Source organism: Callithrix jacchus, chromosome 2 (assembly GCF_049354715.1).
Source record: "Callithrix jacchus isolate 240 chromosome 2, calJac240_pri, whole genome shotgun sequence".
NCBI lineage: Eukaryota > Metazoa > Chordata > Mammalia > Primates > Cebidae > Callithrix > Callithrix jacchus.
This window is the reverse complement of record NC_133503.1, coordinates 76,417,952-76,562,130: the sequence shown is the minus strand read 5'-3', so window position 1 is coordinate 76,562,130 and position 144,179 is coordinate 76,417,952. Positions and strand designations below refer to the sequence as shown.

The following is a 144,179-nucleotide window of genomic DNA, read 5'->3' as shown; positions in this document are numbered from 1 at the left end:
ACAGCTGGATTGGTTGCAGCTCAGCGTTTGCCTTATTTGAACAGTTTGAACACTTAGCAGTCTATGAATGGTTGACGTATGGCCGCTGGGATTGGCTGACTCAGTTTTTGTTACAGGTGCATACTTCTAAGTTAGCTTTCCAATCTTTTTTTTTTTTTTTTTGAGAGAGAGTCTCGCTCTGTCACCTAGGCTGGAGTGCAGTGGAGTGACCTTGGCTCACTAGAACTTCTGCCTCCCAGGTTCAGGTGATTCACTTACCTCAGCCTCCTAAATAGCTGGGACTATAGGTGCCTGCACCACCATGCCTGGCTAATTTTTTGTATTTTTAGTAGAGATGGGATTTCACCATGTTGGCCAGGCTGGTCTCGAACTCCAGTTTATCCACAAGGACTCAAATATGGAAGTATGGAGTCCTTATTAGCCCATATTTAGTTTAACTCCTCAAATGTAACAATGGCTCCTTTCCCCCTCCCTCCACACAAGTTGCACTTCCTTCTCTCCCTTCATCGCTTAATTCCACCTCAATCCTTCAGAGCTCAGCTCAAAAAAACCCTACACAGAGAAGCTGTCTCTGGCTGCCTGATTCCAATAGGGGGTCCCATTGAGTGCTCACTGAAGCCTTGACTTCTGCTTCATGGCCTTGGCCCAGTTTTTCCTCCAATTCTTATTTATGGGAATATCCAATAAGAACACATCTCTCATGCCCAAAGGTCTTTACCAGTCAAGAAGGCAAAGAGTGGCCCTTTCATTTCCGCAGTTCTCCCAGGGTCTGGGGCATAATGGGTGCTCTATAGGGATTTGCCAAGTCGTGAGCAAGCAAGGGTTAACAACATTGTTTGGGTCAAGTCATCAGTTCTACCCTGAAGCCCAGAATGTGTGCAGCATCCACCACTAGGAAGGGATGGGGCTGCTTTCTGTCTGCCCACCTGTCAGCTTCAAACTCAAGGGTGCCTCAGCTCCCACCACACCTTTTACTCACAGGAAACTCAGGTGTATGTTCAAGCCAGATTTTAACAACAGCCAAAGCCAGAAAATATTTCCTTAAAATAAAATGCTCTCCTACTTCCCCAAGGGAAACTTTTCTGACATTTGCCACCTTTGGGAATAATCACCATTCCCTGTATTTGTCCCATAAGGCAGGTGAGTGACTGGAGTAGCCTTGCCTTCCACTAAAGCCTGTGTCACTTCCATGGAGGCCAGATGAAGGGGCAGCAGTGGGGGAAAGGGGTGGCAATCAAGCAGTTTTCACATCTCCGGCTCTGACATGATTGCCTCTCTCTCTTCTCCTGGTGGGTGGGGAGGTGTGTTATGAGCCTGTGACTTCAGGCTGTGCCTAGAGAGGGAACAAGCCACACAGTTGTCAGGAGCAGCTTAGCGAGTCTCTCCACACCCTCACAACTGAGGTCTGATCAATCCACAGCCCATCAGTGGGTATTTATGTGGGATGCCAGACCAGAGACTTAGAGGGGGCTGCTCTGCAGAGATAAATGCACATAATAGCACCTGTGAAAAAGGACCCAGAAAAATCTCTGCTCGCCATGTGGCCTGCTACAAGGCAGGGCCACAGAGGATGGTCCCCACAAAAGCTCCCAGATACCAGGGGAAGAAAACATGTGCCGCCCATAGAAACCCCACCTGAATGTCTTTCCCTCCTATCCATGGCACCAGGGCCAGGGGCTGGCACATGAGGGCTTCATGGAGCAGCGTAACGTAATGAAAAGCTGCTGACTTCAGTGTCAGATGGCTCAGGGTTCAAATCTGAACTTGGGCACTTGCTGGCCAAATGACTTTGAACAAGTCCTTCATCACTCCTCACCTCATGCTCCCATAAGGGGTTAAAGACATCCCTGTGAGGTCGTTGGAATAGTTGTGGGTGCACTCCACACACAGCTATGGTGCTCCAATGGCCACCGTCCTCCTATAATGACAAAAACACTGTGGGCAGACAGAAGAGACCATGGCCTTGAAAGGGTGCTCTCTCTCTCTCTCTCTCTCTCTCTTGCTAGGATTCAGGTCAGTGTTCCCTGTCCCTGTATGCTAGGCTTGGAGTCAGATGGCTTGTGGTTCAATATAGATATAAATATATCTATATTTGCTAAGTGAGCCATGCCAAATCCTTTCTAAAGAGTGGAAAGCATATATATGTACACACACACACACACAGACACACACACACATGCACAGAGAGAGAGAGAGAGAGTTCACAATACAACAAAATAAGTACATGAATAAATCAAAGTAAAAGGGAAATAGAACTAGTAAAATCAGACCTGTCAAGAATTCAGGCCATGGAACCTAGAGCTACAGGTAGGACAACTCTGATATTAACCTATGGGGGGATGGGGAACTGGGTTTCATTTGTAGACATACAAAGACTCACCCTCACATGTCATCCCCAGAGCTGTCTGGACACACCGTGAACACCGATCACAGATATCCATATGGTATGACTCACCTCGCATCAATGTTTTACACTGAATTTATTTCCCAGCATGAAACCCAAACACTCTACCTTTAGGAGCCATGGCTTTAGTCACTTTTCCCCCTGGAATTAGCCCAGGTGTGAAACAGCTTCCAGATCTGGGAAGGGACATGCCTCAGCCTATTGAAGAAGGTCAGGATAAGCATCTTAGGAAATTTTGGACACAGTGGAAGAGATATTTACTCATTCAGATGGTCCTAATTCTGTTGTGTGCTTACAAGCCTGAGTGCATTTAACCACATGGACTAGCCTTGTGCGTCCTCTGGATTTGAGAATGAGCCCACTCTGTAATCCACAGAGAATCCATTGCATATCATTGACAAGGTACATGAACCATTTCCTTTTTCCCTTTTCTAAAGTGGGAACAGGATGACTTCTTATCCCAACAGATTCTTTAAGACAAGTTCATTCCTGGAGACAATAGGAAATGAAATTGTACAGTTTCACCTAAACAACAAATCCAAATTCAACAACTTCATCCTTTACTTTGTAGTGTGGGTAGGGGCATTAGGGGTTCCACCACACATGTGGTACTTGCCATGTGAACTCAGGCACTGCCTAACCTCTATGAGCACAGACTTCCTCCCCTATAAAATGAAGTAATAGTAATCCCAGATAACAGAGTTATTGGGAGGATTTTAAAAGTGAGAATGTATATTAAATATTCAGTCATTTCTAGCACTCAGTCAATGTTTACTTCTATTATTCATATTTTCAATGTCGTGATGATGATGATGCAGTAATGTTTCAAAGCAGTGGTTCTCAACCAGGGACAATTTTTCCTTCCAGGAGACATTTGTAGTTGTCCTGACTGTGGGAGGGGGTGCTTCTGGCATCTGGTGAGTAGAAGCCAGGGATGTTGCTCAAAACCCCAAAATTCACAGGACAATCCCCCCCCCCACAATAAAGAACAATGAAGGCCAGGTGCAGCGGCTCACACCTGTAATCCCAGCACTTTGGGAGGCTCAAGTGGGTGGATCACTTGAGGCCAGGAGTTTGAGGCCAGCCTTGCCAACATGGTGAAACCCTGTCTCTACTAAAAATACCAAAAAATTAAGCTGAGCATGGTGGTGTGCACCTGTAATCTCAGCTACTCAGGAGGCTGAGGCCGGAGAACTGCTTGAACCAGGGATTCAGAGGTTGCAGTGAGCCAAGATTGCACCACTGTTCTCCAGCCTGAGTGACAGAGTGGGACTCTGCCTTGCAAAAAAAAAAAAAAAAAAAAAAAAAAAAAAAAAAAAAATCGAGTTCAAAATATCAATAACGCCAAGATTGAGAAACCCTGCTTTAAGATATGAAAAAATCTTATTTGGAATTTAAGTTTTGCTTTTTAGGAATTCTATTACATCAACTCAAGAAACCACACTTTTTAAAAACAGGAGGGAAATACCTTTGCTCTTTTGCTAACTAGCTGTGTCATTTGACTTAGTCTGCTGATACCTCGGTTTTGTCATCTATAAAATGGCCAGGTTGTGTGAACTGATTTTTTTTTTAGAGGTGTGAATTGATTTCTAAGTTTCCTTCAGGCTCTAACCCTCTCAGACTCTGTGATTCTAATTCTTAACAGTCCTCTTTGGTGCCCGAGGGAAAAGGGACCAGGCAGAACGCTGCCATGCTCTGGTTAAATACATGCACAATAGAATTCCTTGTGGAAATAAATTATCTTTTCATATAAAATCTTCTGAAGATCATTTCAAGAAGAGTAATAGATCTTCTTGATATGAATAAGAGTAATAGTCCAACACCTGCAAGGTGGGTAATAATTTACTTAGCCCACTGACCTGGGGGCAGGTCCTACACTTGATAACTGGCCCAATTAAGCATCTGTTAACCACAGCATTATCTCATTGGAAGGTGGAATACCTATTTCTCCTTCAAGCAGTTTTTCAGTGAGATAACATCACGAATTCCCCAAACTGTGAAGGGAAGGGCATGTAACTAGCACCAGGAATGACAAGGGCTGCTCTCCAGAGCTTTGGCCCCAATAGTTGCTGGGAATATTTCCTGTGCCTCATCCTGGTCCTTCCCCCAGCAACCTTCCTATAACCTTGGCTCCTGAACTCTCGTGTTCGTCTGAGGCCTTGATAATAAAGCAACATCTGCAAAACCTACAAGAACTTTACTGCAGTTAATTGAGTAATTGAAGCAAGATGAAGGGAGGAGTGATCTATGGGCCTGGGTTGAGTGCCAAGAAGGGAGACAACAGATTTATTGCAAAGACCATGGGTGGCCTTGAGTCCAGGTCCTGGTTCATGGGAAGTTTGAGGTCATGTGGGATTAAAATATCTTTAGAAACAAATGGAATAATTTGACTGAAATATCAGGAACGCTGTGCCAGTTTATGCCAGGAGATCAGGTGTGATTTATTTACCTGCACCCAACACATTTTTTGATATTGGACCCACTGGTCTAAATGTGTAGAAGATCTGGCAAATGGATATCCCCTGTCTGTGTCTGTCTCTCTATCTCATCCTGATTATTACATGAAGCCAGGCTTTGTGTGGTTCAAGATAAGTAGAGTTATGCCTGAAAGGGCTGGAGGCCCATAAACTGTCCAGGTGGTAAGCAGGACCAAAGATATTTACAATACAGCACTTGTATTTACTCAAAAATGGCTTATTAGAGCAATGTGCAATTGGTGGTAATATCTTCTTGTAATCTGAATTAATCCATAAATCTACATTTCAGTAAAATTCACCACCTTGAAGTCATTGGGAATGATGTAATTTATTTTCTAGCCTTGTAGATGCCAGACCTATGTATTATAGGTACATAAATTTGCCCACATGAGCACCTGGCATCAGACCTGACCCCAGCAACTGGCCTGAGCACATGCCCCCAGCATACAGGAGGATTGCCTGTTTTGGAAGGTTATTGCTCCTTTCATAGTTTCTCCATTGCTTTATTAAGTCCCAAATTCCTTGCAAAACTGTACAATTTAATAACTCAAATCTGTGTGCATCATAAAGCTGTCTAAATATACCTCATGCCCTGGGTATCAGACAGATCCTCAGGTGATGTCACTGGGGCTGATTAACTGGAACAGGTCAACCACAAGATTTTATTATAAGCGTCATTTAGATTTCTGACAGCTTTATAGGGCTTAATGGCTTTTTATTAAATACATTGTGTTCAAAGAAGCTGACAGTTGTGGATGCCTTGTAAATACAATGCAATGGAATTTCCTTAGAAACTGCGTGAGAGAAAGCAGAAGGGGCACATCCCTCCCTGTCCCCGGGCCCATTGCTCAGGAGGCTCTGAGTTCATCACCTTCCAAGCTGAAAGATAAATGATCTCCTGAAGATGCCACCCCTGCCAGCTCTCCCAACCCAGCAGGTCTGCTCCAGGTTGGCCTGGATGTTTTCATCTGAAGCTCTCCAGATAATCAAATTCCTCAGCATAGAGGGTGACCCACACCAGCCCCCACCCCCAGTCCCTTCCCCAACACTGGCTTTCTCCAGGACTTCCTGAAATTAATGTGCTCCATACACCAGTTACTAAGTTTTGTTTGTTTCTTCCCAGTAGTTTGTTGGACCCACTTGGAGGGAAGACAGGAGGAAGGATGGATGGACTTAGGTGCCCCTCACCACCACCCCCAGGTGCTGGGTACTGTGTTTGATGCTCTTGGTAAATTGCCTCACTCAATTTGTACAACCACAACCACTGTGCTAAGCAAATCTTTTACTCTCTAGTTGCACCCATAATGGGGGTTTGCACATAGTAGGAGCTTCTCCTGCAGCAGCTTAAAATCAAGAGAGTGATTGTGCAGTGTATCTTTTGTATATGAGATTTTTGGTATGTGATTGGCCCTTGCCAGGATGAGTGTATCTATGAAAGAGCATGATAACAGCCAACTTGCTGGGCTGCAGCAAGGATGCAGTGACATCACAGGGTACAATGAGACCTTAGTGAACACTGGCTGTGACCATTACTGCCTTTCCATTACTGTCAATGGTGAACCCAGCAGTCATGTCCAACCAGAGCCCTAGAGTGGTAGAGAAGGCTGCAGATCCTTGGGGTGCACAGGGCCCCCCAATCTACATGTTTCACAATGCACATGAAAGTGGAAGTGCATGTGTGATGATCCAGACCAAGACAGTCAAACCAGAGACTCAGTAATATTCCAGGAGCCATCCCCAGAGAGACTTGGGGTTAGTCTGGAAATTACTTCCATTTAATGTGGGGCTGGGTCTCTGGGGACCCTGCTGCATTCCCCTGCTTGGCAGCCATGCTGTCTCAGCCGGGTTCTGCCGTGTTTGAAGATAGGCTTCACAGAGAGATGGCAAAAAGAGCCAAGTGGGCTGGGAAATTTTCCTTCCTTCCAGCTCCCCACAGCCTATGGCCTGGAGTGGGTTAGCCAGAATCTCCCTTTGTAACTCACTAGTTCTAATCTCAGGGGCTTGGGTGTATAATTTTATGTGAAAATAGTGTTGCTCAAATTCCAACCATGCATGGACTCCATTTCAAGGAAAAAAACTCACAGATTCTAGAGAATTAATTCATCTTGAATCTCAATTTGAGACACAGAAAAATGAAAGTCTTATTCTATAACAAAGTGAATTACCATTGCAACACAGATGTGTCCAGATGTCTGGTTAAGACTTCTTTGTATATATTTTTAAGTATGTATGAGACTTGTGGCTTCCTGAGATTATGTGTATGGACTCCTTGGGGGGAATCACTGAATTAGGGAGAGCTGCAGTGTTGGAGGTCATTCAGAAAAGGCAGTACGGCCTGGAGGAGTGGCCCAAACCTCCCCGGTCTCATTTATCCATCCTGTCACCTCTCATCCTCAAGGAAGAGACACCTGGCTTGGTCCCCCCGTGCCCACCCCCAGCATTTGGTTGGCAGCTTGGAACTAATTCCCATGGTGCAAAATCTGCCTCCCTGGCTTGGCAAGCTAGGGCCTGTCCTCTTTCTCATTTCAGGGCAGGTAGAGTTTTCCTGTGTGTTTCCCTTTCCCTCCAGAAGAAATGCCACTCTGGATCAAAATCCTAATGGTGGTAGGTTGAATTTCCAACTGGGCTATTTTGGAAATATTCCATGTCCTGGAAGTTAGAAAGTAGACACTGCTTTTATGAATAACAGAATCTATCTAAAATGATGAAAATTTGCTTTCCAATACGTCTTCTAAAATATACCCTACCTGCCTAAACCTTCTCTGTTGTGCAAGGCCCCACAGCCACATGGAAAGGACACCCCTTGGAATGGGTCAGGAGTGAATATGCCACTCCACCGCTGACATTTTGGACAGTGTGTTCACCCTTCAAGCCACAGTGTTTTCTGTAAAATGTGGGTGATTCCAAGCACCTTGGTTATTTTATGTAGCCTTCATGGCCACGGGGCTACATAAAATAACCAAGGTACCTGGCAAGCGGCTCAGCACAGAATGCAGGCTACCCACCCCCCAAGACCCAGCATCACCCCTATAACTCACTATGAAATCAGAAGGGAGGTCCTCTCTCTTTCTGGCCACCCTCAGGACAAAGCAGTGTGTCTGGATAATGCATCACCTAAAAGGATGCTAAATGTCAACTTTTTGGAGATGGTGCCAGAATGGTTTGTTTTGTGCCCACTGAATGATAAGCAACACTCTTACCATTTCATTCTGTTTCTCTGGGGCCAACATTTACCATCGTCTGTCATGGGTCAGCCTCCCATCTCCATGGCCTTGAGAATCCCTGTAGAGCAGAAAATGATGGCAGAGGTGCAATGTGCCATGTCTATCCTGTTGAGTCTCAGCAGCTCCTGCACCGCTGGTTAGAGATGGGCCAGGTAAGACTGCCTCTCCCCTTCCAGGCTTTCCCTGTAGGCAGCGCCTCGCTTGGTTTCTTGCAAAAGGCAGATAAATAGATTTGTCTGAGTGAAAAGCACTGTCAAAGTGGTGGGAAGATGTGTATTAGGAATGTGCTACTTCAGCTTATGGGCAGTGCCTTCCCATTAAACTGAAGCCTGGTAAAATAAAATAAAATATTTTTTTTAATTTTATTTTAAGCCTGGTAAAGAGAGCTGCCGACTGGCAGGGCCACAGAGCAGGACTCTATAGACAGAGAGCTTCTAACTTCTCCCAGGTCCCTCCACAGCCCCACTTGCTTGTGTTGCCAAGTGCCACTGCCGAGCCCGACATTTCACCAGCTCCCAAATCCATGCCCCTCCACTCTCGCAACCCTTAAAGGGTGTCCCAGCCATGGCTGGATTTACCTATCATGCTTTGACAAACCCTGACAGTTAGCAGCTGTGTGACCCCAGTAATTTACAATCTGTGAACCTCAATTTTCCCATTATTGATAATGGACGTAATGATGGGGAAATTAAGTGAGCTAACATGCGAAAGCATGCAACAGAGCTGGCACATAGTAAGTGTTCAATTAATTTTTTAAAATAATCAATGCATGATGTTCACATTAAATTCATTTTTGTGAAAGAAAATATAGTCTCTAACACTGAGGCCAAGGTGTTCTGATGCTTGACAGAAGTTTTATGCTACCCAGGGTCACCCACCATGTCCACCTGGTCATGTGTCCAACCTATACAATTGTCCATGGTTTCCCTGGGCCAGCTCCAATCTGGTGCATGTCTGGAGTCTAAGAGAACTTTTTTTTTTCTGAGTTATTTCACTTAGGATACAAGGGAAATTCTTTCCTCACTTTTGACTTGAAGCAATCCAAGACCAAAGCTATCCAAGAGTTTAATTAAATCTTATGAGACAAGACCGGAGCGCCCTGACCTCCATCTGTCTTCTAAGCTCTCTCTTTTTCCCTGGCTATCTCTACTTCCCTGAGAGTTTTCACCTCTGAGGAGGGGCTCAGTGGGTTCAGGATAAGATAGATGACATGGAGCCTGCCTTTAGTGGCCCTGGGGGGAGGGTTCTTGTGATCCTCATGGGGGATGTAAGGACAGAATATCCCTTGCACCCCAACAGCATGCCCCCACTGGCAGTATCCCTGTTAATGTCATACATAAAGCTGGTCTCCCTGCTTCCATTCTTGCCCCTTCTCCCATCCTCTTAATGCTTTGACCTCTAGAATATGAATCTATTCCTGTAACCCACACCTTCTTAAGACCCATCAATGGCTCCTCTTGCATTTGGACAAAATTCCAAACTCTTTCCCAGGGTTTAGAAGTTCCTTCTCAGTTTGCCTGTGCTTTTCTGCCCATCTCCCAGCTACCTCCTACTCTAGCTTCAAGTCTCAGCTTAGGTGTCACCACCTCTGGGAAGTCTTCCTTGACTGCCCCACCTCAAAGCACCCACAGCTGCCCATACTTCTGCCTTCAGGCATGTATCAAGCCTGTGTACTACAATTGCCTGTCCACATAACTGTCTCTCTGACTGGCTGAAATACCCTACTCCTCCCAGTGTCTCAGTGCTTAGCCCCATGCTGGAAATGTGTTCAGAACTAATGAGTTAACAGATTTGTGATGACTCTTTCTGGAGACGTTACCCAGATCTTTTTCAGCATTAGGAAAAGCAAGCAGCTTAGAGCTCTCACAAGACTCCTGGAGACATCGGAACTCTCCATCCTGTGGCCCAGCAGAGGTCTTTGGTTTTTACTGCTAATGGAAATTGAACTGGCAGATCAAAGGCAATGTCTCCTACAGACCAGATTATCTGCCAGCAGCCAGCACTATCAGAATATCTGCTAAATTGTAATTAAAAATTAAGTGGATTAATGATTGACGTCAATTTGTAAAACCTGGCCTACCACCTCACCTCCTGCAAACAGGGCCTTTCTTTCTTATACTGGGTTGGCTGGGAGAATGGAGCTTCCCACATGGGAGTTTGTTGAGCTCTAGCCATACCCTGCCCCCACCCCAGCCTGATTTTAAAGGGCCTCTGTTCTTAAAACTACACTATTCCTGTTAGAAGTCTTAGAAAAGTCTTAGCACCTGAGATCACTTTTAAAGAAACAAACTCACAAATTTGAGCCAAAAGGGAAAAGCCTGGTACAGTTTTGCACCTGTAACACATGAGTCACTTGATTAAAGAAATACTCGAATATTAAGTTTGTGATTCTTTCTGTGTGGGCAGGAAAGTGGGGGGCACGTGAGGGTGGAAAATGCCTTCAGCTTCATTAACTTACAAATCCTAACCAAGGCCTAAGTATTCTGGGCCTGTCCACATTTTGGAAAATGACTTTTCCCCTGTGAGTGCTTTATTTGATGGTCAGAGGGAGACTGGAGAAGAGAGCAGCTGCTGGAGGATTTCAAAGCCTCTTCCTCTGGCAGATAAGGCTGGTTCCTCTACCTTTGTTCAGAAGTTGAGGAGGGAAACAGGGGACTGGGGAGGGTGACTCCACAGGAGCAACCCCTTCTGCAAATCCCCTGGTAAACTGGGCATTGTAAATGCTCGGAAAATGCACCTAGAGTCTGTAGGAGGAAAATATCCCTGGCGAAGGCAGCTAACCCTGCTGGGGGCCTCTGCAACCAGCCACAAGTCCAGATAAGGCACACACTGCCTGATCTACCCACACCCCCTGACAGGTCCAGCAACATGATTCCAAGAAGGCAGATTTGGGCTTAGAATGCCACGGCCTCCTGAGAAGAAAGGACATGGGCAGCCCTGGGGTCTGACCACAGCTCCTCTGTTTCTTATTCCATTAAATGGGGACAGTCATTCCTTCCCCTGAGGCATTGTCAAGATTTGATAAAAATCATTTTCCTAGCACAGGTGGCCTAGGGCTTGGCATCAAGGGAGGCACCAGTATCCAGCCCTCTCCCAGCTCTTCTGAGAGGCAGGCATAGGAGTCTCAATGACTGTAACACTCAGGGGACCTGGGGTCACTCTAGGAATGCTTTTTCATGCTGTTTGTCTTAGGCCTTTCTGGGAAAGGGATGGGGAGATGAAAAGAGGAGGAACACAACTCCATTGTACATCAGGTATACGTGGGGAGACCTGGAGGACAGGTCGGGGTGGCAGTTGGCTCCTCCCCAGAGCTCCACTGGGGTTGGGCTGTGTGGACATGGGAGGCAGGAGCACAGGAGGCCACCTCCAGCCTCCCTCATGGCCTTTAGCTCAACTCTCCTTCCAGTTTGTTATAAGCAAGAGATCCTGGGCGGCATATTAATAAAACAATGAAATTTTTGTTTTTCTCATGAATTACATAATTAAATCCTTAAAATGCTTTTAATGAACAGTGACTGGGCATGTGACACTTATTAAAACTGGGCTCAGTTCAGTTTCTGCTTGACAGCCTACCAGCCGAGAATGTGCCTTACGAGTAAATGATTAAGAGGCGGAGATCTTTCCTGGGCTCTACTATTAAACACTTCAAAGGTTTCCAAAGTCAGATAAAATGAAAAGCAAATGTGTTTCACTGCCTCTCAAATGCTTCAAATGTTATAGCAGGCGCAAGCAATGAAACCTCCCATGGTGACAGCATTTTAGGGTCTGCAAAGTGCACCCGACTGAATTCTGGGAATTCTGGGCTGGCTGCATAAAAATTCATGATTTCCACTGAGGGGAAATGATCATCTTCAGAGTCCATCTACATATGTGACACAGAAGGAAAATATCACAGGGTCCTTTAGGTCATGGGTCAGCTTAACCCTTTCTTTTCTGGAAGAGACCCCAGCATGGAACACTGCAAGACCCCAGCCAACATGGTCAGCCTTGTGCTGGCAAAAAGGGGGCAAATCTCTGAGTCAGCTAGATTTTTCTGGAAGCACATTAATGGTCAGATCAAACCCAGGTCCTCTTTTTGGGGGCATGGCACATTTTGTTTGTGTGTGTGCAGGCTTGGCACATATAGATGGCATGGTTTTATGTAAATTATTTAACCTCTCTGTGCCCTGGTTTTCTCATCTGTAAGCTGGGGATAATTGTAGCACCTACCTCACACTTTTGGGGAGGATTAAATGAGTTAATATCATAGAAGCACTTAGATCCCACAGCAGAATTCAATCCGTCTTCTCAATTCCTATTATTGTTCCATTAGGAAAAATGAATGTGAAAAGTTAGTATTGTGAAGCTTGGCCATTTGAGATTTTCATTTAAAATTTGCTATAACTTAGCTTTATAAGTCATAGTAATCTCTCACGTAGACATATAATATTTTATACTTTACAAAGGACATTCTGAGACGTTACCTCATTCCAACCTTTCAACAGCAAAGCATCAGCCATGGACAAAGGATGAGTTTCCAACTCTGCTGTGGCTCTCTTGCATAGTGACAGATCCATCCCTTGGACCCCTGTGTTGCAAGGGCACCCATCTGTGAAATGGGCACAGACAGGCTGTCTCTGAAGCACAGCCCAAGCCACACTTAGGAACTAGCTCTACCAACATCTGCTGAGTTACCAGGGCTCACTGGCTCCATTCTCCCACATTTTTTTAATTCATTGAGGCACTCAAATGCTCTTTGTGTATTATCTCAGTGATCTTGCAAGCACTTGTTTATGGGACTGTGATTTTTATTCTTCCCCTTTGCTAATTTGCTAATGAGGAGGGCAATGAAACGGCATTCCATGAGTCAATGAAGGAGAACCCCTTAGTTTTTTACTTCAGGGAATGGCTGAGTAGTGATTGTTATAAAAGAACCTTGTCTTAATTTCAAGGTAACACAAGATTACTCACCCCCCCCCCCCCCACACACCACCTCTACACATCTCTGAAAGCGTCTGCAGGTTCTGGAGCACTTCAAATTGGGACATGTCTCATAAGTTCTTCACCACTTGGTGGCATCTTCAGGGGACATTGTGGTGAGCATCTTACCTGCTACCTGCCCATCCCCACACACAGGCAGAGACAGCCTGAAGCAGAGATATCCTTCTACAAAATCACAGTTAGCATTTTGACTCAGACACCCCTTCCTCCCCACACAATCGAAAAACACTTTGGACCCAGCCTGGCCTCTGACCACTCTCTGCTCTTAGCATACACCACCCATTTCTACTTTTCTAATCATCACAATTAAGGATACAATTTTAAGGTGTGAGAGAAGAGGTAATTACCAGGATGTTCATCACAGCATTATATATGAGAGTGAAAAATACAAAATACCTTAAATGTGCAGCATTAATAAAATGTGGGACATGCATACATCAAAGAAATCAAGTATTTTAAATAAAATTGAAAGTAACATGAAGAAACTCATATAACATGTTAGGTTAAAACAGCTACATTGTAATATTTTATATATATATATAGTCTGATCCCTTTTTTACTAGAAGTACATATTTTATATGTAAATACTAAGAGATATGTAAGCCTATTTAAAAAGGCCTAAGAGGCTGTATATGTTTGTTAATAATGTTACTGCTTAGAAATACGATTTCAGATTTAATATTTTTTCAATTTTCTTTTTTTTTTTGCCTGCCTGTATTTTCTGATTTCTCTATTTAAAAAGCATGATTTTTTTGTTATGTTAAAAATACATTTTTTTAAATTCCCTTAGAGTTTCATAGTTGAGAGTGGCTTCAGAAGGTATCTAGTAATGGTTTTAGTCCAGGCAGGTAAACTGAAGCCCAGAGACATAAGATGCCTGCACAAGGTCTTCCAGCTATTTGCTGGCAGAACCATGATCAGAGCCCAAGCCCCCTCACTTATCCCTGTTCTTTCCATGATGTCCTGTGACATCTCTGAAATTTGCAAAAATGTACCAGAGACCTTTTCCATGGAATTGACTGCATGGAATCACTTTTCCTCTCAGTGAAACTAAGCATTTCTCAATTGGATCTAAAGCAAATATACCTCATCCTACATCCGTCTCTCCCTCTCTTCAGGTTCTAGCCAAGCATGGTTAAAAACCAATGGCATCAATCGCTGTGTATGGGCTAGGACAGGGGAAGAAGAGTTATTATGCCAGATTTCTGCACATAAGACTCGGCCAAGCTTTCATTCCTGTTATGGTCTGAATGTTTATATCCCTTTAAAATTCATATGTTGAAATCTGACTGCCTTTTTTTTGATGTGAGGCTTTGCTCTTCTTACCCAGGCTGGAGTGCAATGGTACAATATCTGCTCACTGCAACCTCCGCCTTTCAGGTTCAACCAATTCTCCTGCTTCAGCCTCCTGAGTAGCTGAGATTACAGGGGCCCATCACCATGCCTGAGCTATTTTTTTTTTAATTTTTAGTAGAGATGGGGTTTCACCATGATGTCCAGGCTAGTCTAGAACTCCTGACCTCAGGTGATCTGTTTGCTAGACTAGTCTAGAACTCTTGACTTCAGGGGATCTGCCTGCCTTGGCCTCCCAAGTGCTGGAATTACAGGCATGAGCCACCATACCCACCCTCTATGTTGAAATCCTAAGCCCCAAGGGATGGTATTTAGAGGGGAGGACTTTCAGAGGTGATTAGATTAATAAGAGCACAATCCTCAAGAATGGGATTAGAGCCCTTACATTAGAAACCCCAGAGAACTCTCTTGCTTTTTCTTCCATGTGAGGATAGGGTAAGAAGGCACCATCAAGGAACCAGAAGGTAGGTTCTCTTCAGGCACTGAATCTGCCAGCACCTTGAACTTGGACTTCCCAGCTTCCAGAATCATGAGAAAGAAATATTTGCTATATAAGCTAAATATCAGGCCAAGACCGTTGTATATGCAGGACCAGTATTTGAACACTGGCCTGACCTCAACCTGCCCTACCCCTAGGCTCAGACTGGTCCACCTATATGGGTAATGAACAACATTGCCAAATGAATGGGTTGAGATTCATAACAGGCTTTTATAAACAAAGATTTTTTTTTCTAATTCGCCTTAAGCATTCATGTTTTTTTCTTCTCACCCATCATGACTCAGTCATTTGTTGACGCTAAAATGAAAGGTGGCTGTTCCTCTCAATTGCAGTATTTTTTTCCATCAAGGAAAAGAGAAAACCTATGCAAGCAGCCACTTTAAGTGAAGCAAAATATCCTAGTGAGGCCACAGCAGTACCTATAGGTAGAAGATGGAGGGCCTTGTTGGTCCTTCCACCAAGGACTCTAAGAGAGGAGGTTCACACTGGTACAATGTCCAGCTCTTGCCTGGACATAATGTCTCACATCCTCCCAAACCTTCATCTCCTAAAGGTTTCATGAGGATCCCATAGCAACCCTCTACAACCCACTTGCGAGATTGCTTTGAAGATGGGGAGACAAAAATGCGAGGAGAGGCTGGGTGAATTTCAAGTAAGGGACCCTGCCTCCTGCTGCAGAATTTATTTTTCCTATACTAGCTCCAGTGACAATTTGGGCAGAAACTGCTCTGACTCTAACTATAGGAGGCAGAAGGAACACTTAGAATCACGTAGGAATGAGGATGAAAAAATTAAACCACGGACAATGTCCCAACCTCCCAAGCCCTGAGCATAGGGCTTATATCACAAGCATCATTTATTTTTCTTCTTTTCTTCTTTAAATTTTTTGAACTTTAAATTTTCCCAAGGTCTTAGAATCTTCAGTTCTGGGAACTGAGTCCATATATATAGAAGCCCAATGACCTAAAGATATGGATCTCGGAACAAACACACAGAAGGATGCTTAGTACAGCACTATTGTCAGGGCCAAAAAAGAAAATAAGATGAATGCCATTAACGGGAGAATGTTCAAATAAATTCAGATTAGTTCCCACTAACCTTTAGATGATGGCGTGTGCCCAAAACTGTCCACATCAATTCTATTTGGGGGTGGATTTATGAGAAGGGTGGGGCCTTTACCTTTCCTAATATGTAGTTCTGAAATAGAGTGGTTAGTAGTTCTGAAATGGAGTAGTTAGAAGGAACCATTAGCAGATACAAACTCCCTCCACAGAGTTTCAAGTTGTGTAAGCCTTGCTCTCATGTCACTCTCTCTGCCTGTTTCTCTCCCAGGATGCCATCATGAGCAGGAACCAGGTTTCTCAGGAGGCCTTGGGCTACTATCTGGTGGTCATGACTCCCAGAGTATGGAGACAGGAGTTTGTGCTTCCCACTTCCTCCCAATGATTGCCTGGATATGATGGACCACAGTGGGATCACAACATGAACTTGAGACTATGATGTTAACCAGATGGTTAGCAAAAAATGGCAAATCTTTCACTAGAACAGCCAAGAAAGAGAGACACAAGACTCAAAATAACATCAGAAGTGAAAATGTGAACGTTACTACAGATTTTACAGAAATCAAAAACTTATGAGTAAATGCCATTGTATACTGATAAATTGGATAGCCTGACTAAAATGGAAATTTCTAAAACACACAGTGTGTTAAAACTGACGCATAAAGATATAGAAAAATTGGAACAGACCTATAACCAGTGAGGAGTAATAAAATCAAAGCCAGATGACTTCACTGGTGAATTCTACCAAACACTTATGAAAAGAGCTGGCTGGATGTGGTAGCTCATGCCTGTAATTTCTTGAGCCCAGAAGTTTGAGACCAGCCTGGGAAACTTAGGCAGACCCTGTCTGTACAAATAATAATAATTAGTTGGGCATGGTGACACATATCTGTAGTCCCAACTACTTGGGAGGCTAAGGTGGAACAATCACTTGAGCCCGGGAGGTCAAGGCTGCAATGAGCCATGGTCATGTCACTGCACTCCAGCCTGGGCAACAGAGCAAGACTGTCAGAACACACACACACACACACACACACACACACACACACACACACACAAATTAATACCAATCCCTTTCAAACTCTTCCAAAAAATTGAGGAGGGAGGACTTCCTAACTCATTCATTGAAACCAGCATTACCCTGATACCAACACCAAACAAAGACACTATGAGAAAACTATAGATCAATATCCCTTATGAATATTGATGCAAAAATTCTCAAAAAATAATAGCACAATGAATTGAGTAACATAGTAGAAGGATTATACACCTGAACAAGTGGGATTTATTCCTAGAATGCAATAATGTGTCAACATACAAAAAACAATCAATAGAATATATCATATCAACAGAATGAAGGGGAGAAAACATGACTATTTCAATTGATTAATAATAGATTAGAAAAATCATTTGACAAAGTCAAACACTCTTTCATGATTAAAAAAAAATTTTTAAATACATAAGACCTAACACCATGAAAACCCTAGAAGAAAATCTAGGCAAAACCATTCAGGACATAGGAGTAGGCAAGGACTTCATGACCAAAACACCAAAAGCATTGGCAACAAAAGCCAAAATAGACAAATGGGACCTAATCAAACTCCACAGCTTCTGCATGGCAAAAGAAACAGTCACTAGAGTGAATCAGCAACCAATAGAATGGGAAAAAATTTTTGAAGTTTACCCATCTGACAAAGGGCTGATATCCAGAATTTACAAAGAACTTAAACAGATTTACAAGAAAAAAACAAACAAGCCCATTCAAAAGTGGGCACTTTACAAAAGAAGACATAAATGAGGCCAACAAGCATATGAAAAAATGCTCATCATCACTGGTCATCAGAGAAATGCAAATTAAAACTACATTGAGATACCATCTCACACCAGTTAGAATGGCGATCATTAAAAAATCTGGAGACAACAGATGCTGGAGAGGCTGTGAAGAAATAGGAACACTTTTACACTGCTGGTGGGAGTGTAAATTAGTTCAACCATTGTGGAAGACAGTGTGGCGATTTCTCAAGGACCTAGAAATAGAAATTCCATTTGACCCAGGAATCCCATTACTGGGTATATATCCAAAGGACTATAAATCATTATTCTATAAGGACACATACACACGAATGTTCATTGCAGCACTGTTTACAATACCAAAGACCTGGAACCAACCCAAACGCCCATCGATGATAGACTGGACTGGGAAAATGTGGCACATATACACCATGGAATGTTACGCAGTCATCAAAAACAATGAGTTCGTGTCCTTTGTAGGGACATGGATGAATCTGGAGAACATCATTCTCAGCAAACTGACACAGGAACAGAAAATCAGATACCGCATGTTCTCACTCATAAGCGGGTGATGAGCAATGAGAACACATGGACACAAGGAGCGGAGCACTACACACTGGGGTCTGTTGGGGGGAATAGGGGAGGGACAGCGGGGGGAGGAGTTGGGGTGGATAGCATGGGAAGAAATGCCAGATGTGGGTGAGGGGGAGGAAGGCAGCAAATCACACAGCCACGTGTGTACCTATGCGACTATCTTGCATGTTCTTCACATGTACCCCAAAACCTAAAATGCAATTTAAAAAAAAGGAAAACCTAAAAGGGACAAAAAGAAAATAAATAACTGAGACATAATTCAAGCAAAATAAAAATTGCTATGGTCACACACAAAAAAATTTAAAAATAAATAAATAAATAAAACAACCCATAAATAGAAGGAAATTTTCTTTAGTTAACGGCCATATATAAAACCCCCACAGCTACCATCATATAAACAGTGGTAAAAGACAGATAGCTTTCTCCTGAAGATCAGGAACAAGAGAAGGATGTCCACCTTTGCTACTTCTATCCAATGCAGTAGTAGAAGTTCTAGCCAAACCAATTTGGCAAAATAAAAAAAAAAAAATGGCCAGACATGGTGGCTCACGCCTGTAATCCCAACACTCTGGGAGGCTGAGCTGGGTGGATCACCTGAGGTCAGGAGTTTGAGACCAGACTGGCCAACATGGTGAAACCCTGTCTCTACTAAAAATACAGAAAATTAGCTGGGCGTGGTGGCAGGCACCTGTAATCCCAGCTACTTGGGAGGCTGAGGTAGGAGAATCACTTGAACCCGGGAAGTGGCAGTTGAAATTGCACCATTGCACTCCAGCCTGGGCAAAAAGAGCGAAACTCCATAGCCAAAAAAAAAAAAAAAAAAAAAAATTAAAGGCACATTGGAAAGGAAGAAGTAAAATTAGCTCTGTTCACAGATGATATATGATCTTATACAGAAGAAATCCTAAATGATTCACAAAGAAACTGTTAGAGATAATAAATAAACTCAGTCAAGCTGCAGGATATAAAATCAACATGCAAAAAACTCAGTTGCATTCTATACAGCAGTAATGAACGATCCAAAAGGAAAGTTAAGAAAACAATTCCAGCCTGGGCATGGTGGCTCACGCCTGTAATCCCAGCACTTTTGGAGGCTGAGAAGGGTGGATCACTTCAGGTCAGGAGTTCAAGACCAGCCTGGCCAACATGGTGAAACCCCATCTCTACTAAAAACAAAAAAAAAAACCCAAAAATTAGCAGGGTGTGGTAGCTTATGCCCTTAATCCCAGCTATGTGGGAGGTTGAGGCAGGAGAATAGATTGAACCCAGGAGGCAGAAGTTGCAGTGGGGTGAGATCATGCCACTGCACTCCAGCCTGGGTGACAGAGAAAGACACCAACTCAAAATATATATATATATATATATATATATATATATATAGAAAATTCCAAATCTACACTTATCAAAACAATATGGTATAAGCATAAAGACAGAAATATAGAACAATGAAACAGAATAGAGAGCCCATAATTAAACTCTCATGTACATGGCCTCCAACGAGGCTGTCAAATCCATACAATCAAGAAAGAATGCTCTCTTTGATAAACATGTTGGGAAAAATTGATATGTACATGCAGAAGAATGAAGTTGCACTCATAGTTTGCACTACAAACAAAACTTAGCTCAAAATGGATTAGAGAGCTAAGCTTGAGACCTGAACCTATGAAATTTCTAGAAGAAAACAGAAAATTTCATGCCATTGGATTTTGCAATGGTTTCTTGGGTATGATACCAAAAGTACAGGCAACAAAGGCAAAAATAGACAAATGGCTCTAGACAAGACTTTGAAACTTCTGCACAGCAAAGGAGACCAACAGAGAGACAACTTACAACATGGAAGAACGAGAGAGAATATTTGTAAAACATATATCTTGATAAAGATTAATATCAAGAATATATCTAAAAACTCTTACAACTCATCATCAATAACAACAAGCACAACCAAATAACTTGACTAAAAAATGGGCAAAAGACTTGAATAGATAATTCTCAAAAGAAGACATACAAATGGCCAACAGGGACATGCTCAACATCAACTAATCATCGGGGAAACGCACATCCAGACCAATGAGAAACCACCTCATATTCCTCAGGATGGCCACCATAAAGAAAACAGCAAGTAAAGCCAAAGATGAGGAGAAATTGGAACCCTTATGCTCGTTGGTGGGCATGTAAAATGGCATGGCTGCTATGGAAAATACTATGGAGGTTTTCACAAGATTGAAAACAGAATTACTGAGCCAGGCACAGTGGCTCACACCTGTAATCCCAGCATTTTGGGATGCTGAGGTGGGTAGATCACCTGAGGTCAGGAGTTCAAAACCAGCTTGATCAACATGGTGAAACCCCATCTCTACTAAAAAATACAAAAATTAGCTGGGCGTGGTGGCACGCACCTGTAGTCCCAGCTACTTGGGAGGCTGAGGCAGGAGAATTGCTGGAACCCGGGAGGCAGAGAAATTGAGTTGAGATCGTGCCACTGACTCCAGCATAGACGACAGAGTAAGACAGATCCAAAGAACTGAAAACAGGATATTGAAGAGGTTTTTGCACATCCATGTTCATTGCAGCATTAATTACAGTAGCCAAAGGGTGGAAGCAACCTAAGTATCAGTTAATAGGAATGGACACACACACACACACATGCACACGCACACACATGCACATGCACATGCACACGATATATAGTACATATACAAATGTGATATATATACACAAATGTGACACATACGTATGTACAAATGTTGTCCAGGCATGGTGGCTCACATCTGAAATCCCAACACTTTGGGATGCCAAGGTGGGCAGATCACCTGAGGTCAGGAGTTCAAGACCAGCCTGGCCAACAGAGTGAAACCCCCTCTCTACTAAAAATACAAAAATTCACTGGGTCTGGTGGCATGCACCTGTAATCCCAGTTACTCAGAAGGCTGAGGCAGAAGAATTACTGGAATCCGGGACGTGGAGGTTGCAGTGAGCCAAGGTTGCACCACTTCCCTCCAGCCTGGGTGACAGAGTGAGACTTCATCTTAAAAAAGAAAAAAAAAGTGATATATACACACATATTAAAATGAGATGTGTATATATGTAATATATATTATATATATATATATGAATGAGATATATACAGTTAGTCCTTCAACAACATGGATCTGAACTTTGCGAGTCACACTCAGATTTTCTTCTGCCTCTGCCATTCCTGAGACATTAAGACCAAGCCTTCCTCTTCCTCCTCCTCCTCATCCTACTCAATGTGAAGACCAGGATGAAGACCTCTGTGATGATCCACCTCCACTTCGTGAATAGTAAATACGTTTTCTCTTATGAAGTTCTTAATAACATTTGCTTTTCTCTAGCTTACTATATTGTAAGAATATAGTATATAACACACATACGAAATATGTGCTGTTTATGTTATTGGCAAGGCTTCTGTGGTTAAGTTTGGGGGAGTCAAAAGTTATACATGGATTTTCAACCATGCAGGGGTTAGCACGCCAACCCCCAAGTTATTCAAGGTTCATTTGTGCACACACACACCAAAGGACACTATTAATAGAGTGAAAAGACACCCTGGAAAATGGAAGAACATACTTGAAAATTTTATATCTGATAAGGAATTAATATCCAGAATATATAAAGAACTCCTACAACTCAACAGCAAAAAACTAATAGCAAAGGACTTGAACAGACATTTCTCCAAAGAAGGTATATAAATGGCCAGTAAGCCACACTGGAGGAGGTCAAAGAGACATGACAGCTAAATGCAATGCATGATTCTGACCAAGACACTTTTTCCAAGCAGGGCTTTACTGGGACAACTGGTCACCCTTGAACTGCTGCAACAATTAGACAGCAGTAATGGGTCAAGGTGGTGTCTTGATTTCAACGGTTGTATTGTAAGTATCAAAGTTCCCAAAACCCTGCCTTGTGGGCACCCACCCATCCCTCAGTAGGGACCTAACCTCCCACCTAGGCCCTGGGCATTCACTCATTCCTTGGTCCTTTGACTCAGAGACCAGCCTGCTCAAAGATTAGACAATCAGACAGTCAAGTGGAGGGGTGGGGACAGTTGTTCTCATGACATTAGTGAAGGTTCTTTCTGAATGTCAGTTTAATGATATGTAGCAAAATCTTCAATGTGCATGACACCTTGGGGCCAACGGTCCCACTATGAAGAATTCATCCTAAGAAGGCCTTCAGGGATGGAAGAACACAGCTGCCTGTAGGCAGAACAGGACTCAATCAACAAGCCTCCCTGAGGAATGAGATTCTCCCCCGCCTGCAGTGTCTCTCCCCTGGAGGCCCGGTCCACCCTCTCTGTCTACAGGCTTTCAAAAGCAGAGTCACCCCAGAGGGGAGGAGGCAGATAGGGATATGGGCCACATAAGAGAGAAACGTCCAGCACATGCCCTTGCACATGAACCCAAGATGGAATTCTCCTTGTATTTCTTCGTCTTCTCTGGAAAGAGCCAGCATGGGTACCTAGAGAAGAGGGAAAGCCCCACGAGAAAGGGAGGGAGCAGAGGCAAGAGCAAGTTAGAATCAGAGAATGTGCAGAGAGAGGGATGGGCCAGCCAGGTTGGAGGGTGTGGAGGTACAGGGGGCTCCAGACCAGGCCACGTCCCTATGTGCTATGTCTGGATGCAAGTCCATAATCTCTCTGGTTTGCCCACCTGTGAGATGTGAGGCTGGGCATTTGGGCTGGCATTCTAGGATTTTCTATTCCATGGCACTGCCTAGGACAGAGTAAGACCCGGGAGGCTGGAAATGTGGCATTAGTGTCTATTTTCCCAATGTCACAATGGCTCCTCTTGAGTTTATGATGTATATAGTATAAAGAAATTATCATCTTTCAACATCCTTTCTTTAGTTGTATCCTTAATATGCTGGCAGGCAGTCTCCAGTTTAAAAGCCAGGCCTTTATGCTTGCCTCTCTACCTTTGGGGGCTGTTGTGAAAAACTCAGTTCTCAAATGACATTTGAGAGGTCCAGAGCCTGGGATGCCTTAGGCCCAGAAATGGAAAAAAACATTGCAAAATGAAAATAGGTTAAACCAAAAGCTGGTCTGCCATTTGGTGGTTCTGTACCCTAGAACTCTGTCTCACTATACTAAATTACATTCACTCATGTGTCATCAAGTAATTCCATAGTTTTATGGGAATTAATGCATTGGGTTTCAAAACTGGAAATAAACTTTGATATGATTTCTTTAACCAAAAATATCCTTGGAGATTATCTAGATGCCCCCTCATTTTGCCACTGAGGAAACCAGAGTGTAGGGAAGCTATTTAAAACAGATGATTGGCATAGGGAACATGGTTCTCCTGGCATCTGGCTGCTGTGCTTGTCATGCCCATTCTTCCTAACATATGCCAGGGAGAAAGGTAGGGGGAGCAAAGAGAGGAGCTTGAATTCCTTGGTATCAAGGGGAGGTGAAGGAACTAGAGACAGACTTGGTCTCTTTGACACTTCACTTGGAGTCAACCTATAAAGGGGTAACGAAACATGTCCCCTATGAAAGGATGAGGTAGGGCAGAGATACCTCAAATTCAGTCATCTATCTCCCCTACTCCACTTCCAAATGCACAAACACCAATACAAGTGTTCAGTCATGAGTGTTGAACTTCTTCTATTTCCCCATTGCACTGCTTCCACACCTAGACCCAGAACTCGGTAACCAGCATGTCAGTTCAACACATGGTGGATTCGACTAGGTTTAAAACAGTCATGGAGATATTAACTTCCATGGGAAAACAAATGTCAAAGAAATTTCTTAATATATCTTTTGGGAAAACAGCCAGTTTGTGGGTTTGGGATTCCCTGGAGCCCAAAGGAAATGTTTTCGAATGGTGTTTTCTTATGGAGTAACCCACAGAGCATCTTTGTGGTGTTTATTTTTGCTTGGATTATAAGAATGGAATAAATTACAGTGATAGAGGAAATGTACCTTCAGGTATTGCAGTTTTAATGCTATGCAATGTATGAAAACGACCAAGGGGATTTTCCTTCAATAGGCATTTCTTTAGCATCTACTATGAGCCAGAGCTGCACTGGGCCTAAAACTTCAAGTAACTCAGCATAAATGGGGGTGGGACAAAGGGATCCTCAACCAATCAATCACGTGAGAAGCTTCTCAAGAGGAAAGGATGCTGAAATCTGAGTTTTAAAAGATGAATGGTAGAAGTTAGACAGGGAAATTAGAGGAAAGGGCATTCAAGGAGAAAGGGACTGTATGTGCAAAGGCATGTCGGCACAGGAAAGTATGATGCTTTTAGGGAACTACAAAAAGTAATTGGTATGATTGGAGCTGAGGCTCCATGGAGGAAGGAGGTGCTAGTTATTGAGTGCTGAACCAGGGAGTTTGACCTTTATCCTGGCAACCATGGCAAGTCACTGAAGGAATTAAGTAGGAAAATGGCATGACTAGATTTTCAATTTAGAAAGATTGCCCTGGCTGAAATGTGGGTGGTGAAATTTGAGGATCCTGGGGTAAAAACATGAAGACTAGTTAAGAAAGCATTGTAATATTCCAGGCAAGAGATAAGGGTGGCACAAACTACAGTAATAGCTGTGACAATAGGGAGAAATGGATGATAGCAAAAATATGGACAAGGCAGAATCTGCATATCTTGGACACAGCAGAATTCATCATTTTAAGAAATTGTATCCATTATTCTGAATATGAGTAAAAGACATGGAAATGGTATTTTAAAGGTCATCATGATGGAAAATTTGAAGATAGTTATTTGTTATGTATTCGAAAAAATGATTTAAATCCAGGAGATATCTGACAATAGCAAAAGTTTCAACAGAGGCCCGGGCAAAGGAGCTCCTGTCTGGATACACCATAAGTTCTTGGAGTTTGTGGAACTTTAACAGAGGACACAGAGTATGGATGTAAAGTATACTTATTGGTAATGTAGCTTGATACTATGTTTACCATAAGCACTAACTCTGATTGATAATTACCAAATGTACTCACATGAGGGGATTATGTTATACAAATATATAAAATAGTAATTATAAACAACTTTGAGAAATGAAAAATCTTTTATTTTTTACAAAAATTTTCACAAATGCATTTTGTATTTGATATGCATGCTATTATAACAAAGCAACTGAAAATATAATTACAGTTAAGATACTTTTATGCATATTTAAAAAGTAATATTTTAATCCCCTCAATTTTTAAAAATTGAAAGTAGAATAAGCAATTCTTCAAAAAATATCTATTTTCCCTCATGCAACTGTTGCAATGATTTAACAAGGAAAATTAGAATAATCACTCAAATGAATGTTTAAAAGCCACTGTCACCACATGAAACCCTTTCCATTTGGGACCAAGTTTAGAAATGCTCATTTAAAATATTTATCTACTGCCTCTGTGTTACACCATTAATGTGTTCTAACTGAAGAGTTTCTCATTTGGGGTATTGACCTTGCTTGAATGCTAAACCACTTCCTACTGCAACTAATTGCGGATTCACAGAAAGGATTTTCTAGCATACTTGAGAGAAAATGCACACTACTAGGGTCCTTTTTTCTTTTTATGTAAATGCTTCCTTAAAATTATAACTCGCAAAGAAATGCAGCCAATTTATAGTTTACCAATTTTATATGTGATTATTCATTTTTTTCCTGAAATATAAAGCATGTTTGTAAGCAGTCTGTTTTCATGCAAAAATATATTTTCCCATTCCTTACATTCATTTTAACCTATTTCATATTTTAAGTAACTATATCACATTTGTGCTTCATACATGTGGAAAATAAAGGATACTTCATTTTCTTTACTGCAGAAAAAGAAAAGGTTACTGGTTTTTCAATAGGTAATAAAATTAACTTAAATGCTGATTTGAAGTTGCTAAAACATTACCTGATTGTAAAAAATTCCAATGGAAAGTTCTATTTTTTTCATACTTGTAGTTTTAACTAAATTTAGAATGAAATCATGACTTGAGTAAATGTGGATTTCTGACTTTTTGACTTCCTAATACATGGGGCTAGGCCTACCTACTACACCTGCCCAGTCTCCTCTCCCATTTGCAAGGGAAGTCTACTATTATATAAAGACACCTTCCACAGCAAAAACAGATTCAGTATATATTTTACAATATACACAAAGGACCTGTTTGCAAAATATGAGAATTACTGACACATTTTAACAACAGATAAAAAGGCCAAACATTCAAGAACATATTTACCCTTAAGGAATTGATTCTCTGTTATACTTCTGGCTTAAATAGGATCCAATGCCGAATATGAATGTGACCATCATAAGTACATGACCTTTTTCTATCTTTGTTCATGAGAAATACAAAATTTTTATACTCTAGAATAAAGTTGGGAAATCTGAAGCAAGAAGGATTTTTCCATTGATACATAGGGTTTCACTTCTCATTTATTACAAAATTAAGTGACATTAAACAGAGAAAGAAATAAATGTACATGCAATATATTTAGGGTCCACTATTTACTTTTCTCAGCATATCTGAACTAACCCATTTATTGGCCCAAGTGTAATGATTTCCACATAGACCTGGAACTCTAGAAATACAAGGTATTTTAAGAGGCAAAAAAAAGAAATCTTAAGTTGTCCATAATCAATCATATCTATTATAAAGTATAAATAAAACAAAATAAGTTTTAAATTACTTGTTTATGTCACATTGTTCAAAACTCTTTTGGGACTAAAGCCAACTATGAAAATTTAGTTGAGTAGGAGGACAATGGTAACAGCTTCTTTCTTTGTTATTGAAATGTAAGGAACTTTTCCTTAAAATAGTATGAATATCCAGTTCAGGTAACAATGTTCACTTTTAATTAGTCAAATATATATTAAATATAAAAATCTAATGCTATACAGATGTTACCTTGGACATTTTAAGTATTAGTTTATTCAGAAATGCCTTTAAAAATCAGTGTGCATAGAACTAACTCATTTATTAAATGTCAAATTTATAAGTGCAACAGTGGGTCTTCAGAGAGAATATGCCCAAGGAATATTTTAAAAGACTGGATAAACACATCAAATGAAACTGTGATTCACTTTTGATAAGACTGAAATATAAGTATATAATCACTGATGCATATTTATCCAATAGGCCCATGTGATTATATGGTTTTTAACTAACAGGATTTATTTCCAAACTGCTTGGCATTCCTCCAAGGGAAAGGAGCTGCTAGACTAAGAACACTGAGCTCATATATTTTAAATTAACAAATGAATTGTATATGGATTGTTCATATGCTTTCAGAGTCCTGTCTCTATAGAAGAAAAACACCTTCCTAGAGACCATGCCCTTTTCAGATGTACAATCTATAGCTTAGAACTTAATTGCTATCCATCATATCTGGACTTTAATTATATAAAATTGTTGACACCCCTATACAGGGTGTGTCTAAATATATAATGCAGGAAAAAAGGTTTTAGTGGTTAAACTTGGGCATGTTTAAAGATTTTAGGCATGGAATTATGCCATTAGGAGATATTTGTCTATGGACTTAAAAAGTTTTCTTGGGGCACTTTAAAGAGGTTTATCAAAGTTATACTGTTGAAAAACGATTTTCCCTGGAGATAATATCCCCTCCTTCCCACCTTCTGCCTTGATATTCTTACTGGAAAAAAGTTAAGTTGTTCAGAATTACAGTCATATAGGGTTTTCAGGCATAGCATGGGCACGTTGGGAATGGAAGACTAGAAGACCCCAGCAAGGACTATAGGTACATTAATTGCTGCCCACCCTGAGAAATAACTCTGAGTTTCTTCTCCCAAGTCTTCCTCAAGGATCCATTTACTGTAGAGTCAACAGATGACTTTTAGAATTCATTATGATAAGCGCATATGCATACCATTCTTGAATAGTTTTATAGTATATTTTTTCTAGGTAGTTCCTGAATAATGAGTTTAATAAATGAGAAAAATATGTTGAAAAGTCTTTGTAAGTTAAATATTTCACATATTTTTAAAATATCTGAATTTGGCTGAGTGCAGTAGCTCATGCCTGTAATCCTAGCACTTAGGGAGGCCAAGGCAGGATTATCCCTTGAGCTCGGGAGTTTGAGACCAGCCTGAGCAACATAGTGAAACCTCATCTCTAAAAAGAAAAAAATTTCAATTAGCCAGATGTGGTGGTGTGTGCTTCTAGTCTTAGCTACTGGGAGGCAGAGACAGGAGGAGCACTTGAGCTCAGGCAATGGAGACTGCAATGAGCCATGATTGAACCACTGCACTCCAGCCTAGGTGACAGAGCGGAACGTGTCTCAAAAAAAAAGAACAAAAAGAATTTCTGAATTTGTATTTTTCATGAATAAAAGTAAAAATCAGAGCGAAAACTTCTTCACATATGACAATATGGATTGTCCTGTTTAAAGAATCTGAAGTTACACAGACTATGAGTTATTATGTTTTGTTTTAGCATGATTCTGTACACCTAGCTTTAATTTTTGAAGTCTCATTTAATTGTGATTTTGACAGTCAGTTATTGAATGAGGTAGTCCACATTGCCTAGATATTTGCTGCATCTGGTTACTATTTCATAAATAATTAAGTACAATATATCAGTTATGTTTTTCCTTTATGTTTAATAGGAGTTCTGTGAACATTGAGAATCTATTACTTTTAGTGGTACACAGTTCTTGAGAAAATGTCTTGATTTTTACATTGCCATTTTTGATATTTTTAGCAGCCTGCTACAATATCATTTTAATAATAAAAATAAAGTGTACTCAGTGATGATAGAGAAAATATTGTTAAAGACCTCTTGGGACAAGAAAAGGCTCAGTCGTAAAATCAGATGCTTATTCATTTTCACCTGTGTCATTTTGACTCATTACTTTCAAGAATAACTATAATATTGCTACACAGTCCATTATACGGAGAAGAATTTTCCTTGAACGTCACATGGAGATTGAGTAAAGCTCTTCTATTTGTTTTTTGAAGTACTCTCTCAGCTCAGGTCTTTTAGCCTTTAGTGTTGGTGTCAGCAAGCCATTTTGAACAGAGAACATGTCAGAATGGATGTGAATGGCTTTAACCTAAAAACCAAATGCAAAATAGCTCATTTATTAAATGTCAAACATTTAACAAGCATAGAACACAGTATTTATTGTATACATGGTAAAAAGCAAAGAAGCACAAGAGAGTAGATATAATGCCATAGAGACATTATGCTAGGTCAAAATTTTATTGAGAACATTTCAGCCCATTTTATGTATCTAAAAGCCACCTTTTTTTTTCCTTCCTATTCATTCATTTAGCCAGTCAACAGAAAGAAATTACTTGCTTACTCTATGCCAGGCACGGAGGATACAAAGAGGAATCCTGAATGCCTCTTTCCTTCAGGAGTGCACATTCACATCCAGCAGTAAAGACAGAGAAGCATTGGGCAATTATCAGTATGGTATGCACAGGACAAAGGGCATCCATCTCAGGCATCGGAGGGGAGAGGGAGAGGCAGTCAGAGAAGACTTCCAAAATCAGGTGAATGTTAAATAATGGGTTACAGTTAACCATCAAAGGGGGAGAAGTGGGTGGAGAAGGGCATTGCAGGCAGAGGCAACCCCAAAAATAAAGCTATGGAAGTGAGAAATGGCAGAGTGTGAAAAGGGAACTCTAAGTGATTTCTTCTTACATAAAACAGGAGGCAATGAGTGTGAGGGATGAAGCTGAAGTGGTAAACAAGCCAGTTTATGGAGGAGCTCAAACTTTACTCCAAAGACAATAGTATGATACTTAAGGCTTTTAGTTAGGGTAATGGCATGGCTGAATACACATTTTTGAAAGATTTCTCCAAGAGAAATGGGAAGATTGTTTTTGAAATATTTAAGATTGGGAGCAGGTCAAATAATATGGTCAGGCTTTTTGTCTCCACCCAAATCTCATCTTCAACTATAATCCCAGGTGTTTGGGGAGAGACCTGGTGGGAAGTGATTGGATTATGGGGACAGTTTCCCCAATGGTGTTCTTGTGATAGTGAGTGAATTCTCATAAGATCTGATGGTTTTATAAGGGGCTCCTCCCCCTTGGCTCACCCCTCTCTCTCCTGCAGCTTTGTGAAGAAGGTGCCTGCCTCCCCTTTGGCCATGATCGTAAGTTTCCTGAGGCCTCAGCCACATGGATCTGGAGTCAACTAAATTTCTTTCCTTTATGATTTACTCAGTCTTGTGAAGTTCTTTATAGCAGTGTGAGAATGGACTAATACAGCAATTAATCAGAAGAATCTGGCAAATTCATTGGAATGAAGATAAGGACCTACACTCAGGGCAGTGGCACAAAGACAAGTAAGCAGCTCTAATAATGATTCAGAGATAAATGGGCAAAATGTAGAAGAGAGGCAGGCAGCCCCAAGGACTCCCGGGTTTGTGGTTTGGATGGCTGCATAAAGGTGGTACCATTCATAGAGGAATACAAAGTCTCAGAAGGATATGATGAGTTCAAGTAAAATAAAAATGAGTTCAAGTTTGAAAAACCTTTATCTCACTTATTGAAAGGATTTCTACTTGGCTATGCAATTTAAATAGCTGGAAATCTTGGCTAAAGATGGGTATCATCAACAATCAAGTGTTTCAAAATTAGATATGGTTCTTGTAAAAAGGGTTTTGTTTGAAAACTCTCTAAGTCTGCTTGATATTCAAAGAAGCATAGGATTCAGGAAGGAATAGGGCTGCTGTTCTTTGTACCCTATCGAATATACTTTTTTCCTAATTTGTTGTTACAAATATAAACCGTCCCTGGAGATCCAATATTTATTGGAAACAGGTCCCAAGCAAGATGTTTTTAAACCATAGTGCACTGAGAACTAGGAGATCTGCAGAGGCCACTGCTGAGGATGGTATGGAAATGGGGTTTAGATAGGTAAAGGTAGAAAGGAGACGGAGAAGGGTGGGACGATGAGGAGGTATGAGGTGAGGTGCTTAAGAGAAAGTGTGTGTGTGGAGTAGCTCTGGCTCAAGCCTTAAGCCAACCTGAGTAGCACTGCTTTTATGTTTCGTGCATGCTCAATTTTTATATAAGATGTTATTTAAGTTCTACTGAAGTTTGGAGATCACTATCTGATGACAAAATTAATTAGCTTAAAGAAAACATTAATACAATCAAAATCAAATTTAACCTTACATGCAAAGATTTAATGCAGTAGTAACTAACCTTTACTGTCAAAATAAAACAACTGAAAAATGGACAGTGCTAATATCCTTAACTTTTCAAAAAAATTTCTCTTTTCACAGAAGCACTATCATATAAATACTTCTGGTAAGTGTAAACCATCTATCCACCTTCTTTTGTTGTTAAAATTAATACTATGCTTTTTTAAAAGGAGATACAAATGCCAAGATATAATTTCTACAGTGCTCTTGCAGCCTGGGTTTCAGCTTGTCTGCATTCCTAACAGGAATTACATATGTAGGAGAACATTGTGTAATTGGGACAAGAGTCTATGTTCAGTATAGAAACTTGGGGTGAATATCTTTGAAAAGACAGCAGTGACAAGCAGAAGCTACTAAAAAAATACAGTACTGGAAATATACATTTCATAAGGAGAGATATAGAATGTGATTTATATGGTTAAGTAGAAATGTAAAATAACACATTATTATCTTAGGAAGAAAGAACTGCATTAACCAGTAGATTTGGAATATCTGTCGGGCCAGCTACCTGCTCAAACCTAAATAGCTGAGTGGGACATCTTTAGCTCCATGCGGCTGTCTACAAATAATTTTGTCTGAGAAGAGGCTGTATCGTCAAAGACAGCCTTGCAGAAGGCCAAGCAATATGGCAGCCTGCTCTGGGCTCACCTTTCAGTCCCTTAGTGAGCAGGTCAGAGCAGCACTGCTGCCAGGCTGCCAGTCCCTGCTCTGGCCTGACCTACGTCCCTTGGACTATTTAAATCCTACTGTGAAAATACCTATGTAACCTGCCCGAGTGACTAAAAAGTACAGTCAGTAAGTGGAAAAAAATGAATCAATCAGTTGTTTAACTGACACTGACTTTAACTGTGAGCCACAAATCTATAGTTTTTTTCAGAAGTAAATCAATGATAAAGCACATGTTCATTTTTTATACTAATTATTTTCTCATAAAGCCAAACTGTCCAATTGTGAACTTGTAAAAAAGGTATGAGAGTCCTTATTCTCTCCTTATGCCAAATATTTTATCAAACTAGAATTTCCATTTTTTAATTAGCAAAGTTTTTGTTAGGAAAAGAAAGAAGATGCCTAATGTTAGCTTCCCTTTCTGAAACTATATCCTTTTCACTGAAAGAGATTCTACAGGTTTTTAAAAAATAATTTAGAAATACTGTAATATTTAAATATGGCATTGGAATAAAATATTTCAAAATTGTCCACTCATGCCAACTCATAAAAGCACAAACTTTTCATAATTTTAGAGAAACATAGTATTTTAAGTTTTTCAATTGTCTTAATGAAATCCTTTAACACAATATTGCTTGTAGGTAATAAACACAGAGTGAATAATTTAGTACAGGAGAGATAAAGTAAAAAAATGTTTAAATGAGTTAGGGAATGCTCAATTCATTTCTGATTTAAAGACAAATTAGTTAGGTAATCATTACAATGACAGGAAATACAATAATTTGTTTTTTGAGATGGAGTCTCACTCTGTTGCCCAGTCTGGAGTGCAGTGGCTTGATCTTGGCTCACTGCAACCTTCGTCCACTCCCTCACCCAGGTTCAATGATTCTCTTGCCTCAGCCTCCCAAGTAGCTGTGCTTATAGGCACTACTCGGCTACTTTTTGTATTTTTAGTAAAGATGGGGTTTCACCATATTGGTCAGGCTCGTCTTGAACTCCTGACCTTGTGATCCATCTGCCTCGGCCTCCCAAAGTGCTGGGATTACAGGCATGAACCACCACACCCTGCCAATAAAACATTTTGAGTAAGGGCTTAGTTAGTTAGAAATTGAAAAATCTATCAAGTGTCAAAGTTCATATTGTATTGCCTATGCAAATTAATAAGGGATATAAATGTCAAGCAAATCATTAAATCATAGTTAAGAATGCTCGAATACTTCCCAGCTACCTACTTACTCATTAAAATACATCTTTTGAAGATCTCCATAAATTAATAATGGTTGGCCTAGTTCTAGGAATTGCCTGTTCTTGGAAATTAAATTATATCAATTGTTTTTCTAAATCAAAGTTTAATTCAGATCAACCAAGTCCAGTAAGTCTGAACTAAAACTTTTGTTGAATGACTTAAACTTTGGATACTGAACTTGAATATCTATTTGTGTGTGTGTGTATGTGTGTGTGTTTAATTAGAGTTATGCCTACTTAATTGGCCATTCATTTTTGAGGAAGAGGGAAAAAGATAAGGTGACAATGCATTATGCATTAACAGAAATAATTTATGTTGAGCTGTGGATCACAACTGAGAGCACACCGTTCTCAGGCATGAGGTTTGGTTTTTGCTTTCCTGTGTCAGCTGAGGGCACACACTGGCTGTGGTGGGGAGGATGCCACAGACCAACAAAGAAGAGAATGGGAACAGAGAAAATCAAAAGGCAACAGCCTTGGCAATAAAACTAAAGGCCTCTGAGATGCCACATGACTTCCCTGTATTTGAGGTTACCATGGTGAGGGCAGATTATTAGAGCAGAAACTCTGCTAAAGGCATGTAGAAAGTCAAGAACACATCTCCTCTCAGTGAAAGCTCTAACCGGAGCAATGGTTAACACTGGAAACTTAACCAAAGGTCCCTTTTAAGCATAATCTTAAGAGTTGGTATATTTTTTCCCTGAAGAGGAATCTGGGTGTCATGATGCTGTGTGTGCCCTGGGGCAGGTCCCACATCCAAACACCAGCAGGGGGCGTGCAGGCCTTGTGAATGCACCAGGATGTCCACAGGAACTGAGCAGCTTAGGCAAGCCTGTCCCCAGTAGGCAGTAGCCAGCCAGCGCTTCAAATCATCACATAGGCCCAGACCAACCAGGTTACGACCATTCATTTGTGGCCCCTGGTCTACACGATCACAGAGGATCCCATCGCTCAACTCCCCACTGAGGAAGGGCAATGAAGTCAGTTCTAGCATATTTGGAAATTTAAATAATTAATATGCCAAAATTGACCTTTTTCATTTAGAACAATAAATGTAACTTGCCTGAATGCCTCAGATTTTATGCTTTTAAAAAATATATATTTACCTAGCTAGGCCTAAATTGCTCTAAAATATACTGACAGATGAGGGTAAAGCAGTGTTTCTCAAAATGGATTAATGTAAAGATCTATTTAAAAAGATAAACAATATTTTTAGACCCTGAAACTCTGCTTAGATTTCCTTAGTTTGAAACCAAAAAATTAAAACTGTAATCAATGAAAATGTTTTTATTGCAAATTGAAGCACTATAAGAGTTTTACATTTTAAAGTGGTATTCAATGTTTTTAGGGAATCAAGTGAACATACAAAATTTTAAGTTTCTCATCAAACTTGCAGAACCTTGCCACTAAATTTGGGGAAACAAACTTGTATGAAAAAAATTATTTAATGAAATGCTTATTTTATGAAAAACAATTATTTTAAGGACATTTTAAAATCAGTATATTATTAATATTTTTCCATTTGAACCATTTTTCTCTTTGAATTTTTGACAAAAGAGGATATATAGATGGTAGATGTAAGTCAGACTAAGTATGCTTATGAACTCAGTTACGGTAAGAACCCAACCTCACAGAAGGAAGAAGTCTTAGAGGACTGCTGTGTCCTCTCCCAAAGCATTCTGTTTCCTCCTCTTTATAGAGGTCATGCTGGGCTGACAGATCACTGGCCCAAAGAGAGTAATCTTTCCAATGTCTTCCTAACAAGCAAGCTTGCCTGCTAAAGCCAAGAAGACAGTCTCCATAAAAATAAAAATAAGATGTGACTGTCGTCTTTGGTAATGCAGGCAGCTTAGAAGACAGATCATGTACACATAATCTACTAGTTGCAGCTAGGGTATTATTTCAGCCTTATGAAAGTTTGTAATTATAAGAACGAGTACAATCTCTTTTGAGATGTGACCTATTTTGGTTCAGGAGGCAGCTTGAAACAGGCCTTCAGGGGTCTATTGGCACACGGCCTGCTGGCGGGCCACACCATGAAAAGTCAACAATCTAGGTCAGGGTGACCATGCATTAATCTAATTTTCATCACCCCTAAAGGGCTGTAATGAATATGGGGAAGGTAACTGTTACCTGCTCAAAAGAATGGAGTCCACTTTCTTTTCCTAACCTCACCATATCTTCCAAAATGGCTTTCTTCAGATCCTGAATCAAACCATATGAGAAAAATTACAAGACAATAATACATTTCAAAATGGAGGTAGAGGAAACAACTTTGAAGTGCAACTGGTGATTGTGCCAACATGTGCTAACTCACAACATGTGCTAACAACTGAGGCTGATACTCCCTGGCAGCACTCCTATTACTGCATCTCTTCAGGCAAGTAAGTACATGAAATGGCCAAAGGAGTGACCATGAACGGGCTAAGGGACCACTCGATTTTTTTTTTAAGCAGCCTTATTGGTGAGCCTGGTGAGTCTTGCTACCCCCAGATGAGTGCAAGGCCCAGGGCACAGCAGGAGAGGGAGGGTCTATGGCTGCTGCTAAGAAATGGACCATGTGATTCAAGAAGCTACACTGAGTCGGAGCATGGCAACCTCCTCCTTGGAGTTCTATATGTGGCATTAGAAGGTTTCAGGAAGGTGTGACTAGCTAATGCTCTAAACAGGAAGAATTGTGCTGCTTTTTCTATTCCATGGCTAGCTGTCTATGCCCAGTAGAGACAAAATCTACCTTGTATCTGAAGGAGCACGGCAGGTGAGTGAGAAAGCCTATGCTCACATCTGACTTTGCTGCTCACTTGACCTTGGGTGAGTTACCACCCTCCCTGGACTCTCCACTAAGCTACAAAGTAACAGGGCTGGATGAGCTTTCTGTGATGTCTCCTGGCTTAAAATCGAAATGTTTGTCAAGAAATATGAGTTTCTTCAGTAACAAAAAAAGACAAATCTCTGGTTTAGGATCGATCCCCACCATGTATAAAGTAATGTTAGAAATTCTGTATGAGTTTGAATTTCACTGGTCTACCGTTTTTCTATTTTCTCATTACATGGTATCACAAAACATTCAGTAACTTTTCAGGAGACAGCCCCAAGATACCAACCTTACTTGTGCAGAGATCTGCATATGTTCCTTCAATTCCTCTCTTCTGGGCCCAGGAGGGCATAACTTCAGGGTCAGGTACGACAATGCCTACCAAAAAGGCCTGCAGTGCTCACCAAAAGAGAACACAGTCATGACAAATGCTTTTAAAGTGGTTATATGTGGTCCAGCATTAAAATTCTCAGACTCTACCTTTTTCAAAAACTAAGTATATGCTTATAAGACATTTGCTCACGTCACAAAACATTTCTGCCAATATATCACAGGTTAATTTTCTGATATATTCCTCCGGTTTTGTATAAAAAACAGTAAGTTTAAGGACTCTAAGAATCGGTAAAGTTAGACTGATATGCACCTTTGATTCTCATGCCAATCTCAAATCAGCACATCTTTAGGATGCTGATCAAACAACTCTGATCCAAATTCTGTGAAGCAAAAACCAAATGCTTCTCAAGATTACCTGGCTACTTTGAAATGGTTTTATTAATACAATCTTCATTCATGAAAGACTTCATTTTATTTACTTTTTCTTTTGAGGCAAAGTTTCACTCTGTTGCCTAGGCAGGAGTTCAGTGATGTGATCATGGCTCACTGCAGCCTCCACCTCCTGGACTCAAGCAATCCTCCAACCTCAGCTCCCGAGTAGCTGGGACTACAGGGGCATGCCACCACACATTGCTAATTTTTATATTTTTTGTAGAGATAGGGTTTTGCCATGTTACCCAGGCTGGTCTCAAACTTCTGGGCTGAAGCAATCCTCCTGCCTCAGCCTCCCAAAGTATTGGAATTACAGGCATGAACCACCATGCCAGGCCTATTTTAATTTTTAAAGCATTCCTTAAAAAATAATTTCATAATATTTAATTATAGAAATGCAATGATAGTATAGAATATATTTAATATCAGGCTGGGCATGGTGGCTCACACCTGTAATCCAGCACTTTGGGAGGCCAAGGCAGATGGATCACTTGAGGACAGGAGTTCAAGACCAGCCTGGCCAACATGGTGAAACACTGTCTCAACTAAAAAGACAAAAAAAAAAGTTAGCTAGGGATGGTGGTGTACACCTACAGTCCCAGCTATTGGTGATGGGGAGGGAGGGTGAAGGGGCTTAGGTAGGAAGATGGCTAGAGCCCAGAAGGGAGGTTGAGGCTACAGTGAGCCATGTCTGTGACACTGCACTCCAGCCTGGGTGAAAGAGCAAGATCCTATCTCAATAATAATAACAGTAATAATGATTTTCTAAAAACAAAAAATAAAAACAGCAGAAACCCTGAATCTTTCTCTAGTACTTTATCTCAAAAATCCTTGGAAGTAAGTGAAGCATAAGTGAAATGGAGTGGGAATGTTCATTAGCACTACTTTAGGCAACTTACTTGACCTAATTACATTTTAACACACTATAAGTAATTAAGATTTCTCCTTTAAAAAGGAGTTTTCTCTCATGTTCTAAAATGCAGAAGAGAACCTGGTGTCTGATTGGAGGTTAATGTTTAATCTGAATTTTTCAGCATGCCTAGGATGTGTGGGAGGGCTGAAGCCCGGGGGCCTCACCTTTAAGCTGTCCCCATGGACATAGATTTGTGCTACAGGTTGGCTCCGGACGTAGATGTTCTCAATCTTCTCGGGTGCAACATATTCTCCCTGAGCAAGTTTAAATATGTGCTTTTTCCGATCAATAATTTTAAGAGTTCCTGCCTGTAGAGTTGGACAAACAGCTTTAAAAAACCATGGCACTCTCAAGCTTGAAGACTTCACTTCTCAGTGCCATAACCCCTCACCCCTGCCCTACCCCACCCTGCAGACCCCACCCCAGTTTCTTTTCCTTCTGTGGTGTCTGCTCTTAGGGAGCTGCAGGGCCCCTGGAAAGAACTGCTGTGCACTGAAGCTTGATGACATACAAGCTCTGCTGGGCCACAAACATCCACTGTCCTTTCCCCTCAGCAGTTAGCCCTCAACATATCACCTCCCACCACTGCCATCCCTCACATCTAGCAGCAGGTGTCCTCCCCTCATCCTTCTTGGAGGCCCACCGCCCTTCCATCACGGCACCCCTTGTGCACACACCCTTGCTCCAGCTGCCCTTTGTCTCACTAGCATCTTTGGTTCACTCCCTTAGACCACTCTCAGGTCTCTTGCCCAGCTACTTCCTCCACCTCTAAAGAGCAGCCTCTGGGCCAGGCACGGTGGCTCAAGCCTGTAATCCCAGCACTTTGGGAGGCCGAGGCGGGTGGATCACGAGGTCAAGAGATCAAGACCATCCTGGTCGACATGGTGAAACCCCGTCTCTACTAAAAATTAAAAAAAATAGCTGGGCATGGTGGTGCGTGCCTGTAATCCCAGCTACTCAGGAGGCTGAGGCCGCAGAATTGCCTGAACCCAGGAGGCAGAGGTTGTGGTGAGCTGAGATCGCACCATTGCACTCCAGCCTGGGTAACAAGAGCGAAACTCCATCTCAAAAAAAAAAAAAAAAAAAGCAGACTCTGTATCCTCTGGCATATAGCACAGACCGGGCAGAGCCCCAGTGACTCCCACCTGACATGACAGATGACACTAGGAGCCCAGGCCCCTGCAGGATCTCTGCAGCAGGCAGGTTACCTCCTTGGACAGGCTTGACCGTTGAATGTTACAATTTCCTCATCCCACTGACAATGCACCTTGGGGTTACCACTGTTTTCTCTTCATTGGTCACTCCCAAGTCAGTCCAAGCTTCCAGCTCTTTACTGAGCTCCAGATCCAGAACCCATATACCCTTGGAATGCTTCAAAAAACAAGGCTATTTGTCTCAGAGATGTAACATGCTCCTAAATGAAGCTCATGACCAACCTTCACAAGCCTGCCCCAGCATCCAAACCCCAAACCTGAAGATGATGTTGCTGTTTGCATCTCCTGGGATCTCCAGCAGTCAGGCTCACCCGTCCTTGCTCACAAATCCATCTCATATCCACCACCTCCTCCCAACATAAACACTTCCTGACTGGTCTTCTGCACACACTCTATCCCCACTCCATCTGCCAGTGCCAAAGCAATCTCTCCAGAGGAGAAAAATGAGCAGGTTCTGTTGTGCTTAAAACCCAGGCTGGACATCAGGCAGTTTCCCTACCCCAGCTTCTTTGGTCCTCATGATCCATTATCTGGGTGTTGTAACCCAGCTGAGGAAAATGAGGTTCAGAAAGGTTAATTAACTCCTTTAAAGCCACATAGCTAGGAGATAGGGAACCAGGATTTCAACCACAGTCCTTCTGGACCAGAAGACCATCCTTATTCCTTGATCTATTTAATATTATTTCAAAATATATATATATATTTTGAAATGGTGGCTCACTCTGTTGCCAGGCTGGAGTGCAGTGGCACAGTTTTGGCTCACTGCAACCTCTGCCTCCTGGGTTCAAGTAATTCTACTTCCTTAGCCTCCCGAGTAGCTGGGACTACAGGCATGCAGTGCACCACCATGCCCAGCTAATTTTGTATTTTTAGTAGAGATGGAGTTTCACCATGTTGGCCAGGATGGTCTTGATCTCTTGACAAAATAATATTTTTTAAAGCACAAATGTCTTTATAGATGATTTCTACCTAAGTTTCAAGAATGAATTCTTCAAACCTTGCACACACTCTTCCAGAAAACAAAGGGAAAAACCCACTTACCAACTCATTCAATAAGCTGACAACAAAACAATAATAGGGTTGTAGATAAAAAGAAAATTCACCTTGGGAGGCCGAGGTGGGTGGATCACAAAGTAGGGAGTTCCAGATTAGCATGGCCAATATAGTAAAACCCCACCTCTACTAAAAATACAAAATTAGCTGGGCATGGTGGTGTGTGCCTGTAATCCCAGCCAATCAGGAGGCTGAGGCAGGAGAATTGCCTGAACCCGGGAGGTGGAGGTTGCGGTGAGCCAAGATCGTGCCATTGCACTCCAGCCTGGGTAACAAGAGCAAAACTCCATCTCGAAAAAAAAAATTTTCAAAAATCATATAAAAATAATAATGTAAAAAACAAACTCTCACAGACTTCCTGCCTGGAACCTTAGGCTGTGTGCTCAAGCACAACACTAAGTGCTCTACATGAATTAATTTATTTGCTTCACATTACCCCCTTAATGGTGGATGATTTCACTCAAGTTACAGAGCAGCAACAGCAGATCCAGGGATTTGTGAGCCTTCAGGCTTTTACAACATTGAGGGCCCTCTTTAAGAATCACATAAATTGAAGTGCAGGGCCTTGGAAGGGGCTGATGCAAGTGGGGGGCCTGAAGCCTAAGCTTCCTAAGCCAACGGGACAATCCACCCTCTGTAGGTGTTCAGGGCCTGCTGACCTCTCTAGCCTCTCTCTCCCGTACCTATGAGCCTTCCGTTGGAATTTGTTGCCTTGCACATCTAGTGCCTCTACTCAGCACATGTTACTACCATGCCCTGATTGTCCTTCCTACTCCCTCCTCTTGGAACATGACTCGGACTTGGATCTAGTAGCTGCCTGTCCTCCTCTGCCTCTCCCTAGGTGAGTGTGTCCCCAGCTCATGCCCATCACATTGGGTTGGGAACTGTCTAATCAGGCATATCTTTCCTAAGGAGAGTCCCCAGGCCAGGGCACTCACTGGAGAAACATCTTCATCTGGGGCAGGGATGAGGGGTTCTCAAAGGGAAGTACACAGGCCCACCATGTTGGCCAGGATGGTCTTGATCTCTTGACAAAATGATATTTTTTAAAGCACAAATGTCTTTATAGATGATTTCTACCTAAGTTTCAAGAATGAATTCTTCAAACCTTGTACACACTCACTAGCCAACTCGGCCCCCACTGGGCTCAACATCATTCATATGCCTGATAAACTCAACACCTCAAAATGTCCACCCAAACCTTAGCACTTCCCAAAGACACAGGAGAGGCTCTTGGGGTGGGCTGCACCAGGCAAGGGTTCTTAGTGTCAGTGACAGCTGTTTTCTGGTTGAAGCATTCATCAAAGCATCTCCTATGTGCCAGGCATTGTGCTAAGTTATTTACAGGCATAATCTCATTTGTTCTTCAAAAAAAATAACTTTATTTTTCGTCTTTTTTAAAAACATTTTTAAAGGATAAAAAACAGGCCAGGTGCAGTGGCTCATACCTGTAATCCCAGCACTTTGGGAGGCCAAGACGGGCAGATCACTTGAGGTCAGGGGTTCGAAAACCAGCCTGGCCAATGTGTTGAAACCCTGTCTCTACAAAAATACAAAAAAGTTAGCCAGATGTGATGGTGTACATCTGTAGTCCCAGTTACTGGGGAGGCTGAGGCAGGAGAATTGCTTGAACCTGGGAGGTGGAGGTTGCAGTGAGCCAAGATCTCATCACTGCACTCCAGTCTGGGTGAAAGAATGAGACTCCATTTCATAAATAAATAAATAATAAAGGATAAAGTCCAGATCCTGCACAACACAACAATAGCTTCAGAGGTAAGGAATGTTATGATCCCCATTTTAAAAATGACAGAATGAGGCAAAGTGGTTTTGGCTAAAAACTGGGGCCCATGGCCAAGGAATGCCATGAAGGCTTGTTCGCCTGTTCTATAAGTGAGCCAAAGTGAAGCCACAGAGGGGGATGAGGCTCTGCTTAAGGTTACATTAGCAACTGCTGGCAAAGCCACAGGAACTAAGGCATCCTCCCACCTGGCTCCAAGCTTTCCCCTTCACTCAGTGCCACCTTTTGGCTGAGGGCCAGCATCAGTGGGCTCATAGGCCCTGCCCTTTTCAGATGTCCTAGATATATGTACCCCCTGTTCCTCCTATTTCACATTAGATTTCTCACACTGTTGGATATCTTTCTGGAACCATTAAGGATAGGAATTCAGTTTCCACAACCTCAGGCACACCCACCTGCACAGGTCCCTCATCACCTTCATGAGGTGGAGAGGGAGAAGGAAGAAGCTCTGGCGGTCAAGGAAGGAAGAGCCTCCAGAGGTGCCTCTGAATGACTCATTGTCAGGGGTATTTGGAGAAGACTCCTATCTCAGTGACCCAGATCACATACCCTCCCCCACCACCAAAATGTTTGGAGCTCCATGGTTCCAAACGTACACACCGGCAGCCATTTCCCGATATCTCCAGTGTGAAGCCAGCCATCACTGTCCAGGGCCTCCTTTGTCCTGTCTGAATCTTTCAAGTAGCCTTTGAACACGTTTGGTCCTCTCACACATATCTGTGGGACAAAAAACATGGCTTCTCTCAGCCACAGCATGAGGAATGAGGAGATGGGAGGCTATCACCAGGCATATGGAGATAAGGTACACTATCCATCAGGAAAGCCACTGTGGATGTGGCAGGGATGGAAACAGAGGACAAGGAACAGCCAGCAGCCATCTGAACTGTCTCCTGTCAAGCAACATCCTCCCCATCTTTCCCCCACTGCCATGGCCACCCTAGGCCTTTGTCATCTCTTCTCCCTCAGGAGTTCTCTGGCCTTGGCCACATGCTGCTCTGTGACACTTAATGGGGACTCGTCACAGACATTGGTGGCTGGCTGATTCTTCCAGGGATGCTTCAGTCCCCTCCTCCATTAGCAGGCAGTCATTCCCACTCACTCCCATGGAATGAACAAGTACAGACCAGCTCTACTCCATCTGGCCTATTTGTAAAGGGTCAAGTTTCTGCTGGGACAGTTCACACAGCAGCAGGCCATAACACAGCTGGGGTAAAAAATGAATTTTTACAAAAGTTTGGGGCTGGGCATGATGGCTAATACCTGTAATCCCAGTGCTCTGGGAGACCAAGGCAGGAGGGATTGCTTAAGGCCTGGAGTTTAAGCCCAGTCAGGGCAACATAGCAAGACCCAGTCTCTACAAAAAAGTAAAAAGTGATGTGGGTGTGGTGATACATGCCTGTGGGACTCACTACTTGAGAGGCTGAAGCAAGAGAATTACTTGGGCCCAGGAGTTTGAGATTACACTGGACTATGATCACGCCACTGCACTCCAGCCTGGGTGGCAGAGCAAGGCCTTGTCCCTATTAAAAAATTAATTAATTTAAAAGTCTGGGAATTCCAAATCTTGATTTAGACCACTGGCTATTGGTTGCCTCATAAACAGGAGAGGAGATGCTGAGTTGAGTTGAGTCAAATTAATCAGTACTTTAAAATGACTTTACACACAAGGCAAAAGGAAAATCATTCCATCTCTACTGTTCTTGTTTGTTTTTACTCACTACATGCAGCAGCCACAGACATGAATGGCTAAATCCTTGTTTACCTCTCCCTCTCCTTTGCAGGCCCAATAGTTCAGTTCCTCAACATCAACGAGCTTGATATGATTGCAGGGAAGTGGCGCCCCTACGTGCCCTGGAACACCGGAGCAAGATGGTATTTGTTAGTGTTCAGATCTGTTTTAGCACTGAATATGTTCCAAGTCCCTTAAAACCTCTGAGTGGTCAAAGTGGGGAATTATGGGTAGAAAGCAACATATCTTTAAAGGGGCAATTGTTACTGGCAAATGTTGGTCATAAAACAAAGTTCTGGAGAAAGCAAAGGCCAACCTCTGCCTGGGCATTTGTTTTACACCTGATTCTTAATGAGCAGGACAGGCACACTTGGCCCAGCACCAACATGCACAGGATCCCAGGTGGTGTAGGGTGGCACCAACGATAGGGTCAAGATTTTTGACAGTAGTGTCCACGTTAAATCATTTTCCCCATTGTCAGATCACATGTCTTGGTTTGGGGATGATAAAATATAGCAATCACTGCTTTTTCTCTAGCCACCAGACTGTTGATTAACATGCTGGAAATCTAGGAAATCTTAAACTGTGGATTCTGATTCATTGGGTTTGGAATGGAGATTCGACATTTCTTAGAGGCACCAAGGTGATGCTGCTTCTGGTCCCACACTACACTTTGAATAACAAAGGAATGGAAAGCTGGGATGAAGAAACGTGGCCCATGAAAATAAGACTCCAAATTCTCTTGGTCAAATTTACCACAAAATTGCATCTAAGTCATTTTCTAGTCATTGTGGTTTTTACATAATTCACTGGCAAGTTGGAAGGTTTTTAAGCAGATGCTAGCAGCCAAGGTCCTGAAAGAAAATTGAGCCACATATATGAAAAATGAGGCTTACCACTTTGGTTTCCCTTTTAAAAGAGATGCTGTCAAATCCTTGACAATAATATACAAAGATATCTATCCTCATACACAAAAACCTTTTCAAGTTTTATGCTAAGGATGAACTGAAAAAGGTAAAAACCTCAGCAGTGTTTACACAGGAAAATGTAAAGGATGACGTGAAGGGGAAGAGATACATGTCCAAAAGGAAGGAATACATGATACTGGAAGAATCTGGTCTACAAGTGGTGGGTAATCTATGGGCTCCTACTACAGACCTGTTTCCCCTTTTGCTGAAAACCACTCAGAAAAGAATCCTTTAGGATACTGACTTCTCCAAACCTAGGGCCACTCTTTGTGCTTAAGTTTGCTCAACTGCAAACTGGAAAATTTTAGGATCACGTGCACATGAAAGAAATATGCTGTTTAATGCAATATTATTTTCAGAGTACCTTGAGATAGTCAGCAGAAACATGACAGGTGGATTTTAAATTGAAATAAATGAAATCACATTTGGCCAAGCCAAGTATAGAAGCATTTTCCCCTTAGTCCTGTCTTTTAAAACTGTAGTTGAATAAAGCCTATTTTATAAATAAATTATTTAATCACTTTGCTGCTGGCAGATGTCCTAGAGGAGCCACCTTTGGAGATCCTTGTTTTCTTTGTCACAGGTTTTAGTATTTTCCTATTTCTTTTTATAGATACATAGAAGTTATGCACAAAAGAAGTAATAGATCACAAAATACAACTCCAGGTGGAAAAATGTTTATAATAACAGGTTATTGGATTTTTATAGATTCTTGATACTACGTGGCCTTGCTTACAGTCACTTTAGAATTAAGGAAGCAAGCTATGAATTAGACATAACATGTAAAGGAGAGGCAGGTTTATAGTGGCCAGGGTACTGTTTCTTAAAGGGCCATTTTAGAAGCCCTTTGGGAGCTAGGTTTTCCTATGATATCAATGTCTTGAAGGCAGAGGCAACCTCAAAAAGGAACAGCTCTCATCCATATCCTCATTTTGAGGAGATGCATCCTTCAGAGCCAATGGGAAGCAGGCCTGTAGTGGGTAGCCCATGGATTACTCACCAAATTTAGACCAGATTCTTCCAGTATGCTAAGGATGAATAAAAAATGGAAAAACCTCAACAGTGTTTACAGATTCACAACAGATTCATAATGCCGCAACACAGACATAACCATCATTAATGTTTTTCTTCTATTTCCTTTGCTTTTTTCCTAAGTACCCATGCAAATTTTCTTTCCATGAGGGAGGTTTAGAGTGAGCTGCTTTTACTCCACAGTGGCTTGTGAGCCAGTCCCATATCCCATAGCCCATCCTACCTGAGGTCCAGTCCCCAGGCGTGGTGAAGGTACATCCAGCTGTGCACTCAGTTTGGCCATAACCTTCATAAACCTTCAAGCAAAACACAGAAGCCACACTGTGGGCACACACCCTCCAAGAGCTGACTGGCCACCCCTTTCAGCCAGCTAACCTCCCAATGAGCATCTGACTGCTTCATGATCAGGATGGTGGAGGGAAGGAAGTGCTCTGGAGGTAGACAACTCCAGGTGAAGCTGAACACACACAACAAACATGGCCACATTCGCTTGGAAGAAGTGCTACTTTTATCACAGACACTTAGTAAATGAGGTTATATAGTGTCGGGTAAAGATTTCCGACCTATTTTCAACCACTGATCTAGTTTTCATCTGGATAATACAAAATAAACATCTTAAAATCTACTCTATGTTTTATTTTGGCTCCATAAGCTATTCCCCTCCAGAACCCCACCTGTTTGCATGAATACACCACATAAGAGTGTCTGCTTTTAGAAGTGGTCAGGCCATGCTGGTGTGGAATATGAGTACAGTGAATAATGCTCAAGGCTTCTAAAGCAGAAAAATGGAAGCATGCACAATTATGAAAAAGATGGGTCTACTTTACTTAAAATCAGTCAGCCACAACCATGTTATGATACCCTACTATGTAGGAACTTAATAAATATGAGTTGAATGGAAAATGAAGAAATAAATTTTGACAGATGACAAAATATAATGGATCAAATAACACTTAAATGGGCTTTCTCCCTTGTTCTCCTTTTCTGGATTGCAAGAGGCTGGAGAAGGCAGAGATGCAGTATAGGTGTGGTACACATGCTCTAGCACATTGATGATCTATCTGTGGATTGTCTGATCCCTTTGCCCTTTGCAAAAAACTTTCAAAGGTCCAGATAAAAAGAATTTCCCAGAGTGGATAAACCTGGGCTTTCCAGAATGTTGTAACGCCATCCTGACTTTCACTGGCTCTGAGTTTTTTCCTCCTCAGAGGAAGGAGTTTTGTCTCACAAAAATCTTGCCCCCAGGTTCTTTCTCTGAACCGTAGAGGGTATGGTAGTTTTCCCTGCCCTAACATATGTCCTGCTGTTCCTAAGGAAGGACATACAATGACAATACCTGGCACCCTAGAGCTGCCCGGAGAAATCCCAGAACTGTTGGTGATGCTGGGGCTGCTCCAGTAACAATCATCCGCACGCACCCACCAAGACTGGCCTGTGGGAAGAGAGAAGAGCTATTGAAGTTTGTGATGTCTGAGATGGTGTCCAGCCCACCTGGGCCTCATCCAAGGTCAACATCCAGCAATTGGGTCCTACTTGGATGGTAGGGCTGGGATCAGAAAGAAGGCCTGAGGCTATATAACACACGAGCTGAGGAAAGCCCTTCCCCTCCCTAATGATAAACACAATCATTAGCTCTGCAACTCAATCCACCATATGACCAATTCTTTTATGCCTTTGAGGTAAGTACCATTAGTCTGGGAGGCATTCTATAATATTGGTTCTTCTCCCTTCCTTAAAATACCCAGCTGCTCCCTCACCCTCCCATCACTGATTGACAAGAATCCACAACAATTACCTAGGACAATTTATTCCAATTTCCATTATAATGGCATTGCCTTTTTTCATGTATAAATCAATACCATGCTTTATTTACCATGTACTGCTAAGGACAAAGAATACTTGAAACACTTTGTTTATGTATGTTGAGCCAAGATATTTTAAATATTAATTTTCATAACTAAAAATAGAGTAGCAAGAAAAAAATGAATAATGCTACTAATTAACTACAGATTCCTTGGGTAATGCAGAGTTTGAAAACTTTTGTGGAGGTACAGAAACAAGTAATTCAAGATTGGCCTGCTGTGGGAGACGTTAAAGGGACAGAACCCAGGAAAGAAAAGGATTTTGAACCATTTGGCTGGAACCACGCTGCTGGAAAGCCACCATGGCCAGAATTACAGGGAGGGGCAAGAGAACCTACAGGGCCCAGGAGCTTGTCAGTGGCACACTGACCTGACTACCCAAGGGCAAAGTCACTCTGTTGCCTGTGGAGATCAAGGGATCTACTGTCCAGAGTAGGTTTTCTTCTTGCTCATCTCAAACGTAACACATCTCCAAAAATCAAGAATGTCTAAGTTTAACATTTCAATTGTAGCTTAAGCTTTGATTTCATGAGCAAATGAGTTATTATTTCACACGATTACAGGGCACTGGGATGGATTTCTCCAGTTCTCCTGTAAGGTCACTCACTGGATTCTTAGGTGTCATCTATAATCACTTGTTCATTTTTTTACCTGAATCTTATTAAAGAAGAGTTCATCCCAGATACTATCATTCCTGATGATTCTACTCCGGACCTCGGCTTGTTTACGCTTTGCTGCAAACTCCAGGAGCCAGCGCTTTAATGGTGTGTTTGCCTGGCTGAAGATCTGAGGAACACAAGTTGGAAGTAGCTATCAGGGCCTGAATGTCTCACTTCTAGACATATCCCCCAGGAATTAGGCCCAGACTGGCCAGCAGAGAAGCCATGTTCCCTTTTGCCCCTGCAGAAGGTCACTGAATGTGTGACCTTGAGCTGAAGGTTAACACTGTCTTGCTTCACAGGCATGCTGTGAAGGTGGAAGTTCCTGAAAAACAATCTCCCCCACAGGGGTTTTTGAAGAATAGGAAGAAAACAGGAGAAGGAAGAATGAGAAAGAGTCAGGAACTACAAGAGAGGAGGCAAGTTCCAGGACCTAGCAGCAGAGGCATTAAAAGCCTGCCTGCAGCTCCAGACCCTGTCCAAACAAGCAAATATGGAGCCCCCCAGCTCCGCTGGAGACTTCCTGCAGAACTCACCTTGTCGTACATCCGGTTTAGCAGTCGTGGTACCACAGGGAAGATGGTGGGGCATAGAGCCTTCATGTCATCTGAGAGGAGGCGGATGTCTCCCTGGAAGAAGCCAACACGCCCTCCATGGCAATAGACAACAGACTGGAAGGAGAGGACAGGAAGGGAGGAGTCCCCTTAGGGTGGTCACTCCTGGCTATTGTCCAAAGCTGTCCAAAGTGCTGCCCTACATGGAGGGCACCCATGACCCCCTGAGCCAGCTCTGGCTGCTGCCATGAGACACTGAAGAACGCAATCTGAGGTGACCCAACCCCCACCTCCCGCTAAGTCCCACTCAGGCTCAGGGAGATGAAGCAGGAGAAGGGATGGAATCCTGAGCCTCTGGGAAATGCCAAAGCAGCCATTCTCACTGGTGTCTGCCCCCTCACCTACTCCCAAACTCTGGACATGGGCCTCCCTGGGGACTCAGGTCTCTGAATACTACAGCCTATTAATGGGTCTGCTCCAGGTCTTAGAGTTCTAGGATTTCCCCAGGGAATTCTGGGAAGGTGTATAGACCCTGTGAGTACTGAAGATGCTGCTGAAGTTGGCTGTGGGTGCTATTTAGTGGGAGGCCAAGGGGGGAGCCCCTGGCTAGTTCCCAATGGGACTAGAAGTACACCAGGGGCCTTATATATGCTCCTTTCTTTCTTGCTTATAGCAACCCTATAAGGGAAGTGGTATCCCTACAGGTAAGGAACACAAAGCTCAGAGAGGTAACACGACTTGCCCAGGGTTACAAAACTAATTTACAGTAATTGCTAGCATTGTATCCAGGTACAGAAAGCTAGAAAGCATGCTTTCCAGATGCCGGAGCCTTACCTGCACTATTATGTAAGACCTCCCCCAAGGCAAAATGGGAAAGGCCTAGAAGACACAGTTTATTCATAGGCTGGTCCCTTGAGTGATACACATATGGAGAATTCCTTGCCTCTATAATCACAAATGGATTCCTCCTCCCACTCCCTCTGTACTTCCACAAGACCTGTCTCAGGGCCAGCCTAAGGCCAGTCCCCCTCTGCAGCCTGAAGAGCCAAGCCAGTTTCATTCCCCAACTTTACTCTTTTGTTTTCTCATTTAGGAGTTTGTAAATTGTGCAAGTTATGGAACATAAGTTTTTTGGCCATAAATGGAGCTGTACTGAACAGAGCTTGAATGGTAAAGCACTTCTGCAAACCTGCAATGCTCTCTGAGAAGATGCTATCAGCTGAGATCTCTCTCAGCTGAGTGTGTCCATGGGTAAGGCAGGGCAGGCCTGGGGGCTTCCCTAGAACAATGCTCCCAGGAGGGACAAGCTGGGTGGCTAAGGTCCTCTGAGCCCTCTGACCCCTGTGGTACCTTCTGAGGACAGGGCAGTTTGGTCCTACTTCATGCCACCAGTGACAAGTGACACCTGCTAGGGTTATGGGTTCTAGGCACAGACTCTGCCTCCCTGATGCCAGGGCCTTACCTGCACCATTCGCTCAAACATGTGTGCTAAAGGCAAATAGGAAATGTGCACATCCGAACAAGTGGGAGCCCACTGACTCTGTAAGAAAAAAGAAGGAGCCCAGGCAAGGCCCGGTCAGTCAGGTGGGTGTCTTACCTGGATTACTCTCTCAAACATGTGAGCCAGAGGCAGGAAGGAGATGAGCACATCGTCCTGTCTCGGAAAGATCACTTTCTGCAGGTGACGGGCATGGGAGACAGAAAGGAAAGAAACACTGACAGAAAGACAACAAGAGAATCATAAAACAATAAAGAGAAAATGGTCCTGGAGGGCAAACAGGAAGAGGGGGAGGGAAATGGAGGCGGTGAGGACAGAGAGAGGGGTGAGATGAAAGAGAGAAGAAATACGGGAGAGAGGGAGAGAGAGAGGGAAGGGAAGGTGCAGAAAGAAGAGAGAGACAGAGAGACAGGGCACCATAGGAAGCGGAGTGTTAGGTCGCAGCGCCAGTGGGTCTAGGTTATCTGCAGAAGCAAAGAGCCAAATGAAGCACACAGAAACCAGCAGAGCGGGCTCTGCAGGGAAGTCTTCTCTCAGAGGGCCTGCCTCTCACTTGCAGTCAGTCGGCACCAGCCCGGCTCTCTCCCCTGCCTCCCCACACCTGCAGGACCTGCCCCACACTCCATTTCCCCAGCCTCCCCAGATCACTTGGGCAGGGATTCAGAAGGGCTTGGCAGCTAGTCAGCACTTTCTAGTCCTTGCAGAGAAAGGGGCCCAGAGACTCCTAAGTTTATGCACCTGTGGCGGAGTACAAGCCGAAGCCAGAGGAGGAGACAAGACCAAACCCAAACAGTGGCTGAACCTGGGCTCACAAGCCATCCCTGGAACCAGGGCCTTAAAGGGGAATGCTGACAGAGAGCCCTGCTGCACCCTGTCAGCAAAGGGACGGCCCAGGCCACATCTCACAGTTGTCTCACAGATCCTAGGGACAGGGGCTACTCCAGCAAAGGGAGACGTGCACAAGGCTTGGGCTCTGGGTGGGCTGTGCCCGCAGGCGCTCTCCTCTGCTGGACTTCCCTGCTCTCCACTTCTTTGCAGAGGCCTTCACTCTCCTGTGCTGGCTTTTGGGCCAGTTTGGGCAAACCTTGGCTCCCAATCTGGGCTCAGCCACCAACTGTCTCTCACAGTTTTCTACTAAAATATGTAAGTGTTTGGGGCACATGCTCCATGATGTCATCTCCCATGAACATGGAGAGTGATTTTCTCCACGGTGGAGAAAAAGCCTAACTTTTTTGAAAAGCTGCATTCCTTTATACTGAAGGAAACTACAGGACATACTCACCCCTTGTGGGAAAAGTCCTCCTTTGTTAGCCGGTTATAAAATGCTAACATGCTTTGGTCAGGCCAAGATATCAGAGCTTTTTTGATATTAGATTTACCTTTAAGTACAGCCTTATAAATTAGCAGTTGCCGTTGTTTCTCAGACTCTAGTAGTCCTTAAACACAAAATGACTGAATTAAACCCTGACCTATTCGAAAAACAAGTTATTAAGGATTATTTTCTAAATAAAGGTATACACAAAACCATAGGTATATCAATTTTTGAAGTTAGAAAAGAAAAACAAATTTGTACACTTTTCTTTCTGGGATCTTAGTGCTCCCAGAAATCAACTGAATATTTGTCAAGTCTGGATCATTTCCGTATTTGGAGTTAAAAATGATGGTAAAAGTGGGGTTGCTCTAATGAGAACAGAAACTTTTGCCTGTGAATGGCAGCCCAGATTATATCAGGAAAACAAACAAACAAATAAAAAAAAATCCTCTGAGGCTTGAGACTGTCCTCAAGAGACAACTGCAACAGCAATTCTACTTTATTCACCTCTGTCACTTTCAGAAAGCCTGAGAAATCGGCCACCACGTTCCCATGGGTGAGCATCGCACCTTTTGGGTTCCCTATAAAAAGAAAGCAAGAAGCCAAATTAGTTGGAAACTCAAGGGCCACTTCTTGAGAACAGTGTCCAAGGTGGCAGCCCCAGACACCCAGGATGCCCACCCAAGCCTCTGGCCTTTGTCTTCAGCCACCTTTAGACAACAGGCAGATGAATGCTGCTTCAAGGACCATCATCCTATAGACATAGCCCACCATTAGGCTCCCAGCAGCATGGGACCAGGAGGCAGGAGACATGGCTACACAGGTGGGGTGTCTCAAGGTTTGTTGGGTCAACTGCTTGTGGTCTGCACCGTATCCTTTCCCATCTCCCTTCAGGAGCACAGGCTCTCGGCCCTCAGTTCCCTTACGTGCAGCAAGCGCTCTGTACTGCTCCCTGGGCTTGAGTGGGGCTGGTCTCCTGAGTCTAGCAGCCAACTCTGAGGACTTCTCTGCTGCATTTGACACCTGGAAAGGCCCCAGGTTCAGGCCAGGCTGGAGGTCCAGAGGGCTGGGCAGCCCTTCCTGCCTGCTCATTCGCAGAGCTGGGACACAGATATTCTTGCTTTATTTTGATACATTTCACTACTGCTCGTGAGGCCTGGTTCTCCGGGCCCTTAAGAAAGCCAGGGACTGCTAGGATGACTCAGACAGCAGAGGCCGCTAGGGATCCCAGGCACAGAAGGCTGGGAAGGAAGGTCAACTTGGCTACCATTTCCTGTTGAGGTGGATACAGCTCCAAAGTTCCTGCCAGACAGATCTGACAGGGCTCAAGTCCTAGCCTTGCCACTCATGGCCAGCATAACACTGGCAAGTCATTGTTCCCCTGTTTCCTTACCTGTAAGATAGGGACAGTAATGCCCACCTCATAGGCTTCTATAAGATCTAAAGATATAATCCAGGTACGAAAGATGTTAGTTTCCACTGGGGCAGCCAAAGATGTTAAATTAGATGTTTCCACGGAGGCAGCAGATACAATAACTGCAAAACTGGCAAGTGAGGGGCCAGACTACATTCAGAATTGACCCGGGAAACATCAAATAATCAAACATGTTAACTTTGCAACCCTCACCCTGAATGACGCGATAAAAGGGCTGAGTAGAGTGTTGTACTCAATGCCCCTGAATTACTCACTTTAAAATGGTAGATTTTATGCCATGTAAAATTTGCCTCAATGAGAAGGTAGGGAGAGAGAGAGAGAGAGAGAGAAAGAATGATTTTTTTTTTTCCTTTGGAGACAGCTTCACGGAGCCTATAGCCCATCAAAAGGGGAGGAACGAAGGGTCCTCTCTCCCAATCCCAACCTAACACCCAAGCTAACTCAGCCCTTAATGGGATCACTTGAAGAGCCTGATTGTGCTCCCTGCAGCTGGGAGACCCAATGAGAAAGGTGAATTAAGACTGTGGCTGTCAAAAAAAAAAAATTAATCCCAGGGAGTCTGGATATGGAATCTGCAGAAGGAACATCAGTCTCAGAGAGCAGTGGTGGGAATGGTGGGGTGCAGGAAATCTTATCCACAAGACCAGTTTGCCAGGGCAAAAGGACCATCGCCCATCAGGGGAAACAATCAAGTGTACACGACAGGCAGAAGCTGAAGTGGAGCAGACAGCAGACAACCCAAGGAAGGGCAGTGCCTAAATCAAGAGAGCTCATGAAGGCAGCCATCAACCAGAGGGAGTTTAGATGTTTGCCCAACACTGTCTTCCAACTTTCATATTCCATTTATTTATTCTCCTACCCCACTGCAAACCTGGTAAAAGAGGGCAAAAACCTCTGTTAGCAAGCTGGGGGAGAAGGAGAAACATCGGAGAACAGAAGAGAGGAGGACTGTGCCCTCCTTACCAAGCCTGCAGCCAGCCCTTGCTGGGGAAAGGGAGGAGTCTCAGTCAAGTGTACTGATTCCTTTTTTGTTATTCTGAATTAAGACTGTTTGTGACTTGCAATGTCCACAAGAGTTTTCATTACCTGAGAGTGACCAGAAACAGCAAGAGATGCCTCCATTTTTTATCCAGGAGCAGAAAAAAAAAACTACCACCACAGTGCAAATTTAAAGGCACGAATGGAGACAAAAATAAAGTTGCTCTCATAATTATATCCCAGGAGGCCTACTTGTTCAACTTACTGGTGACCCATTTATCAGAGATAAGAGCATCAGGCACGGCCCAATCTTTGAGTTCAAAAGACGGACACATCTGTTTAACTGCAATGTATGGTGGATGGGATTTTAACCTGTGCTCTGGCACTTCTACCCATATTGCAAATCACAGAGGTGATTCTGGGGACACAGAAGATTATGACATGATTTAAAAAGTTACATTTCTCTAATAAATAGCTGTCAACATATCTTCTTTTTAAAAAGAAAAGGTGCCATACCATCTAATTTTATCTCTGCCTATCCTTCTTTGATCCTAACATCTTTCCTCAAACCCAGGCCCAGATTAAGAAATTTCCACATTGTCCCTTATATACAAATCCCACAGAGTACCTGGGCCCACAGAGTATTCCGAGTGTCACCTGGCAATTTCTTCCCATTGACTCTCAGGTTCTGGAAGTTTCTAAGGAATATCTCCCAAACACTAGGTATGAAATCAGAGATGTTATGAAATAGAGTCCTGTGCTACAGAGCTTTGGATTTGCAAGTTTGGCTGACTTGTTCATCCTCGATAGAACTCAGGGTGAACAGTGTAAGACTCTCAAGAGAAAGCTGTCTTCATTGATAAAAAAACAATTCTAAAGCCTCCATTCAGTTCAAGCCAAAACATACAACAGCAGTAGTTATTCAATTCAACTTGGTTAGATAAGCCCTTTCCTTCTCCAACATGATGAGAAAAGTTCATGTCCTTTAGTTTTCTTGTGGATATGAATGCCATTTTATACATGTCTAATGGCCTATAGAATTATAAAACATTCCCAGACATGCCCAAATTATTTCTTTAAGTCATCTCTACATGTGGTCCTGAAGGATGAAGGAGAAGTGAATGTTGGCAACAAATTCCGGGGGAAGACCGAAAGGTTGCAGAATCGAATTGCAGAATTTTCCCTGGTTTTCTCCTTCTCTGGTGCAATGTCAGTAAGAGATGCTGGCTACCCAGGCCGCCAGTGTCTCAGCAGTATGAGACCTACTGTCTACTTCCCGTCATCCACTCATAAGCTGACCATTTTTGTGTTTAATTTTCTCTCCAGCCACTGAAGAAAAACCCTCCAAGTTTTAGATACTGCCAATGACATTTTGGCTTTGGTCAGCGCTCCTGGGCAGGCCTCCCATGGCTATTATGTAGAAAGGCATTTTGCTGGGTGACGATCTGCCCTGGTTGGATGTTGGCTCCAAGTGAGAACAGCTGTGGATGAAGTTGAGCTCAAGGTTTCTCTTGCAGGGGTGGAAATGGGTTTGGGGACAGCTCTGGGCCACACAGCTGGGAGCTTCTGACTGCTTGTTTCTGCTTTAAACAGTCAAAGGTGGGTTATAATAGTTACTGGTGATTGAAATTCCCTGGAAGTTTCATAATGCAGGTAGAATGTTCATCTTCCTGATAAAGGCTCTCACATCTTTAGGTCTGAGTCTTACTTTTATCAATCCCATAGCCACCTATTTTTCAAAAATCAAGACTTGAGGGCCAATATGAATAGAAATAATAACTATGATAGTAGCCAAGTACTCAACACCCACTAATGTTGCATTATGCTGGGCATTGCATCCATGGGAACTCACTTATTTCTTGAAACAACTCTAAGCAGTAAGTTAAATGTATTCATCTAATAGCCAAGAAAACAAGCTTAAGAGAGGGTAAGTAGGCTGGGCGTGGTGACTCATGCCTGTAATCCCAGCACTTTGGGAGGCCGAGGCAGGTGGATCACAAGGTCAGGATTTCAAGACCAGCCTGGCCAACATGGTGAAACCCCATCTCTACTAAAAATACAAAAATTAGCTGGGTGCAGTGGCAGGCACTTGTAATCCCAGCTACTTGGGAGGCTGAGGCAGGAGAATCACTTGAACTGGGGAAACAGAGGTTGCAGTGAGCCAAGATCATGCCACTGCACTCCAGCCTGGGTGACAAAGGGAGACTCTGTCTCAAAAAAAAAAAAAAAAAGAGAGAGAGAGGTCAAGTAATTCTAAAGCTGTACAGCAGGAGTGCTAAGACATAATTTTGTGTCTACACTCATACAAGTCTTGAACCAAATAGCACAAAACCAATAGGTCATGGTGAACATTATCCCCAGAAAGCCTACCTCTGAGTAGCCACAGTTCTGGGGCTGATGGGCATTTACATGCTCAGCTAAATGACTGCAGATGCCTGCGGGGCTTTCATGAACATCCTCAGTTAGAACAGAAGGGATGCCCCAATTTGAATGGCCTCCACTTGCTCAGCCTCCCAGCCCCACAGCCAGTGCTTAGAATTAATCCAACCAGCTCCCCCATGCTTTGAGCCTCTTTCATACGACTCCAGACATGTGGCCATTCCCCTCCTATCTTTCCTCTCATCCCTCCCTCCCATGCTGGCTCCTGCATCCCTTGCTTCAGTCACTCTCCTGTCAAGTGCTTCAGCTCTTGGGCCTCCCCCAGGATCCCATTCTGAAAACTGCACCAAGCCAATGCAGCTGCCAACCTTCTACTCCCTCTACAATGTAGTCCCTGAGGTTTAGAGCCTCTGTCCCAGAGGGGCTCTCTTCCCAGTAACTGTCACACATGCCCCCTTTAGACTCCTCTTTGCCCCCTTTAGACTTCTCTCACCTCACACCCTCAGCCGGGACCCTGATTCCCACTCCACAGAAGAGGCAGAAGCGATCAGAGGACTCTCTGCATCTTCCTGGCCTCCCAGACTCTGCTCTTACCTCTTCCTTCCTAGCAGGGCCGTCTTCTCCCTGATGCTTTGAGGCCTCCTCTCTCCCCCACTCACACCAAAGCTTCGGGAGCTCTGCTGCTTGAACATCCTCTTCTTTTCCTCTGTCTTTAGTGGTCCCTTCTCAACCATAAGAAACATTTCCACAAGAGCAAAAACCCTTCCCCAAAGTCCTTGGCCCCTCCACCTGTCAGTCTTGCTCTCTGCCATACCTTCACAGTCAACTATAAAAAACAAACAAACACCAACTTTCTCTTTAAGTATAACACACATGGAAAAGTACCCAAATAAGCATAAAGCTCAATGGAGTTTTCTGAAGTGAACTTGGCTGTACAGCCAGCACCCAGATCAAGAACATCACCAGCATCCCAGGGTCTTCCTTATAACCCTTCCAGGGTGCCATTACCACAGAAGGTGCCCCCATTCTGATTTGTAAAACCACAGGGTAGTTTATCATGTTTTATAATTTTATATGAAAGAAATCATACAATCTTTTGTGCCTGGTTTCTTTTGCTCAACATTGTGGCATAATGGCACATGCCATTAAGCTTTTGAGCAAATAAGCATTTGAGTTGTTTCCAGATTTTGACTATTACAAACAGTGTTGCTATGACCATGATGGGGCATGCCTTTTGGTGGCACAACCAATCTTTCTGAAAGAAATGCGCACATGCTTGCACTGAATTGACATCTTCACTTCCCGTTCACTCCTCAGTCCACAGCAACCGGCCTCTCCTCCACCCCATGCCCCAGGACCAGCCTTTGTCAAGAGCAACAGCAGGTCATTTCCTGGTGACATCCTCCAGTTACAACTTAGCCACAGATGATGCTGACAGATCCTGTTCTCCTCTAGCCTATCCAGCCACTCCTACCTGGTCTCTTTTGGGAACTCCTGTCCCATCATCTCCCTCATGCTCATGCCCTCAGGCCCTGTCCCAGGCCCTCTCTTTTCCTCTCAACACTCCCTCAAAGCAGGGTGTTCTGTGCTGCCACCAGGTCTCCAGACATGCTCTTTCCTCTGCTGGGAATGCCCTTCCCTGGTTTCTCCGGTACTGATCCTTCAGGACTCTGCTGAGACTGACTTCCTCTGGGAATCCTTTCTGTCCTGCTGTACTGACCTCTCTGTGGCTGGGTACCCGATGCACCAGGCATGCAGACCTCAAGGCAGTGACCACGTCGTATTGTAACTGCCCGATGATATGAGCTGGGAGCTTATGGGTGCAGACCTATGTTTTCTCCATCCCTATGCCCTCAGCTCCTAACACTGGTTCTGATGCATAGTGGGTACTCACAAAAATGAGCTAAATCATGAATATAGATGAATTAGAGAAAGAGTGCTAAAAACACATAGACTGGAAGAGTGTGTTTTAAAAGATCACAGTATATTCTTCACTGGGAAGATAAGGTACATGAATTTACAAGGATAAAACATCCTATCATTCAAGGGGCCCAATTTCCCAAACTGGGCTCTGTTATACCCACATATTATCTTTTTTTCAGAGGTGGGAGTGAGTTCAGATTCCAGTCCAGCTAACAGTTATTTTGAAATGAACAGCAAACCACATGTCTACCCCTCAGCCATCACTAGGTACAGACAGACCACAAGCTCTCACCTCTTCCCAGGCCTTCTTGGCCTGAACAGTGGCTTCAAAGCCCTGACTTATTCTAGGGATCACCACAGATCTTTCCACCACATGCCAAGAAGGAAATCTTCCCGGAATGATTCCACCAGAATCATGGGCCAAATGTCAGGATCAGATCATATTTTCCATCTTTCCCCAAGAAAAGAACATGGCCCTTGATAAGGCTGGGAGCCAGGACATTCAGCTTACATTTAAGGAAAGCTGTATCTGGGCTGTGACGCTAGACACACAAGGCTGATGTGCCCGACAAGAGAATGAGTACAAGAGGCACAGCACAGGCTTAGCCTAAAGCCAAGGAAATCCTAGTGTACAGCCAGGTGCGGTGATATCAGGCCAGGGCTCTGCTCCCTCCCCCAGCTCTGCCCAGGCACCAGCCATAGCTTTGGAGTGGGAGGTCCGGGAAAGTAAATCACAGCCTGTGTTTCAAGCCCCATATATTCTGCTTCCATCACGCAGAGCTTGAGCCGGATGGCTCAGCTTTCTACAGTCTGGAAAGGCACTAGACATGATGTCTGCTCTCCCCAGCCAGGGAACAGAACACTTCTGTATCATGAATTCTTTTCCAGATCCAAGGGCAATGTCTGTGACCAAGCGACCTGTTAAAAGCCTGAAGGCACACTTTGAAGGCAGGTCTAAAGGTAAGGCCATAGCAGCGACCCACTCTCTAAAACCATGTCACCAAAAATTCACATGGTAAAACTCAAGACACAAACCCAATGTGTTTACTTATTTTCTGGCTGCTTTAGCACTACAACAGCAGGATTTAGTCGCTGCAATAAGGAGCATATGTGGCCTGAAAAAAAAAAACAAACAAAAACCTCAAGACAAAAAGACATTGGAAAATGCTATTTAAAAAGCAACATAAACCTGAAGGTGCATTTTTGAATTCTTGGTTGGCTCTGGATGTCAGCTCCTGGAGAGGAAGGGCTGTGTTGTTACTTTTCTGACAGAGTTTAGTAGAGTGTAGTGGAAGTCCTTGAACCCATGTGAGTTAATGGTAAAAATCTATCTCTATTCAATAAAGCATGTTTATCACGATCCACTGACATGAATAATCTTGCTTGTAGGGTTGGTCACGGGTCTGCCAAATGTCTCAGAGGCTGCATCTGTGGAAGGCATGCAGAGCCCCAATTCACTGCCCACCGACAGTTGTCATCAAGATGGGCCAATCCTCAGTCTGGAAAAAGAAGGCTGGAGGCTTCCTACCCATTCAGGGCAAGGCAAGTGACATCCACATCATCAGATGAGATGAAAAGGCAGCACTGGGAAGGGCACTGGCCTTGGAATTACAAGAGCAGGGCATAAGTCCTGTTGCTTCCACTTGTTGGTGATGTCCCCTTGGAGCAGGCTTGGTGACAGTCCTGCTCACTTCACAGGCTGTGCTGAGGCCCCAGTAGTGCAGAGAGAGGGTGGACAGTGTGCTATAGAAATGCAGAGGTTTGTGCCTGTGTTGTCTTCTTGTGCATTCTGCCTCCTTTAGGAAGCCTTCTTTGATCCTTCCTGTCACTGCTGATATGTGTGCTCCTCTGTCAACTCTAAGCACAGAGGGTGTAATTTCTGCTTGTGTCCTCTGCCTGACAGCCTTGCTCACAGGATACCAGCTCCAGCCTGCAGAGCATCTGCATTGCCCTTTCACATACTGTCCCATCTCCCACTTGCCACCTTTGGCCATCCTCATGGCAGATGAGAAATTGGGGACACTGGTAGCAGAGAAGTTAAATGACTGGGTCATAGTCCCCCAGCAAGCAGTGGAGGTGGGACTCAAACCGAGGCTCTCAGATGCCAAACCTCACACTCTTTCCCCAGTCTCTGACACAAAGGCCAGGCAGGGGCAGAAAGCAAGGGAGTGAGAGCTGTTTCCCAAAGAGAAATGACCCCAGTGAGAAAGAAGCCTCCCTCAGCACATGATCCAGCTGCCCATGACTCTACTGACTCAATTCTGGGAGGTGCCCAGCCCTCACCCTGGACCTCCCAATTCACACTGTCCACCTGCACCTGGCCACTCCTATGCTGGGCATTGGGAGGTGCAAGAGGGACCCAATGTCTGGAGCCAGGCATCAGACAAGGCTCAGCCCATTTCAAACAGGGTATCAAAGACTCCAGCAGTCACTTGCTAGACCATCAGGGAAGGGTGCAGGTAGCCATGGCTGGGAATCTGCATGCCTCTGCTTACCTGTTGTGCCGCTTGTGAAACACACAATGGAGAGGTCATCAGGCTGCGGGGGCTGCAGGAGTGAGAAGAGGAGTGTGTTAGGGAGACCCAGTGTGGCCAGCCAGGGCCCTGAGATGCCTGGGTTCCCCCTCCAGCCAGGCCTCTGTGTTTGCTGTATGTGGGTATGGGCATGTATTGGGCATGCATGCATGCCCCTGTGTGCTGCGCTCAGAAAGGTGGGCAGGAGATCACTCAGGAAAAAGAAAAAGAAACTGAGGAAATCGAACTGGGGTGTGAACACTGTTCTGTCCCACTAACCTCACATCTGGTCCCACTGCCTCCCCCACTTAAGCCTGGGCTGAATTCTCCTAGATGGGATTGGGCTTCAGTGGCCACATCTCAGCCGCCACATCTCAGCCTCTATCAAAGCTCTGAACTTTCTAGGGGATGTGACTTAGTTCACTCCCTCCTTCCTTCTCATTTTCTCCCAAGTATCTAGGATTAGGCTTGGGAGCATATGTGGCTTGGGCACTGAGCTGCCCACTGTGTCACCAAGGCTGCTCTGTACCAGCCTTTGCCCTGCCACTGGGCACACAGTCTGGGGTCACCTGGAGGATCCCACCAAGTCTGCTTGCATGTAGAGGATGGCTTTCCAGAGGAGGTGGCAGTTGAGTTGGAAGGGCAAGCAGGATTTCTCCAGATGAAGTGATGGTGGGTGTTTTGGGGAGAAGAACCAGCCTGGGCACAGGCACAGAGGCACAAGAGACAAAGGGTGCTCAGGGATGGGAGAGTGGTTCTCTAAGGCTGAGGTCTGATGTGTGGGAGGTGGACAAACACCAGGGGCTACACATGCAGCACCCTGGGAAGTAGGGGATGACCTGCTCAGGCCTGTGTGAAGGGAGAGGGAAGGACTAAGCTGGAGGGAGGCCAGGAGATCAGATGCCTTTTAGAAAGTTGAAAACCCCCACATGGCCCATCCCGGGGTCAGTTGTCCTCACTGTGGCTCAACCCCAGAAAGTATCAAATGGGAATGATGCACAGAAAAGTTCACAAAGCAAAGATGAACAAAGATAGCAGATGCCACAGGCCATTTGCCCTGAGAGTCTATTTCTGGTTCTATTACTGCTTCTGTCTACCACATCTTCTGGAGAGTTCACCATATTCATAGGGAGAAAATAAGACTTCCCAAAGAAGTTACCTGAAGAATCAAGGGTAGCTAGGATTGGCAGCTCTTTTCTCTCCCTCCCAAATACGTGACTCCTGTTCCAGGTCCTTCCCTGGGCCTTCAGCCCACAGAAGTCCTGGACACCCAAGTGGGCATTTCCTGACTTGCACACAGGAATTGCTTATTAACACAGAGGTGCTGGTCTGTGCACAGTCAGGGACTCTAAGGACAAGCCCTGTACACCATCTCACTCAATAAAGACCTGCAGGTGGATTAGCTTACCACAGGAACATGGTGATTCTCTTGGCCACAGTCCTGAAAGAAGAAAATGCTGTTTTTTAAATGCTCAAAATTTCTCTCTCTCTCTCTCTTTTTCTCTCTCGCTCTCTCTGTCTTTCTCATACACACACACACAAACATACACACACACACACACACACACACACACCAGAATAAAAAGCTCAGTAGGCCTCACTCCTGCACCCAGCCCAGAATTTAAGATACCAAAGAGGCCACTGAGGTGGTCATGGCAGACATGACCTCAGTGGCCTCTTCTCAGACAGATGTCTAGGCCTGAGGGTCCTGGGAGAGAGAGAGGGTGACTAGAGGTTCTAGGCCACCCCACATATTAAAGACAGGGAGCCTGAACCCCAGGGAGAGGCTAAGCATAGTGCACATGCCAACTGTACAATGGCACTCTGGGTGTGAGCATGCTGGGCTTAAGATGCCCTTGGCATGGCTGGGCACATGCTCAGGATGAAGCAGCTGATTGAACTAGGTTTCTGGATGAGCAGTCAGTGCAGGCGGGGCAGGCGGGGGCTGCCAGTGTAGGTCAGCTGCCAGTGCCAGGGAGGGGTACAATGCACAGACGTTACCAGTACAGTGGGGAGCATGCAGGGAGGCAGGAGGAGAAGGAGGGCCCAGGGCCTAGATCCAGTAGGGCATAGTGGGGGATCAGCTGCTACTGAGGCCTTGGCGGCCAGGATGTCCTGTGTCATCCCAGCAGACCACAAGCTGCCATCAACCTGATGTCTCTGGGGAGGCCGGGCACAGAAAAATCACTTCTTCTGGCTGCTGGGGGTTTAGATCAGGTTTACAAGAACCTCTCCCAGACTCCTGGACTTATGTCTGCAGTCCTCAGACAAAGACAGGCTGGGGCTAGCTAAAAATGAGGATGCTCTGGAGGCCATGTGAGTACCTCTGGGGTAAGCTGGCACCACAGTCCACCAGTCAGCACCTAGAATGAGGCCGGTTATCCAGCCACAGTGCCTATTTCCTAGAGGATGCCTGTGAGCACCAATCCCACCACCCACCACCAGCCCTTGCAAAGCATGCCCTATCTAGACACTGATACACCCTGAGGGCCCAAAACCACCACCCCAGGACATGAAAGGGACAGATAACCAGAAGTTCTGACTCAGTGACCAGCCAGCAGTGGCCCACCAAACAGCCCAGAAGCAGACCCTCACCTCCACAGCCTGCATGGACTTAATGACCACCCCGCACTTCTGCCCTCTCTCTTTCAGGGTTTCTTCGAATGGGTCCATGAGGATGATCAGCTTGAGGCCTGGAGTCTCCTTCCTCTCCACATGCTGTAGCAGAAGCACAGCCTTCTGAGGTTTGTCCACAATCACAGTGCTGATGTCCGCTGCAGAGGCCATCAAGGAGAGTCAGGCCATGTGGGCCCAGGCCATGACTGTAGGCAGCATGTGCCAGGCAGCAATTCCATGGGCTGCATGCCCACAGCTTGTGTGTAAATAAATATGTAAGACAGGCCTTGTGTACAGAGAAATGTGCCATGGGTCCGGGGCAGAACCAAGGACAGAAGGCCAGGGAACCTTCTCAAGCAGATTCCATGCTCCCCTTTGCTCCAGGCTCTGCCCCCATCATCCCAGGTCTTGAAATATTTACCACCCCCCTGCATCTTGTGCCAAGCTGTCATGAACTTCAGAGGTTGCACCCTGCGTGGAGGCTGCTGCAGAGGCTCCTTCTTGGCAGCTGAGCCCTGTGGCTCACCTTCAGGTAAGGTCTGACTGGGAACAGCTTGACTCAGGAAGCCAACTCAGGGGACACAGTGTAAGCCCCTAGTATTTTCTGAGAGCAAAGTACCTCTTACAAGTGTCAGACAATCAGCATAACCTGAGAAGCTGGAGGCTGGGGTCCAGCTGCCAGTGGCAGGATGGGGTGGCAGTAGTCTTACCTGTATTGATGATGTAGCAGATAGCCCCAGGGCCCAGGGTGTCATAGAGAGGGACCACCACCATGGAATATGTGTAGCAGGCCAGCTCCGCAATGATCCACTGTGGAGACACACAAGTTAATGGGTTGTGCCTGCTCACCCACAGCCTTCTGGACCAGGCCTGTCCCGGGGAGTTCTGTAACTTCTGGATTTCAAGTCCAAACTGCCCCAAGCACAGTTCCATGGCCTGTGGAATCCTTGCCACAGGCATAGGGCTTACAGCAGGAACCCTGGTCACCTGGGCCTAAGGGCAGAATAGCTCTCTAATCTCCCATTGGCCTAAGGGACAGCTGTTTGTAGAGCTGGGTGGGGGTGTAGATGGAACTTGGCTGGGGTGGTCAGTGCTGATGAGGGGCAGAACAGGGTTGGGAAGAGAGATGGTGGCATAGCCCAAGGGTCCCTGTTTTTTCTTTCATCCTGGGCCCTACAAACAGTGGAAGCAGGACTATTTCATGGTAGCCCACCCCTACCTCACTAATCCCTCTAAAATCAGTTAAGGCAGATGCTCACCTCTGGCCGATTTTGTGCAAAAACACCAATAAACTGATCTGTGCATGCTTTACAATTGTGCTGGAGAAGTCCGGACCCCAGAAATTCAGCCCTGTCGGCCACCTGCACACAGATGTGGGGAAGTGATAGGAAAGCAAGAACTCTTCAGCAGGGGAAGGAGATCCCCAGGAGGGATGTTTTATTTTATTTTTTCTTTGAGACAGTCTTGCTCTGTTGCCCAGGCTGGAGTGTAGTGGTGTGATCTCTGCTCACTGCAACCTCCACCTCCCGGGTTCAAGCAATTTTCCTGTCTCAGCCTCCTGAGTAGCTTGGATTACAGGTGCATGCTGCCACACCTGGATACTTTTTTTGTATTTTGGTAGAGATGGGGGGTTTCACCATATTGCCCAAGCTGGTCTCGAACTCTTGAGCTAAGGCAATCCACCTACCTTGGCCTCCCAAAGTGCTGGGATTACAGGCATGAGCCACCACACCCAGCTGGGATTCTTACAGGTCTGAGGGTCCTCCCTGACTCCCAATCCAGCATGCTGGAAGTGCTTCAAGGCTGTTGCCAGGAGTTTGGCAGACAGGCCAGGAAAGTAAAAAATGACCCTCTGAGACCTAGCAGGTGCCCACATCCCTCCCTACCCTCCCTGAGTGCCAGATCTAGCACGGTGGGGTCTGTCCTCTATCACTCACCTCCTGGTAGGACAGCCACTGGTAAGGCTGCTTGGGCTTCCTGAAACCAAGACAGGGCCCATTCCCTGCAGAAAGATAAGAAAGCCTTGTGCCAGGGAGGGGTCAAGGTGGGTGTGCCACCTGCATCCACCCATCAGGAACCTGGATGGACATCCCATATAGTAGTGTGTCCATGGGCCAAGTGAACTGCCCTCCTGCACTGCCAGCTACCTGCCTAATCTGCTGAAGCCCAGGAGGGCTTAAAGCACACAAGTGTGGCATCACCTCAGGGATCAGGGAGGTCTGGAAATGGGGAAGGATGCAGTGCCCAGTCCCCACCATAACTTGTGTGGTGATCCTTATTGCAGACCCAAAGGATACAGACACCTGAGGGCCGCTGGGAGGAGGTGGTAGGCTGCCTCTCTTTGCCTCTTACCCTGAGAGCACCCAGACATCTCAGAGGTTCAGGTCTGAAACCATGCCAGCCAGTGGCCTGGCAGTTCAAGACTCACCAAGAGCACAGAGCATGGGCCAAAAGATGGCCTAATGTCAAGCTGCCCCAAGGGCTGGAACAAAGCTGAGGTCAGACCTTTGGCCATATAATGCAGCTGCTTCTCTGACTGCTGGGAGGAAGGCCAGGACTAGCTTCTCTCCACTGAACCCGGGGACAGCTCAGCTGCCATGTCCCTGGTATCATGTTTGCATAACCACCCTTGAACCCACTCAACCCCTGCCACACAGCCCCTCCACATCCCCATATCCCTTCTTACCTGAGATGCTAAGCCCACGGCGGAACACCTGGTACATGGTCCGGGCATCGTCGTAGTAGTGGGTAAGTAGCTGAGAGCCAGACCCAATCACAGATCGCCTTGCCCCGCCACTGTCCTACAAGCCAAGCATGGGCCAGAGAAGTTGGCTGAGGCAGTAGGGGAGCCAGGAGAGGGCCCCAGCATGCAAAGGCTATACACAGCTCGCATGTGCGACCCGTGCCCACAGTTAGCACTGTGGCATGTTCTGTGTGCCCTCATACACATGGACTACACACACCTGGACTGTACACATTCAACCTGCATGTAGCCACACTTCAACATAGTTGGCTCATGCATGTAGGCTGGGTATACCAGTGTCCCCACATACAAACCACACACATACACACACACACACACACACATACACACACACACAGTATTCACACACCAGGTTAGCATATACAGAATGTCCCAGGTTTTCAGTTACTGTTCATACACACCCATGGCTCACTCATACAGCACTGTGAGGATTATGGGCTAGATTCAGGCCATCCCCTGGCATTAGGAACAACCTGCAAAGGTATCCCCTATCCCATCATCTGCTGCTATGCCCCTGGGTTAAGGATCATTTGGGTGTGGTGTTAGCTAAGAAGGCTACCACCCATCATTCATGTAATAATGTGAGTTAGAGGACTGCTGAAGGTTCTGCTCCAGGCACAGAGGCCTAGGAGGTTAGGGAGGGAGGACACATTGAATTATGTCCATGTGCAATGGGGGAGGAGAGGCAGGCAGGAAATTCCTGGGCCCAAAGTGGTACAGGTGCAGAGTAGGAAGGTGGCAGACCACCTCTGTGCTGGTGAGTAGGGCAAGGAGCCAGGCTTCTCCTGCCCCTCTCCCCTTCCACCCTGCCACCCTTGCCCATAGTGCCCAAACCCAAACTCTCCAGTATCATAGCTCCACCTTCTTCGAGCATTATTTGAGCTGGGTTGGCCCAGAGCCTGCCACCTCTTGGAACATCAGGTCTAAGGAAATAATGTCTGTGAGAACCAGAAAGCAAACAGTCAAACTCAAAACCACAGGTAGCTCTCAACTGTTTTGGAGTTGAAAGCTCTGCTTGGCCAATGCTTTTGAGCACCAAGCCTACCGAAGCCCTGCAAGGGAAGCTGGGACACATCTAATCAGACCCAGTTGGCACCTAGGCAACAGATATGGTACAAGGAGAGACTGTCCCTGTCTGTCAGGGACAGAAGAGGTTCAACAACTGGGCATGTGTGTTACCAAGCAGCTGCCAAGTTAGGATTCGAAGGATGCATGGGGGTCGCCAGGCAGAGTGAGAAGGTGGGAACAGCAACCTGGGCATAGGCAGCAGCACATGCAACTGCCCTGGCAGGAGGCACACGTGTGTCTGGGGAACTATAGGCAGTTCATGGAGCTCCAGATGGCAGTGGTGCGGGAGGAGGCCAGAGAGGCTGCAGATCAAGGCAAAGAATCTGGACTTGAGGCTGAGGGTAATGGGGACCCAGGAGAGGGTTTTAGGTTGGGGGAGTGACATGGTCTGAATTGTTTCTCACCACACAGTATGCGCAGTCAATGCTGCCAGGTCCTGTCTGATCTGGGCCCCTCTTACCTCTCCCACCTCATTTCCTACCACTGTCTCCTTTGCCTACTCCACTGCAGCCACTCTGGCTTTCTGTGCTCCTGGGGGATAAGGCAAGGGAGGGCGCAGTCATTCCAGAAAGGGAGGGGTTAGCTTCATTTCATGTCCCTGTCTTCTAGACCAGCAATGTGACTCATTCAGTGGCCCCTACACATGAGCCAGGGTCATCCCTCTCACCATTCAGAGATCATCCAGACCACTGTCACCTCCAACTCAGATACCTGCAGCTTCCTTCTTATGCTTGCCCCCTAATACCCACCCTTCTACAGCATAAACTGGCCATGTCTCTCCCTACTGAAAAGTCCCAAATAGCTCCACACTGTTCCCCCTGCAGGTCCCTGCACAGTTCACAGGGCTCTGTCCTTGCTGACCTCTCCAGATGCATTATAATCACAAGCTTAACCCAAAACAACTGTCCTTAGTGACTTATCTGGGTAATGGCACCACATCTTAGAAAGAAGGTGCTCTTTTATTACCCACTTTACAACTGGGGGCACTGAGACTCAGAGAGTTAAGAAACTGCCTGGGACCATACAATACAGAGGCACAGCCAGGCTTCAAATCCAGGACTGCCAGTCACCAAAGGCCATTTTCAGCAGCACTTGGCCAGCCCCTCTCCACTGTCCAGCTCCCCACACAAAGCCCCTAGGTGCTGCAGCACACACTTTCACCTTTGTACAGACAATTCTGCTGGAAAAATGCCCTGAAGATCCCAGCTCCTGCCTCCCCTATGGGGCTGTTTTGCTTATGATCGCCAAGGTGTGCTGTCAAGAGCAAACAGCAAGATGCACAACAGCGTATGTGGCAGGCATGAGTTAAAGGTGGGGAGTGTCTCTACACATCTGCTCATGGCCAAGACAGAGCATTAGCAGGTTGCCTCAGGGGAAGAGAACAGGGAGAGCAGGGAAGAAGACAGAAGCTCTTCAGCACATTCCTTTTGTTTCCTTTGGACTATGTGAATACATTATCTATTCCAAATGAATAGAATTAAAGAGAAAGCAAGGTTTTAAAAGGCAAAAATAAATTCCATAAGCTTAATAATGAAACACACCTCACCAGTCCCTTGTCCACTAAACACCCTTGTCCACTAAACTCTGTATCATCTTCCCCTTGGTGGCACCATGTGTGAATCCACGTGCTCAGGGAGAGCAGTGCCAGGGAGTGGGCTGAATTCTGGGTCCCAACCCCAGACCAGGGAGAGTTTGGGAGGAAATCTACCAAGTGGCTCCTCGAGAACCTGCTTGGGTTTCCTACTGCAACACCAATGCGCCAAGGCCCTTCTACCCTGGGAAGCAGGCAAACCAGAGGCCCAGTGCAAGGCCCAGGTCAGGCTCTGCCCAGAGGTGGTTCCTGGGAGAGGCAGAAGGAGTGCCTGATAGGAGACCCTGCCCAAGACTTCGGCAGAGCTAGGTGGCTGACTGCCAGGGGAGACAGAGCTTCTCTGGGCCATGTAAGGTCAAAGAAGCCACAAGTCTGGCTTCTACTTCGAAGATACCTGTGCTCTGCCCCTACTTTCCACAGCAGAATGGCTCCTACCCTGCTTACCTCTACTTCTTCTGACTGCATCAGGAGGTTGCATGGTGGCTGCAAAGCCTTTGGCCGGTGAGTGAACCAGTAAGCGAGGATGGCGGCCAGGGCACCCATACTCACAAGGGTGGTGGCCGAGAGGCTGCGGAAAAACTGGCCCAAGTCGCCTAGCTCAGGCAGCCGCAGTATCCTCAGGATCTCCTGTGTCTGCATCTTCTCCAGAAGTGAGAGGACAAACTCTGTTGAAAACAAGAGGCAGATGAGGCAAGAGACATGAAGGGCAGGTTAGGGAGGGGTCCTGGGTCACAGGACTTTATATCTAGCTACCTAGAAGGGCTTTTCCCAGGAAGAGGCAAGAACCGTCTGTGGTCACACCTGACAGTCAGACATCCTGCCCAGTTTTTAAACCACGTTGTCAGGCCCTGGGCCATGGCTGACAGCTCCTTCCATATTTTCCAGGGCCACTGCTCTGGTAGCTCTGGGAATGACGCCTCCTGGACCTCAGGGCCTGGGTGCTCTGTTCTCCTGTGTGACTGCTATCATAGCATTTTACTTATCTCTGCTCCTGGGGTGTGGAGAAGAGGGGAGGGCAGCAGAAGTGCTCAGCATAGTGCTCAGGGGTGGAGGAATGCAGGCTTCTCCACCTCTATCTCTAATCTCCCAACCCCAGGCCCTGACCCTGAGGGAGAGAGAAGGAGGGCAGGGCAGAGCCCTGACAGATACTCCAGCCCTCATGATATGAAGGTGAAGACCTATCTGACTGTATGAGCACTATGGCTCTGCACTGTCCCTGACCGAGTACCACGAGGACAGCTGGCCCCACCATAACTTCCTGATCCCATGAGCAAGTGTTCAGAAGCAAGGCAGGTGGCAGAGGAGAGCAGGTGTTAAACTGGTAGGAAGAGAAAGAAACCACGGCTCAGAGAGAAATGACTCAGTCGAGTCCTATGTGCACTCCCAAGGAGACCAATACCTCCTGCCACGTCACAGATGGCAGCCACCCTCACCCACTACAGCCCAAGTGAGTACAGTGGGCCCATCAGGGAGACATGGGAGATGCCCTGGGTAGACAGAGGGAAGGTCTCAAGCTCCAGGGGCCTCCTGCATTCCCCTCCTGGCCACTAAGTGAGGAAGTGTTGGCAGAGCAAATACACAGCCAGCTTGGCTCAGGGGTCTGCATCTTGGCCGAAACTGAGGAAAGTATCAAGGGTGGGCCAGGCGATGGGTACTGGTATCGAAACTGGGACCCCCTCATGTGTCACTTCCTAGTGGGACCTCACGCTAGAGGTACCTACAGGTCTGCCATCCCAGTGATGGCAGGGTGGGCTCGAGGCTGCCCTGCACCACCCACAGGCACCCTCCTCACAGGCCCTTGGCCTCTGGAAGCATGGCTGTGCTTCCAAGAAGGGAAACAAGGAGAATGTAATAGCGACTACTCTGCAGCCATGGGATATGAGCCAAACAATTGCTTGACCCCTGAGGGAGGAGAGATCTGCTGAAATCCCAATAAATGGCATTTCTGCCAAACCATAACATCACAGACACCAGAGATGAAGTCAGTGATGTGCAAAGTCATTGATGAGACAGAGAAAAAACTCCTCGGTTACAATCCCTTCTTCACTACGAGCCATGTGAAGTTAAGCCTATCCTTCCTCTCCGAATCCCCACTTCCCCATCTTTAAAATGAGGGCAGTGCAATTCACACATATAAAGCCCCTTGCACTGCATCTGGCATACTCAGAAGACTAAAGAGGTGGCTAAGGAATGTGCTTGCCAGACCAAGAAGGCTGCTCAGACAAGGACACACAAAAAGGGGTCAGGGGCAAGCCTGGTCCAAGCACCGGGCAGAGGCAATTGGGCCTGGGCACTGTGGTCTCACAGAACAAGTTTATGCTCTGCAGATGGCATAGCAGGCTGAGTCCTGGAACACTCATCAGCCACCCACAGGATCTGGGTGAGCCTCCAGCTAAGTGCAGCATTCTCACTGAGCTCCTGAGCTGGAAATCCAGTTTTAGCAGCAGCTTCCTTGAGCTGGGTCAGTTATGAGGCCATCATGGAGGAACAACCCACTCCTAGCATATTTATCCAATTCATCTTCTGCATAATAAAGGAGAGGCCAAGCTATGGACCACAGTGGATTCACCAGGGAAAATCACTCTGGAGAGGACTCAGGGTAGGTGACCAGCTGGCCTCCTTGGGACATTTACTTCCCTAAGCTGGATGGGAAGATAAAATCACAACCAGGCCTATCAGATAAATGACTCACTACTTAGTAGAAAATCCAGACATGCTCACCAGCTCTTAGGGTAGGCTCTGAGCTGATTGATTTTTTTTTTAAAGGAGCTGAACTGACTTGATCTGAGAAGCCAAGGACCAAGAAACTCATGCCTAGCATGAGGGCTCAGCTATATACCCCAAAAGTTGTAAAGGGAACCCTGGAAGGATACCTCATTACCACCAGTCCCTGGTCCTTGGCAGTTGCTCACAGACTCTAAGCTTTGCATATTGTAGCATTCAGTGTAAAGCTAGAGTTTTTATAGAGCACATCCCAGATTAGCCAAGTCATCATCTGTCCTTCCGCCCATCTGGCAGACCCTCACACAGTCCCTGTTGTCATCTAGCTCAGAGTTGGGCCTGTCCGCCCCATGGGGAGGACACATGAGGAAATGGACAGTGCTGTGATCAGACATGGGGAGCCAGAAAAGCTGTCTGACTCAAGTACAAGGGAGTCAGGGCAGGCTTCTGGCAGGAAGTGATATTGATGCTGATAATGAAAGATAAAGACAAAAGGGTGGCCCGGCAGAGGAAAGCAAATATACAAAGGCTGGAGTTGAATGAGCACATGGGACACTTAGGGAACAGAATATTCTGTGCAGAAAATAAAGCACTGAGCCCACAAAATCTTGTACAAACATCAGTGCTACAAGTCTGTGAGACTGGCCTCTTGGACATGTTGAGCTTTCAGTAGTCACCATATTATCATGGTCCTCAGTGGGAGGAAAAGGGGAACTTGGCCTAAACTTCCCGAATTCCTGATGCCTGGGGAGCCCTTTCTTACACACTGCACTGTTTGACCCTCACAACAGCTACAGGCACTCCCTCTCAGGTGGAAGCATAGCGACTCCACTGGAGAAGCCACCTTGTTCAGTAAGGAAGGCACGCAGTAAACAAATAGAGCCTGGACTCAAGTCTCCATGCCAGCCCCTCGTGTGGTATGGCCACCCCAGCCCCTGCCAACACTGGACCCACTCCCACAATCCATCCTTTCCTTTGCATTGGTGCTGAACCCACAGACAACCAGCTCCCACTGCTTGGAAGAGCACAGGCCCAGATTCAGGGGGTGGGGGAAGTGCAGGACCACCAGAGCCTGTATGAGGGGACCAGCCAGTCGGGCCAGTCATTTGCTATTGTTCACCATGCACATGAGTGGACTTCCTCCTGGCCTCACATTAAGAACTACCATTTCTCCTGGCTGAGTCCTTCTCCTCCTACTTGGGGTGATGGAGGGCAGTGCATAAAGGGCTTGGCTGCCCACTCCTCTTCATAACTTCTACTTAGGTGCCCATCCCAAAGGAGGTTATTGCAGCAGTGGCAGCTCCTCTGGCTTTGAGGCTGGGCCTGTACCCCTCCTTGATGGGGAACAACCAAAGGGTCTCATTCTTTCAGGCTCACAGACCTTCTCAGACAGTCAGCACTGCTTGCATTTAGCCTGAGGTTCCCTTCAGACCTGGGAGCCACTGCAGGGCAGAGCTATGAGTCCAGGTCCCCTGAGGACATGAGCCTCAGAGCCAGCCCAAGCCACCAAGACTTTGGCATGGGGAGGGCACAGCCTAGGCCTTAGAGTCTGGTCTCATCTCATTATTTCACAGGGCCTTGGCCTCCTCTGACCTCCACACCTCTCTGTTGACCTGGGGTAGGGCTTCGTAGTCTCTAGGGTCCCAGCCATGACTGCCTCCTTCCATACCCCTCTAGGCTCTCTCTAGGCTGCAGCAGAGGTGTGTGTGTGTGTGTGTGTGTGTGTGTGTGTGTGTGTGTGTGTGTGTTAGACGCAAGGGGAGTGTGGATAGCACTCAAGGGAATCAGTGGTGCTGGTGTTGCCTGGTGAGTGGCTGTGTTTGTAAATATTCATCTGACAGGAGGACCTGGCTATCTAAAAAGATAGCCGCCTCCCCTTTTCCTGGCATATCTGACATCTTTTTCTCCAGCACAGACCAGTTCAGATACCAAACAGTAGCTTAGGCTGAGGGAACTAGAACTTCCTCCCACCTCGGCATGCCCTCTGCTGATTTAGGGCAATCCAGCATGGGAGAGAACGGGAGGAAAGGGGCCCTGGTGGGAAATATGTTGGCTTCAAGGTGGTGGGATGGCAGAGACAAAGCTCCAGAGCACAGTCGCTGTGGAAATGGCCCTGGGGCCCCCAGTATGGCTCCATGAACCCTCTGCTGGTCCAGCCTCCTAACCTCAACACTCTAGGCTTTACCGTCTAGCTGGATACCCGACCAATCCTCTCTACCCCAACAGCCCCTGGCCTGACAGCCACTACCAAGCACAAGCCCAGACTCCCATACCACCCTCTTCATATCTCTTCTTGCTCTAACAGGTGCTTGCACTGTTACCAGAGTTATTTCCTGATATGTAGATATGACCATGTCATGCCTTATCTGCTCAAAAACCTTATCTGGCTCCCTACTGTCTTAGGACCAAAGTCCAAAGTAATGCTCACACTGAGGTTCTCTATGATCCTCAGATTCTTCCCTCCTCCTGAGAATCACCCCAGCTTCCTCTATATCAGCCTCTCTGACAGCGTTCATATGACGGAGTTCTGGGCCTCTGCAAACCTCTGAGGTCTTCAAGAAGAGTGGGAAAGCTCAAGCCCAGCCACCAAATCATCAAAAAATCTCCTCAACTCCCAGTGAAGAGCTCTAAAAAGAAAACTACAACCTCTCCCAGGGCCCAGGGATCCTAGCAAACGGGCTTGGGAGAGGGCCCAAAGGAGGTATTCAGGTGCTGAACTGACCTGGGTCCAAATCTTGACTGTCTCTTGATAGCTGTGTGGCCTTCGGCAGGTCACTTTGCCTCTCTGGGCCTCATCTCAAACAAGCTCATGGACAGAGAGTGCAGTGCCAGGCATGTAGTAAGGGAAACACTTAGGAGACAGTAAGTAGCTGAAGCAGTTACTCCATCTCTTTGCAAGTCAAAGAGGCTCAAAGACAACTTGCACAAGTAGATGCATTCACACCCTACCTTTCCAGCAGGCTTCTGGCACTGGGGAGGCGGATGAGCTGGTCCCACTAGAACCAGCCTCCCTTTATAGGGCCTGTGGGGCCCAGGGAAAAAAGTTACCACATCTTGATCAAAGCACAAAAGTGGCAAAGGTCCTGCCCTGAGTCTGCCCTCCTGGGGACAGCCGATGGCAACAGCTGCCTACTCTGAGAAGCCGGGTGGCAGTAGAGGCGTTAGCAGTGGTGATGCAGGCTCCCTGGTGGCTGTGGGAGAAGGTCTGGCAGAGACCAGGGCACAGAGCAACTCTGTAAGGAGCTTCTAAGGCCCCTCAAGGCCCCCGTCAGCCCCCCCCCTCCATTTGCATGCAGGGCGGTGCTGGCTCAGATCAGCTTGGAGCCAGGCAACCCAGCCTTAACCCTCACCTTGCCAGCTTGCCAGAGCCTCAGCGCATCCCCTTGCTTTTCCCTTCACCCCACCCTGTCTGCAGTTCTGAAAGGGAGTTTGCCAAGTAGGTTTCTTAAGAACAAAGCCTCCTTACACATCCATTTGAGACACTGATTAGGGCCAGGCCTTTGCTATGGGCTGTGGACTGCAGTGAGTATGGCGGGGGGGGACAGGAAATAGTGGGGAGTGCAGAGTGGGGGTGCCAGCTCTCTGGCACTAAAGGCAACTGTACCACCCACCCAGGAGATTCTGCCTCCAGCCTCTCCCAGGAGCTGCCTCTGCTCCCCACCCCACAAGGTCACAGCCAGTCTACTTGGGAAGAGGAAAGAAACTAGGCACAGTTCCAGATAAAATATCTGCTTAGGGATGCTCTGGGGAGTGAGGACACTCTGGACCAAGGATCAGAGCCAGCAGGTGGAAGATAGTGGCTGATCTCCACCACAAGACCCCAGGGCAGCACACCAGTCCTGCTCTCATGCCTGCCCTAAGAGATACTGTTGCCTGGCTTGCACAAGAATGGACACTCTGGAGCCAGAACCCATACCCTTGCCTATTAGAACCAAAGCTGAGCTCTGAATTCCTGCAGCACTTCTGCCAGACTTGGATACTGAGGTTCCAGGGACTCCTGGGGTTTCATTAATGTGGGATCTATGGGGTTAGGGGCATGGGTGGTTACTTCCAAAGTGTTTTCACTCCTACTTTCATGGCTAACATGTAGCTGGGCACACAAATATGATTACCGCGTATTTTGAATTGGATGCTCAGCCTGATCATAGACAGCTAGGCTCATGGTGGCACCTGCTATTAAGTAAAAGACAATTACAAGTCTGCCTGCACTGGGCCACTGTCCACCCAAATTTAACCCTGCTCCCATGCTGCAAGACTGTCCCAGGACATGACCCAGTGCTCTGAGCTCCCTCTTGAAAGCTGTTTGCCCAACTGCCTGGCAAGTCTAAAGCCACAGGCTTGCAATACCTTCCCTGGAGCTGATAACAGCTTCCACTACTCACCCTACCATCGGGGTGGGCCATGAGGAGAGCTTCCTGCCTCAGCAGCCCTGACCTAGAACTTGGATCTAGCCTCCCCCAAGCCACCCCAATTAAATGAACAAATATCTGAGGATTCCTCATCAGCCCACAAAGTCCTTTCCTCTTTCTTCAAAGCAGGCTCCTTACTTTTCTCCAGCTATTTTCAGAGATGTGTTTAATATGAAAGCTTACTTTAATGCATCTCAACACAGCCTCTGGGGCAGGAAATCCAGTGGTTGGTGGGAAATCCAATAAAGTGTCAAAGGCATAGAGCTGAGGGAGCAGTTTCGCCCCAGGCAGTGCGCAGCCCAGTTACCAGGTTAAAAAATGCATAGACTTCACTGTGACACCTGTGAAACCCTGACCTGCAGAGGTACAAACACAGCAGTCCACATTTGCCCAACACCTGTCCACTCCACACAGGTATTCAAGCTTGCCTCTGCTGCAAGACAGGGGCTTGCTCTCCATTTTCCTCTTAGGTTTTAATTAGATTCACACAACCACATAAGACCAGGGCAGAAATGGAGCAAAGAGCCTCCCTGACTTGGGACTTGTCAGGTGAGACCCACTGTACATCCCCCATGAGATAGAGGCCCAGGATATGACATGAGGTTGCCAGGTTACATGGTGGTTCACCTGCCAAGCCTCCCCAAGGAGCCTGATCATAGCTCTGATGGTTCAATTAAGCCCCTTGAATATAGAAAGGCCCAACTAAGGCTGGCTGTGACTGAGTACTTTACAAAGCTACCTGTTGCAACTAGCCCAGGCTCACTGTGAACATGCCTCCCTTTAGTGGCCTCCACTGCCCACTGGCCTCCCCATCCTCATGACAGTACCTCTCAAAAATCTCACTCACCCTAAGCCCTGCTCGGGGAATGTGTGTCCACATTCCTAGCACCAGGAAGCCAGGCACAAACAATGCTTTCAGGAACTTTAAAATATGAATAGCCTTGAGAACAGAGGAGCAAAACAGATACACAGTGTCTTTTACACACTCTGAGATAAAGGTTGTCCTTACCATGAATCAGGCAGGACAAAGTTCTCAGAGCAAAGAGGGACAGCAGGGGCTAAAACAACAGCAGTGGTCACTCTGGAAATATTTACAGGGTGTGATGACCAGAACTGATGATGTGGATGAGTTCAGTTCTTTCCACTCCAAGCCCTGGGACAGCAGGCAGGACCCTAGGAATAATGGCCAGGGCCACCATCACCTCACAGGCAGAGGGGCACCCCCCGGCCAGGCCCTCTTGTGCAGGAAGACAAATCCTGTGGCTGTAACATGATCCCTTCCCTTCCCAGCCATGTCCACTTTAGGACTCCTGGTGTCCTGGCCTCAGAAGCAATGATCCATTTCTGTCACTGGCTCAAACTTAAGACACACTGCAAACTAAGCTTAAACCAGTAAAGGGCATATAGGCTGCTCTTGGAGGGGCCATGCACTCAGAGCTCAACTGCAGGTGACTGGGGTACGAGCAGGATGGATGCAACCCCCTCCAGCTAGAGGGAAGCTCTTTGAAGGAGGAAGGGTCCTGCTTGTTCACTTAGGATCCCTACTGGTCTCCTGGGGAGAAATATGTTAGGGGAGAAATACACAAAAGACAGAACCTGAGAAATCCTCAGTCAAGGAGGGAGAGCAAGAAGAGAATCCAAGTGTGGGAAGATAAGGAGAATGGGGCTATGGCAGAGTGACAGAAGTGGGTTGGTAAGTCAAAGGAAGACCCTGTAAGATGTTGGGGCCCCTGACAGGAGGCCTCACACAGTGGCAGGAAGGAGGCAGAGGCCTGGCTGCACCGAGGACTTGGGCAGGAAGCTGAGGCTGGCAGGATGGCACTTAGCTGTGGGAGAAAGGAAAAAGATGGTGACGGGCACTATGTATCTGCCTCATGCCTTCAGGGTCACAGCCCACAAGCTAATGGCACCCAGGAGCTCACCTAACCTCCTACCCTGGGGGTTTGGGATGCAAAAGTGCCCCAGGCAAGCTGTGCCCCTGCATTCCTGGCACAGGGACTGCTGCTACAGCAGGGATCCAGCATGGCTCCTTCACCTAACATTCCAGAAGTCACTGAATTTTTTGGGGACTAGATAGTGAGCAAGAGAAAGAGTTTTGCCTTTGTTAAGTGTACATTTTCTGGCAAATTTGGTAAACAGCTGAATTTTCTGGCATCCCCATAGTCCGACAAAATTCCTCTTCCAAATGCCACAAGAAGAAACAAATCTGAATTTCCACCAGTTTAGCAAAAGGCTGTGCTGGCCAACAGGAATCTACCACCTCTTGAATCACCCCTCTGGAGGTCAGGCGGCACAGCAGCTGTAGCTATAAGCTGCCCTCCCTCCAGCAACCAGTGGCCAAGTTCTGCTGTTGGCCTGTGAGAGCCTACGGTGTCCATAGAGTTAACACTAGCAGGCAGGGAGCACTGGAAACTCAGGCCTCCTTTTCAAGGCCGGAATGAATGGGAAATATGCAAATGGCCACCTCCCAGGAGCGGCAGGGGAGGGCCTGCTGCTGGCAGGACCACATCACTCCACTAGGGTCTGTCACATGAAAGGGTTTGTATTCCTGCCGCTGGCCCACTCCTGGCCAGGCTGGGGCTGTTCTCACCAGTAAACAAAAATGTCTTTCAGACCAAAGCAAAACGAGGCCCCAGCTGGCCCAGGCAGGCCATCAGACGCTGTTCACACTGACCCACTGTGAACACCCATCACTTGAGCTGTCACCTTCCACCCACTAGAAGAAACCCACCATCTTTGGAGAGGGAGTTGGAGACCTCAGTGGCTGCCAAGGAAAGCAACGTAAGGTTGGGGAGATGGAGGTGGGATCCAGAAAGAGGATCAGCCTCCTCTGAGGTGCTGCTGGTTTTCTGCTTTTCAAAAATAGTAGTGGCTGAGTCTGAAGTAGCAACGTATTTTTGTAGAAGAAAATTTCAGTCATTCTCACAGTGTTGATGGTAAACATGGAGAAAGAAATGGGAAGAAAAAAGTGCCAGTATCCGAGAAGACCTTGCAGTGCACAGAGAGGACTTTTCGGAATGGAGGCCATGTGTGTCCTCTGCCTGGTGCCTACAGTCCTGCTGCCACAAGTGCCCTGGAGCTGGGGGCGGGGATGAGGGCAGCCCAGAGCTCAGTGTGCCAGATCACAAGCTTCCAGGGCTCGGGCTCTTTCTTCAACTGAGGCTCCATGCCAAGGTCAGACTTCAATCTTTTTTTTTTTTTTTTTTTTTTTTTTTGCTTTAGCAGCCAAAACACTGCTTCTCTGATACCCCATGGTCACCAGGATCTGCCCATTAATCACAGCACAGACTTTGTAACCTGTGGAGCATGGATGCCACTCAGACTCCCACTACCAAGAGAAATAGCACAGCAAGATCTCAAGCACACATATGGCCACTGAGCCTGAGAGGACATCTAGGATAAAATCTCTTTGGAATTGATTTGGAACCAATAGGTGGGTTGGTGGATGCTCCACAGATAGATCTCCTGAAATCCAAGGGAGATAGGTCTTGTCATCCTCTGGGGCCAAAGGAAACTACTATTAGTTGGAGCCACACAATAACTTCATGAAGCCAAGGTGGCAGGCATGTCTCTGTGAGAGGTCATGGAACTGTCCAGGGAGCAGAAGCAGGAGGCAGAGGAGGAGACAGGACACTTCAGAGTGATCTGGAAACACTGGCTCCACAGCTCATAGCTTTCCATATCTGGTCTGCAGCAAGAAGATCAGGGACACATGCACCCAAATCCCCTACCAGCCTACTGGATGGGGAAAGGCCCACCCTCCATTTTTCTCTAAACCCTCTCTGCCACCCAGATGGACCCAGGCTTAGGGGAGTTGGCCTGCAGAATATGCATGAGTTGCCAGGGAGCAGTGGCTTAAGCCTGTAATCCCAGCACTTTGAGAGGCTAAGGCAGGTGGATCACCTAAGGTTAGGAGTTTGAGACCAGCCTGGTCAACATGGTGAATCCCCATCTCTACTAAAAATACAAAAAATTAGCCAGGCATGGGTAGCAGGCACCTGTAGGGGGCTGAAGCAGAAGAATCACTTGAAGCAGGAGGCAGAGGTTGCAATGAGCTGAGACTGTGCCATTGCACTCCAGCTTCAGCAACAACAGCAAAACTCTGTCTCAAAAAAGAAAGGGTATTCATGAGTTGAAGGTGTCCCCAGATAATCACATCCAGCCCATCTGCTGGAAGGCACAGTCACCATGAACACTGAAGTTCTCCAGCTACTAAGCAGGGTCCTAGGGTCTAGGTGGCTTCATGCAGCCTCAGCTCTAGTGGCAGAGCAGAGTGGCTGGAGCTGCTGCCCCTTTCAAAGCCAAGTGTTCACTGCAGGCCCGGATGGGTCTCAGCTGAGTCCACTTTCTCCATACTGACAGTTGCCTTCCTCTCACTGGACTGAAGACCTTGGTTTCCAGCCTCCAGCCAGCCTCCCCAACCAGTCTCACTGGCTCACTCCCACTTTGTTGTTCTCTGCCCCAGCTCTAACTGTCCCTGCTGTGTAGCCTTTCTGTCCAATATCTGGTTGACCTCACTGCCTCTCCCACTGGTCTTTCTGCTTATTTAGCAGGCAGGATTTGGCAGTCAGTGTCTAGAATGGTCTGTAGCAAAGATAAGGCTGGGACAGGGGTGGGTGGGCAGGAGGAGTCTCACAGAGGAGTCTCGACCCCTGCAATAGTCCATGAGTTGCGGGGGGAAAAGCAGAGCTTTGTAGCAAGGCGGAGTCCTGCTCAGTCTCTTGGAATCCACATCCTACACTGGTGGGCCAGGCTGTGCTGGGAGTGAGTCAGGGTCCTGGGCACCAGTCAGTAGGGTCTGTCCCAGAGCTGCCCAATCAACCTGGGCCTGCCTACTCACTCATTCCTCCAATAGCTATCAGTTCCTAAGTCTGCTCCTGGCCCTAACAGGTGCCGACCCACAGTTGCTTATACCAGGGGCTAAGCACTAAGATGCTGATTGTTCCCTCTCTGGCCTGGCTTCCTGCTCTAAATTCCCAGGAGACAGTGATCCTGGAACATAGGCTTGAATGGGCATATGGCAAATCAGAAGCCATTCCCAACTCCCCCGGACACCCCCTACTGAATGCCTGGACTAAGTACAGGGAAAGGAAGGGTAGCTCTGGGAAAAGCTGGCAAATAGAATCAGGTAGGACTTCTTGGATTTGAAATCCTTCCAGCTCTGAGAGTATTAGTTGGGTCTCAGAATAGATAGGTCGACTTGGCTTGGAATTTCTGTTCTAATCCACTTTCCACCTTCCCATTTCTGCCTGTCCCAGGCGCCAAGATTCATGTGAATTAGAAACTACACAAAGGAAGTAGGCCCGGGAATAACCACACCAACCACGGATCTCCCAGAGCAGCTGAGCAAATGATGAGGAACCACCCCTGGGCACCCTAAAGGACAAACCCAAGGGCTCAAAGCAGCATCTCATCCACAGCACTCCCCTAACCCCACCAATCCTGGGACCCAGTAGATGGTTAGTGGGAACTCTGGCCAGGCCAAGTCAAGGAATGGGGCCATCACACCAGACCATCCAGCAAGGTGAGGACCTTGACTGGGAATTCCTCTCCTCTCATCTATGCTTGGCAGAGTGGCCCAAGCTCCCCATCTATCAAGAGACTGAAACCTTGGAGCTCTAAGGAGTTTCACCTGTTTTTCCCTACTGCTTCTACCATATTGGCGTTATCTCCCAGCTGGGCACAGAGCCTGGTATCCTAGCAGGAGCACACTCAAAATCTGTTGTTTACTGATTGACTTGTGGTAAGGAAATAGCTTATAAAACACGTCATTGTTAAAATAAATTACTCTCGGGAATTCTTTATATCATTAGTTTATATAATAAACACTATGTACCCTGTGTGTCCAACTCTTGGTTAGGGACACAGACATAAGACACCTGGCCCTGCCCTCAAGGAGACCATAGAACTTGTGGAGGAGGCTTGCAGAGCACAGGAATAGTATCACCTTGGCCATCCACATGCCCAGTTCTACCCACACCTCCTTGATGCAACGACTGCAGAGAATAAAGCCAATGCTGCTTGGCCTGGCATCCTACGCCTGCAGAGTCCAGCTCTGGCAACCTCACTGGCACAGCAGAATTTGTCCTTCAACTTCATTCATTCCTATTAACCAATCATCCTCACACTGGTCCCTTGGCCTGGAATGCCTGTTCTTTCCATACTCCCTTTCTGCATGTCAGAATCCTAGACCTCCTTTAAGGAAAACCTAACACAAGTTATTATAATTTTAGCTAACATGTAATGAGCCCTTCCCTGTGTGCCAGCCCCTGCTCTTGGCACTTTACATGTGCCCTCTCATAAAACCTCTCCTGTCCAAGAACCATTCCCTTGCCTGTGCCCTTTGACAAGCCTGCTGAAGGGGCTCAGGCCCTGCTGATCATACCTGGTGGTCCCTGCCTGGACTGAAAGTCTGAGAATGTGGCCTAACTCACAGCTCTTACAAGTTGCTTCACTACTGAACTTTTCTGAGTCTCAGTGCCTTGCCTAGGCAATGGTGACAACAGCACACATTGTCGTGGGAGGGTGGAAGGAAACCTTGAAGAATCACAGAAAGGGTGCTTGACACATGGTAGATGCTCAGTGAAATGGCAGCCAAGTTAGCCTGTTTGCAACAACAGTTAACCCCATAAAAACACCCCTCCACACACACCTAGTACTTAATGAATATTTGAGTGCCTACTATGTGCCCAGTGCTGGCTGGACACACAGTGTAGCTTCTGTTATACAAAAGCCTGTAACTTTTGCCCATTTTTACAAACAAGCCAGGGCCTTATGCTCACTCACCCCATGTATGGGACAGTCCTGAGTCCCATTTGGGGCTGTAGCTGAGCCATATGCAGCCTTTTGAAGGTCAACCTAAGAATCCTTATAATCACAAAGGACAGAACACTAGCTGAAGAGCGTAATGACTGGGTTCTGCTGCCCCCTGGTGTCAGTATGCTCCTACCATACAGGCTGGAGAGCTGTGAGAAGGTGCTGAGGGCAAAATCCTGCTCCATGCTGGTGCACCCTGTACAAATTCAGGCTTTCATTGTGAGGCGTGTCCCCAGCTGGCCACAGAGCCACCTGCTCTGCCTGGAGCTTTACCATCTGTCTGAATTCATAACTGCCATCTCCAACCCCCCTAGGCCTCAAGCCAGTTCTCTACCTAGAGTGGGGTAAGGGGAAGATCTCATGGGCCTGAAGTGTGCGAGTCTATGCTTGTCCTGGGCATCTATAGCCAGAGGCATCCCAAACCATTCTTTACACTGGCAACCTCATCTTGCTCACCAGGGCCTGCTCCACATCTCTTAAGGCAGAGGCCGGGCGGCAGGGGGTCACATCCTTCTTCTTACTGGAGTCTAGCCTCTACTCAAGTCTGTGACTCCTTGGACCACATCTATTCTTATCCATAACATCATAAAGACCTCCTACTGCCCTCCTGGCCTCCACTCTCTTCCTCTTGACTCAGCAGCTAAATATTGGTGACCTTTACCACCCAAATATAACCTTCTCCAGAATCCTCTCCCACAACCCACATTGCTCAGGCACAAGATCCTGAAGACCCATCTCCCATTGCAGTTCTCCCATGAATTCTGCTGGTCTAGCTTTCTCCACTTGGAGTTTGGCCTCCCTGTCTCTGACAAATTCCCCTGTATGCCGGAGAAGGCCACTCAGATGTCACTGATGGTTAGATCGGACCCTGTGGCATGGGGCTGCCTTAGCCTAGAGAAAGTGGTACCCTTTTTTTTAATTTTTAAAATTTTTATTTTCCCTTTCTTTCATCTTTTTTTTTGTTACATTTTGAGAATACCAAAAACCTAAAACATAAAAAAATTCTGGGTCATGATTCTGTTCTTGAATGTATTTTTCTACATAATTGTGTAGAAATAATGTACCTTTTTTGTTTTCCTTTTCCCTAAAATATACAAAAATATTTAATAGCACAACAAAATAATAATGAAACTTTTCAAATCTAAAATTTCTAATTTAATCTGAAATAATCTTGACTAAAAATTAAATTTAGCATATATGATGTGTCATAAGTTTATAAAGTTTTCAGGGGTACCTTTTTATAAAGTTATCCACCAAGAGTGGGTCCTCTTTCTACTTTTCACAAAGGTGCTGTATAGGCAGACAGAAGCTCCAATCCATGGCTCCCATTGTCCTCTAGGTGTTTATGGCACAGAGGGCACACTTCCCCACACCAGATCCAGCATATGACTCAGGCTGGACTTATTTTACTTTCTCCTTGTTTAGTATTCAACACACAGGTGAGAGCTGGGCTGGCCCAGAACTCAGTGCTGGTCTCTTCAGCAGGCAACAGGACAGACACAGCCCAGAGCAGATGGCTTCCTCCCCCAGACAGTCACCTCCTCGTCCAAGTGCATACCATACCCCCATCCGGGACTTTGTCATCTCTCCCTGAGAGCCCTTGAGGGAAGCCCTTGCCTGGCCCTACCTTGTTTCCCTAGGTCCAGGTTAGGTGGCAAAAAGCACATGACTCTACTAACCAGAGACATTGCCTCCTGTTACTGGCTGAGTGGAAGGGATCTGGCAACTGCCATGGGACCATGGGATCCTGGAGATGACAAGGCAGAGTATATTCTCAGGTGTGCTCACAGGACTGCATTTCTTAACTCAGGAGTCTCTTCTGCCCCCAGAGAAAGGCTGGGGCCCAGGTGGAGTCTCAAGGAGGATGGACACATAACTTAAACGCCCCAGCATTTGTCTGAGGTATTCTATCCAATGAGCACCATAGACCAGCCTCAGTCTCTTGCTTTTTGCATTAAGAAGCTTGGCCACTGTGGAAGCAGCCACTACCTGCCCCAAGAATCGCTCCTGCTTGATGGTTCTGAGGCCCTGTATAGTCTCTCAGTGAGGCAGATCCCCCAGTTTTCCATTAGAGGAGGCAGCTGACCACTTTGGGAAATGCTCCACAAGGAAGCAGGACTCCACTCTGAGTCAGTGCCAGCTAACCCTGCTCAAAGACAAGGACCCACAAGGTGAGGGACTTTTTCTTACAGGCTGCTGATGACCGCTATCACAAGTGGTCCTGTAGCCCCTAGACACCTCCCTGTAGCCACAGATGACCAAGTCTTCAGAGAGCTGACCTTGGACCCATGGCTGGGGGGGCCTCCTGAAGGTAGGGCAAAGGGGTCCTGGCAGTGGGGACCCCTGTCTCAGGGACAGGCCCTGAGACCATCCATCACTCAAGCAATAAATGGTGGCTGTTACTACTACCATCACCATGATTTTAATTATCCTTGCCCTTTACCTCCAACCCCAGCTTTAGCCCTGTCCTTGCTTGCTAGATGTGCCTCAGGACTGAGTGGCCCTGCATAGCCGGTCACAGACACTGGCAGACAGAAGGCGCTTAGGGAGCTGAGGGGATTAGGGAGGCTTCACTCACTGCCCCAGCCCAAGGGAAGTGTCCCTGTGGCCTAACTCAAGGCAATGGTGGGGGTGGGAGAAGCAATTACCCAGCCCACCAACCCTCCAGGTTCAGGCCTGATCCAGCCAAGCACTTAGCATTGGTTGATCAGCTAAAACCTTGAATGGAGTCCCAGTCTGCCAGATATCCATATGACATTAGGCAAGTCAATTCACCTCTGAACTCAGTAAAAAAAGGGATGGCACCACCGATCTCCTAGGATTTTCCATGAATATTAAATAACACGTACAGAGTCTCAGGTAAGGATTTCAAAAGGGTCAACTTCCTTGGCTCAGAAAGAACTTTATTACCACTTTTGATGGTGCTGTTTGAATGTGAGATAATAATAAACATAGAGCATCTGCTGTGGCCTAGGCCAGGTTTAAGGCCAATTTAAGGATCAAGCACTGCACATAAATTATCAGGCTGAATCTGCACATGGGGGTGGGAGTGGAGATCCTTTAGCGGTATTATATTCTGGAGGACCCCAGGCTCAGAGAGGGGAGTAGCCAGTACGGATAATAGAACTGGCAGATAGAAGGGCCTGTGGTGAGACTCCAGGTGTGGGTGTATGGGGGGGGGGGTGAGGGGAAGTAAACACTGAGGTGGGATTGACCCGGGGTCCTCGTGGACGCCTAAGAAGTGCAGAGGTGAGGCTGACTCCTATGAGATGGAGGGGAGGGCTCTGGAAACAGTGGGGACACAGCAGAGATTTCACAGAAATCTTGTACTCTAGCTGAAGGGAGGGCAGGGAGGGATCGTGAAGAAGCCTCTCGCCAGGATCAGAAAGCCCAGGTCAGTCCTAGTTACATAGCTGACCTGCTGCGGGACATGGGGAACAACACCCTCGGTTTCTGGCCCCAGGAGATGGACAAGGACGCAATGTCTGTCCCTGGCCTTGGCTCAGGGCCTAATCTGATTCGCGGATGGTCCTTGCCATCAGGGAAGGGGGACGTAAGAACTTGGGGGAGGGGTTGAGGTGGGGTCGCAGAGAGCAAGCCTCCTATCCCCGTCCAAGACCCAGGTGCTCCTCCAACCCGGCCAGGAGCCCGCGGGAACTGGGGGCGGAGGGTGTACCCAGGCGGCCCTGGGGACCTTGACGCGACAGCTCAGGAGCTGGGGTTGAGGTTCGGCGACCGCAGAGATGTAACACCCCCACCTCGGGCGAAGAGCCCATAGCCTGCGGGAGATGGGAGTCCGGGACGCAGACAGGACGGGCACTTACCCACGAACAGCCAGAGGGAGCCCCCTGACACGAGGAAGAAGGTCAGCATGGCGGTCAGCGGGGCCTGGCCCGGCCGGCCTCCCAGGCCCGCAGCCCCGCAGCCCAGCAGCCCCAGCAGTAGCCGCGCCGCCGCCGCAGCTGCCGGGTATTTTTAGCCCCCGCCCTTCGGCTCCGCAGCTCCCGCCTCCCCGCGTCGCTGCGGAGACGGCGCAAGGGGGAGGGCGCGGCGCGCGCTCGCACCCGAGCCCCACTGCCAGCCTCGCGGGCCGGGTCTGGGGCTCGCCCCGCGCTGACCGCCTTGTCTGAACCGCGGAGCTCCCGGGCGGGGGAGGGGCCTGGCCCCAGAGCGAATCAGCCCTCTCCAGCCCCGCTCCCCAACGTCAGTACCTGGCGTTCTGGGGAAACCCGCTGGACGGGGGCGCACGGGCGACGAGCTCCGGAGCGTGACATTGAGCCCACCCCGCCGCCACACCCCATCAACGCGCGACCCTGCCCCCGCGCGACTCGCAGCCTGGGTTTTATGGCTGGGCAGGCGCGAATGGCAGCTGGGTCGTGGTTACCTGTCCTGGGAAGTGCACACCCCTGTGGGCTGGTGCCCGCTGACACCAACGCGCCCTAGGACCCGAGTTTGGAGACATAGGGAGCCTCTGGGTGCCACCTCTGCAAAGCGGTGAGGAATGGTCACAGGCAGCAGGAAGGAAGGAAGCAGACAATCACGGTCTTCATACATAACTATGTGTGGCCCACGAGGTCTGAAAAAGCCCCTTATAGCCACAATGAATGGTCATATAGCCACACACAGACACAGATGCCCATACTGGTTGGCTGAGGGTTTGGCCACCTGTTTCAGTGTCTGGAATTGAAAGGAGGAAGCCCAGTTGCACATTTTTCTGTTGGGCACCCCATGAAGATCTACACCTCCATGCAAGATCACCTCCTACCAAAGCCCTTGCTTGTTTTCCTCAAGCATGCGGAGCCCACCAGGCCTCCAGCACCGAGGACAGCGCTCAGGCAGCCCAGCCCAGGCCAGGAACTGGTTGAGCCACAGCCCAGGAAGAAGAGGGCAGAAAATCAGAGAGCAGAAGTAGGGAAGCAGAGAGTGGAAGAGCATGAGATCTCTTCAGGCCCACCAGAGACCAACAACCATGAGTGAATGTGCACTCACAGCTCAGCAGCTGGGTGTGAGTGTTGGGGTACCTGCACCTGTAGTACAAGTACATGGCACGTATGTAACCAGGCCTGTGTGCGCCTTGCAGTGGTTCAAGAGTGCAGTTGTGTGCCTCTGAGTCGCTTCCAATCTTTACAATAGAATCCTACACCTTCTCCATCATAGGATTTGGATTCCTGGGAGAGCTGCTCCAGCTTGAACTCAGCCACAGCCTGGCAGGGACTTTGCTGGGATCTCAAGCTTGGTAGGGCTCCTCCAAGAGAGTGTGACAGAGGCTGTGTGGCAGCACTCCCCCCCACAAGTAACAGGGCTGTCAGCATACCCCCACCCCTGCACCCCCACTGGCAGCAGAGTAACTGGAGATCTACTGGTACTGAGGAGGAGACCCAGGGGAACCAGAAGGCTGGGCAGAAAGAACATATCTCCCCAGATCAGATTGGCCTAGGGAGGTGGTCAGATAATTTCCCCAAAGGCCAGGGGGGCAACAAAGAATTTCTTCACAGAGCAGGGAGCCAGGAGCCAGGCTGCAAGCCTCAGGCCCAGCCTGCCTCTGCGGCACTGGGCTGCAGGAGCACTCCAGGCCCTGTGTGGCTCTGGCAGCCTCCTCTTCAGAGTGATGTCATGAGACACATTTAGCTTGGCCTCCAGCAGGATGTCGCATCCCGTTACTCTCCCTACAGATGTCTCTGCTACTTGTGAATATTTTAATTCAAAAACCAGTACTGGAGCTGTGACTGATCTAGCTTAGCCAAGTATTTTTCTGTTTTCCTCTGAACGTGGCTTGGCTTCCCCTGAGGGATGGGAACAGGAAGGCCCTAGCCTGGTTGTGGGATCATGGCCAGGTGTCTCTCCTCTCTAGGCCTGTTCCTTCAACTGTTCTTTCCTGTCCTGGGTTCCCAAGATCTTCTTCCTTTTCTGTGGGTCTCCATGTGTGGACCATCAGCAGGCCTGGGCAGACACTGTGACTCAGGGCTCTAGACTGCATGGGCATCCATGGAACCCAGGGCCTAGAAATGCCCAGGCCAGGCTGGGGAGCCCTTGGATATCCCTCTTAACCCTTAGCCAGCAAACCCAGCCACCACAGTGGCCAGCCATGTTCACATCTATCTCCTCCCAGATCAGCATCTCTGAGAGGACTGGCAGGCAGGAGTCTAATAATCTATTTACAGCCCTGACACGGGGTCTGGCCCAAAGAATGCAAAGGATATCATCCCATTTGACAGAGCAGAAGACTGATGTCTGGAAAGGCAAACAACTCTCTCAGGTCACATAGCAGTTCTGGATTCTTGACTCCCATTTATTCATTTTTCATTTATTCACTTTTCAGCTAATGTTCACATACATATGCTCTGTGTCCATTGCCTCCTGAAACCTAGGGGTTGGGGTGAGACAAATTAGAAAGCAGAAATAACAGGAGTCCAACATGATGAGTATGTAATGACAGAGTTGATCCTAGCCTAACTCAAGGGAAACCTCAAATATTCAAAAAATGTTTGAATTGAGCCCAAAATCTTGGGGTAAGAGTGTGCTAGACATCATAGTGGGGCAAAGGATACCACTCCCAGTCCTAGCTCTGATTCTGTCATGCTGGGCAGCCATGGGTAAGCCTCTGCTTCTTTCTTTGTTCGTTTATAAAGGCAGGACCCATCTAAAGGCTTTCGAGTACCAGGACTAACTGGCCATGACTCTGCTGCCTTTGCTGGCTTTTCATCATCACAGTGGAGTGACCACCCTCTAGGCCTTCAAGGTCTAGTGTCCATTCTGTATCCAGTCTGCTAGTGGGCATAAGACCAGCATAGGATGGGCTCAGCCACTCTGGACTCAGGTTTTTCTGCATTTAGGACATCTGGGCCATGCTTCTCTAACAGTGGTGAACCCTCTCCCCTACATTTTTGAACACTCTCCTGCATTTTGATAGTTTCCCACACTGCAAGTATCTCTGGTAGAAGCCAGAAAACTCACTTTTCAAGCTTCCTTTGCAGCTAGGAGTGGATAAGTGACTTAGACTGTACCGATGAAACACACTTTCATGAACCTTTGATATAAAAGCCAGAAGTGGGGGGAAGATGGCACGGTAGGAGCAACTCAGGATTGCAGCTCTCAGTGAAGGCACAGAGGGAGAGTGCAAGCCGCATTTCAGATGGATCTTTGTTGCCCACAGAATGGGGAAATTCCCAGGTGTAGGAGAGACACGGGATGCCAGCGCAGGCACTCCACAGAAAACGCACTGGTCTGGGTGCCCTGTTAAACCAGCAATTTGAGATTTGGGAGGGCAGATCAGCATATCCATCTGATTAAACGGAACTTGGACAGTGAGCCAGGCCAGGAGATTCCCGGGAAGCCACATTTGAGCCAGCGCAGTGGGTCACTGCATGGGAAATCACACAGATCCCAGTGCCCTATCAGCAGGCGACTGAAACACCTGGGAGAGAGTCAACCATTCAACTTAAAAAAAAAAGAGGGCTCTGAGGCAGGGAACCAGGTGATCAGGCTCGGCGGGTCCCACCCCCACAGGGACAAACAAAATGGTGATATGAAACGCTCGGGGTTGAGAGTTCACTGTGGGCACAGCTGAACCCAGGATGGTGCAGCTCGGTGGGGGAGAGGCATCCGCCATTACCGAGGCATACCACCCCTACTGAGGTACACTCCTATTGCTGACACAGCCTGCCGTTGCTGAGGCAACCCGCCATAACAGAGAGAGTCCACCAATACAGAGGCGGGCCACCATCACCACAGCAGTTTTAACCACACCCATATAAACAGGACTACAGGGAATTACACTCCCCAGCAGGGCAGAGCCCATGGCAACAGGGCGGAACCCACAACAGCAGGGCGGAGCCCATGGCAACAGGGTGGAGCCCATGACAGCAGGGTGGAGCCCACGGCAACAGGGAAGAGCCCACAGCAGCAGGGCAGAGCCCAAGGCAACAGAGCGGACCCTCAGCAGGCAAATAGTGACTAGACTGCCTCCTAGCTAGGCCGGACAGTGCAATGGATACTCATGAATAAAGCCCTAACTCCCTGAGACAGAGCAACTGAGAAAAAAAGGGGTTTATGAGATCTGCTGCAGCAGACTTAAACATACCTGCCTAACAGCACTGAATGAACAACGGAGCTCACAGGTCAGCACTTGAGCTCCTATAAAGTACAGACCGTCTCCTCAAGCAGCTCCCTCACCCCATACATCCAAAGAGTCACCTCAAAAAGGACTGATCAGACTGATATTTGGTGGGCATCATTCTGGGACAAATATAGCAGAAGAAGAAACTGGCAGCATCCCTCACTGTTCCACAGCTCCTACAGGTGTACCCCAGACAAGCAGGGCCTGGAGTGGACCTCAGCAGTCTTACAGTGGAGGGGCTAGACTGGTAGAAGGAAAACTAAGAAACAGAAATACTTCATCATCAACAATCTGGGTGTCCACTCAGAGACCCAATCAAAAAGTCAGCAACTACTCAGATGACAGGTGGATAAATCCACAAAGATGGGAAGAAACCAGCGCAAAAAGGAGGAAAACACCCGGAACCAGAAGACCTCACCTCCTACAAAGGACCAAAACTCCTCACCAGCAAGGGAACAAAGCTGGACGGAGAATGAGTGTGATGAAATGACGGAATCAGACTTCAGAAGGTGGGTGATGAGAAACTTCCATGAACTAAAAGAACTTCCATGTTCTAAATCAATGCATAGAAACTAAGAACCTTGAAAAAAGATTTTTAAAAAGATTCAAGGAAATGATAACAAGAATGGACAACTTAGAGAGGAATATGAATGAATTGAAGGAGCTGAAAAACACAACACAAGAACAATTTGGAAAGTTTCAACAGCCAAATTGACCAAGCAGAAGAAAGAATATCACAAGTCGAAGATCAACTCAATGAAATAAAACGAGAAACCAAGATTAGAGAAAAAAGCGCAAAAAGGAATGAACAAAGTCTCCAAGAAATGTGGGACTATGTGAAGAGACCTAACCTACATTTGATAGGTGTACCTGAATGTGATGAAGAGAATGAATCCAAGCTGGAAAATACTCTTTAGAATATTATCCAGGAAAATTTACCCCACGTAGCAAGGCAGGCCAATATCCAAGTCCAGGAAATACAGAGAACACCACAAAGATATTCCGCAAGAAGAGCAACCCCAAGGCACATAATCAGATTCACCAGGGTTGCAATGAAGAAGAAAATGCTAAGGGCAGCCAGAGAGAAAGGTCGGGTCACCCACAAAAAGAAGCCCATCAGACTCACAGCAGTTCTCTTGGCAGAAACCCTAGAAGCCAGAAGAGAGTGGGGGTCAATATTCAACATCCTTAAAGAAAAGAACTTTCAACCCAGAATTTCATATCCAGCCAAACTGAGCTTCAGAAGTGAAGGAAAAATAAAATCCTTTGCGAACAAGAAAGTACTCAGAGATTTTGTCACCACCAGGCCTGCTTTACAAGAGCTCCTAAAAGAGGCACTACACATAGAAAGGAATAACCAGTACCAGCCATTCCAAAAACTTACCGAATGCTAAACAGCATCAACAAAATGAAGAATCTGCATCAACTACCTGGCAAAACATCCAGCTAGCATCAAAATGGCAGTATCAAATTCACACATAACAATATTAACCCTAAATGTAAATGGGCTAAATGCACCAATCAAATGACACAGACTGGCAAATTGGATAGAAAACCAAAACCCATCGGTGTGCTATATCCAGGAAACCCATCTCACATGCAAGGATACACAAAGGCTCAAAATAAAGGGATGGAGGAAGATTTACCAAGCAAATGGAGAGCAAAAAAAAGCAGGAGTTGCAATTCTCATCTCTGATAAAATAGACTTTAAAGCAACAAAGATCAAAAGAGACAAAGAAGGCCATTACATAATGGTAAAAGGATCCATACAACAAGAAGAGCTAACGATCCTAAACATATATGGACCCAATGCAGGAGCACCCAGATACATAAGGCAAGTTCTTAATGACTTACAAAGAGACTTAGACTCCCACACAATAATAGTGGGAGACTTTAACACTCCACTGTCAATATTAGACATCAACCAGACAGAAAGTTAATAAGGATATCCAGGGCTTGAACTCAGACCTGGAGCAAGCAAACCTGATAGACATTTACAGAACTCTCCACCCCAAATCCACAGAATACACATTCTTCTCAGCACATCATACCTACTCTAAAATTGACCACATAATTGGAAGTAAAGCACTCCTCAGCAAATGCAAAACAACTGAAATCATAACAAACAGTCTCTCAGACCATAGTGCAATCAAGTTAGAACTCAGAATTCAGAAACTAACTCAGAACTGCACAGCTTCATGGAAACTGAACAACTGGCTCTTGAATGTTGACTGGTTAAACAATGAAATGAAGGCAGAAATAAAGAAGTTCTTCGAAACCAATGAGAACGAAGACACAACATACCAGAATCTCTGGGACACATTTAAAGCAGTCTCCAGAGAAAAACATATAGCAATAAGTGCCCACATGAGAAGAGTGGAGAGATCCAAAATTGACACCCTATTGTCAAAACTGAAAAAGCTAGAGGAGCAGGATTAAAAAAACTCAAAACCTAACAGAAGACAAGAAATAACTAAGATCAGAGCAGAACTGAAGGAGATAGAGACAAGAAAACCCCTTCAAAAAATCAATAAATCCAAGAGCTGGTTTTTTGAAAAGATCAACAAAATAAACGGACCACTAGCCAGACTGATAAAAAAGAAAAGAGAGAACAACCAAATAGATGCAATAAAAAACAATAAAGGGGAAATCACGACACATTCCACAGAAATTCAAACCATCATCAGGGAATATTACAAACAACTCTATGCACATAAACTAGTAAATCTGGAAAAAATGGATAAATTCCTGGACTCCTGTGTCCTCCCAAGCCTAAACCAGGAGGAAGCCGAATCTATGAATAGACCAATAACAAGGTCTGAAGTCGAGGCAGCAATAAAGAGCCTACCAAACAAAAAAAGCCCAGGTCCAGACGGGTTCACAGCCGAATTCTACCAGACACACAAAGAGGAGCTGGTACCATTCCTTCTGAAACTATTCCAAATAATCCAAAAAGAGGGAATTCTTCCCAAATCATTTTATGAGACCAATATCATCCTGATACCAAAACCCTGCAGAGACTCAACAAGAAAAGAAAACTTCAGGCCAATATCCATGATGAACATAGATGCAAAAATCTTTAATAAAATACTGGCGGGGAGGACTCAAGATGGCGCTGTGAGAACAACCCAGGATTGGAGCTTTCATTGTGTCCGCAGAAAGGTGAGTCTGAGCTGCATTTCCAGACTGATCTTTGTTGCCCACGGAACGGGGAAATTTCCAAGTGAAGAGGAGACACGAAACGCCAGGCAGAACCTCTGCCTGGCGAAGCTGGCAGCCGGGGTGGCGGCGGCCGGCCCTACCCAGCGCTCCCCACAGGGTGCGCTTGTCCGGGTGCCCCGTTGAACTGGCAACCGGAGACATGAGAGGGCTGGACTTGAGACTGAGCTAGACTTGGACAGTGGGGCAGCCAGGGGATCGCAGGGACAGAGCGTTAGGGTTGGCCCAGTGGGACGAACAAAACCGCGATTTCAAACAAGCCCCAGGCCGACGGCCTGAGATGCTCTGAGGGGGAGGCAACCCGAGGCACTTGCCTCATTACCGAGGCAACCCGCCCCAACTGAGATACACGCCCATTGCTGATGCAGCCAGCCGTTGCTGAGGCAACCCGTCCCTACTGAGATACACGCCCACTGCTGACGCAGCCTGCCATTGCTGAGGCAACCCATCCCTACTGAGATACGCGCCCACTGCTGACGCAGCCTGCCGTTGCCGAGGCAACCCGCTACAACAGAGAGACTCCGCCGCAGGGCGTGGCGGAGACCATAGCAGAGCCTGCAGGAACAGGGCGAATCACACAACAGCAGGGCGGAGCCTCAGCAGCCAAACAGTGGCTAGTCTGCGTCCTAGCTGGGCAGGACCTCAAAGGACATCCAAAAATAAAACCCAAACCCCTCAACACAGAGCATTTGAGAAAAAAAAAGGGTTTTTTAATGAGCTCTGTTGCTGCAGAATCATACATAGCAGCCTAACAGCCCTGAATGAACAACAGAGCTCACAGCTCAGCAATTAAGCCCCTATAAAGGACAAACTGTCTCCCCAAGCAGCTCCCTGACCCCTCTATATCCAAAAGACATCATCCTGGGACAAAGATAGCAGAAAAAGAAACTGGTAGCATCCCTCGCTGTGCCACAGCTGCTACAGGTGCACTCCAGACAAGCAGGGTCTGGAGCGGACCTCACCAGTTGTACAGCAAAGGGGCTGGACTGGTAGAAGGAAAACCAAGCAACAGAAATACTTCATCATCAACATTCTGGGTGTCCACTCAGAGACCCAATCAAAAAGTCAGCGACTACGCAGACAACCAGCAGACAAATCCACAAAGATGGGAAGAAACCAGCGCAAAAAGGAGGAAAACACCAGAAACCAGAACACCTCGCCTCCTAGAAAGGACCAAAACTCCTCACCAGCAAGGAAACAAAGCTGGATGGAGAATGACTGTGACGAAATGATGGAATTAGACTTCAGAAGATGGATAATGAGAAACTTTTCTGAGTTAAAAGATCATGTATTAAATCAATGCAAAGAAACTAAGAACCTTGAAAAAAGATTTGAGGAAATGATAACAAGAATGGATAACTTAGAGAGGAATATGAATGAATTAAAGGAGCTGAAAAACACAATACGAGAACTTTGTGAAGCAAACGCAAGTTTCAATAGCCGAATTGACCAAGCAGAAGAAAGAATATCTGAAGTCGAAGACCAACTCAATGAAATAAAATGAGAAACCAAGATTAGAGAAAAAAGCGCAAAAAGGAATGAACAAAGTCTCCAAGAAATGTGGGACTATGTGAAGAGACCTAACCTACGTTTGATAGGTGTACCAGAAGGGGACGAAGAGAATGAATCCAAGCTGGAAAATACTCTTCAGGACATCATCCAGGAAAATTTCCCCCACCTAGCAAGACAGGCCAACACTCAATTGCAGGAAATACAGAGAACACCACAAAGATATTCCGCAAGAAGAGCAACCCCAAGGCACATAATCGTCAGATTCAACAGGGTTGAAATAAAGGAGAGAATACTAAGGGCAGCCAGAGAGAAAGGTCAGGTCACCCACAAAGGGAAGCCCATCAGACTCACAGCAGATCTCTCGGCAGAAACACTACAAGCCAGAAGAGAGTGGGGGCCAATATTCAACATTCTTAAAGAAAAGAACTTTCAACCCAGAATTTCATATCCAGCCAAACTGAGCTTCAGAAGTGAAGGAAAAATAAAATCCTTTGTGAACAAGCAAGTACTCAGAGATTTTGTCACCACCAGGCCTGCTTTACAAGAGCTCCTAAAAGAGGCACTACACATAGACAGGATCAACCGGTACCAGCCATTCCAAAATCACACTGAATGCTAAAGAGCATCAACATAATGAAGAATCTACAACAACTAACAGGCAAAACAGCCACTTAGCATCAAAATGGCAGTATCAAATTCACACGTAACAATATTAACCCTAAATGTAAATGGACTAAACGCACCAATTGAAAGACACAGACTGGCAAATTGGATAAAAATCCAAAACCCATCAGTGTGCTGTATCCAGGAAACCCATCTCACATGCAAGGATACACAAAGGCTCAAAATAAAGGGATGGAGGAAGATTTACCCAGCTAATGGAAAGCAAAAAAAAGCAGGAGTTGCAATTCTCATCTCTGATAAAATAGACTTTAAAGCAACAAAGATCAAAAGAGACAAAGAAGGCCATTACATAATGGTAAAAGGATGGATACAACAAGAAGAGCTAACGATCCTAAACATATATGGACCCAATGCAGGAGCACCCAGATACATATGGCAAGTTCTTAATGACTTACAAAGAGACTTAGACTCCCACACATTAATAGTGAGAGACTTTAACACTCCACTGTCAATACTAGACAGATCAACCAGACAGAAAATCAACAAGGATATCCAGGGCTTGAACTCAGACCTGGAGCAAGCAAACCTGATAGACATTTACAGAACTCTCCACCCCAAATCCACAGAATACACATTCTTCTCAGCACCACATCACACCTACTCTAAAATTGACCACATAATTGGAAGTAAGGCACTGCTCAACAAATGCAAAACAACTGAAATCATAACAAACAGCCTCTCAGACCATAGTGCAATCAAGTTAGAACTCAGAATTCAGAAACCGACCCAGAACCGCACAGCTTCATGGAAACTGAACAACTGGCTCTTGAATGTTGACTGGGTAAACAACGAAATGAAGGCAGAAATAAAGAAGTTCGTCAAAACCAATGAGAACGAAGATACAACATGCCAGAACCTCTGGGACACATTTAAAGCAGTCTCTAGAGGAAAGTATATAGCAATAAGTGCCCATATGAGGAGAATGAAGAGATCCAAAATTGACACCCTATCGTCAAAATTGAAAGAGCTAGAGGAGCAAGATCAAAAAAACTCAAAACCCAGCAGAAGACAAGAAATAACTAAGATCAGAGCTGAGCTGAAAGAGATTGAGACACGAAAAACCCTTCAAAACATCAATAAATCCAAGAGCTGGTTTTTTGAAAAGATCAACAAAATAGACAGACCACTAGCCAGACTGATTAAAAATAAAAGAGAGAACAACCAAATAGATGCAATAAAAATGATAAAGGGGAAATCACCACAGATTCCACTGAAATTCAAACCATCATCAGAGAATATTACAAACAACTCTATGCACATAAACCTGGAAGAAATTGATAAATTCCTGGACTCCTGTGTCCTCCCAAGCCTAAACCAGGAGGAAGCTGAAACTATGAATAGACCAATAACAAGGTCTGAAGTTGAGGCAGCAATTAAGAGCCTACCACACAAAAAAAGCCCAGGTCCAGACGGGTTCACAGCCGAATTCTACCAGACACACAAGGAGGAGCTGGTATCATTTCTTCTAAAACTATTTCAAACAATCCAAAAAGAGGGAATCCTTCCCAAATCATTTTACAAGACCAACATCATCCTGATACCAAAACCCGGCAGAGACCCAACGAGAAAAGAAAACTTCAGGCCAATATCGATGATGAACATAGATGCAAAAATCTTCAATAAAATATTGGCAAGCCGATTGCAACAGCAAATCAAAAAACTTATTCATCATGATCAAGTAGGATACATCCCGGGGATGCAAGGCTGGTTCAATATACGCAAGTATATCAACGTAATTCACCACATAAACAGAACCAAAAACAAAAACCACATGATTATCTCAATTGACACAGAGAAGGCATTTGACAAAATTCAACAGCCCTTTATGCTAAAAACCCTCAATAAACTCGGTTTCGATGGAACGTATCTCAAAGTAATAGAAGCTATTTATGACAAACCAACAGCCAATATCATACTGAATGGGCAAAAACTGGAAGCATTCCCTTTGAAATCTGGCACTAGACAAGGATGCCCTCTCTCACCACTCCTATTCGATATATTACTGGAAGTTCTAGCCAGAGCAATCGGGCAAGAAAAAGAAATAAAGGGTATTCAAATAGGAAAGGTGGAAGCCAAATTGTCTCTATTTGCAGACGACATGATAGTATACCTAGAAGACCCCATCGCCTCAGCCCAAAAACTCCTGAAACTGATAAGCAACTTCAGCAAAGTCTCAGGATATAAAATCAATGTGCAAAAATCACAAGCATTCGTCTACACCAATAACAGACTTAAAGAAAGCCAAATCAAGAGCGAACTGCCATTCGCAATTGCTACAAAAAGAATAAAATACCTTGGAATACAACTCACAAGGAACGTAAGGGACCTCCTCAAGGAGAACTACAAACCACTGCTCAACGAAATCAGAGAGGACACAAACAGATGGAGAAACATTCCATGTTCATGGTTAGGAAGAATTAATATTGTGAAAATGGCTATACTGCCCAAAGTAATTTACAGAATCAACGCTATCCCTATCAAGCTACCATCGACTTTCTTCACAGAACTGGAAAAAACCACCATGAACTTCATATGGAACCAAAAGAGAGCCTGCATAGCCAAGTCAATTCTAAGCAAAAAGAACACAGCGGGGGGCATCACACTACCGGATTTCAAACTATACTATAAGGCTACAGTAATCAAAACAGCATGGTACTGGTACCAAAACAGAGATATAGACCAATGAAACAAAACAGAGGCACCGGAGGCAACACAACATACATACAACTATACAATCTTTGATAAACCTGACAAAAACAAGCAATGGGGAAAGGATTCCCTGTTTAACAAATGGTGTTGGGAAAACTGGCTAGCCATGTGCAGAAAGCAGAAACTGGACCCCTTCCTGACACCTTACACTAAAATTAACTCCAGATGGATTAAAGACTTAAACATAAGACCTGGCACCATAAAAACCCTAGAAGGAAATCTAGGCAAAACTATCCAGGACATAGGAGTAGGCAAGGACTTCATGAACAAAACACCAAAAGCATTGGCAACAAAAGCCAAAATAGATAAATGGGACCTAATCAAACTCCACAGCTTCTGCACGGCAAAAGAAACAGTCACTAAAGTGGATCGGCAACCAACAGAATGGGAAAAATTTTCGCAGTCTACCCATCTGACAAAGGGCTGATATCCAGAATTTACAAAGAACTCAAGCAGATTTACAGGAAAAAAACAAACAAGCCCATTCAAAAGTGGGCAAAGGATATGAACAGACACTTTACAAAAGAAGACATATATGAGGCCAACAATCATATGAAAAAATGCTCATCGTCACTGGTCATCAGAGAGATGCAAATCAAAACCACATTGAGATACCATCTCACGCCAGTTAGAATGGCGATCATTAAAAAATCTGGAGACAACAGATGCTGGAGAGGATGTGGAGAAAAAGGAACACTTTTACACTGTTGGTGGGAGTGTAAATTAGTTCAACCATTGTGGAAGACAGTGTGGCGATTCCTCAAGGCCTTAGAAATAGAAATTCCATTTGACCCAGCAATCCCATTACTGGGTATATATCCAAAAGTCTGTAAATCGTTCTACTATAAGGACACATGTACACGAATGTTCATTGCAGCACTGTTTACAATAGCAAAGACCTGGAATCAACCCAAATGCCCATTGATAATAGACTGGATTGGAAAAATGTGGCACATATACACCATGGAATATTATGCAGCAATCAGAAATGATGAGTTCGTGTCGTTTGTAGGGACATGGATGAATCTGGAGAACATCATCCTCAGCAAACTGACACAAGAACAGAAAATGAAACACTGCATATTCTCACTCATAGGTGGGTGATGAAAAATGAGAACACATGGACACAGAAAGGGGAGTACTAAACACTGGGGTCTATTGGGGGGAAAAGGGGAGGGCCAGTGGGAGCGGGAGGTGGGGAGGGATAGCCTGGGGAGAAATGCCAAATGTGGGTGAAGGGGAGAAGAAAAGCAAAGCACACTGCCATGTGTGTACCTACGCAACTGTCTTGCATGCTCTGCTCATGTACCCCAAAACCTAAAATCCAATAAAAATTAAAAATAAAATAAAATACTGGCAAGCCGATTGCAACAGCACATCAAAAAGCTTATCCATCAGTATCAAGTAGGATTCATCCCGGGGATGCAAGTCTGGTTCAACATACGCAAGTCTATAAATGTAATTCACCACATAAACATAACCAAAAACAAAAACCACATGATCATCTCAATTGACACAGAGAAGGCCTTTGACAAAATTCAACAGCCTTTTATGCTAAAAACCCTCAATAAACTCGGTATTGATGGAATGTATCTCAAAGTAATAAAAGCTATTTATGACAAACCAACAGCCAATATCATACTGAATGGGCAAAAACTGGAAGCATTCCCTTTGAAATCTGGCACTAGACAAGGATGGCCTCTCTCACCACTCCTATTCAATATAGTACTGGAAGTTCTAGCCAGAGCAATCAGGCAAGAAAAAGAAATAAAGGGTATTCAAATAGGAAAGGTGGAAGCCAAATTGTCTCTATTTGCAGACAACATGATTGTATACCTAAAAGACCCCATCGCCTCAGCCCAAAAACTCCTGAAACTGATAAGCAGCTTCAGTAAAGTCTCAGGATATAAAATCAATGTGCAAAAATCACAAGCATTCCTCTACACCAATAACAGACTTAAAGAGAGCCAAATCAAGAACGAACTGCCATTCACAATTGCTACAAAAAGAATAAAATACCTAGGAATACAACTTACAAAGAACGTAAGGGACCTCCTCAAGGAAAACTACAAACCACTGCTCAACGAAATAAGAGATGACACAAACAGATGGAGAAATATTCCATGTTCATGGTTAGGAAGAATCAATATCACGAAAATGGCTATACTGCCCAAAGTAATTTACAGAATCAACACTATCTCCATCAAGCTACCATTGACTTTCTTCACAGAACTGGAAAATACCACCATGAACTTCATATGGTACCAAAAGAGAGCCTGCATAGCCAAGTCAATTCTAAGCAAAAAGATCACAGCAGGAGGCATCATATACTACCAGACTTCAAACTATACTACAAGTCTACAGTAATCAAAACAGCATGGTACTGGCACCAAAACAGAGATATAGACCAATGGAACAGAAAAAAGGCATTGGAGGCAACATAACATATCTACAACCATACAATCTTTGATAAACCTGACAAAAACAAGCAACGGGGAAATGATTCCCTGTTTAATAAATGGTGTTGGGAAAACTGGCTAGCCATGTGCAGAAAGCAGAAACTGGACTCCTTCCTGACACCTTACACTAAAATTAACTCCAGATGGATTAAAGACTTAAACATAAGACCTGGCACCATAAAAACCCTAGAAGAAAATCTAGGCAAAACCATTCAGGACATAGGAGTAGGTAAGGACTTCATGAACAAAACACCAAAAGCATTGGCAACAAAAGCCAAAATAGATAAATGGGACCTAATCAAACTCCACAGCTTCTGCACAGCAAAAGAAACAGTCACTAGAGTGAATCGGCAACCAACAGAATGGGAAAAAAATCTTTGCAGTTTACCCATCTGACAAAGGGCTGATATCCAGAATTTACAAAGAACTCAAACGGATTTACAGGAAAAAAAACAAGCCCATTCAAAAATGGGCAAAGGATATGAACAGACACTTTACAAAAGAAGACATATATGAGGCCAACAAACATATGAAAAAATGCTCATCATCACTGGTCATCAGAGAGATGCAAATCAAAACCACATTGAGATACCATCTCACACCAGTCAGAATGGCGATCATTAAAAAATCTGGAGACAACAGATGCTGGAGAGGATGTGGAGAAATAGGAACACTTTTACTCTGTTGGTGGGAGTGTAAATTAGTTCAACCATTGTGGAAGACAGTGTGGCGATTCCTCAAGGCCTTAGAAATAGAAATTCCATTTGACCCAGCAATCCCATTACTGGGTATATATCCAAAGGACTATAAATCATTCTACTATAAGGACACATGCACACGAATGTTCATTGCAGCACTGTTTACAATAGCAAAGACCTGGAACCAACCCAAATGCCCATCGATGATAGACTGGACTGGGAAAATGTGGCACATATACACCATGGAATATTATGCAGCAATCAAAAATGATGAGTTTGTGTCCTTTGTAGGGACATGGATGAATGTGGAGAACATCATTCTCAGCAAACTGACACAAGAACAGAAAATGAAATACTGCATATTCTCACTCATAGGCAGGTGATGAGCAGTGAGAACAGATGGACACAAGGAAGGGAGTACTACACACTGGGGTCTATTGGGGGAATAGGGGAGGGACAGCAGTGGCGGGGAGCTGGGGAGGGATAGCATGGGAAGAAATGCCAGATGTGGGTGAAGGAGAGGAAGGCAGCAAAGCACACTGCCAAGTGTGTACCTATGCAACTATCTTGCATGTTCTGCACATGTACCCAAAAACCTAAAATGCAATTAAAAAAAAAAGCCAGAAGTGAGTGAGAGAAAGTCCTTCACATGGCATCTACTTTGCTGGCACAAGGGTGGTAACAGAAAACCATGGATGGTGGATGGTTCTGGGAGTCATTTTGGAAACTGAAATTTGAGCCCATTTCTTGAACTGCCGCAAACGTTCAGGCTTTTATAAATGAATGCATTCTTTAATGCACTCTTTTTCTGATTAAAATGGTCAGTGCAGACTTTGTTTAGTCAGTTTGGAGCCAAGAACTCAAACTGATCTATTCACCATTCCACTGCTGAAGGTCTTTCCAGCCCTCCAGAGGGTGTGGCTGTGGTGCTGACACACAGTATGGGCATCCTCTGTCCCCATTACTGCATCTCCTAGTGGAAGCTCAGGCTGACAGGGCTGGGTGAGTTGAATCAGGTCCTTGGCTCTTTTTATCCCAACAACTACAAATTTGGAGACTTGAGCCAAAACCTTGAAGCCCACCGAAGAGTCCACTCAGGATAGCTACCCCATCTGGAGAAAAGGCTTTTAACACATGATAAAATGGTTGGAGAGCTGCAAACAATAGTCAACCATGTCTTTTACTGAATAGTGGTGTTTTTCCCTCCTCAGTTAGTAAAATTGTTCAATGTAGAAATTTTGGAACATATAGAAAAGTATAAGATAAAATCACTTGTAATTTCATCCCTCAATGAGAACGCAATAATAACCAATGCAGTTTTGTATATTTTCTAACAATAATATCCACCATTTACATATGGCTTAATATGAGCCAGACATTATTTCTAAGCTCTTTACATATGTGTCCCTTACATCCCGAGTCATATATTGAAGCTCTAACCTTCAACGTATCTGTATTTAGAGATAGGGCCTTCAAGGTAAGTAAGGATAAATGAGGTCATAAGGGTTGGGCACTAATCCAATAGGAGCAGTGTCCTTAAAAAAAAGAGTGACATCAGGGGCTGGGCACGGTGGCTCAAGCCTGTAACCCCAACACTTTGGGAGGTCGAGGCGGGTGGATCACAAGGTCAAGAGATTGAGACCATCCTGGTCAACATGGTGAAACCCTGTCTCTACTAAAAATACAAAAAAATTAGCTGGGCATGGTGGCGCATGACTGTAATCCCGGCTACTCAGGAGGCTGAGGCAGGAGAACTGCCTGAACCCAGGAGGCGGAAGTTGCAGTGAGCCGAGATCGTGCCATTGCACTCCAACCTGGGTAACAAGAGCGAAACTCTGTCTCAAAAAAAAAAAGAAGAGTGACATCAGAAATAAAGGCCTGAACTTTATTGTAAGAACTCAGAGAGAAGGCAGTCATCTGTAAGACAAGGAGAGGTCTTGCAGACCAGACACCAACTCTACCATCACCTTGATCTTGGATTTCCAGCCTCCAAAATCATAAGTAAATAAAATTCTGTTGTTAAGCCACTCAGTTTGTGGTAGTTTTGTTACAGCAGCTCTAGCAGCCTAATACAATATGCTGACTTGTTTAATCCTTCATCAACCCTGTCTTTTCCCCATGTGTAGTGCAGTTCAATAAATATTTGTTGAATGAATGAATGAATGAATGATGGATATTGTTTATTCAGTATCTTACATTGCTTTTTTTTTTCTTTTAGAGACAGAGTCTCACTCTGTCACCCAGGCTGGAGAGTGCAGTGGCATGATCTTGGGTCACTGCAACCTCTGCCTCCTGGGTTCAAGTGATTCTCCTGCCTCAGCCTCCCAAGTAGCTGCAATTATAGGCACCCACCACCACACCTGGCTAATATTTTGTATTTTTAGTAGAGACAGGGTTTCACCAAGTTGGCCAGGCTGGTCTTGAACTCCTGGCCTCAGGTGATCTGCACACCTCGACCTCCCAAAGTGCTGAAATTACAAGGGTGAGCCACTGTGCCCAGCCCTTATTTTGCTTTTTAAAAACCTGACAGCATGAGTTTTTTTCCCATGTTATTACCTCTTTACATTTTAAACAATGAATACGTGATAACCATTTGTACATTTATTCATCTAACAAGTATATGCTGAGTCCCCACTATGTGCAAGGCATTGCTCTATGCCCTGGGGATGTTGCAGTCCACAAATCAAAGGTCCCTGCTTGCATGGAGAGCGCTTGCTCTGTGGAAATGCTATTGTCCATCTGTTAAACATGAATGAACTCGCTTATATGGGAGGGTTTTTTTAATTGAAAATTATCTGTTGATCCAACCAGACAGTCACAACCAATGAGATTCTTTTCTTTTAAAAATGCCAATTAAATAACTGAAGGGCTTCTGAGATTTCTGCAGAGCTATGGAAAGGCAAAGATAGAGCTCTTTGAAATTGTCCTGAGTCCACTGGGCTAAGAGTTAGCACTGGTCAAGCCACTGGCACTTCCAGATTTCTGAGGGGACATCTGTGCATATGTCTCCCACTCACATGAGGTCAGAATTGAATGGGAAACAAACTACATTTTAAAGACTGAAAACGATTCCAACTTGAAGAAAATATAGATTAATGTTTATACCATCTTGGGATGGAGAAGGTCTGTTTATGTGCAACAGAGAAGGCAGAAACCACAAAAAAAAAAAGACTGGTAGATTTGAAGTTCTGACTACATGCAAATTTTAAATGTCTACATGTTAAAAACCACCATTACAAAAATGTAAAGAATCAATAGACAACTTGCAAAAATATTTATGCCACAGACAACATAGGGTTTGACATGTAATCCAAATCAATAAGAAAAAGACAAAAGAGCAAATTCCATAGTGAGGCAATTCAAGAAATAAATGCTGCCCTTCTCGGCCAAACTGCCCACCTAGGTGAAATGTGAAGCTGGTGCCTGTATGTTTTGTCTCCTTCCTCCAGAGACTATGATGGCATCGCAGAGTGCTCATCCCTGTGATAGGAGAGAGGACCAGCATTCCATAAGCCCCATCTCACTCATCTGGAATCCCACCTACCCACTCCAATCACTTTTCTCATTCACTGAGAATCCAGACCCTTTCCCCCAGTGGCCACCTAAGCAGCTTATGCCCAACAGCCAGGCCAGATAATTTTAAACAATGAAAGCAGGATACAGATGATAAGAAACTGTGTGTCTGAGGGTCTGACATCCTGCAAACCCTTTCGGGTATTTTCTACCTTTTGACTATCAGTGTTGGGTTGTTCAGGAATGAATATAAAGTGTGTGTATGTGGTACGGGGTGGGGCAGGAATCAGGAATTATTTGTTCAAAAGGATTGTCACTGCAATATTATTTACAGTAGTGCCAAGTTGGAGGCTACCCTAATGCCCAATCACAAGGTTGGAAACATTTTTGGATATCTATAGGATGGCATATGCTTTCCTACCCACAAAAATGATGATGCAGAAGACTGCACAATGATGCAGAGAGATGTTCATGGCATGCGGCCAATTGAAAAATGCAGGTTATAAAACAGTATATTCAGCATGATTCCAATGATGTTTAGAAGCAGTTATATATTCATGGAAAAAAATAGAAAGGTTAATAGTAGTTTTCAGTGAGTGATGAGATAATAAGGTTTTTTTTCCTTCTTTAAATTTGTATTTTCCAAATTTTCTACAATGAATAAACATTTTCGTAACAAGGAAAAATCTATTATAAGAATAATTCATTTCTAGTGTCTCTTCGTTCAGTAAGGAGCAGGGTGCTGGAGAAGGAGAAGCAGGTCATGGGAAGACCATTAGGGAAATCAGAGTGATATCTCCTCCCACATGGCCTTAACAGCAGGGTATGAGTAGACAGTTGCTGCTCCTGGGACCTGTCACCTTCTGACCCTGGAGTCTTTTGGCACCTGCCCTAGGCCCCCTCTTCTCTTGTGGCCATTAGAGGACCACAGTGAGCTGGGACTGGAGAGAGAGAGAGAGAGAACAGGGCTGTAGGTGGCCATGGGGACTTTCAGGGTAGCTCCTATAAGCCTGGGAAGATGTTACAGAGGGAGAGAAGGGGGAAGAGTCAGAACCTTTTTGAGGTGGTGGAAGGAGGAACTCAAGGAGGGGCCGGGTGCCAGAAGTCAGAAAAGAGAATTTCCAGAAGAGGGGGATGCATTCTCTGGAGGCAGGCAGAATGTGTCCTATGCACAGAGCTTATTACAGGGAACCAAGATGTCAACCCCTAATACACTGGACCCTGCCTATTTGCACCTAGACCTGTGGAAAATAAAATCTATGCTTTAGGAGGACACGCTCAGGGCCAGGAGAGCAACAGGAAGGTGGAGAAAAAAGTCACTCACTAGAAATCTGCTAGAGGGCGCCAGAAAGGTGCAGAAGGGCCCTGACAAAAGAAACAACCCCGAAGACCAATGGCAGAACACCCAGAAAGGCCAGCAGGGTGGGGGCCTGAGAAGTCATGAGAGCCCGCTGCACTGTCTTCCCTAATCCCACAGAAGCCCAAGGAGGGGCAGGAACCTGCCCCAGGCCACACAGACAATTAAGACTAAGACCAGACCAAATCTTGGATTTCTAACTCCCTCCCCAATGCACTATTCATTATTCCCTAGGGAGAATGTTTAAAATGGTGAAAACTTAAATAATTCCTGCATATAAATTATTTAAAACTATATAAAAACATTATTTGTCATCCAATTCAACTTATGAAGTAAATATAGACACAATTCCAAGACTTGATATGACATCAAATTTTTTGAACTAAAAATAGGCCAATATTGAATATAAATACAGGCACAGAAATCCTAAATAAAATTTTAACAGATGGATTAACTATATAAATTGAAATTCCATGAAAATAAAATAGCATCTCTCTCCAAGGTGCCAGGCTGATATGGAACAAGCAGCCAGGGGCAGAACCCACAGAACTGTTGAGCATCATCCAAGCACAATTGCATGATGGGCTCACATTCTACTCCCCCCATGCTAAAATATAAGGATGCTAGGATTATCTCACTATGCCCTTCATTCCATCCACAACTTTGATAGCAGCCGCCATGGTCACACAGTGTGACCCTGTTTACTGATCACCTATCGTAGGTCTAGGTGACCAATAACTGGTCCAATAGTTGGACCCATCATAGTTCTTCCCTGGGAACTCTGAATTGGGACTTTAGTCCTTTTCTGCAGAGCATATATATATGCAGAAAACATGACAAGTGAAGCAAATAAGCCCAGAGAGGCAGAGGTGAAACACAGAGGAATGTGTTGCTGGATTATGTATAGGACAGACAACAGGTGGGGATATCAGTGCAAAAATCAGACTAGAAGAGGACTCAAAACCAACTATGCTGCATCTCAAAACAAGCCCAGGTAAAGGTTTTCAGCCAGTCCAGAATGGAGTCTGACCTTTCAGTGGCTCTCATTTCCCACCATGCCTACATCCCTGATTCTAGTCAGCCCTGGAAGCCCATCTGCATGCCTGCATTTGGAACATGTGAGATACTTCCGATGACTGACTAATCAATCTCAATCCCCTTTTAGCTGGCTTGAGTAGGTTAGAGTGCTTGTGGTTGCTTGGACTGACTAACATCTCATTTTACAGATGAGGAAACAGGCTTAGAGAGATGACATAGCTTGCCCAAGGCCTCACAGCTGGCCTGAGATTTGAACCTGAAGCCATCCAAATTCCAAGCCTGTGCTCTTTCCATTATACCTATTAACGGGAAAACTGGCAAAGATCATACAAAGAGGAATTCACAATTCAACATCTTTTCTCCATAAAAACTCTTAAAATTAGAAATAGAGAATTTCTTATGTGGAAAAAGAGTTAATTCCTTGGAAAGAGGCAAACTGAGTTCAGGAGGCACTCTGTTTCGTAGCAAGAAAAGATAGCAAGTGTAACCCCAGAAACCTCAGTAACTGGAGCCTTTGTTCTCATTGCTGAAGCTGCTACAGCTTTGCTGTGGTTGTGTAGGGGTAAACCCCAGAGGGAAAGAAACAGAAGATCTCCCTTGCATTTGTAGAAATACTAGAGCCAACCATGAGCTCTCAGTGACGAACAAAAGCAGCAGGGAATCCACCCAAAATACCAGCCCATCTTACACTCCAACCTCACTCAAAATCATTTCCAAAAAGAAAAGATAAAATCTGTACAATGAAAATTTCCAAATGAGGAAAAAGTAATGGCATGTAAAACACTCAGGACAGATATGCTGAGCCAAATGTGCAATGAAGAGAGGACAGTTTCACAAGGTGAATTTCCAGACTGTGGGATGAGGAGTAAGGGAGTTGACTTGGCCACAAACACCTGTGAAAAGTCAGATTGAAATCCACAGGGCCACCCTTTCCTGACACTCTGTCACCTCCTATACTCAGCATGTACTCCTATATCTCGCTTAGCCTTCTGGCATTCCAGAGACAATCAATAAAGGCATTCCCTAAAATTTTGTGCTGCAGAATTTCAGAATGAAAGAGAAGTCCTTGAGCAGGTGTCCACACCAATAGGGCCTGTTCTGGTGGAGAGTCAGAAAACAATTCACCCTGGGGCAGTACTTTTTGTGCCACAGTCAGCATGGGCATTTTGGGAGCGAGGAGGATGGATCTCTAACTTGTGCCCTTGGAAAGGACCAAGAAGGGTTTCCTCAGCAGGCCAGGGGCAGACAGTGGCTCTTGAAGAAAGAAGAGTATTGGCAGACAGATCCATACTCACCCTGTACCTCTCTCCAAGCACCTCTGCTCTTGCTGGCCCCCTTTTATGTACACTCAGCCCCTCCTCCTCCCTGGGCCCTTCTTCTATTCCTGTCACTGTGCTCCTCAAGGGTGGGTCCTCCCTGCACAAGCATGAAGTCTAGGTCCTCCAGCCAGCCCAAGCCCCTACAGCCTGGTCCTGCTGAATCTCCTGCCTTATTAACCACTACTCCCTCCATGTGCTTTCTGCTTCACCGAACTCATTTTGCTCCTACTAGGGGACCTATTTCCATGGCTCCCTGGCTGGGTATCCCTCCTGTCTAAACCTGGACAAGTCTATGCCTCCACATAAGACTCCTCTTTCCAAGATAAGCACCAATGAGCTCACTGGGGGAAGATGATTCATACTCCTCTGAGGACAGGAGTCCATGCTGCTTTGTACTTCTGCTTTGGATTACTCACATTTAGCTCTGCATCTATATGTCGATAGATGAGAGAAAGAGGAAAAACCCAAAGTGAGTGCTTGTAGGGCAAAACTCCAAAGGAAGAAACTAAAAATCTTTATACTTAAGAGGAGTATTTATGAGGTGGCTGAGTATTTATTACATATGAAAATAAACAATAATTACAGAAAAAAAGTTTCATTCCAAAAGCAACAAAAAATAGAAAATACCTGGGAATAAACTTAAGATGTGTGCAAGACCTAGATGAAGAGCAATATAAAGATTTATAGAAGGACATAAATGCATGAAGAGGTAAACTATACTCTTGGATTAAAATACTAAACGTTATGAAGACATTAATTCTTCCCAGACTTATGTTTATATTTAATGTAATCTCATTTTTAAACTTAACGAAGTGAATCTAAATGTCATTTGAAAATTGTACGTGTACAATGCTGGCCAAGAAACATTTGTGAAAGGAAAATAATACTAAGCATTAAAATACTATAGTAAACAAGCACAATAAATAGGACATAAAAAATCTGTGGTACAAGTACAAAAATAGATAGAGCAATTGACTAGAAAGCTCAAATATTAAATGAAAATAACATATAGAATTTAAAAATTTTTCAACTCAAAAATATGTATATGAAGAGCTCTTTATAAATCAATTAGAAAAAACACATCTTCAAAGAAGCTGACTAAGCAATTCAGAAATGAAAAAATACAAATCACTAGTAAATATTTTCCAATCCAAAAAGTAATCAAATAGAAAGCCAATAAAAAGAAAAATAAGGTACATGTTTCCTTTCAGTTACCAGAGTTTAAAGCAAGATAATAGATTCTATTGAAAAGGATTTAGGATGTGGGTTTAGATCACTCTTTTGGGGAGGGAAGGCAATTTGGCAAAATAGACAGAAAATTTAGCTAAGCATAGTAAACCCAGCAAGTGCACCTCTAGGAATTTATCTTCAAGCAATATGTGCAAAAATAGCTACATATTAATACTCAAAGATGTTCACCATGAAGTTACTGATAATATGTTTGAAACAACATTAATATCTAACAATGGTGGCTTAGAGAAATAAATTATTGCATAGGACAAATACTATGTAGCCAGTAAAAATAATGGCACAAGAGAATGGGAAATAATGCCAGAAGATGGCTGCATTGCATTACATGAAAATGGGTTATGAAATCCATTCTTCCAAAAAATATTTACTGAGTGACTACTATGTACTAGGAAACAGCAGTGAACAAAGAAGATAAAACCCCTGTCCTCATGGAGCTTACATTCCATTATAAAATTTATAAACGAGAATGGAAGGTATGGCTCCAATTAAAAAGGAGATGTGACTGGAAGGGAGTCAGGAAAGACACAGACTGATGTGTCAGAAGTAAATACTGACCCCTGAGCTGGGATCGAGTGTGGTTTTTGTACTCTTTTTGGTGCTTTTCTGAGTTCTCCAAACTTTCTGTAATGAACATATATCACATTTGTAGTCAGAAAGAAAAATGAAGTTATATTTTTTAAAAGGAATGCAAATTAAGACATATGTAATGATCAGGTTTCAAAATCACAGGGTTTCTTTTTCTCTAAATGCATTGCCCATCCCTGCAGAGAAGACAGGCTGAATGGGTCTCAGGAGTTGGCTGCTCCGGGAATGGGAGGTGAGGGGGTACCGGGGAAGGGACATCTCAGCAGCAGAGGTGGGTGTGGGATCCAGATAACAGGATGAGAGGTGGGAGGAAAGGAAAGTTCAGGCAAAGGAACATCTTGTAGGTCTTTCTCAAACATCCTCCCCCACAAAATCATATTGATCCTGATTACAGCGTCTTTCCCATGAGTCAGTGTCATCTCATCCCCAGGCATGCCTGAGGCCTGGGCCTCCCCTGAGCAGCCGGGACAGACAGTTTGCCTACTGGCTTGACTCAGTCCTTCCTAACCTGGCCTTTTTGGTTGTTTCTTTCTGAGACTCTGCTGACCTTTTGGAAATTAGCCTTCAGAATTGGTCAGTAATTATTTGATGGCTTGTTTTGTTTCCTTTTATTCATCAAATGTGTTACTTTTGGTTCCTTCTAGCACCCAGGTAATGGGTGGCCAAGATTTTTTCCCCACATCCTCAGATGTTGCAGACCTGTCACACCCATGACAATCAACCCAGCCCCGTCCAAGCCCTTTCCGAGAAGCCCAAGGTCTCATTTTCTGACCTCTGCTCACCCTCAGAGGCATCCCATAATCCCTTGGCAATAGTCTGACCCCTGTAACACCCACCTTCAGGTCATTGGCCCCTCACCCCATCCCCCATCAGCGACCTCCATCCCAGCTTCTGCTCCCGTACAGCCTTCCTGTGTCCTCTGGACTCCAGAGCAGGAAAATCCTGAATGTCCTGGAAGTCTTCACAGACCCTCCCTCCACCTCCTACCCTGATCTGGCCCAGGATGCTGCTCCTGGAAGTCCTTGGTAGGGGCTGTTTCTTTTCACAGACCACACTAAGGCAGGTTTGGGAGATGGGCAGGACAACAGCAGTCATAAGTCATCTACTTACTCTCTGTGCTCCAGCTCCTTGTTTGACTCCCAGTCCAGCCTTGCTCTGTATCCCTGAGCTGGCTATGGTGATCCTCTCTAACATGGAATTCTGATAGTTTTGGGGGTTTTATGTGGCTCCTAAGTCAGCCATGGATAGATCTTGCCCTGATCTGTGCAGCTGATCATGTGGCTTCTTTCCCAGGTATGGATGGGCCACTGGGCTTGAGTTTGGTGGCATGAGTGAAAAAATAACACAGCTCAGAAGAAGATTAATGCTTCCTAACTTTATCATAACACACGTGATGACGTGGCACCAGCTTATGGGGCTTCTCCCAGCCCAGGCACCACTAGCCTCCAAGAATGGCCCAGAACTTTAGGACCCTGTTCCTGCTCTCTTCTTCCAGTTCAATGCCTCTGTGTCCCAGCTCTTTCCTTCCATGGCTTTTACCCACACACATCCCACACAACACAGCCTCAGGATGGTCCAGCACTTGTGCCACTCTCTTTGCCATGCTGGCCATTGGGCCTCTACTGTCCCTCACCCTTTATTTCCCTTCCTATCCAGCCCAACTCACTGATGCCCATGTCCCCAACTCCCGACCAATCACTTTTGTCAGTGCCTTGAATTTTCCATCTGTGCTGATGCCCCTGTGAATGGGGCTTAATCCTCCACTCCACTGGACCAGCCTGGGCTGCTGAGAAGAGGTGAGCACAGGTAGTTACAGTGGGGTGGGCTGTGTGCTCTGACAGAAAGACTCCAAGGGGTTCAGGGCCATAGGGCACAGGAACTTCTAGCCCAGGGCCACTCTGAGTCCAAGTTCAACTCAGAACAGAGAAGAAAGTGACTGTCCTGTGACCTGGTTGTTCCTTTTGGACCACAGCTGTGGATCACATGGGCACTGGTTCCAGCTGTGATAGATTCTTACTTGAGTCGATTTTTACCCCCCAAATACCATACCTTTTCTCTTCCATTCACAGCAAAATTCCCTGAGGAAGCTGTCTGCACTCACTATTCCCACTTCTCCACCTCATGGCCTGTCCTCCAAGGCATGACTTGTCAAGGTCACTAATGCCACTATGTTACCAAATCCAGGGTCCACCTCTCATCTTGCTTTCTCACTGGGCAGCCTTCCACTCAGCTGCAGGGAAACAGCTTTCTGGGTGTTTTCTTCTCTTGCTTCCATGGCAGCACATGTCCCAGGCTTTCCTGCCACCTCACTGGATGTTCCTTTGTTCTCTCATTTGCTGGTTTTCCTCAGGAGCTGTCCTGCCTCTAAGTGCTGGAATGTTCTGGGGCTGAGTCCTCAGAGCACAATTTACACCTGCTTGTCAGTCCCCTATCCCAGCCTCACAGGTGCAAGTACTGTCTACCCACTACATTCTTACTTCCCACTCTGATCTCTCTCCTGATCTTCAGACACTACATCCACCTTTCCTCTTAGTAACTCCCACTTGATATCAAGTGGCTTCTCCAGTGAACCACAGCCTTATGGACATCGGTGCAGATGCACTTTGCTGGCATCCTTCCCACCCTCCCTGCTCTGGTGGCAGATGCTCCTAGTGTAAAAGCAACTGGTCTAACCCTGCACCATTGCCACAGTGATTGGTCATCTAAATTAGTCCAATCAAATTAAACAAAAGTTCAGGTTTGACAGTAGACGCTACTGCTGGTGGATGTCAGGACTGGAAGCAGTGCAGCCATTTTGCCTTATTGAGGGATGCCAGACTGAGGACAAACCAACTGATGGAGAAGCACAGACACAACCACGCCAGAACCTGTCCCACCTCTGGGCTTTTCAGTGGCTGGAGCCCATACATTCCCCTTGATGTGTATGCCAGTTTTACTTGTGCTTTCTATGACTTGCCAACTGGAGCTTCTAATTCAGAAAATAGTGAAGACAGAGCCCTCGTAGTTCCACACCCCTCATGCTTCTATGATCTTCCTCATTTCAGCTCACAGCATCCTACCCATTCTGTGGCTCAGCCTGAATCCTCCAGTTCACCCTTGCCTCTTCCTTCTCTCACACCTCACATCCCACCTGTCAGCAGTTCCTTCCAGCCCTGTTTTAATGACACATGCAGAGTCCACAGGTGGCTGGCCACTCTGCAGCTGCCCCTAGCTCCCTGTTCTGCCATGGCAGGCGCCTCACTGGTCACCCCACTCCTGCTCTTGTCCCCTGTTGCCTGCTCTGCCAAAGCAGCCAGGCTCATCTTTGAAAAACCCAAATGAGATCACATCACTAGCCTGCCTGAAATTTGCCAACTTGGAAGAGGATCCAGAGTACTTACCAGGCCCACAAAGCCATGAGTGATCCAGCCTGTCTACCTTTCTGGCTCATCCCCTCCATGAACCCCACCCACACACGTTGGCCTCCTCGTCCTCAAAGAGTCCCTGGTCACTCTCACTGCTGGCCCTGTCCCTGCTCCACTGCACCCACATTCTTCCTATGCCAGTCATGTCTGAGTTCAGATGTCCTCTCCTCAGGGAGGCTTGGCCTGTGGCCCAATCTCACAGCACCCACCCAGTCAAACTCTGTTGGAGTCCCTTGTTGGTTAAAGACCACTTATCACTATGGGACAGTACCTTCTGTGTGCATGTGTTCAGTCTTTAATTGTCTGTCTCTCTCTCTCTCTCTCCCCTTGGGAACTCCTTGTTAGCAGGACCAGCCCTATTATTTGCTATATTCTAGGTCCTGGCACTGCGTTTGGACAGAATGTGAATTCCAGCAACATTCGTGGCCATCATAGAAGCAGAAGGTGGTTGCAGCCTGCACTGGAAGCCAGAGTTTTCCTCCAGGCCTCTGGGTAGAATGGAGGTATGGACGCAAATAGAGAGGGTTCAGGGGAGAATCTGTGAGGCTTTTAGAGACTGCGGCTCCAGAGGGTGGTTTGCGCCAGTTCCCAGATGTTCTATGGAAAAAGCGTCAGAGAAAAGCAGCCTGAGAAACCTCTGTGGCTGCAGTCACAGGAAGCCCCAAATCAGAGAGGCCTTGGGGCGGAGTGTGTGTGGGGAGATTGTAAGTCATGCTGAGGCCTCTGGTCACAGATTCCACATCTGCTGGGTCCAGAGTTCCTGGTGCCACAGTGACCACCCTGACCACTGTGGGGCTGGTGATGCCAGCTGGGAGAAAGTAGGCCATGGAAGGCCTCAGGTCAGACCTGGGACTCTGCTGGACCGAGGCCACTCAGGTCCAGGCTGGGGGAGGCAGGGCTGCTGCACACATTTCCTGGCACATGCTTGCTTTCTCCCGTTTGATAAGCAAATGTTGTCACTGGGGCCTTGGCCACAGTTTCCTGCCTTCTTCTGAGATCAGAAGCCACAGCCACAGTCTCAGTGATATCCCCATCAGGCTAGTCTTGACTGAGAGTGAGCCAGAGTATTTCAGAGACAGGGCCAGGCATGTGATGTCAGCTTATGCTTCTCCATCCCCCTCCCAGCCCTTCTCAAGGTGGGCATTCTATGATTAAGGGAGCACATTCAGTGGGCCAGTTGGATATCTTGGGGAGGAGCAGCTCTGGCCCTCGATGAACAGGGTAGCTCTTGGCAGACTCACACTCAGCACAGGTATGGCGAGCACCCCACGAGCTCTGGACACCCCACTGAACCCCTGGGCAAGGGTGCAAATGTAGGTACTGGGGGCCACTGGTGGACTATCATCCCTGGACTCTGATCTTCACCCAAGCTCTCCATGGCCCAGGCTGGACATCCCTCATGAGCACAGCTCTGCCCTCCTAAAGCCATAATCAGCCTGTGGCTCTCTGCACAGCCACTCTCTCTTTCACTTTCTATGCTGCTTCCTCTGCCTGAACAACTTTCCCCACTTTCTTCACTCAGCTGACTTCTCATCTTATCCTTCAAGAGTCAGCTCATGGAACACTCCTCCTGGAAGCCCTCCATAAACCCCCTGCCATTATCGAGGGCACCCCTCTATGCTCTCAGAGGCCCTGGACAGTCTAACAGTGTAGCTCTCTCTCTTCTTCTTCTTCTTCTTTTTTTTTTTTTTTTTTTTTTTTTTGAGATAGAGGGTCACTCTGTTGCCCAGGCTGGAGTGCAGTGGTATAATCTCAGCTCACTGCAACCTCCCTTTCTCGGGTCCAAGCAATTCTCCAGCCCCAGCCTCCCAAGTAGCTGGGACCACAGGGATGTGCAACAACACCTGGCTGATTTTTGTATTTTTTTGTAGAGGGTTTTGCCATGTTGCCCAAGCTGATCTTGAACTCCTGAGCTCAAAGTGATCCACCTGCCTTGGCCTCCCAAAGTGCTGGGATTCAGGCATGAGCCGCTGTGCCCAGCCTACAATGTAGTTCTCAGTGAGGCTGCAAGTGATCTCCCCAAGTTGCTGCCTTGACTACTTTATTTAACATCACTCTCCCTCATTCCTCTTCTTCCAAGTATCCTTGGTTCCCTTATTTTGCTCTACTTTTTTCAAAGCATTTATCAGCTTCTTTTTTTTCCCCCCCTCAGGAGAATATTTTATTTTGCAATATATAGTTTTTTATTTTCCAGACCTTCCACTTTTCTCTAAATGTTTTTTTTTTAATTTTTTATTGCAGTTTAGGTTTTGGGGTACATGAGCAGAGCATGCAAGACAGTTGCGTAGGTACACACATGGCAGTGTGTTTTGCCTCCTTTCTCCCCTTCACTCACATTTGGCATTTCTCCCCAGGTTATCCCTCCCCACCTCCCCCTCCCAGTGGCCCTCCCCCCTTCCCCCCATAGACCCCAGTGTTTAGTACTCCCCTCCCTGTGTCCACGTGTTCTCATTTTTCATCACCCGCCTATGAGTGAGAATATGCGGTGTTTCATTTTCTGTTCTTGTGTCAGTTTGCTGAGGATGATGTTCTCCAGATTCATCCATGTCCCTACAAATGACACAAACTCATCATTTCTGCTTGCTGCATAATATTCCATGGTGTATATGTGCCACATTTTTCCAATCCAGTCTATTATCAATGGGCATTTGGGTTGATTCCAGGTCTTTGCTATTGTAAACAGTGCTGCAATGAACATTGGTGTACATGTGTCCTTATAGTAGAACGATTTATAGTCCTTTGGATATATACCCAGTAATGGGATTGCTGGGTCAAATGGAATTTCTATTTCTAAGGCCTTGAGGAATCGCCACACTGTCTTCCACAATGGTTGAACTAATTTACACTCCCACCAACAGTGTAAAACTGTTCCTTTTTCTCCACATCCACTCCAGCATCTGTTGTCTCCAGATTTTTTAATGATCGCCATTCTAACTGGTGTGAGATGGTATCTCAATGTGGTTTTGATTTGCATCTCCTGATGACCAGTGATGATGAGCATTTTTTCATATGATTGTTGGCCTCATATATGTCTTCTTTCATAAAGTGTCTGTTCATATCCTTTGCCCACTTTTGAATGGGCTTGTTTGTTTTTTTCCTGTAAATGTGTTTGAGTTCTTAGTAAATTCTGGATATCAGCCCTTTGTCAGATGGGTAAACTGCAAAAATTTTTTCCCATTCTGTTGGTTGCCGATTCACTCTAGTGACTGTTTCTTTTGCCATGCAGAAGCTGTGGAGTTTGATTAGGTCCCATTTATCTATTTTGGCTTTTGTTGCCAATGCTTTTGGTGTTTTGTTCATGAAGTCCTTGCCTACTCCTATGTCCTGGATAGTTTTGCCTAGATTTCCTTCTAGGGTTTTTATCATGCCAGGTCTTGTGTTTAAGTATTTAATCCATCTGGAGTTAATTTTAATGTAAGGTGTCAGGAAGGGGTCCAGTTTCTGCTTTCTGCACATGGCCAGCCAGTTTTCCCAACACCATTTGTTAAACATGGAATCCTTTTCCCATTGCTTGTTTTTGTCAGGTTTATCAAAGATTGTATAGTTGTAGATATGTTGTGTTGCCTCTGGTGCCTTTGTTTTGTTCCATTGGTCTATATCTCTGTTTTGGTACCAGTACCATGCTATTTTGATTACTGTACCCTTGTAGTATAGTTTGAAATCCGGTAGTGTGATGCCCCCCGCTGTGTTCTTTTTGCTTAGAATTGACTTGGCTATGTGGGCTCTCTTTTGGTTCCATATGAAGTTCATGGTGGTTTTTTCCAGTTCTGTGAAGAAAGTCAATGGTAGCTTGATGGGGATAGCGTTGATTCTGTAAATTACTTTGGGCAGTATAGCCATTTTCACGATATTAATTCTTCCTAACCATAAACATGGAATGTTTCTCCATCTGTTTGTGTCCTCTCTGATTTTGTTGAGCAGTGGTTTCTAGTTCTCCTTGAAGAGGTCCCTTATGTTCCTTGTGAGTTGTATTCCAAGGTATTTTATTCTTTTTGTAGCAATTGTGAATGGCAGTTCGTTCTTGATTTGGCTTTCTTTAAGTCTGTTACTGGTGTAGACGAATGCGCGTGATTTTTGCACATTGATTTTATATCCTGAGACTTTGCTGAAGCTGCTTATCAGTTTCAGGAGTTTTTGGGCTGAGGCGATGGGGTCTTCTAGGTATACTATCATGTCGTCTGCAAATAGAGACAATTTGACTTACACCTTTCCTATTTGAATACCCTTTATTTCTTTTTCTTGCCTGATTGCTCTGGCTAGAACTTCCAGTACTATATTGAATAGGAGTGGTGAGAGAGGGCATCCTTGTCTAGTGCCAGATTTCAAAGGGAATGCTTCCAGTTTTTGCCCATTCAGTATGATATTGGCTGTTGGTTTCTCATAAATAGTTTTTATTACTTTGAGATACGTTCCATCAATACCAAGTTTATTGAGGGTTTTTAGCATAAAGGGCTGTTGAATTTTGTCAAATGCCTTCTCTGTGTCAATTGAGATAATCATGTGGTTTTTGTTTTTGGTTCTGTTTATGTGGTGAATTACGTTGATATACTTGCGTATGTTGAACCAGCCTTGCATCCCCAGGATGAATCCTACTTGATCACGATGAGTAAGTTTTTTGATTTGCTGTTGCAGTCGGCTTGCCAATATTTTATTGAAGATTTTTGCATCTATGTTCATCTTCGATATTGGCCTGAAGTTTTCTTTTCTCGTTGGGTCTCTGCCGGGTTTTGGTATCAGGATGATGTTGGTCTCATAAAATGATTTGGGAAGGATTCCCTCTCTTTGGATTATTTGGAATAGTTTTAGAAGGAATGTTACCAGCTCCTCTTTGTGTGTCTGGTAGAATTCGCCTGTGAACCCGTCTGGACCTGGGCTTTTTTTGTGTGGTAGGCTCTTAATTGCTGCCTCTACTTCTGACCTTGTTATTAGTCTATTCATAGTTTCAGCTTCCTCCTGGTTTAGGCTTGGGAGGACACAGGAGTCCAGGAATTTATCAATTTCTTCCAGATTTACTAGTTTATGTGCAAAGAGTTGTTTGTAATATTCTCTGATGATGGTTTGAATTTCTGTGGAATCTGTGCTGATTTCCCATTTATCATTTTTTATTACATCTATTTGGTTGTTCTCTCTTTTCTTTTTAATCAATCTGGCTAGTGGTTTGTCTATTTTGTTGATCGTTTCAAAAAAACCAGCTCTTGGATTTATTGATTTTTTGAAGGGTTTTTCATGTCTCAATCTCCTTCACTTCAGCTCTGATCTTAGTTATTTCTTGTCTTCTGCTGGGTTTTGAGTTTTTCTGATCTTGCTCCTCTAGCTCTTTCAATTTTGACGATACGGTGTCAATTTTGGATCTCTCCATTCTCCTCATATTGGCACTTATTGCTCTATACTTTCCTCTAGAGACTGCTTTAAATGTGTCCCAGAGATTCTGGCATGTTGTGTCTTCGTTCTCATTGGTTTCGAAGAACTTCTTTATTTCTGTCTTCATTTCATTGTTTACCCAGTCAACATTCAAGAGCCAGTTGTTCAGTTTCCATGAAGCTGTGCGGTTCTGGGTTGGTTTCTGTATTCTGAGTTCTAACTTGATTGCACTATGGTCTGAGAGGCTGTTTGTTATGATTTCAGTTGTTTTGCATTTGCTGAGCAGTGCTTTACTTCCAATTATGTGGTCAATTTTAGAGTAGGTGTGATGTGGTGCTGAGAAGAATGTGTATTCTGTGGATTTGGGGTGGAGAGTTCTGTAAATGTCTATCAGGTTTGCTTGCTCCAGGTCTGAGTTGAAGCCCTGGATATCCTTGTTGATTTTCTGTCTGGTTGATCTGTCTAATATTGACAGTGGAGTGTTAAAGTCTCCCACTATTATTGTGTGGGAGTCTAAGTCTCTTTGTAAGTCATTAAGAACTTGCCTTATGTATCTGGGTGCTCCTGCATTGGGTCCATATATGTTTAGGATCGTTAGCTCTTCTTGTTGTATCAATCCTTTTACCATTATGTAATGGCCTTCTTTGTCTCTTTTGATTTTTGTTGCTTTAAAGTCTATTTTATCAGAGATGAGAATTGCAACTCCTGCTTCTTTTTGCTCTCCATTTGCTTGGTAAATCTTCCTCCATTCCTTTATTTTGAGCCTTTGTGTATCCTTGCATGTGAGATGGGTTTCCTGGATACAGCACACCGATGGGTTTTGGGTTTTTATCCAATTTGCCAGTCTGTGTCTTTTGATTGGTGCATTTAGTCCATTTACATTTAGGGTTAATATTGTTATGTGTGAATTTGATACTGTCATTTTGATGCTAGCTGGCTGTTTTGCCTGGTAGTTGTTGTAAATTCTTCATTATGTTGATGCTCTTTAGCATTTAGTGTGATTTTGGAATGGCTGGTACTGGTTGTTCCTTTCTATGTGTAGTGCCTCTTTTAGGAGCTCTTGTAAAGCAGGCCTGGTGGTGACAAAATCTCTGAGTACTTGCTTGTTCACAAAGGATTTTATTTTTCCTTCACTTCTGAAGCTCAGTTTGGCTGGATATGAAATTCTGGGTTGAAAGTTCTTTTCTTTAAGAATGTTGAATATTGGCCCCCACTCTCTTCTGGCTTGTAGAGTTTCTGCCGAGAGATCTGCTGTGAGTCTGATGGGCTTCCCTTTGTGGGTGACCCGACCTTTCTCTCTGGCTGCCCATAGTATTTTCTCCTTTATTTCAACCTTGTTGAATCTGACGATTATGTGCCTTGGGGTTGCTCTTCTTGCGGAATATCTTTGTGGTGTTCTCTGTATTTCCTGCAATTGAGTGTTGGCCTGTCTTGCTAGGTGGGGGAAATTTTCCTGGATGATGTCCTGAAGAGTATTTTCCAGCTTGGATTCATTCTCTTCGTCCCCTTCTGGTACACCTATCAAACGTAGGTTAGGTCTTTTCACATAGTCCCACATTTCTTGGAGACTTTGTTCATTCCTTTTTGCGCTTTTTTCTCTAATCTTGGTTTCTCGTTTTATCTCATTGAGTTGGTCTTCGACGTCAGATATTCTTTCTTCTGCTTGGTCAATTCGGCTATTGAAACTTGTGCATGCTTCGCAAAGTTCTCGTATTGTGTTTTTCAGCTCCGTTAATTCATTCATATTCCTCTCTACGTTATCCATTCTTGTTATCATTTCCTCAAATCTTTTTTCAAGTTCCTCAGTTTCTTCGCATTGATTTAATACATGTTCTTTTAGCTCACAGAAGTTTCTCATTAGCCATCTTCTGATGGCTAATTCCGTCATTTCATCACAGTCATTCTCCGTCCAGCTTTGTTCCCTTGCTGGTGAGGAGTTTTGGTCCTTTCTAGGAGGTGAGGTGTTCTGGTTTCTGGTGTTTTCCTCCTTTTTGTGCTGGTTTCTTCCCATCTTTGTGGATTTATCCACTTGTCGTCTGCGTAGTTGCTGACTTTTTGATTGGGTCTCTGAGTGGACACCCAGATTGTTGATGATGAAGTATTTCTGTTACTTGGTTTTCCTTCTACCAGTCTAGCCTCTTCGCTGTACGACTGCTGAGGTCCACTCCAGGCCCTGCTTGTCTGGGTTGCACCTATAGCAGCTGCGGAACAGTGAGGGATGCTACCAGTTTCTTTTTCTGCTATCTTTGTCCCAGGATGATGGTTGCCAAATGTCAGTCTTTTGGATATAGAGGGGTCAGGGAGCTGCTTGAGGAGACAGTCTGTACTTTATAGGAGCTCAATTGCTGAGCTGTGAGCTCTGTTGTTCATTCAGGGCTGTTAGGCTGCTATGTTTGATTCTGCTGCAACAGAGCTCATAAAAAAAAACCCTTTTTTTCTCAAATGCTCTGTCTTGGGGGATTCCGGCTTTATTTTTGGATGTCCGTTGAGGTGTCCTGCCCAGCTAGGAGGCAGTCTAGTCACTGTTTGCCTGCCGAGGCTCCGCCCTGCTGTTGTGTGGTTCACCCTGTTGCTGCAGGCTCTGCTTTTCTGCTGTGGTCTCCGCCATGGGCTACGCCCTGCGGCGGAGTCTCTCTGTTGTAGCGGGTTGCCTCGGCAATGGCAGGCTGTGTCATCAGTGGGCGTGTATCTCAGTAGGGGCGGGTTGCCTCGGTAATGGTGGACGCCCCTCCCCCACAGAGCGTCTCAGGGACCGTCTGCACAGGAGCATTTGGAATCGCGGTTTTGTCCGTCACACTGGGCTACCCCAAACCCTCTGACCCTGCAATTCCCTGGGCTGGCCCACTGTCCAAGTCCCGTTCAGTCTCAAGTCCAGCCCTCTCATGTCTCAGGTTGCCGGTTCAACAGGGCACCCGGACAAGCGCGCCCTGTATGGAGCGCTGGGTAGGGCCGGCCGCCGCAACCCCGGCTGCCCACTTCACCAGGCAGTACGTCTGCCTGGCGTCCCGCGTCTCCTTTATACTTGGGAATTTCCACATTCTGTGGGCAACAAAGATCAGTCTGGAAATGCAGCTCTGGCTCACCTCTCCACGGATTCAATAAGAGCTTCAATCCAGGGTTGTTCTCACAGCGCCATCTTGAGTCCTCTGCATTTATCAGCTTCTAACATGCCATACATTTTCTTACTAGAATCACATGTAGTATTATTTTATCTCTTTCTCCTTGCTGAACTTTACAAGGACAGGAATCTTTGGCTGTTTTGTTTACTTATATATTATAGGCACTCAGAATAATGTCTGGCAACTAGTAGGGGGTCAATAAAAGTGGAAGAAGTGAACCATACTTGTCTCTTTACTTGTTGGTAAGCTTCAAGAGTAGGGCCTAAAGATGAACCACCTCTCTATACTCAGCACTCAGTGCAGGATTGTGGGCAGAACAGGCATCTGCAAACTGAAGCCCTTGTCCTGGCATTCAAGGCTCCTGTCATCTACAACCAAGCTTTCTTTCCAGCCTCATTCAGCAAAGTACAGCAGGAAGAAGTTCTGGCTGGAAGGTTGGCCAGCTGCTTTGCTCTGTTCATGGTGGCTCACTCCAGGCTTCCCACTCTGGCAATGCCTGCATCACTACATGAATGGGACAGACTCTGCTCAAATCTCCCGCCAATGATCAGTGGATAGTTGTATCTGGGAGTGAATAATTCTAATGCACTTGTGGGTATCAGTATGAGTTGTGTGTGACCATAGCCACTGCTCTGCGGATACTCAGAAGTATTTAAGGGATGGTGGAGGGGCATGGACATATGTGGGTCAGAGCAATTCCTGTAATTACTATAATTACATTTGAAGAGGGGTGTGTTACAGATTATAAATCAATGGGGAAAAGGATCAATTCTTCACTAATAGTGATGGGGAAAATGACTTTTTGGGAAAAACAAAACAATGAAAGCTAGTTGATATCCCTGCCTCATGCTACACAACAAAATTAATTTAGCTGGAGTAAAAGCTAAATGTAAAACTAAGCCCAACGACTAGAAGAAAAGTTTAAATACTTTTAAATACTTATCCTCTCTTTGAATTGTAGACAACTTTTCAAATAAAAATCAATGAAAGAACTTATCCAGGTGAAATCAAAGTATATGCCCATATAATGAATGATTGTACATAAATGATTGCAGCTTTAGGTGTAGAGGTCCTAAATTGGAAACATCCCAAATTTCTACCAACAGATAAATTAATAAACAAATTGAGGTATAGCCATACAATGGAAGACTACTCAGCAACAACAAAGAATGAACATTTTTTCCCTTGAAATGGAGTCTTGTTCTGTTGCCCAGGCTGAAGTGCAGTGGCATGATCTTGGCTCACTGCAACCTCCACCTCCTGGGTTTAAGTGATTCCCCTGCCTCAGTTTCCTGAGTAGCTTGGACTACAGGTGCACACAACACCTGGCTAATTTTTTGTAGAGACAGGGTTTCACCATGTTGCCCAAGCTGGTCTTGAACTCCTGGGCTCAAACAAGCCACCCTCCTCAGCCAACCAAAGGGCTTGGATAATAGGTGTTAGCCACTGCACCTGGCCTAGGTATATCTTATATATAATAATATGCATAGGTAAATGTACAACTGAGTGAATTTTTGCATATGTGTATATACTTGTGTGAGCAACACTCCACCAGGATCTAGAACATTTCCAGTACCCCAGAGGTTTCCCTCATACTCCCTCTTACTCAATATCCTCCCAAAAGAAACCAGAAAAAGGCAAAAAGTCCACTAGATGTGCTCATACAAATTTTAAACTTTTATGTATGAAAATCATCATGAATTATATTAACAAGTAAGTATCAGGCTGGAGAAAATATTTTCCACCAATATGACAAAGTATTTCTCACCTTATATGAAAAGCTCTTCTAAGGAAAACACTTGATGCCTCAATGGAAAAATGGACAAAGTAAAGGAAAAGGAAAGGAAGGAAAAAAGGGAGAGAGGAAGAGAAAAAGAGAGAGGAGAAGGAAGAAAAGAAGATATAGGCCAGGCACGGTGGCTCATGCCTGTAATCCCAGCACTTTGGGAGGCCAAAGTGGATTCTCCAAGGCAGGTGGACCATGAGGTCAGGAGATAGAGATCATCTTGGCTAACATGCTGAAACCCTGTCTCTACTAAAAATACAAAAAATTAGCTGGGCGTGTTGGTAGTTGCCTGTAATTCCAGCTACTCAGAAGGTTGAGGCATGAGAATTGCTTGAGCCTGGGAGGCAGCTGGTTCCAGTGAGCTGAGATCGTGCCACTGCATTCCAGCCTGGGTGACAAAGTGAGACTCTGTCTCCAAAAAAAAAAAAAAGAAGAAGATATTAATCACTTTCAGTCAATGCTGAGATTATAAGAGGAAATAAGGCACAGTTAGCACAGTGTCATGAGAAAGATGAGCAAATGACAAATAAATGAGGAAGATAAAGTCTACAATCCACCTGCTAAGCACAGGTGCTATCTGAGCTCAGAGCAGTTACCTGATCCAGCCATGAAGGTTTCCTGGAAGGAGTAGTATCTGAGCTAAAGTTTGAAGAGAAAGAGGTGGTATGGGGCAGGAGAGGAGGAGGCCAGCATTCCAGAGTGAAAGAACAACCTGTGTAAAGGACTGGGAGGGAGAGAAAAGAGCATGAGTTGTTCAGGCCAGGTGAACCCAGGGTTCAGAGGCACAGAAGTGATGGGAGCTAAGGTTGGAGGAACATGGGGACATGACCTGGGACACAAGGCCACAGAGAAACTGAAGAATTTTGAGGCTCAGGGGAGTGGGATGACTGGAGTTAAATTTAAGAGGATTGCATCTGGCTCTGGGTGGGAGAGAGATCGACAGAGCAGGACTAGTGGGCAGGATTCTAGTTGGAAGCCTGTGGTAGACAATGAGTATGAAGCCATGGTGCTGGATGCAGGGGACAGGACCAGGAAGAGTTTTCCTAACAGGACTGAGAGAGTGCTTGGAGCGAGTGCTTGGATGCAGAAGTGAGGTGAGCAGGTGATGTGAGGGTGAGATGCAGGGGAGGTGAGGATGATTATGTGGCTTGAGTGTATAGGGTGGAGAGTGGTGGTAGTTACTGGGTAAGAAATGCTGTGGGAAGAGGGGGCTCAACTAGAGAAAGATGATCCAGCTTAGAATGTGGTGACCTGGAGGTCTTTAGGGAGCAACCCAGGAGAGACATTGGCCTAGAGGGGTAATGGAGCTGTGGAATGCTGGCTGTCCTGTCTAAGTGGTAGAGTTCCAAGACTTTTGGAGTCAGACAGAGGCAGAGGAATAAGTTATAAAGTCTAGAAGGAGCTATCAGGATGTGAGGAGCTGGTCCTAGGAGGTTAATGAGCTGCAATATGGCTGCTGCTGCAAAAGGTTAAGGATTCTGAACCCATTTTGTAAAATCCCTGGAGTAGATACTCACTAAAATTGAACCCTCAAAGCCCACACTGGAGGAGTGAAAAAGGAAAGATGAGAGTAGGAGAGAACAGAAATATCCAAACTCATATCTCCCTCCTTGTTGCTTGTGGTCCCTGGGCCCTGATCCTTATAACTTTCCTTACTTCCCAAGAAGTCAAGGAAAAAATGGTATGATGACAATTACATTAAAGGAAAATGTTAGGGAATATTACCCAGTTGTATTTTCCTGGTAAATTGTTATTCACAAGGCTTCCCCAGTTCCCACAACTGGAATGTGGTATATCTGAGACTTCCAGAAAAGGATCAGAAACAAACAAAAAAAAGCTTTTGAGATTCAAAACCCCAAACTCTTAAGGGATTTGGGACACAGGGAATGAATGCAAAATGATTTAGAGGTAGGCCTGTAGCCCAACTAGAAAAAGGTTCCCTAGACTGGTAGGAGGGAGTATTTGGGATGAGTTCAGCCAAAAGGAAAGTGAAGGTCCCTAGGAAAAGAGAAGCAAAACTCTTGTCCCTCCCGCTTCTTGGCCAGAAGGCTTTAAAGGATCTCAGTGTGGAAGGATACCCTCTTCTCATGTGGAGCTAGAGGTGGGTGAGACCACACAGAGGCCAATCTAGGCTGCTGGGCCAGAGACCCTCACAGAGATCCCTGTGACCCTCCAGCTTGGCCCAGGAGCAACAGATGGCTAGGGGCAACAGAGTCATCCACCCTCTTCCCCCTGTGGAGGTGTGTCTGTGACCTGAGAGACGTCAGATGGAAGAAGCCAGGGTGAGGAATGAGGGAAGATTTTGCAATGACATGTGGAGATCAACATCTGAAGGCCCTCACTGATTCATGATTACATGGTTTGCTGTTGTCCATGCCTCTCTCTTGTCTGATGCCTCCAAAATACCCAGAACATAAATATAACCCAGGAAATAGAGCACCAATTTATCAAGAGCCTTCCAATGGAGAATGCATTTAGTCACAAAAAGTAAACAAAAAGGTTTCATTTATAGTAATATAGTGGTATAGGTTATTTGAACAATAAAAGGCATGAATCACTTGATAAGATAGTCAAAAAGTACAGGAGTATAAACTAGGGGTAGAGTAAAAACTGAAGGGAAGAAAAAAGGGGAACAAAATCTTAGAGAGGTGTATAGGACACCAAAGCCACTTCCGCTCTGAGCGTATTCACCAGTCCTGTAAATTTGGACTTCAGATCTGGTGGTCTTATGGAGTGAGGAGTCAGAAGTCAAAGTGCAAGCCTGCCTGAGGCAGGGAGTCTAATAGGGCACTTTCCTCACTACCCTGTGGCCCTAGTGGCCTAAAATTTCAGAATAAGAATGAAACAGAAATAAATCTGGCTGAAGCTAATGCAGGCACCTTCATGTTAGACCTCAATTATCACCAGAAATAATTTTTCACAGATCTTGAAACATGTACAGTAAAAATTAACCAGGCATACAAGGAAAAAAAGCACTGTGAATAAGCACCAAAAGAAATAGAGTCACAAACACTCTAGATACTTGAATTACCAGACATAGATTATAAAACAACTATGTTTGTTAAGAGTCAAAGAAACAGAAGAGAAGCTTGAAAATATCTGAAGGAAATAGAAAACTATACAAAGTAATCTAGCAGTTTTGAAATGAAAAATAATCTATAACTTATAGCATTTAAAAAACACAACACTTAAAAAAACTCAATGGGAAGGTTTATAGCATACTAGATTCAACTGAAGAGAGACTTTATAAACTGAAAAACAGGTAAGAGGGCATTATCCAGATTATACCACAGAGAGAAGAAAGAGAGAAAAAAAGAGAAAAAACAGAAAAAAGAAAGGAAGAAAGGAAGAAAAAAAGAAAGAAGGAAAGAAAGGAAGGAAGCAAGGAAAAAAGGAAGGAAGGAAAAAGAATGAAAGGAAGCAAGGAAAAAAGGAAAGAAGGAAGGAAAAAAGAGAAATTAGGATATATGGGGAGCAAATAAAAAGAACTAACCTATATTTAATGGGGATTCCAGATGGAGTAGAAAGAATGAATGAAACAGAGAAGTATTTAGAGAAAAAACAGATTTTATTTTTTCAAAACTGATGTAAAGGCATCAATTGTCACTTAAGAAACTTAATGAAACCCAAAAAGAATAAATGAAAATAAATCTACTACCCAGACACATTATAGTTACACCATAGATCATCAAAGACAAATAGACAATATTAAAAAGGAGCTAGAAAAGGAATATTTTGACTCAAAAGGAGTAGAGATTAGATTGACAGCTGACTTTTCAATAACAATAATAAAACCAGGAGGCAGGGAAGTAATTTGTTGAATGTGTAAAAGGAAATAATTGCCTGCTTAGAATTTTATATTCAAGAAATAAAAACAGAGATTTTGTGATCATCTAGTTTTCACAAAAGGAAATTCTAAAAGATACACTCAAGACATTGGGAAAGTAATTCCACATAGAATATTTGAGATGAAAGAAGGGTAGAGAAAGTATCATCATAGAGGAGGGCATAAAGCTGAACAAACACAGACTGCATAAAACAGCAATAATAATCTCTGTGGAGTTAAAATATAGAAGGAAATATACAAAAATGAAAATGTAAGTTTGGAAATCAGTAAAAGGAATTAAAATGTTTCAAACCCTTTTTATTTCTCAAGAGGAAAATAATAATTAACTTTAGACCCTGATAAGTTAAGAATGTTATAATTTCTTGGGTAATCACTAAAAGAATAGAAACAGAGTGTATAGCTTCCAAACTAGTAGAGGGGAAAAAAAGATTTCAAAAAGAAATTAATCCAAAAGATCAAAACCAAAAAAAGAAAAAAAAAAAACAAAAGAAAGAAAGAGAGAGAGGAGAGAGAGAGAGAGAGAGAGAGAGAGAGAGAGAGGGAGAGAGAACGGGAAAGACAAATGAAAATCACTGTATAAGATAATAAATTTATCCAAAATATAACAATAATTAAATTAAATTTAAAAATAAATATTTTGTCCAGGTGCAGTGGCTCACCCCTGTAATTCCAGCACTTTGGGAGCCCAAGGCAGACAGATCATGAGGTCAAGAGATCATGATCATCCTGGACAGCATGGTGAAACCCCGTTTCTACTGAAAATGCAACAATTAGCAGGGCCTGGTGGCATGTCCCTGTAGTCCCAGCTACTGAGGAGGTTGAGGCAAGAGAATCACTTGAACCTGGAGGTGGAGGTTGCAGCAAGCTGAGATTGTGCCACTACACCCCAGCCAGGCGACAGAGCAAGACTCCATCTCAAAAATAAATAAATAAATAAAAATTTTAAAAATAAACATTTTGGGTAAAAGATAACAATTGGGCTAAAAAGCAAAACTCAATTATAGGTTGCTCATAAGAGACACACCTGAAACATAAGAGAAGTTGAAGTAAAAGACCAGAGAAAGATACACTATGCAAGCACTTATCAAAAGAAAGTAGGTGGAGCCATAGAAATGTAAGACAAAATAAGACTTTAGGGCAAACAGCTTTTCTGGAAGCAAAGAAACTCAATGACAATGAATCGTTCCATTCAAGAAGACATAATAATTTAAGATTTGTATGCATAACCTTAAAATATATAAAGGAAAACTGACAGAACTACAAGGATAGTTAGGCACATTTACAATCATGGTGGAAGATTTTTATATACTACTCTGTGACTGAAAATAAACATATCAAAAATCCAGTAAGGAGACCAAACTTTAAAAACAGTGAAAAAACCTGACCAAATAAACATGGATAAAATGCTGCAACCAATAACTAAAGAACACAGATTCTTCTCAACTATACATGGGGCATTTATAAAAATGGACATTATACTAGACAATGAAGTAAATCTTAATAAATTTCAAAGCATGACATCATCTGTAGCTGCGCCATCCAATACAGTAACCACTAGGCATGTAATGAACACTTGAAATGTGGCTAGTCCTAATTAAGATGTGTCGACACTGTATTTGAATACATTGTCCAAAAAATGTAGAATATCAGTACTTTTTAATATTCATTGCATGTTGAAATGACACTGTTTTGGTTATACCATACTGTGTCAAATAAAATATATTACTACAATTAATTTCCACCTACTTCTTTTTACTTTACCAAAATGGCTATTAGAAAATTTTAAATTACATATGAGGCTTGCATCATATTTCTTTTAAGTAGCACTGATACAGAGTATATTCTCTGACCATAATGCAATTAAATAGAAATCGTCCCAAAACAGACAAATAAAAAAGAATAAGAAAACTAGAAATGCCTAAATACCTAGGCATTAGGAAACATTTCAAAAATAACCCATATGTCAAAGAGGAAATCAAAATTAAAATTATAAAACATTTAAACCAAATAAAAAAGTATAACATCAAAGTCTGTGGATGTTGCTAAAGCAATACACAGAGCAAAGTTTAGAACAAAGATGGGCAAAATCCATGACCTGATTTTATTAAAAAAACTTTTATTGAGACAAAGTTATTTCTATTGGTTTATTTACAGCCTATAGCTGCTTTTGCTCCACAATGGCAGAATTGAGTAGTTCCGAAGAGACCTGCCAAGACAAACATTTTTACTATATGACCGTTTCCAGAAAAAAGTTTTGTTTAGTACATATATTAGAATAAAATACAGTGTGAAAAGTAAAAAACTAAGGATCCGTGTCAAGAAATATGGCAAAGAACAGAAAAATAAACCCAAATAAAATGTATGAAAGAAGGCTGGGTATGGTGGCTTGCCCCTGTAATCCCAGCACTTTGGGAGCCTGAGGCTGGCAGTCACTTGAGGTCAGGCATTTTGAGACCAGCCTGCCCAACATAGTAAAACCCATCTCCACTAAAAGTACAAAAACTAGGTGAACGTGGTGGTGCATCCCTGTAGTCCCAGCTACGTGGGAGGCTGAGACAGGAGAATAGCTTGAACATAGGAGGTGGATGTTGAAATGAGTTGAGGTCGTGCCACTGCACTCCAGCCTGGGCGACAGACTAAGATGTCATTCAAAAAACAACACAAAACAAAAAACCCAGTATGAAACAAAGCTCAAAGCTGGTGTTTTGAAAAGACTAAAACAATTAACAAACCTGTAATGGAATAATAAAGTAAAGAGAACTAATAATCAATATCAGAACCTGTAATGTTGCAGACATTAAAAAGACGAGCACATATTTTGAAAAACCCTATGCTAACGCAATTTAGAAAAAGTTGACAAATTAGTATAAAATTATAACCTCAAAATTGACTAAAAATAATAGATAACAGTGATAACTCTGTGGCCCATAAAATAATGGATTCAGTAAGAAACCTAGACCCCCAAATGGCTTCAACAATGAAGTCTACTAAACATGCAAGAAAAATAACTGTTCCAATCTTATACAAACTGTTCTGGGAAATATAGAATGAGAAAACATTGCTGTGATACCAAGTCTGGACAAAGATAATACGAGAAGATTATATCACAGACCATTCTTACTAGAGTGACCATATGCTTTATCATCCAAACCCGGGTGCTTTAAGAGTGAAAGTGCTATCAATAATAATACAGAATAACAAGTGTAAACAGGAGCTGTTCCAGGTAAATCGGGTCATATGATCCCCTAAATCTGACTCATAAATATAGATACAAAAATCCTTCAAAGTTAAAATGCATAACTAGTAATACCAAAAAATGGTAATAACATATGATAACCATGTTGGGTCTACCTGGAATATAAATTATTTTAACATTAGAAGGTAAATTAGGCTTTGTCTCTTGCCACGCTGAAGTTTTGGGTCTAGTTTTTGTTGTTCTGTTTCCTCTGCTAGTAGAGGCCCAGTCTCTGTTGCTTTGTCACCTGCCGGTACTGGAGATCCACCACTAGAAAGTCAGGACCCCTGGATACCTAGAAATGGTATTGCTGCCTTTAAGCCAGACCTGATCACCTGTCTGGAGCAAGGAAAAGAACCTTGGAATGTGAAGAGACATGAGTTGGTAGCTGAACTACCAGTTTAAGAAAGTGTTTTCGGGGGACCGACTCAAGATGGCGCGGTAAGAACAACCCAGGATTGAGGCTCTCGGTGAAAGCGTGAGGGTGAGTCAGGGCTGCATTTCCAGACGAATCTTTGTTGCCCACAGAATGGGGAAACTCCCAGGTATAAAAGAGATGCGGGATGCCAGAGCAGCAGTTTTGGCTGGTGCAGCCGGCGGCCAGTGCTACAGCGCAGCAGCGCTCCACAGTGCTCCACACAAAGTGCACTGGTCTGGGTGCCCTGTTGAACCGGCAATGTGAGACTTGAGAGGGCAGATTGGCATATCCATCTGATTGAATGGGACTTCGACAGTGAGCCAGGCCAGGAGATTTCAGGGAAACAGCATTTGGGCCAGCGCAGTGGGACAAACAAAATGGCGATTCCAAATGCTCCGGGTGGAGAGTTTCACTGAGGGCACAGCTAAACCCAGGATGGTGCAGCTCGGTAAGGGAGGGGCGTCCACCATTACCGAGGCAATCCACCCCTATTGAGGTTACACTCCCATTGCTGACGCAGCCTGCCATTGCCGAGGCAACCTGCCACAACAGAGAGACTCCGCCGCAGGGAGTAGCCCATGGCAGCAGGGCGGAGACCGCAGCAGCAGGGCAGAGCCTGCAGCAACAGGGCGGACCTCACACCAGCAGGGCAGAGCCTCCGCAGGCAAATAGTGACTAGACTGCCTCCTAGCTGCACAGGACAGCACAATGGATACTCATAAAGCACCAACCCCCTGAGACAGAGCATCTGAGAAAGAAAGAAGTTTTTTTAATGAGTTCTGCTGCAGCAGAATTAAATGTAGCAGCCTAACAGCCCTGAATGAACAACAGAGTTAACAGCTCAGCACTTGACCTCCTATAAAGCACAGATCGTCTCCTCAAGCAGCTCCCTGACCCCTCTATATCGAGAAGACTGACATTTGGCAGGCATCATTCTGGGACAAAGATAGCAGAAAAAGAAACTGGTAGCATCCCTCACTGTTCCACAGCTGCTATAGGTGCACCACAAACAAGCAGGACCTGGAGTGGACCTCAGCAGTCATATAGTGAAGGGGCTAGACTGGTAGAAAGAAAACCAAGTAACAGAAATACTTCATCATCAACAATCTGGGCATCCACTCAGAGACCCAATCAAAAAGTCAGCAACTATACAGACGACAGGTGGATAAATCCACAAAAATGGGAAGAAACCAGCGCAAAAAGGAGGAAAACACCCAAAACCAGAACACCTCGCCTCCTAGAAAGGACCAAAACTCCTCACCAGCAAGGAAACAAAGCTGGATGGAGAATGACTGTGACGAAATGATGGAATTAGACTTCAGAAGGTGGATAATGAGAAACTTTTGTGAGCTAAAAGAACATGTTTTAAATCAATGCGAAGAAACTAAGAACCTTGAAAAAAAGATTTGAAAGAAGATTCGAGGAAATGATAACAAGAATGGATAACTTAGAGAGAAATATGAATGAATTGAAGGAGCTGAAAAACACAATACGAGAACTTTGCGAAGCATGCACAAGTTTCAACAGCCGAATTGACCAAGCAGAAGAAAGAATATCAGAAGTCAAAGATCTACTCAATGAAATAAAACGAGAAATCAAGATTAGAGAAAAAAGCACAAAAAGGAATAAACAAAGTCTCCAAGAAATGTGGGACTATATGAAGAGACCTAACCTACGTTTGATAGGTGTACCAGAAGGGGATGAAGAGAATGAATCCAGACTGGAAAATACTCTTCAGGATATTATCCAGGAAAATTTCCCCCACCTAGCAAGGCAGGGCAACACTCAAATGCAGGAAATACAGAAAACACCACAAAGATATTCCACAAGAAGAGCAACCCCAAGGAACATAATCGTCAGATTCACCAGGGTTGAAATAAAGGAGAAAATACTAAGGGCAGCCAGAGAGAAAGGTTGGGTCACCCACAAAGGGAAGCCCATCAGACTCACAGCAGATTTCTCAGCAGAAACTCTACAAGCCAGAAGAGAGTGAGGGCCAATATTCAACATTCTTAAAGAAAAGAACTTTCAACCCAGAATTTCATATCCAGCCAAACTGAGCTTCATAACTGAAGGAAAAATAAAATCCTTTGCGAACAAGCAAGTACTCAGAGATTTTGTCACCACCAGGCCTGCTTTACAAGAGCTCCTGAAATAGGCACTACACATAGAAAGGAACAACCAGTACCAGCCATTCCAAAAATCACACTAAATGCTAAAGAGCATCAACATAATGAAGAATCTACAACAACTAATGGGCAAAACAGCCAGCTAGCATCAAAATGGCAGTATCAAATTCACACATAACAATATTAACCCTAAATGTAAATGGACTAAATGCACCAATAAAAAGACACAGACTGGCAAATTGGATAGAAAACCAAAACCAATCGATGTGCTGTATCCAGGAAACCCATATCACATGTAAGGATACACAGAGGCTCAAAATAAAGGGATGGAGGAAGATTTACCAAGCAAATGGAGAGCAAAAAAAGCAGGAGTTGCAATTCTCCTCTCTGATAAAATAGACTTTAAAGCAACAAAGATCAAAAGAGACAAAGAAGGCCATTACATAATGGTAAAAGGATCAATACAACAAGAAAAGCTAACGATCCTAAATATATATGGACCCAATACAGGAGCACCCAGATACATAAGGCAAGTTCTTAATGACTTACAAAGAGACTTAGACTCCCACACATTAATAGTGAGAGACTTTAACACTCCACTGTCAATATTAGACAGATCAACCAGACAGAAAATCAACAAGGATATCCAGGGCTTGAACTCAGACCTGGAGCAAGCAAACCTGATAGACATTTACAGAACTCTCCACCCCAAATCCACAGAATACACATTCTTCTCAGCACCACATCACACCTACTCTAAAATTGACCACATAATTGGAAGCAAAGCACTCCTAAGCAATTGCAAAACAACTGAAATCATAACAAACAGTCTCTCAGACCATAGTGCAATCAAGTTAGAACTCAGAATTCAGAAACCAACTCAGAACCGCACAGCTTCATGGAAACTGAACAACTGGCTCTTGAATGTTGACTAGATAAACAACAAAATGAAGGCAGAAATAAAGAAGTTCTTCGAAACCAATGAGAACGAAGACACAACATGCCAGAATCTCTGGGACACATTTAAAGCAGTCTCTAGAGGAAAATATATAGCAATAAGTGCCCATATGAGGAGAATGGAGAGATCCAAAATTGACACCTTATCATCAAAATTGAAAGAGCTAGAGGAGCAAGATTAAAAAAACTCAAAACCTAGCAGAAGACAAGAAATAACTAAGATCAGAGCTGAACTGAAGGAGATTGAGACACGAAAAACCCTTCAAAAAATCAATAAATCCAAGATCTGGTTTTTTGAAATGATCAACAAAATAGACAAACCACTAGCCAGATTGATAAAAAAAGAGAAGAGAGAACAACCAAATAGATGCAATAAAAAATGACAAAGGGGAAATCACCAAAGATTCCACAGAAATTCAAACCATCATCAGAGAATATTACAAACAACTCTTTGCACATAAACTAGTAAACCTGGAAGAAATTGATAAATTCCTGGACTCCTGTGTCCTCCCAAGCCTAAACCAGGAGGAAGCTGAAACTATGAATAGACCAATAACAAGATCAGAAGTCAAGGCAGCAATTAAGAGCCTACCACACAAAAAAAGCCCAGGTCCAGATGGGTTCACAGCTGAATTCTACCAGACACACAAAGAGGAGTTAATACCATTCCTTCTGAAACTATTCCAAATAATCCAAAAAAAGGGAATACTTCCCAAATCATTTTATGAAACCAACATCATCCGGATACCAAAATCCGGCAGAGACCCAACAAGAAAAGAAAACTTAAGGCCAATATCCATGATGAACATAGAAGCAAAAATCTTCAAGAAAATATTGGCAAGCCAATTGCAACAGCAAATCAAAAAACTTATCCATCATGATCAAGTAAAATTCATCCCAGGGAGGCAAGGCTGGTTCAACATACGCAAGTCTATCAACGTAATTCACCACATAAACAGAACCAAAAACAAAAACCACATGATTATCTCAATTGACGCAGAGAGGGCCTTTGACAAAATTCAATAGCCTTTTATGCTAAAAACCCTCAATAAACTTGGTATCGATGGAACGTATCTCAAAGTAATAAAAACTATTTACGACAAACTAACAGCCAATATCATACTGAATGGGCAAAAACTGGAAGCATTTGCTTTGAAATCCCGCACTAGACAAGGATGTCCTCTTTCACCCCTATTCAATATAGTACTGGAAGTTCTAGCCAGAGCAATCAGGCAAGAAAAAGAAATAAAGGGTATTCAAATAGGAAAGGTGGAAGCCAAATTGTCTCTATTTGCAGACGACATGATAGTATACCTAGAAGACCCCATCCCCTCAGCCCAAAAACTCCTGAAACTGATAAGCAGCTTCAGTAAAGTCTCAGGATATAAAATCAATGTGCAAAAATCACAAGCATTCCTCTACACCAATAACAGACTTAAAGAGAGCCAAATCAAGAACGAACTGCCATTCACAATTGCTACAAAAAGAATAAAATACCTAGGAATAAAACTCACAAAAAATGTAAGGGACCTCTTCAAGGAAAACTACAAACCACCTCTCAACAAAATAAGAGAGGACACAAACAGATGGAGAAACATTCCATGTTCATGGTTAGGAAGAATTAATATCATGAAAATGGCTATATTGCCCAAAGTAATTTACAGAATCAGCACTATCCCTATCAAGCTACCATTGACTTTCTTCACAGAACTGGAAAAAACCACCATGAACTTCATATGGAACCAAAAGAGAGCCCGCATAGCCAAGTCAATTCTAAGCAAAAAGAACACAGCAGAGGGCATCACACTACCGGATTTCAAACTATACTACAAGGCTACAGTAATCAAAACAGCATGGTACTGGTACCAAAACAGAGATATAGACCAATGGAACAAAACAGAGGCATCAGAGGCAACACAACATATCTACAAGTATACAATATTTGATAAACCTGACAAAAACAAGCAATGCGGAAAGGATTCCCAGTTTAATAAATGGTGTTGGGAAAACTGGCTAGCCATGTCCAGAAAGCAGAAACTGGACCCCTTCCTGACACCTTACACTAAAATTAACTCCAGATGGATTAAAGACGTAAACATAAGTTTAAGACCTGGCACCATAAAAACCCTAGAAGGAAATCTAGGCAAAACCATTCAGGACCTAGAAGTAGGCAAGGACTTCATGAACAAAACACCAAAAGCATTGGCAACAAAAGCCAAAATAGACAAATGGAACCTAATGAAACTCCACAGCTTCTGCACGGCAAAAGAAACAGTCACTAGAGTGGATCGGCAACCAACAGAATGGGAAAAAAATTTTGCAGTTTACCCATCTGACAAAGGGCTGATATCCAGAATTTACAAAGAACTCAAACAGATTTACAGGGAAAAAACCAACAAGCCCATTCAAAAATGGGCAAAGGATATGAACAGACACTTTACAAAGAAGACATATATGAGGCCAAAAATCATATGAAAAAATGCTCATCATCACTGGTCATTAGAGGGATGCAAATCAAAACCAGCAGTTAGAATGGTGATCATTAAGAAATCTGGAGACAACTGATGCTGGCGAGGCTGTGGAGAAAAAGGAACACTTTTACACTGTTGGTGGGAGTGTAAATTAGTTCAACCATTGTGGAAGACAGTGTGGCGATTCCTCAAGGCCTTAGAAATAGAAATTCCATTTGACCCAGCAATCCCATTACTGGGTATATATCCAAAGGAGTATAAATCATTCAACTATAAGGACACATGCACACGAATGTTCATTGCAGCACTGTTTACAATAGTAAAGACCTGGAATCAACCCAAATGCCCATTGATGATAGACTGGACTGGGAAAATGTGGCACATATACACCATGGAATATTATGCAGCAATCAGAAATGGTGAGTTCGTGTCCTTTGTAGGGACATGGATGAACCTGGAGAACATCATTCTCAGCAAACTGACACAAGAACAGAAAATGAAATACCGCATATTCTCACTCATAGGCGGGTGATGAAAAATAAGAACACATGGACACAGGGAGGGGAGTACTAAACACTGGGGTCTATTGGGGGGAAAAGGGGAGGGCCAGCGGGGGCGGAGCTGGGGAGGGGTAGCCAGGGGAGAAATGCCAAATGTGGGTGAAAGGGAGAAAGGAAGCAAAACACACTGCCATGTGTGTACCTATGCAACTGTCTTGCATGTTCCGCACATGTACCCCAAAACCTAAAATGCAATAAAAAATTTTAAAAAAGAAGGTAAATTAATGCAATTCGCCACAGCAAAAGATTGAAGAAAACGCATATGATCACATCAATATATATGGAAAAAAATTGATACAATCAACATTCATTCATGATAAAAAAAAAAAAAAAAACTCTTAGCAAACCTAAGAATAGAAGGGAACTTCCTTAGACTGATAAAGGATATCTGCAAAACACTTAGAGGAAACATCATGCTTGATGGTAAAATGATGAAATCTTTCCCTTTGAGATCTGTAACAAGGATGCCTGATGTTATTACGTCTATTCACCATTTCACAAGATATCCTAGTCTGTGTAGTAAGGAAAGAAAAATAAGTAAAAGACAGAAAACTAAGAAAAATAGAAAAAAAAATTGTCACTATTCACAGATGATGTATTTGTATGTGTAGAAAATTCAAAAGGATCTATAGATAAGGTTTCAGTATTTATAAGAGAGTTTAGCAAGTTTGTTGGACATAAAATCAACCTATAAAAATCAGTTGCATTTCTTTATACCAGAAAAAGACATTTATTATCATGGTATTTTAAAAGAAGTTACCATTTTTAATATAATGCCGAAATACCAAGCTCCTAGGAATAAATCTAACAAAAGATATGTAAGTTTTCTATTGAGAAAGTGTTTAACTTTATTGGGAGACACACACACGAAGCGAATATACCGTTTATGAACTAGAAGTGTCAATATTGTAAAGATGCTATTCTACTGAAATTGATTTATAGAATATGCAATCTCAAAGTCCCAGCATTGTGGGGCAAGGTGGGAGAAGTTGATAGACTGGTTTAAAATGAATATGGATAAAAAATAGCCAGGACATTCTTAAAGAAAAACAACAAGGTGGAAGAATTTGCCCTAGAAGATACCAAGATGTATTATAAAGTTAGAATATCTAAGACAATGTGATATTAATTTAAGGAGAGACAAATAAAGCAATGGAACAGAATAGAGAACCCAGAGAAAGACTCACGCCCATGTATCTATGAACCCTTGAAATATAAGAAGCAGCAATGCAAATCAACAGGAAAAGAAGTCTTTGCAAAAAGTGCTGGAACAAATAAGTATTAATCTGGAAACAGCTAAATCAGAGCCCTACCTTATGCAATTCCAGATCAATTAAAGACATAGATGTGAAAGACTATAAAGTTTTTAAGATACTATACAAGAAAATTTCATGATCTCAAGGTAGAGAAGGAATTCCTAAACAAAACAAAAATCAGTACCTATTTTTTTTTAACTTTTCAGTTCAGGGATACAAGTACAGGTTTGTTACATAGGTAAACTTGTGTCATGGGGGTTTGTTGTACAGATTATGTCATGACCCAGGTATTAAGCCTAGTACCCATTAATGGTTTCTGCTGATCCTCTCCCTCCTCCACCCTCCACCCTCCAAACGGCTGCAATGTGTGTTTTTTCCCTTCTTTGTGTCCATGTGTTCTCATAATTTAGCTCCCACTTGTAAATGAGAACATGTAGTATTTTGTTTTCTGTTCCTGTGCTAGTTTGCTATCCAGCTCCAGCCATGTCCCTGCAAAGGACATGATCTCATTCTTTTTATGCCTGCATAGTATTCAATGGTGTATATGTACCACATATCCTTTATCCAGTCTCTCACTAATGGAGATGTAGATTGATTCCATGTCTTTGCTATTGTGAAAAGTGCTGCAGTGAACATAGGCACGCATGTGTCTTTATAATGAAATGATTTATATTCCTTTACTATTACAATAGAATAATTTATATTCCTTTATATTCCTTATATTCCTGGCAAGAGAGGGTGTATATCCAGTAATGGGATTGCTGAGTCAAATAGTATTTCTGTCTTTAGGTCTTTCAGCAATTACCACATAGTCTTCCACAATGGCTGAACTAATTTACACTCCCACCATCAACGTATAAGCGTTCCTTTTTCTCCACAACCTCACCAGCATCTGTGATTTTTTGACTTCCTAATAATAGTTATTCTGATTGCTGTTAGATGATATTTCATTGTGATTTTGATTTGATTTGCATTTCTCTAATAATCAGTGATGTTGAACTTTTTTTTGTAAGATTATTGGCTGCATGTATGTCTTCCTTTGAAAAGTTCAAATCCTTTGCCCACTTTGTAATGGACTTGTTTGTTTTTTCTTGTAAATCTGTTTAAGTTCCTTATAGATGCTGGATATTAGACCTTTGTTGGATGCATAGTTGGCAAAAATTGTCTCCCATTCTGTAGCTTGTCTGTTTACTCTGTTGATAGTTTATTTTGCTGTGCAGAAACTCTTAGGTTTAATTAGATCCCATTTGTCAATTTTTGCTTTTGTTGCAATTGCTTTTGGCATCTTCGTCATGAAATCTTTGCCTGTGCCTATGTCCTGAATGGTAAAACCTACATTGTCTCCAAGGGTTTTTATAGTTTGGTATTTCACATTTAAGTCTTTAATCTATCTTTTTTTGTATATGGTGTAAGAAAGGGGTCCAGTTTCAATCTTCTGCATGTGGCTAGTCAGTTATCCCATCACCATATATTGAATAGGGAATGCTTTCCCCATTGCTTGTTTATCTTGACTTTGCCAAAGATCAGATGGTTGGAGGTGTGTAGTTTTTCTTATTTCTGAGTTCTTGATTCTGTTCCAATGGTCTATGTGTCTGTTCTTGTACCAGTAACACACTGTTTTGGTTATTGTAACCCTGTAGTGGTTTGGAGTCAGGTAGTGTGATACCTCCAGTTTTGTTATTTTTGCTTAGAATTGCCTTGGTTATTCAGACTTTTTTTTGTTCCACATGAATTTTAAAATAATTTTTCTAGTTCTGTGAAGAATGTCAATGGTAGTTTAATGGGAATAGCATTGAATCTATAGATTGCTTTGGGCAGCATGACCATTTTAATAAAGTTTATTCTTCCTATCCATGAGCATGGAATGTATTTTCATTTGTTTGTGTAATCACTGATTTCTTTAAGAGGTGATTTGTAGTTCTTATAGAAGTCTTTTATCTGTCTAGTTAGCTGTGTTCCTAGGTATTTTATTCTTTTTGTGGGAATTGTGAATGGGAGTTCGTTCATGATTTGGCTCTTGGCTTGACTGTTGTTGGTGAATTAAAATGCTAGTGATTTTTGCACATTGATTTTGTATTTTGAGACTTTGCTGAAGTGTTTATCAGCTTAAGAAGCTTTGGGGCTGAGATGATGGGATTTTGTAGGTATAGGATGATGTCACCTCCAAACAGCAATAGTTTGACTTCCTCTCTTCCTATGTGAATGGACTTTATTTCTTCCTCTTGCCTGATTGTCCTGGCCAAACTTCCAATACTATGTTAACTAGAAGTGGTGAGAGAGGGCATCCTTGTCTTGTGCCAATTTTCAAGGGGAAGGCTTCCAGATTTTGCCCATTCAGTATGATGTTGGCTGTGGGTTTGTCATAAATGGCTCTTATTATTTTGAGGTATGTTCCTTCAATACCTAGTTTATTGAGAGTTTTTTAAATGAATAGATGTTGAATTTTATAGAAAGCATTTTCTGCATCTGTTGAGACAATCATGTGGTTTTTATCTTTAGTTCTGCTTATGTGATACAACACATTTATTGATTTGTGTATGCTAAAACAAACTTGCATCCAAGGGATAAAGCCTAGTTGATCATGGAGGATTAGCTTTTTGACGTGCTGTTGGATTCTGTTTACCAGTTTTTGTTGAGGATTATTGTATTGATGGTCAGCAAGGATATTGGCCTGAAGTTTTTTTTGTTGTGTGTGTCTCTGCCAGATTTTGTTATCAGGAGGATGCTGGCCTCATAGAATGAGTTAGTGGGAGTCCCTCCATTTTTATTTTTTGGAATGGTTTCAGTAGGAATGGTATCAGATTTTCTTTGTACATTTGGTAGAATTCAGCTGTGAATCTATCTGGTCCTGGGCTTTTTTTGGTTGATAGGCTATTTAGTACTGCCTTAATTTCAGAACTTGTATTGATCTGTCCAGGGATTTAATTTCTTCCTGGTTCAGTCGTGGGAGGGTGCGTGTGTCCAGGAACTTATCCATTTCTTTTACATTTTCTAGCTTATGTGCATAGACATGTTGACAATATTCTCTGATAGTTGTCTATATTTCTGTGGGGTCAGTGGTGATAACCTCCTTAGCATTTCTGACTGTGTTTATTTGAATCTCCTCTATTTTCTTCCTTATTAGTCTATCTAGCAGTTTATCTATTTTATTAATTTTTTACAAAAAGCCAGTGCCTGGATTCATCAATCTTTTGAATGTGTTTTCAAGCTCCTTGAGATCAACTCTGATTTTGGTTATTTCTTGTCTTCTGCTAGCTTTCAGATTTGTTTGCTATTGGTTCTCTAACTCTTTTAGTTGTGATATTAGGTTATTAACTTGATATCTTTCTAACATTTTGATGAGGACATTTTTCCTCTGAGCATTGCTGTAGCTGTGTCCCAGAGATTCTGGTATATGTCTTTGTTTCAAAGAACTTCTTGATTTCTGCCTTACTTTCATTGTTTATCCAAAAGTCATTCAGGAGCAGGTTATTCAATTTCCATGTAATTGTATGGTTTTGAGTGAATTTCTTTGTTTGTTTGTTTTTTGAGACAGAGTTTCACTCTTTTTGCCCAGGCTGGAATGTGATGGCATAATCTCAGCTCACTGCAACCTCCACCTCCCAGGTTTAAGCAAATTCTCCTGCCTCAGCCTCCTGAGTAGATGGGATTACAGGCATGTGCCACCACATGCAACTATTTTTGTATTTTTAGTAGAGATGGGGTTTCTCCATGTTGATCCGGCTGGTCTTGATCTCCTGACCTCAGATGATCTGCCTCCCAAAGTGCTGGGATTACAGATGTGAGCCACCGTGCCTGGCATGAGTGAAGTTCCCAGTCTTAATTTCTAATTTGATCATGCTGTGGTCCAAGAGTCTCTTTGTTATGATTTCAGTTATTTTGCATTTACTGAGGAGTGTTTTATTTCTGCTTATGTGACTGATTTTAGAGTAAATGCCATGTGACAATGAGAAGAATGTATGTTATATTGTTTTGGGTGGACAGTTGTGTAGTTATCTATGAGGACCATTTGATTCAGTCCCAAGTTCAGGTCCTAAATATCTTTAATTTTCTGTCTCAATTATCTGTCCAATATTGTCAGTGGGGTATTAAAGACTCCCACTATTATTATGTGGGAGTCTATGTCTCTTTGAAGATCTCAAAGAACTTGCTTTATGAATCTGGGTGCTCCTGTATTGGGTGCATATGTATTTAGGCTAGTTATATCTTCCTGTTGAATTGAGCCCTTTACCATTATGTAATGCTCTTATTTGTCTGTTTTGATCTTTGTTCGTTTAAATTCTGTTTTGTTAGAAACTAGGATTGCAACCCCTGCTTTTTTCTGTTTTCCATTTGCTTGGTAGATTTTCCTTCA

At 44.5% G+C, this 144,179-nt stretch overlaps 1 protein-coding gene across 16 annotated transcripts; it reads right to left on the bottom strand.

Annotated features, from left to right (window-relative positions):
* Positions 1 to 25,411: 25,411 nt before the first annotated feature.
* ACSL6 (acyl-CoA synthetase long chain family member 6) lies at positions 25,412 to 87,137 on the bottom strand. Of its 16 annotated transcripts, XM_054252583.2 has the most exons (22): positions 86,647 to 86,771; positions 69,321 to 69,541; positions 66,140 to 66,254; positions 65,391 to 65,455; positions 64,713 to 64,814; positions 64,164 to 64,263; positions 63,433 to 63,611; positions 62,246 to 62,278; positions 60,820 to 60,871; positions 52,117 to 52,190; positions 50,397 to 50,474; positions 50,262 to 50,339; positions 48,782 to 48,916; positions 48,238 to 48,372; positions 47,061 to 47,156; positions 45,948 to 46,020; positions 43,758 to 43,846; positions 42,596 to 42,712; positions 38,095 to 38,238; positions 36,542 to 36,643; positions 35,571 to 35,642; positions 25,412 to 29,417 (listed from the first exon to the last, which is right to left on the bottom strand). In XM_054252583.2, the coding sequence occupies exons 1-22, from the start codon at positions 86,693 to 86,695 to the stop codon at positions 29,280 to 29,282; spliced, it is 2,247 nt and encodes a 748-aa protein (XP_054108558.1). In that variant the 5' UTR covers positions 86,696 to 86,771; the 3' UTR covers positions 25,412 to 29,279. The 16 variants fall into 16 exon arrangements, with proteins under 16 accessions (XP_054108558.1, XP_003732352.1, XP_078221041.1 ...); XM_003732304.6 differs by lacking the exons at positions 50,262 to 50,339; positions 86,647 to 86,771 and adding an exon at positions 87,034 to 87,137; XM_078364915.1 differs by lacking the exons at positions 50,397 to 50,474; positions 86,647 to 86,771 and adding an exon at positions 87,034 to 87,137.
* Positions 87,138 to 144,179: the final 57,042 nt, after the last annotated feature.

Excerpts from the sequence above, each read along its gene's own strand:
- ACSL6 (XM_054252583.2), bottom strand. The coding sequence starts at position 86,695 with ATGCTGACCTTCTTCCTCGTGTCAGGGGGCTCCCTCTGGCTGTTCGTG. Across the intron at positions 65,456-66,139 it reads CCGTGGGCTTAGCATCTCAG|GGAATGGGCCCTGTCTTGGT; the intron begins GTAAGAAGGGAT and ends ATCTTTCTGCAG. Across the intron at positions 60,872-62,245 it reads AGAATCACCATGTTCCTGTG|CCCCCGCAGCCTGATGACCT; the intron begins GTAAGCTAATCC and ends TCACTCCTGCAG.